This window comes from Neofelis nebulosa, chromosome X (assembly GCF_028018385.1).
Source record: "Neofelis nebulosa isolate mNeoNeb1 chromosome X, mNeoNeb1.pri, whole genome shotgun sequence".
NCBI classification, from domain to species: Eukaryota; Metazoa; Chordata; class Mammalia; order Carnivora; family Felidae; genus Neofelis; species Neofelis nebulosa.
The window spans coordinates 19940620-20063607 of record NC_080800.1 but is presented as its reverse complement, the minus strand read 5'-3'; the positions used below and the strand labels follow the sequence as shown (position 1 = coordinate 20063607).

General features: G+C 41.8%; 2 protein-coding genes and 1 long non-coding RNA gene across 3 annotated transcripts; 2 read left to right on the top strand and 1 right to left on the bottom strand.

Annotated features, from left to right (window-relative positions):
- The first annotated feature begins 8282 nt into the window (after positions 1 to 8282).
- LOC131502633 (uncharacterized) lies at positions 8283 to 25652 on the top strand. The gene is made up of 5 exons (XR_009257098.1): positions 8283 to 11735; positions 12055 to 12925; positions 13705 to 14343; positions 23041 to 23176; positions 25296 to 25652. It is a non-coding gene; the product is annotated as an uncharacterized LOC131502633 (long non-coding RNA).
- A 4255-nt stretch (positions 25653 to 29907) lies between these two features.
- Positions 29908 to 55160, top strand: ACOT9 (acyl-CoA thioesterase 9). Its single transcript, XM_058713499.1, has 16 exons — positions 29908 to 30067; positions 34062 to 34162; positions 35840 to 35866; positions 36487 to 36532; positions 38672 to 38842; positions 39097 to 39134; positions 43188 to 43271; positions 43915 to 44018; positions 50007 to 50080; positions 52151 to 52218; positions 52952 to 53063; positions 53226 to 53316; positions 53493 to 53578; positions 53998 to 54085; positions 54241 to 54391; positions 54843 to 55160. The coding sequence occupies exons 1-16, from the start codon at positions 30048 to 30050 to the stop codon at positions 54929 to 54931; spliced, it is 1350 nt and encodes a 449-aa protein (XP_058569482.1). The 5' UTR covers positions 29908 to 30047; the 3' UTR covers positions 54932 to 55160.
- Positions 55161 to 63772: 8612 nt separating this feature from the next.
- On the bottom strand, positions 63773 to 87873 carry PRDX4 (peroxiredoxin 4). Its single transcript, XM_058713496.1, has 8 exons — positions 87455 to 87873; positions 84780 to 84926; positions 80932 to 81049; positions 77483 to 77599; positions 74469 to 74591; positions 69953 to 70083; positions 68906 to 68940; positions 63773 to 63885 (listed from the first exon to the last, which is right to left on the bottom strand). The coding sequence occupies exons 1-8, from the start codon at positions 87651 to 87653 to the stop codon at positions 63835 to 63837; spliced, it is 921 nt and encodes a 306-aa protein (XP_058569479.1). The 5' UTR covers positions 87654 to 87873; the 3' UTR covers positions 63773 to 63834.
- Between the last annotated feature and the right edge of the window lie 35115 nt (positions 87874 to 122988).

Below are 122988 nucleotides of genomic sequence, written 5' to 3'. Positions count from 1 at the left end.
TGAGGATTAGAGCAGCAGTTCTCAAAGTGTGGTTCTGGGGAACCTGTGGGTTCCAAGATCCCGTCAGAGAGTGTGTCAAAATTGGTTTCATAATAATAGTAAGACGTCATTGGTCTTTTTCATTCTTGTTGAAAATTTCCAGAGGCGACGTGATGTGTGGGTGATGAAGTCACTGCTCTGATGACTAATGGAATGTGTGCTTGTATATTCTATTTTTTATGTTTATTTATTTATTTTTTGAGAGAGAGAGAGAGGGAGGCTGAGAATCCCAAGCAGGCTCAGCACTGTCGGTGCAGAGCCAGATGCGAGGCTCGAACTCACGAAACCAGGAGACTGTCACCTGAGCTGAAATCAAGAGTCAGACTGAGCCACCCAGGTGCCCCATGCTTGTATATTCTTAGATTTCCTAGAATTTCCTAAGGTAAACTATTTGGGTTCCTCAGTAATTTTTCCCCTCTATATTTGTAATTTTTAGAATTAACACACTGTTTTCTTTCTTATTTTTTTCCTTATTCTTTCTTAAATCTCTGACCTTCCTTGTGGACACCCACTTCCCCTGCATGAGGTACATTCTGTACAATTTCCTTTAGTCAAGATCTGCTTTTGAAAATTTTTCTGTTTTGCTTGTCTACATATGTCTTTAATTCATCTTAAAATTCTTGAAGGGTTTATTTCACTGCTTATAGAATTTGAGGTTGAAAGTTATTTTCTTACGGCATGGTGATATCAGACTATCTTCTGGCTTCTATTGCTGTTGAAAGTTGTTGTAATCCTTACTTGCTGCATCCTCTGTGCTTCTTTTTCCCCTTTGCTTTAACTTTTTATTTTGAAATAATTACAAATTTACAGAATGTGTGATGACATTGCTCTTGCGACTGAAGGAATGTGTGCTTGTGTATTCTTGTGTCTAATAGAATTTTCAAAGGTAAGCTTTTTGGATTCTTCAGTAATTTTTATTTTTTTTTATTTTATTTTTTATTTTTTTTATTTTTTTTTTTTTAAATTTTTTTTTCCAACGTTTTTTATTTATTTTTGGGACAGAGAGAGACAGAGCATGAACGGGGGAGGGGCAGAGAGAGAGGGAGACACAGAATCGGAAACAGGCTCCAGGCTCCGAGCCATCAGCCCAGAGCCTGACGCGGGGCTCGAACTCACGGACCGCGAGATCGTGACCTGGCTGAAGTCGGAGGCTTAACCGACTGCGCCACCCAGGCGCCCCCTTCAGTAATTTTTAAATGTCCCGAAAGCAGAATGTTTGAGAACGGTTGAATGAGAGTATAGCTGTTTCTTGACTGTACCCACTGGAACAAGTATTCAGCCTTTTGCAGGTAGTTTTTCTTTGACATTCCACCTTCCCAGACAGAGCCTCTGAGGGCTTGCTTTGGCTGCCCTACTTGGGTTCCAGGATGAGTCAAAGAGAAAGCAGAGAAGGGTCCCACAGCGCTCTCCGTCTGTAGAATGAAAGGTTGGACTATCACCAAATGACCCCTCAAACATCCAACAAGTGATTCTCTGCCTTTGCTAGCAATACCCTGTATGTAAAAAGGAAAGCAAAAGTAGGTTCTTTGTTACCTTTCCCACCCTCTGGGAATGTTATGCATAGTGAGTCACCTGGGAATTTACCAAATGTCTTTCTCAAAGATCTTTAAAAATAGCATTGATTCTCATCTGCCTGAGCTACTTCAGGTGATGTGTTTCCTGACACCATGACACATGGATGATCATCCATAGGCCCTTCCCTGCTCCCGGTCTTACTCGTGGGAGGATCGAGGAGAGCTAATTGCGTAAGTATGTGTTTACTGATAACGGTAAATTAGACCTCCATGACTAAGCACTAATGATAGCTGTCCTGTTGAAGCAATAGTACGGCTCTTTTCAGTTTGGGTTGCTTAGTTTTTCAGAATAATGCTAGTTTCATTAAAATTTGTTTCATTTTCTATGTATTCTATTTTTTTCCAGTTGAAATTTCATGCTTTTATGCTTCACTTTGCCATTATGGCAAGAGGAGCCCGTTCTTTTTTTTTTTTAAAGATTTTATTTTTTAAGTAGTCTCTCCACCCAACATGGGAATTGACCTCACAACCCCGGGATCAAGAGTTGCCAGCTCCACCAACTGAGTGAGTCAGGCACCCCCAAGAAGAGCCTATCCTGAAAAGCAGATGGCTACAGAAAAAAAAACACCTCATTGTGATTGTATTTGTGCAAATGTAGAAGCTTAGAACCCTAAGAAATTTGAATTTTCTTTTGGCGGTGAACCAAGTTAGGCTTTTCCATTGTCAGAAATAGATACAATGGATGACTAACATTACTCTTGATACTGGAATTTATGTTTATTTATTTATTTTTAATGTTTATTTATCTTTATTGTGGGGTTTGAACCCACAAACCGTGGGATCATGACCTGAGCTGAAGTCAGCCACCTAACTGACTGAGCCACCCAGTCAGTTTGTTTAAAACTGCATAAAGAGGGATTACCTGGAAAATTTTGATTTGGTTAATGAGTCAACAAATCAACAAGACTTATTGTGTCTTGTGCTGGGTACTTGGGAGTTATAAAGGAAGATTCAGTTTTGAAACCAGCCCTCAGGGCATGAAGTTTACTTTTAGAGTTGTGTGTGTGTGTGTGTGTAGTTTACTACAGCAGAATTTAAGTTTTGTGAGAAAGAGAATTCCTATAAAACTAAGGAGGTCTTAGTATGGGTAGAGTAGGAGGAAGGGAAACCGCCAAGGCGCGTTGTGGGTGATTTACATTCATTGTCTCATTTGATCTTTACAGTGTGTTGTGAAATGGGTAATGTTAGCTGCATGCATCTTTACAACTGAGAAAACTGGAGGCTCAGAGGGTTACACAATTGCCAAAACTAGGAAGTGATAGAGCTAGGAATGAAGGAATTATGTTGATTTCCATGCCAGAGTGAATCAACCTGTCCAACCTGCCCTATTGAACTATTATGGAAAGTGTCATGGTTTTCTTCTGTTTATAGAAGTAATACACACTGATTAAGAAAATTGGAGAATGGCAGAGTTATAAAAAGTTAATAAGAATCCTGTTTGTAGGTTGGTTTTCTTCCAGTCTTTTTGTCTATGTACATATACACGCAAGACTGATACTCAGTTGGTATATACAGTGTAGTAGATTTAAAATGGCCGCAAATTCATTTCAGCTCCTCCCGTCAAGAGGTAGAGTCTGTTTCCCCACTCCTTGGATCTGGACTGGCTTTGTGACTTGCCTTGACCAATAGAATGCAGTAGAAGTGGTGATATACAACTTGTAAACAAGACCTCAAAAGGTCCTAAAACTTCTGCTCATGCTCTCCTGGGACACTGCTACTGCCATATGAGGAAGCTTGAGCTAGCTAGCCTCCTTGAGGAGGAAAGACCTCATGAAGACAGGGGTCCAGCTGGTAGCCAGCACCAACTGCAAGATACATAAGTGAGGCCATCTTAGGTCATCTAATCACACTTGAGCTCTCAGGTGATTGTGGTCGTACCAGTGACCCTAGGTGAGACCAACAGAAGAACAGCCTAGCTGATCCCAGGCCATGTTATTAACCTGAAGAATCATGAGCCAATAAAATGTTTTTTTTTAAGCCACTAAATATCGGAGTGCTTTGTTATACAGCAAAGGCTAACTGAAACTAGATGGTCGTTTTGGTTCTTTACATCTGGCTTCCATTCTGATTGGTTGTAGTGTCCGTTCTGACTGGTCTGTGCTTTTTTGCTGTACCTTTCAAAATATTAAAAAAATTACTGTGTGTGTGTGTCGGGTGTGTGTGTGTGTAATAACAACAAATTGGTATCCTATATGTATAATTCCTATCCTTCAACGTAGTGTATTGTCTCCTTAGCTACTACGGCTTTGGAATTCGATTCCCCATCAGTATGGTCATGTCATTTACTTAACCTGGTTAAGTCACCATTTTTTTTTGTCTGTAATGAGTAAATAATAATATCCTTAATATGGTTAGTTGTTGTGAGGATTAAGTGAGGTAATGCATAAAAAGTGCTCAGCATAGCACCTGGACTGTTAGCTTTAATACTATTAACACTTGTAGTATATTTTTCCATCTCATTAAGTATATTTATTTTTTTTTAAAAATATGATGGCTTCTTAGAATTCCATTCCGTGCAGTTTATTTTACCATTCTCTTGTTGAAGATTTAGATTTTTTTCACTCATAAATAATGCATTGATGAACATGTTTCCATCCAGGTTCAGCCCAGGTTTCTGATTGTTTCCTTAGGAAGATTCCTAGAAGTGAAATTACCAACTAAGCAGAGATGTCATTTTGTTCATCTGAAGCCAGACAAACACTCCAAATTCAGGTCCTCATTACATGAAAGTATAATTTGAGATGACTCCGCAGATGGGCTTGCTCTAGCTAAAATCATCTAAATTTTGATAACATCTGACATCTATATTCCACAGGTTATAATACTTGGGATAGACTAGAGTTTGGGTCTTCTCCAGAGGGGGTTTTCTTGCTACATGTGGGCGAAACTTTATGGGTATGATCAATAAAAACAACTAGCCCCAGGAAAACACCTTGTTTTGGGCCAAGGTTTTCTTTTATTTTTCTATCTTTTTTTTTTTAATTTGTGAAATTATCCTTTAGGGCCTGGAAAGCTGTTCCATCTTTAGGGGTGGACCATCAAAAGTGTAAGACTTCTCTTTGTAAGTATAAAGTATTACGTTGCTTTAGGCTGCAGTTATGAGGCTGGTCAGTAATAAGTAAGGTATTAATCAGGACTCTTGTCTGCAAGTACCTGATTCTAACTAGTTTAGGCAAAAGGGGAATTCACTGCTCAGCACAGGGAGCACAGGTCTGACAGGAACTAGAACCTTGTGGTACAGTCTGAAATATACTGAAAAAGAGGGAAGATCGGTGCTTGTAATGGACATCTGTTTGTTTCTCAGAAAATCATTTTTTGCTTTTGAATAATTATTTCCCCCCTAAGCCCCAAAAGATGGTTCTCCTTGGTGAGGGGGGAGGAGGCTCCCAATCAGAGCATGCCATCTGCTTTGTCAATATTGTGATCCAAGCCATGCCAACCAGTGTCTTTTCTCAGTGATGCCAAGAAAGTCCTTCCCTTTCTTCTGGCACATCTGAGAAGATGTGGAGGTCTGAGACAATGACTTTGACCTGCCTGGGAAAGACTGACCCCATTTGAGTTTCTGGCTCTGCATAGCCACAGGTGGAATGGCCTGTATGCTCCCAATCATCTCTGTTGCCTGCTTTTGACCACCTCACACCCCCACCCCGACCCCCACCCCAGGTACTACTACTTTGCACACTTGTAAGGAAAAAGGGGGCCGAATGGTTAGAAAGTCTCCATTCCATTCACTTCAGAAAAAAGTGGGGATAAGAAGCTCCTTGGCCAAAGAGGGGGGGTTGGGAGAGGTAGATACTGTGTGGGAACATGCAGAAATAGGGATGATCATACTTGAAATCCCTGGGGTTGAACTTTAAGACATGTGATATAACTCCTTTTTTTTCCCCTGTCTGGTCATCTTTGTTTTCGTTTTGGTTTTTGTCTGGTGGTCTTTGTGAGAAGTCCAGTGCATTGGCAATTGTGTTAAATCTGCAGAAATTGCCTCTTGGAAACCAGATGTGGAGGCTGAGTGACCTTTAGGCAAAGACTTGGACACATTCCAACTCTCTGAATGTTTATGACTTAAGACTGGTGCTGTTGGCCCAAGGGCCATTGCTGTCCACCATGAACACTTTTTATTTCAAGGTTCCACAATAGCAAGACAGTTATTTGGAAGCAAGTTGTTTTATGCCGCCCCTTTTGTTATCAGTTATCTATTGCCACATAACAAATGACCACAGACATACTGGTTTATGTTATATACATTTATTATTGCAGTTTCTGTAGGTTGGGAGTCCAGGCGTGGCTTAGCTGGTTCCTTTGATTAAGGCGTCAGCCAGGCTGCATTCTCATGTGGGAGTATGGCCAAAGAAGAATCCACCTGTGAGCTCAGGTTGTAGGCACCGGTAGAATTCATTTCCTTGACTGGGGACTTTGACTTCTTACTGGCTGTCAGTTGAGGCCACTGTGGTTTCTAGAAGCTGCCTGCAGTTTCTTATCACGTGGGCTTATCCAGTATGGCTGCTTACTTCATCAAGCCAGAAAGGAGAGTCTATAGAATAGTCTGCTACAAGATAGTGTTTTTTAATTGTGAAGAACCCCCCACATAACATCAATTTTATCATCTTAACTATTTTTAATCATTTGTACAGTACAGTAGTGTTAACTATGTGCATATTGTTGTATGACAAACCTCTAGAAATTTTTCCTTTTGCAAAACTGAAACTCTACACCCATTGAACACTTCCTCATTTTCCCCTTCTCCTAGCGCCTGGTAACTACCATTCTGCTTTCTGACTCTATGAGATACCTCATAGATACCTCATATAAGTGAATCGTACACTGTCTTTTTGTGACTGGCTTATTTCACTTAGCATAATGTCCTCAAGGTTTATCCATGTTGTAGCCAATGACAAAACTTCCTTCTTTTTTTTTTTTTTTTTTTCAACTTTTTTTTTTTTATTTTTTTATTTTTGGGACAGAGAGAGACAGAGCATGAACGGGGGAGGGGCAGAGAGAGAGGGAGACACAGAATCGGAAACAGGCTCCAGGCTCCGAGCCATCAGCCCAGAGCCTGACGCGGGGCTCGAACTCACAGACCGCGAGATCGTGACCTGGCTGAAGTCGGACGCTTAACCGACTGCGCCACCCAGGCGCCCCAAAACTTCCTTCTTTTAAAAAGTTGAATGATATTCCATTGTGTGTATATACCACATTTCTTTTTTTATATGCAAAGTTTCACAAATTTTATTTTTTTAAGTTTTTATTTAAATTCCAGTTGACATACAGTGTTCTATTAGTTTCATGGATGCAATATAGTGATTCAGCACTTCCGTACATCACACGCTGCTCATCACAAGTGCCCTCCTGAATCCCCATCACCTATTTCACCCATCCCCCCCCCCCACCTCTCCTCTGGTAACCATCAGTTTGTTCTCTGTAGTTAAGAGTCTGTTTCTTGGTTTGCCTCTATCTCTCTTTTTCCCCTTTGCTCATTTCTTTTGTTTCTTGAATTCCACATATGAGTGAAATCATATCGTGTACCACATTTCTTGACACTTAGGTTGCTTCCACTTTTTGGCTCTTCTGAAAAATGGCACACTGAGCATAGGTGTGCAAATGTCTTTTCAAGACCCTGTTTTCAACTCTTTACGATCTTTTTTTAAAATTTTTTTTTTTTAACGTTTATTTATTTTTGAGACAGAGAGAGCCAGAGCATGAACGGGGGAGGAGCAGAGAGAGAGGAAGACACAGAATCGGAAACAGGCTCCAGGCTCTGAGCCATCAGCCCAGAGCCCGACGCGGGGCTCGAACTCACGGACTGCGAGATCGTGACCTGAGCCGAAGTCGGATGCTTAGCCGACTGAGCCACCCAGGCGCCCCTCAACTCTTTACGATCTTTACCCAGAAATGGGATTGCTAGATTATATGGTATTTCTATTTTTAGTTTTTGAGGAACCTGTCCATGTTTTCCATAGAGGCTGTACCATTTTACATTCCCACCAACAGTGCACAACGGTTCTCTTTTCTCCACATCTGCACCAGCGCTTGTTATCTTCTGGATTTTGTGTTTGTTTGTTTGTTTTGGATAGTGCTCATCCTAACAGGTGTGAGCTGATAGCTCTCTGTGGTTTTGATTTGGAGTTCTCTGATGATTAGTGATGTTGGGCATCTTTTTATATGCTTGTGGGCCATCTGTATATTTTCAGTGGAGGAATGTGCATTTAAGTTCTTTGGCCACTTTTAAACCAGGTTATTTTTTTTTTTAATTTTTAATTTAAAAAAATGTTTATTTTATTTATTTTGAGAGGGAGAGAGAGAGCACGAGAGAATCCCAAGCGGGCTCTGCACTGCTGGTGCGGGGCTTGATCTCATGAACCATGAGGTCATGACCCCAGTTGAAACCGAGAGTCAGACGTTCAACTAACTGAGCCACCCAAGTGCCCCAGGTTATTTGTTTTTCCAACGTTTTTTTTTTTTTTTTTTTTTTTTTATTTATTTTTGGGACAGAGAGAGACAGAGCATGAACGGGGGAGGGGCAGAGAGAGAGGGAGACACAGAATCGGAAACAGGCTCCAGGCTCCGAGCCATCAGCCCAGAGCCTGACTCGGGGCTCAAACTCACGGACCGCGAGATCGTGACCTGGGTGAAGTCGGATGCTTAACCGACTGCGCCACCCAGGCGCCCCGGTTATTTGTTTTTAATTGTTGAGCTGTAGGAGTTCTTTCTGTATTCTGGATATTAACCTTTTATCAAAGATATGATTTGCAGATGTTTTCTCCCATTCCTTAGCTTGCCTTTTCACTCTGCTTATTGTTTCCTCTGACATACAGATATTTTTAAGTTTGATGTAGTCCCATTTGTCTATTTTTGCTTTTGTTGCCTGGCAAGAGAGGGTTTTACATAATGTAACATAATCATGGGAGTGACATCTTATCTCCCTAACCACATTCTCTTGATTAAAAGCAAGTCACAGGTCCTAGCAATATACACGTGGAGAGGATCACACGAAGGCATAAACACCAGGAGGCAGGATCATGGGGGCCACCTTAAAGTCTGTCTGCATGCAAAGGCCAGTAAAAGCCTATTTTTTATTTAACATTTAACAAACATTTTTTAAGGTCTGTTTCCTGCCAAGCATTGTGCTTGGGGATTATGAAATAAATGTGGCATGGTCTCTGCTGTCCACGGGCTTACAGTTAAACATTACAGGTTCTAGTTATGGGTGAAAGGGATCCAGCCTCCTAGAAAAAAGTGACAGGAACAATCAGAACTGAGGGGGCAGATACACGGTTTGTCGCTCGTCCAGTGTGACCTACCTCCTTGAGGCAGCCCTCCCTCTCTCCCCTTCTGGAGTCCTGTCCAAGGGAAGATGACTGCCCACCACTCAGCTGAGGGGTTGAGGCTCTAACTCCTCATAAATACTTAGGAAACTTGCAAAGTACAGTCAGCCATCCTTAGGCCTCCCAAAGTTTCAGCTCTTTGAATCTAGGTATGGAGGTTACTCAATAAGAAGATCATAGGAAATAATTGCCTGTTAGTGCACAAAGTTTTAGACACCCCCTCTTTTCCCTGTGGCCCCTGGGTACATGTAATAGATTTTATAGTTCAAAATCCAGCTTACCAATCTTTGTACCATTCACAAACTGGCAATTAAATGTTAACTGTGAATCCAGAAAATAGAGGATACTTCAAAGAAGGAAAAGCAAGGGCATGAACTCCACCCAAGCAGCCTCTGTGTGACCTGAGGAGCAAGGAACAGATCCACATTAGAGCCCTGATGTGAGTGGATGTTGGGCATGTTCTGCTGGGGACAACAAAGGTTATTACCTTAGGACTTATTCCGGAGGCGGAGGAGAAGGTGCTGAATCATTCCTTTTGAAGAGATGATGGAGGTAGGAGAAGGGATGCAAGAAGATCAAAGGGGGACCCAGAACCATAGGATTGGGAGAACTGTAATACATTTTAAGGTCTCCTTAAAAGATCAATTATAGAAGGGTGCTACAGGAGAGGAAGAAATGAGATCTGCAGCTAGCATTTCTTAGTGCCTATTATGAGTGGCATGCCCGGCTTGGCATTTTACAGATGTGATTTCCTTTAGTCTTTTTTGTAATGTTTGTTTATTTATTTTGAGAGAGAGAGCATGAGCAGGGGAGGAGCAGAGAGACAGGGAGACAGAGAATCCCAAGCAGGCTCCGCGCTGTCAATGCAGAGCCAGACGCAGGGGCTCGAACTCACGAACCGTGAAATCATGACCTGAGCCGAAATCAAGAGTTGGACGTTTAACCGACTGAGCCACCCAGGTGCCTCTTGATTTCATTTAGTCTTTTTGTTTTGTATTAAACATTTTTAAATGTACTCCTGAAATCATTGTTGCACTATATGCTAACTAATTTGGATATAAGTTAAAAAAAAGACTAATGAAAATAGAGAACACAAAAAAATATATATATTGTACACCTGAAACTAATATAACACTATATGTTAACTATACTCAAATTAAAATTGAAATAGGGGATGAGATCATGCCATTTGAGATAACATGCATGGACCTAGAAGGTATTTTGCTACATGAAATAAGTGAGACTAAGAAAGACAAATACTATATGATTTCATTCATAAGTGGAATCTAAAAAAACAAACAAAAAGCAGAATTGAACCTATAAATACAAAGAACAAACTGATGGTTGCCAGAAAGGAAGGGTGTGGGAGGTTGGGCAAAATGGGTGAAGGGGAATAGAAGATACGGGCTTCCAGTTATGGAATGAGTAAGTCACAGCATAAGGATACAGTGGATGATATTGTAATAGCGATGTAATGGGACAGGTGGTAGCTACGTTGTGGTGAAAATAGCACCATGTATAAACCTGTCAAATCATTAAGTTGTGCACCTGAAACTAATGTAACATTGTGTGTTAGCTATGCTCAAAAAAAAAAAAAAAGAAAAAACATCTTTTAAAAATGTTTATTTATTTTGAGAGAGGCAGAGAGAGAGGGAGACACAGAATCCAAAGCAGGCTCCAGGCTCCGAGCTGTCAGCACAGAGCCTGATGTGGGGCTGGAACCCACGAACCGCGAGATAATGACCTGAGCTGAAGTTGGACACTTAATTGACTGAGCCACCCAGTCAGGGAAAACTGGGAATGAAATCAGCCATTTATTTTATTTTATTTTATTAAAAAAGCCTTTTTTTTTTTTTAATGTTTATCTGTTTTTGAGAGAGAGAGACAGAATGCAAGTGGGGGAGGGGCAGAGAGAGAGAGGGAGACACAGAATTCGAAGCAGGCTCCAGGATCTGAGCTGTCAGCACAGAGCTCGACACGGGCTCAAACTCACGAGCCGTGCAATCATGAGCTGAGCTGAAGTTGGACGCTTAACTCACTGAGCCACCCAGATGCCCCTGAAATCAGCCATTTAAATAAAGCTAGCATGGATGAATATAATCTGGAATAGTAAGGGTTAAGAGTTTTTTTTTCTTCAAAGCCCCGCAACCTCTATTGTTGAGATTTCTGTCATCGTAGAAGCATAGAATGGTAGTGATTCACTAGTACAAATTTCTCATCTAATAGCTAAGAAAACTGAAGCCCAGAGAGGGTGAAGTACTTGTCCAAGGTCACACAGCTAGAAGGTGGCAGAGTCAAAAATACAAGTGAGGTCTCCTGATTCTAAGTCAAGAGATCTTTTACTATACCTCAGAGGTCTTCTGGCAAAAATGGAAAACTTAAAAACAGACAGTATATTAAATATTGTCCTAAGGCTGGAGTCCAGGTAGAAAACTGTAAACATTCCACACATTTGGTCTACTTCTCACTAGCGCATGCTTTGTTTTAATTATGGCAAAGAATGCTTGGTCTTGTTCCAGTCTACTCAGTTTCTTCTTCTTCCTAAGCCTTCTGTCTCTGGTCTCTGCCTTGTGCGCCCCCCACCCCCAACCCCTGCCCATCCCAAGGACTGATAAGTAGGACTCTGCTGTGTGAATCACAAACACCTACAACTGAGACAAGCACACAATCAACTTGCTAGGAGATCCATGCCACTTAAGAGGCTGCAGGCAGCTGCCCCCATCCAGACTTCTTCACTGGAGAATTCCAGAGGCCACAGAACTTCGCATTCATGGGGGATTCCCCTCTGAACATCTTGTCAGTGAGTCTGGGGCATCACAGTATCACCATGCTTTCTGAGATCAGTGCTATCCCAGTACTTTGAAAATGGTCATGGGGGAGGGGAAGAAAAAATAAAGAGGTTAGAGAGGGAGGGAGCCAAAATATAAGAGACTCTTAAAAACTGAGAACAAACTGAGGGTTGATGGGGGGTGGGATGGGGGGGGTGATGGGCATTGAGGAGGGTACCTGTTGGGATGAGCACTGGGTGTTGTATGGAAACCAATTTGACAATAAATTTCATATTAAAAAAAAAAAAAGAAAATGGTCCATAGCCCTGCATTCATGTTATTCCCTTACAGACAGAGCACACACTCCTAATCTGACAGGAGGAGTGGGTTTTCCTATCCAGGCAGGTGACATAGAGAATGCCAGCCTGTTGACATGAAGCCAAAGGGCAGTTGGCTCAGTAAGTACTTTTTGGGAGGTGGGGTTGAATGTACTGTGTGGCAGCAAAAGCAGGAAATTTGAGGCCAGGCAGACCTAGTTGCAAATCCCAGTGCTGCCAGTTACCAGCTGTGTGATTTTGGACAAGATTCTTGAATCTCAGTGTGCTTATCTGTAAAATGGAGTTAGATCGTTTTGTCCTCTCACTAGTGTAAATATTAAATGCTGTTGTGAGGGGCGCCTGGGTGGCTCAGTCGGTTAAGCGTCCGACTTCAGCTCAGGTCACGATCTCGCGGTCCGTGAGTTCGAGCCCTCCGTCGGGCTCTGGGCTGATGGCTCGGAGCCTGGAGCCCGTTTCCGATTCTGTGTCTCCCTCTCTCTCTGCCCCTCCCCCGTTCATGCTCTGTCTCTCTCTGTCTCAAAAATAAATAAACGTTAAAAAAAAATTAAAAAAAATAAATGCTGTTGTGAAACCCTTTATAGAGTGCTTAGAATATAGTTGGTACCCTCTAAATGTTTATTCCTTTCTGTCTGTCTGGTAATACAAGGAGTATAACAATTTTTAGATTAGGAAGAATAATTGTGAATGGTCCAATAAGAAGAGGGAAGGATTTATCTCTAAACCTATTTTTATCCTGCCCTTACACAGGATCATTCTCTTATTCATTGACCTTTGTCATGAAGCTTTGACCTTCCTCATGAATAATCACTGTGATGTGATTTAGTTAACATTTGCCAACCAGTGAGGCCTTCCCAGTGATCACAGAATCAGGAGTCATCACAGAGGTTGGGTAATCAGTATTGTAATCCCTATTGTACTCTGCCCAGAGCGTTTTATCTGCTTGGCCAGACATCATGTAGACAAGGTCCAGTCCAGAACACATCACCTAAGATAAATTATTTACAACTCCGCCTCACTTTAAAAGTGGACCTCATCCATGACCTGATTAATATTTCGCTATAAACCCCACCTGGAGATTTTTTAAAAAAGAAGCAGCTTGGTGAAAATAGGAGAAAATGTGGAAAAGACCATTATACAGAACATATTCATTCACACAACTTTTTTCCTTTCTCCTTTTTACAGGTATTTTATAGTTATGCCAGATAGAGGGAAATTATGCAGTTACGGTGCTTAGAATCTGGGCAAGACAGCAGACAGAACAATTTCTCAAACTTTCTATTTGGTACCTAGTCTCTGAAACCATGGTTAAAAAGAAAAAGCTGTAAAAGAGCTGTGAATAGTGGTTAAGCACTCTTCTTTTTTTTTTTTTTTTAATTTTTTTTTCAACGTTTTTTATTTATTTTTGGGACAGAGAGAGACAGAGCATGAACGGGGGAGGGGCAGAGAGAGAGGGAGACACAGAATCGGAAACGGGCTCCAGGCTCCGAGCCATCAGCCCAGAGCCCGACGCGGGGCTCGAACTCACGGACCGCGAGATCGTGACCTGGCTCAAGTCGGACGCTTAACCGACTGCGCCACCCATAAGCACTCTTCTTTTACCTTCAGCAACATGTAACCATGAAACACAATGTACGATTCTATCATTCTCTTGTTCCACTTCCAGATTAATCCAATTCATTGAAAATTCTCTTCAACATGTCCAAGAATCCCAGTGAACCCCAAGGTGCATAAACACAAACCACACCAAGGCACTACACAATCAAATTTCTGAAAAGCAGGGATAAAGACAAAATCTTAAAGATGAGACTAATCACTGGTTTGTCATCAAAAACAATGCAAACCAGAAGATATTGGGAACATCTTGATTTTTTTAAAGTTTATTTATTTATTTTGAGAAAGAGACTGCATGGGAGGAGCAGAGAGCGAGAGAGGGAGAATCCCAAGCAGGCTCTGTACTGTCAGTGCGGAGCCCGACACGGGACTCAAACTCATGAACTGTGAGATCATGACCTGTGCTGAAAGCAAGAGTTGGATGCTTAACTGACTGAGCCACCCAGGTGCCCCGGAACAACATCTTTAAAGCATTAAAAGAAAAACACTGTCAACCTCCAATTTTATATCCAGTGAAAATGTTCTTCAAAGATGAAGGCAAAATAAAGACATTTCAGTGAAGCCAAAGCCAAGAGAATGCATCGCTAGTGAATTTGCACTACAAGGAATGCTAAGAGAAGTTCTTCAGGCTGAAGGAAAAGGATACCAGATGGACACAGGAGTTTACACAAAGGAATGAAGAGTAAATATGGTAAATATTTGGGTAATATAAAAGATATTTTTCTTGTTTTTAATATCTTTAAAAGAGAATTAACTGCTTAAAGTGAGAATAATAACAGTATATTAGGGGATTTATAATAATTATCGATATAGAATTTATGAACACAACAGCAGAGATAGGATGCAAATATATCATTAAAAGATTCTTACATTGTATGTTAAATGCTGTAACATTCAAAGGTAGACTGTGGTAAGTTTAAAATGCATATTGTAAAGCTCAGAGCAACGACTAAAAAGATGAAAAGGGTGTAGCTCATTTGTCAGTAGAGGAGATAAAATGGATTCATAAAAAATAATCCAAGGGAAGAGAGGAAAAGAGGGAAAAAGGAACAAAGAACACCTAGGACAAATGGAAATATAGGACTAGTGTCGTTCCTCTGTCAGGTAAGAAACCACCAAAGGAAAAGCCTAAAACATCTGTATTTACCTGTTAAAACAGAGGTGCTATGTTTGGCCAAGATGAGTTGTGATTCTTTGAGGTTGGGCACATTGCAGTCCCAGAATGATATTCAGATTCTGTTAGCAAGGAATTAGAAGGGAATGGCTGTAGGGTAGGCAACTAAAGGTGTCTGCTGGGATTGGTCCTGGAAGTATAGAAAGAGAAGAATCTCAGAGGCCAAAATTTACACTACTCAACTTGGCACTGTACTAGAACAAGAATACCCCAATGAAAGAACTCCAGCAACTGAATCTTGAGATGGATCTTTGAGTATTGTGGGGATGGATATATCAGTCTCTCTGTATTCATTTATTTAACAGATTTGTATCGTGTCAGGTGTTGTTTTTATCTCTGGAATTATAGCAGTAGAAAAACCAGACAAAGATGTCTGTCCCCTGATGCTTACATTCCAGTGAATGTATCTTAGCTGAATGCAACAGATTCCACGTTCATCAGTCAATTTTCTGATTATAATTGGATTTATTATGGCCCTCGAACTGTCCCACATTTCATTGTGAATTAAGAAATTGGTATTTTTATTTCATCGATCAGTCGCTTGGTTGGTGTGACTCTTATTAGGGACATATATTTCACCTTTAGTGAAATGACAAATTGTGTTTTTGACCTGCTTATCTGAGGGCCAGTACTTGAACCATGGTAAATTCAACAAGGCATTTCAACCCTGTGAGCCACTGTGGGAGGCAGAAAGCCACATAGCTTTCTCTAGTTAATACCGCAATAGTGCATCTTTCTCCCATTTGGAATGTTTAAATTTATTCATTTGTGTGAAAGGGATACCAGAAGGAAATATTAAATTGTAAGGTTCTAAATATCTCTGAAAAAAAGGAGTGCTGACTTTGAAACACTGTGTTTGTGTGATGTATTAAGAACTAATGGGGTTAAAGTTCCTCCTGCCAGGATTGCTTTAAGCTTTAAAAAAATTTCCTGTTGATGGTCATTTAGATTGTTGCTTTTTTTCCTGCCCTTTCAAACAATGCTCTTATGCACATTCCTGTATATATCCTTGAGTACAAGAGCAATGATAGAGTATTTACCTAGGACTGGAATGCTGTGTCAAAGGGTTGATGCATGTTCAACTTTATGGAATACAGCCAGATTGCTCCTCAGAGTGATTATGCCAATTCATACCTTCTACTAATCCGTGAATGAGAATTCTTGCCTGCCATTCTCTGTCCTCACCAACAGTTAATATTTTCAGACTCTTTGGTTTTTGCTTACCTGATAGGTATGAAATGGTATCTTATTATGGTTTGAATTTAATTCATTTGATGTTGACCTTTTCAGAGTTTTTTAGCCATATATTCTTTCTTCTACTTGAATTGCCAATTCATGACCTTGTCCATTTTTTATTGGCGTCTTTACCTTTTTCTTACTCATTTTTAGTAACCCTTTTATATAATTTACTATTCTAACTTCTCACCCCTCCTTTTTGTTATTTTTGCTCCAGACATGTACCACATCTGTGGCTAGGATATTTTTCTTTGTTGATAGTGTCTTTGGTTAAAAAATATAGTGTCTTTGGTTATATGGAAGTGTTTCATTTATCCATCCATTTTGAACTAAGATTATACTACTGGGTATAAGCAAGTTCCAAATTTTTATATTATCATGGTGAATTTTCCCTATTTTCATGTTTGTGGCTCTTTATATTTAGTGGTTTTAAAAATTTAAAGTCCAGGGCTCCTGGGTGGCTCAGTTGGTTAAGCATCTGACTTAGGCTCAGGTCGTGACCTCACAGTTTGTGGGTTTGAGCCCTGCGTTGGGTTGTGTGCTGACAGCTTGGAGCCTAGAGCCTGCTTGGGATTCTCTGTCTCTTCTGCTCTCTGCCCCTTCTCCATTTGCTGTCTCTCTCTCTCAAAAATAAACATTAAAAAATTAAAGTCCATTTTTATGAAATAAATACAGCAAATGCAACTTTATTTTTGTAAATATTTGCCTGATATGTCCTTTCTCCTAATCTTGACTTTGACCTTAATGTATCTTTATGTTAATGTCATACTGAGAACAGGCCACGGGGGATGGTATACCCTAGTTGCAGAAAATAAGGGCCCTGTGGCCAGTACCAGCTTATACGTTTATTATTCAGATTTTGAATTTCATGCTTGTTTCTGTCCCTTCATCACTTACTGCTGTCGTGGTGGACAGGACCAGGGGATGGAGAAGGATGATATGTATGCAAGGATCTAGCCAATAAATGAGACATACTCAGATCCAGTGAAATAGTAATAGGTTCTGAATCTATTTTTGCCAAACACAGTGGAAAGAAGTAGAAATAGAGTTTCCTTATTTCTGGCTTGAGATAGAAAAGAGTCCTAGTTTAGGAAAATTAACATTCAGAGACAGGATTCTGAAATGACAAATTTCAGGACATTTTGTTTGCCATATGTTGGTGGACCATTTGATGATAACCTAGCAATTAAGCTAGAACCATATGTCATTACTTTATAATTTACCAAAGTAAAAATAACTGTAGAATACCTTTTTTCCACATGGGGAAACTAATCAGAAAGGGAGAAATATTGGCTGAAGGCCTGTATAAATGCTGAATATGCACATGAGAGGAGAACTTGAGGATTATGATTTGAGGCCCCGTGATCTAGGTTTCTAGATGATTTCTCATTTCCCAGTTTGTTCTCATTTCCCAGTCAATTCCCCTGACTCTGCAGAATTGCCTGATTCTAGCAGTGATTGGTGTTATAACATGGCAGGAATCATGAGACTACTTCCCCAGATCTCCCCATATCATGTTTTTCTGGGCAAGTCTGGAGTACAAGACCACGCCCTCTGGTGGAGAAAGATACCACTCACTGCTATTTGGGAAATGCTTGTTAGTCATCATTTGCTAGCCATTTTAATTTTGGGGGAAAGATATTTAATATCTCTCAACCCTAATGTCTTTATCTATAAAATGGTAATACTGATCTCCTACAGTTCTTGTGAGGATTAAATAAGATAGCTGAGCGATAAGTGCTCAGTAAATAATACTGTCCATGTTAGTATTCCCTCATAGTTGAACAGATATTTATTATGTATTTTACGTATGTTAGGCACTGAGATAAGTAGTCAATACATGGGTGGCTATCATACTGCTAATCCATATTATTATATAATTAAATTACAGTGTATCCGGCACTGTGCCAGGTATAGGAGCCACAGCAGTAAATAAGATCGAACATTTAAGTCTCTGGATAGGTTTTTCTGGTTCTATTAGTGAGACTCTTTTCTCCCTTATGAGTTCTCTGGACTTCCAAAGAGATCACAGCCAGATGCCTTCCTGTAATGTGGCAGGTTCTGGCTGACTATGGGACGGAAAGGAGGGTAGAAAAACGTGATCAGCCTCTGTCCCTTATAGGCAGGTGGGAAAGAAGCTGCTCACGATGGGGGTCTTTTGCTTTGCTTTACTTTGCCTTCCCTTTCCAGAAGAACCTAGTGTACCATGGGGGATGTTCTGCTGTCACAGGAGAAAAGAATATAGACACAGAGCAACACAGACCAAAATGTTCACTCTGGCCCTTGCACAAGAAAGGACAAGAAAAGTAGGGGAGTTGTATTTTCCCAGTCCTTAGGGAAAACTCAGCCTTTTTGACCTCTTCTTCTTCTTAGCAAGTGTCAGTCATCCAGTTCCTTCTGGATGAGACAGGCTAGGAGGGTAGAAAAAGACTGAGGATTTCCTGGGGCTTGAATCAGTAGAAGAGGGAAGAAAAGAAAAAAACCCTTATCATGGTCCTCCCTTAGAGAGGATAAGCTGTAAAAAAAATCAGACCTTCCTCACTGCCAACGTTCTTGTGCTCTCAGGGACTATAATGCTACAAAGAGTTGCTTTCTTTTTCCCTACTAAGTGTCCTCTTCTGCTAATCAAGCTTTCATAGGAGGCACCAGACTCCAGGAATAGGGGTGGGGATGGAGGGGGGGGGGGGGAGTAGAAAATAACCCTTTACAGTAATAAGAAAAAAAAGTTATTTTTAATTTAAAAAGCATCTTGAAGGGTTTAGATTATGCATAGATAATTGATTAAATTTATAATCCTGGGGAGGGTAGCTCTTGAGGTTGACATTTATCTTGAGGTTGACATTGTTCTCTCCTACAATAAATCATCCTTTCTTTCAGTGTGATGGACCCAATCTTTAATTTGAACTCTGAATATGATCTATAATGTGGATCTTTTTGTTCTTATGTTATACTCATATGGAAGATTCTGAAAGCTCAGTCTAGCTGGTTGTTTAAAGCCTGGGTTAGGACTAAACTAGCCTTTGAAGGTGTGAACATTGCTTAGAGTTCCTCTCCCTCCATGACTAACCCCCTCAAGAGCTGCTTTCCATCTTCCAATCAACAAATCTTAACTAGACCTTGAGAATGAACTATGTGCCCAGACTTGAGATTTAAAAGATGACTCCTGCCTTTACAAAGCTTACTGTATCATTGGAGTACCATGATGGACACTTCAAAGTCATCAAAGAAAGAATACAAAGTATAATTAAGTGATAAATTGTCAGATACAGACTTAGTAAAATAGAAGTTTAGAACAATGAAAGGTTAATGATGGCTACAGGAGTCGGGAAATCATTTTAGAAGAAGTAGGACTTCAGTTAGGTTTTGCCAATCCATAAAGAGAGGAAAGTACTGACTTTCACCAATGGCCAAATTACGGAAAGAGCCTAAATGTCCATTAACTGATGAATGGAGAAAGAAGTTGTGGTTTATATACACAACGGAATACTACTTGGTAATGAGAAAGAATGAAATCTGGCCTTTTGTAGCAACGTGGATGGAACTGGAGAGTGTTATGCTAAGTGAAATGAGTCATACAGAGAAAGACAGATACCATATGTTTTCACTGTTATGTGGATGCTGAGAAACTTAACAGAGGACCATGGGGGAGGGGAAGGGGAAAAAAAAAGTTAGAGAGGGAGGGATGCAAACTTTAAGAGACTCTTAAAAACTGAGAATAAACTGAAGGTTGATAGGGAGTGGGAGGGTGGGGGGGGTGATGGGTATTGAGAAGGGCACCTGTTGGGATGAGCACTGGGTGTTGTATGGATACCAATTTGACAATGAATTTCACATTAAAAAAAAAGAGAGAGAGAGAGGAAAGTACTTAGCAAAAGGATCATAGCATGAACAGACCAGCGAAAGAAACCAGAAAGTTCAGAGCCTCTGTTTGCTCATCTGTGAAATGAATCAGGAAGCCAGACATGAGCCCCTCTGTGGCAGCCAGTGCTGTTTTCAGTTTTGTGGGTCCAGCAGTTAGCAGAGTTTCTCTCATAGCAAAGGCACCTGATATGTGTGTGGATCTTGAACAAACATGACATGTGGAGGAGATGGTTTGGAGGTTTGCCTACCCAGAGGCAAAGTTGATGTTAGCGAACTGGGACCCTCCTTCAGGAAGCTGGGGCTCAGCTCAGAACTACCCTGAGAGAGGCACATGTTTCTCCCAGGGCGTGGACCTAAGTCCTCTGAGAACGCAGCAAGAAAGGGATGTCTTGTTTACGTACCTCCCTTCTGTTCTGGACACATGGCCCTAGTTGCCTCTAGCACAAGATTGATTTGGGTTGGTCACTCAGGGAACTCTCCTGCCTGCAAGTGAGCAACAGGGCCATTGATACAGTGGGACCTGGCCAGCTTCCATGGGTGCCTTTAATTAAAATGATATATGTTAATTAGCCAGGTATGTGTGATAATGTGAGTCAGGAGGACAGATAAACATTGTCCCCTTTAATTTCTTGGAAAACTTTCTTAGCCTTTTTATAAAGCATTTAGTTATGAAAGTGGAAAATTCAATTTGAATAATTTAGTGTCTTTTTCTCTAAGGGAAGAACTCTCTCACATGTCATTTCCTCTCTGTGGCTTTCCAGACCACTATCCTGTCACCTTACCAAAACTCCTTCAATATTCCGTTTCAGCAGAATGCATTACTTACTGCTTCCTCTGAGACCTTATGGGGCATTATTCACTGGAGCAATTATCACAGTGCATTTGATTACACTTATGTTTTTTCTCTCTGGGCAGTGAATTCCTGGAGGTCAGGAACCCTACCTATTTGATCTTTGTAGCCTTAGCACCCAGCACAGCACTTGGCATATAGGAGTTGCTCAATAAATGCATTAGATTAATATATTGGCTTTATTGATTATTTTGTACTTAAAATTTTTTGTAATTAAAAAAATTTTTTAATGTTTACTTATTTTTGAGAGAGAGCGAGAGAAAGAGAGAGAGAGGCAGAGTGTGAGTGGGGGAGGGGCAGAGAAAGAGAGGGAGTCACAGAAACTGAAAAAAGCTCCAGGCTCTGAGCTGTCAGCACAAGCCGATGTGGGGCTTGAACTCAGGAATGGCAACATCACGACCTAGGCCGAAGTCGGCTGCCCAACCAAATGAGCCACCCAGGCTCCCCTTTAAAAAATTGTTTTTTAATGTTTATTTATTTTTGAGAGAGAGAGAGAGAGAGAGAGAGAGAGAGAGAGAGAGAGAGAGATGCAGAGCATGAGCAGGGGAGGGGCAGAGAGAGAGGGAGACACAGAATTCGAAGCAGGCTCCAGGCTCTGAGCTGTCAGCACAGAACCTGATGCCGGGCTCGAACTCACAAACTGTGAGATCATGACCTGAGCCAAAGTCAGCCGTTCAACCGACTGAGCCAGGCACCCCCGACTGTGTTGATTATTTTTTTAAGTTTTTATTTAAATTCCAGTTAGTTAACATAATATTAGTTTGAGATGTACAATATAGTGATTCAAAACTTCCACACAACACCTGGTGCTCATCACCAGTGCCCTCCTGAATCCCTATCCTGTATTTAACCCAATACTCCCTTCTATTAACCATCAGTTTGTTCTCTCTCTCTCTCTGTCTCTCTCTCTCAAAAATAAATAAACATTAAAAAATTTAATAAAAAATAAAAAGTTTTAGTGTTTATTCATTTTTGAGAGAGAGCGAGAGGGGGAGGGGCAGAGAGAGAGGGAGACACAGAATCCCAAGCAGGTTCCAGGCTCTGAGCTGTCAGCACAAAGCCCGACGCAGGGCTTGAACTCATGAACCGTGAGATCATGTTCTGAGCCGAGTCGGATGCTCAACCAACTGAACAACCCAGGCACCCTGAGATTCTCTTTTTAAATGTTTATTTATTTGTTTTTGAAAGAGAGAGGGGTAGAGAGAGAAAGGGCGAGAGAGAATCCCAAGCAGGCTCTGCACTGTCAGTGTGGAGCCTGACATGGGGCTCCAACTCACGAATTGTGAGATCATGACCTGAGCTGAAATCAAGAGTCAGACACGATCCACTGACTGAGCCACCCCGGTGCCCCATAAGAGACTCTTAACGATAGAGCACAAACTGAGGGTTGATGGAGGGAGGTGGATGAGGGGTGGCTATACGGGTGATGGGTGTTAAGGAGGGCACTTGTTATGATGAGCTCTGGGTGTTGTATGTAAGTGCTGAACCACTGAATTGTATTGAAATCAATATAGCCCTGTATGTTAACTAACTAGAATTTAAATAAAAATGTGAAGGAAAGGGGCGCCTGGGTGGCGCAGTCGGTTGGGCGTCCGACTTCAGCCAGGTCACGATCTCGCGGTCCGTGAGTTCGAGCCCCACGTCGGGCTCTGGGCTGATGGCTCGGAGCCTGGAGCCTGTTTCCGATTCTGTGTCTCCCTCTCTCTGCCCCTCCCCCGTTCATGCTCTGTCTCTCTCTGTCCCAAAAATAAATAAAAAACGTTGAAAAAAAAATTTAAAAAAAAAATGTGAAGGAAAAAAGGTCACACTAAAAAATTATTCTATTGCTGAGTAACAGATTACCACAAGCATGGTAGCTTACACAACAGACATTTATTATCTAAAAATTTCTGTGGTGAAGAGTTTGGTCATGGCTTAGCATGGCTGCACTCAAGGTGTCAGCCAGGGCTGGGGTCTCATCTGAGGTTCTGGGTCCTCTTCCAAGCTCAAGTGGTTGTTTGTAGAATACATTTTCTTGCAGATGTAGAACTCATGGTATCTTGCTTCTTCAAAGGCCAGTGGGAGACTCTCTATCACTGAGGAAGGCTGGGCTCCTCTTTTAAGGACTAACTTGATTAGGTCAGGATACTCTTCTTTTTGATTAACCGAGAGTCACACTGATTGGGACCTTAATTAAATCTGCAAAATGCCTTTATGTTCACTTTATACCATAACCCAATCACGGGACATCCCATAACCCAATATGATGACATCCATCGTATTCACAGGTCCTGCCCACACTGAAGAAAAGTGACATGGATACAAGACCTAGATATCAGGGAGTGGGAATCTTGGGATTCTGCCTGCTGCAAGCCCTGAATGAGAGGCCTCTGAATGGCTCTGTGCCTCTCTTAGGGAAAATAGGTAAGTCTGAAAGCCAAAGGCTAGAAGCAGGAGTGACCTCAATTACTATTACCTCTAATGACCTACTGGGGGAATTTATGCTTCCTGAATCTGCAACTCTGGGCTCTGCGGAGTTTGAGGTTTTGTTCCACATAGGGTCACGCCCTTGCCAATGGGCACAACAAGGGGCCCATTGAACTATAAGTATGGCTGCTGCCAGGGCTCTGGATTCCTGTGGCCAAGGAGTCACCATCTTGGCAGGGGTAATCGCCCTTAATTAGCTGGAGGATGTAAGGTTGCTGCTACACAATGCGGTGGGGAGGAATGTATGTGGAACTCAGGTGTGTGTGTGTGTGTGTGTGTGTGTGTGTGTGTGTGTGTGTGTGTGTGTTTATGTTATTTATATTTATATTGGGTTTTTTTTTCGTGAGTGCAATAGGCAGAATCAAGTCCTCCCAAAAATGTCCCCAGCCAACTTCCCAGAATGTGTTAATATCTTAGGTTACATGGCAAAGAAGAATTAAGGCTGCAGATGGAAGTAAAATTGCTAATCAGCTGACATTAAGATAGGGAGATTATCTGGGGCACCTGGGTGGCTCACTCGATTAAGCGTCCACCTTTGGCTCAGGTCATGATCTCATGGTTTGTGGGTTCGAGCCCTGCGTCGGGCTCTATGCTGACAGTGAGGAGCCTGGAGCCTGCTTCAAATTCCGTGTCCCCCTCTCTCTCTGTCCGTACCCCACTCACATCCTGTCTCTCTCTCTCTCTTTCTCTAAAAAAATAAACATTAAAAAAAGATAGGAAGATTATCTTGGACTATCCTGGTGGGCCCAGTGTAATCACATGGGTCATTAAAGGTGGAAGAGAGAGTATCACAAGGTGATGTGACTCGAAGAAAGGCACAGAGAGGTGCATTATTGCTGGCTTCAAATAGGGTGGAAAGGGGCCATGGGCCAAGCGGTAGAAGTGGCCTCCAGAAGCTGAAAGGTACAAGAAAATGGATTCTCTTTTAGAGCCTCCAGGAATAGCCGAGTGAAACCTGTGTCAGACTTCTGACTTTCAGAACTGTAAGAGAATAAAGTTGTGTTGTTTTAAGCCACTAAGTTTCTGGTAAATTTGTTATAGCAGCCATAGGAAACTAATATCGTGGGTGAGGAAAAACTGTCCAGAAGTAATTCACTCTTGTTGTATCAGGAGTACTTTGCATCCTGGTCCAGGACTGTGCCTTATTCATGTCTGTATTGTTAGTCTCTTAAATGTCAGTGAATCTCTATGGGTGTCTGTGGTGTTGAAGGAGGAAGTGAGGAGGCACGAGGGGAGGAGACGAAATGGTGGCGGTGACAGTATTAGAGAGGAGGCAGGAAGCCCAAGAGTTGGTGGGGACTGAATCTAATGTCGGTTCTCTGCAGTGTGGGCTGGCTTTTTGGAATGCAGAGAATTTGCAGGTCAGTGGCAGGCATGGGGAGGCAGTGCCCCAAGCAGCTTGGTCTTGGTGGAGCTCTTGGTTCAGGAATGATTCAACAGTATTCTGAGCTTCCTGGATATGCCCCATCAACAGAGAACCCTTCTCTAATTCCCTCTCATCCACTCCGTCACCTGCCACCCAGAGTGTTTCTCAACCTTTATAGTCCCAGACAGGAAGCCACAGACTTCAGTTAGAGACGGAGCAGCTCTGATCACTGAACTCTTTAATTTGAGCTTCCTGTGAGCGACACTGTTTCTCTGAGGTCCCAACACTAAATCTCGGTACTGTTGGGCACCCCGAATATGCCGTCTAACAGCAGCCTTGGCCGGAGGCATTTACTCTAGTACTTTAGAGCAGAGTGCTCTCAGTGTGTGTGCGTGTGTGTGTGTGTGTGTGTGTGTGTATCTATCTCTACTTTGTATCTGTCTGTCTGTATCTGTATCTGTATCTGTATCTCTGTCTCTATCTCTATCTATCTCTATGTCTGTCTCTCTGTCACTATGTATCCCCTCAGGGAAGTATTGCGAGTACTGCCAGGGCCAGGGTGAGGGAGATAGAGCAGCCTGAGCAATACATGGGGAGTGAGGGATTGTGGGTAATAGTAGGACCTAGAGGAGGAAATGGCAACTTTGAAGAGACTTTTAGGAGTAAAATAATTCTTTCTTCCCTCCACAGATGAGGCCAAACAGAAGCCGTATGTGGTGACCTGTGCGATGCGCTAGTTACTTATATAAACTGAACGAAGCAGTCTAACAATCCTGTAAATATCACACATAAAGATGAACCAGCTAGTGTCATGTCGGTATTTCTAAAGATAAAGTAAATCAGTACTACTGGCACCATCCGGTTTTTGTGTGGTCCCATCTCCAAAAAGCACGAAATACAAATTTATACCCAAAACCGTGTTTTATGAATTCAAATCACCAGCATGATTTTAGCATGTATGAAATGTACAAATCCTTACTGTAAAGTAAGTTTTGAAAGCTTGCATGTACGGTGAAGCATGAGCTTTTGCAAAGAGAGTGATATATGTTTACAGCTTTGTTGCCTTCATGGTTATGTATCGCGGTGCAGCTATAATTGTGTCACAGGTACTTGTTGCCTTTCCTTGCCCCAGCAGCAGCAGAATTAGCTTCTACACTGGCCCGGCGAAACAGGCTACCCTGAGGACTAACAGGAGGCTCTATTTCCCAGCTGGGATGGTAGCCCCTGAGGTGGGGTTAAGGTGGGTGGGCAAGAGAATGGAGGGAAATAGGGTGCAGAGTGAGGAATAAATGGAAGAGAACTGAGTCTTTTGGCGCAAGTGGATTAAATGGCAGAGAGGGTGGGCATGACAGGGTGAAGAATGAACAGAAGGTTAGGTATTGGTAGGAGAGACACCATTGAAATTGTACTGTTTAAGCCCTCTTTTATTGAAAGAGGCACTTTTATTGAAGATGACACCCTGAAATGAAGACGTCCTATCCTAAGGAGGCCCTTTGATCCCATGTCACTAATAGTATGACATATTTTAAATATTTGCTATTTAAAAAAAAGTTTATTTATTTGAGAGAGAGATAATCCTAAGTAGGCTGTGCACTGCCAGCACAGAGCCTGACATGGAGCTCCAACCCACAAACTGTGAGATCATGACCTGAGCTGGAATCAAGAGTCAGATGCTTAACCAACTGAGCCCCCCAGGTGCCCCAAATATTAAGCAAGAGGAAATTTGTTAGAGGAAAAGGAGAGCATTAAAGACAAGAAAGTTTCCACACTTGTTTTTTTTTTTTAATGCTTATTTATTTTTGAGACAGTGTGAGAGACAGAGTGCAAGCAGTGGAGGGGCAGACAGAGGAAGACACAGAATCCAAAGCAGGCTCTAGGCTCCGAGCTGTCAGCCCAGAGCCCGACACGGGGCTCGAACTCACGAACCGTGAGATCATGACCTGAGCCAAAGTTGGACACTTAACCGACTGAGCCACTCAGGTGCCCCTCAACACTTGGATTTGATGAGCAGTCATAAAAGTGGAACTGAGGAAAGGTAGGGAAATTGATATAAATCACTGTTCCAAAATCGCCTAGCCTGAGTTTTGCTTCCGTTGGCACAAGCAGGTATATTACTAAGCACTTTCATGTAACAGCTCTCTAGTCTTTCCAGGTTTTTCTTTAGGGTTTGTGAGGGAAACCCCTTTCCATTGTTTCCTCCTCTGCCTCCCAATTTTGGATCCTTTTGTGTAATCTCTCTCTCTCTCTCTGTCTATATATATATATATATATATATATATATATATATATATGTATATATAAGGAACTAAACTAATTTTTAAAAAGTAATTTCTGGATCCTAATTGAAATTGTAGCAAGAATCAGTGTTGGAAAGTCAATGACATAGTTTTCCAAAAACATATTCTACCTAAATTAGTCATCTAAAAGTTTATATGGTTTAATAGTCCAAGGAAAGATGGTTACTAGATACTTTTCACTCATTACTTGATGGAGAAGACGTTTAATTTTTTTAATGTTTATTTATTTATTTATTTTGGGGGGGGGGAGGGGCAGAGAGAAATCCAAGCAGGCTCTGCACTGCCAGCACAGAGCCTGACATGGGGCTTGATCTCACAAACCGTGAGATCATGATCTGAGCTGAAATCAAGAGTCAGTCCCTTTGCCGACAGAGCCGCCCAGGTGCCCTGAGCAGACAACGTTTTAAGTTTTTTTTACCCGATTTTATTCTTCTACTTGCAATAATGGCCTTACTAATATCTTATGTATCTGTCAATGCCTTTTATTTTAATGATACGTTTGATACTATATCTGTTACCCTGATACCAAATCAAAATAGAACTAATGGAACACAACAGGAAACAAAAAGGTGGGGTGGAGAATCTGTTACTTAAGGACAGTGATCTCACCACTATACAACTGTTGCATGTTTCTTGGTCTGATTTTTGACCACTTCACCTTCTATTCCTGCCACCCCGAATTTGGTACAACATATATGCTTTACAACAATACACATACAGAAATCAGGGTTGCTAAGCTGTTTTAAGATTTTTATTCATCAGCCATGTGAGAAAATTGTAGACATGTGAATGAATGCTGGGTGGGCTGGGTTTAGCAGGAGTTCTGTCAGGTCAGAATTGAGGTAAGTGGGTTAAGTGATGGGATCATGTTTTTCTTGTTTAAGTTATATCTGTAGTGGGCATCTGTGGGTTTGGTTGCTCAGTACTCCTTTTCTAAGAAGTGCTCCATTTCCTTATCTATGTGGTTACTGTTGGAAATAGCCATGTTAGTAGATTGTGATCTAGCACTTGGCCATGGGTCTCAGTGAGGGGATTCCTGGTGAGCCACATGGGCCAATCATATGATCTTGCCCTGCTGCCACAGTTGACCTGTTCAGCGGTGTGTACCTGATGCCACTTGGGCCAGTGAATCTCTTCTCAGGACCTTTTTTTAAATTGAAGTATAACTGACATAAAATGTTATATTGGTTTCAGATGTATGACGTATTGATTCAGCAATCCTGTACATTACTCAGATGTTCAGCATGATAAGTGTAGTCCACCATCTGTCACCATACAAAGTTATTAAACTAGAATTGACTATATTTCTTATGCTGTGCTTTTTCATCTCCATGACATACTTATTTTATAACTGGAAGTTTATACCTCTCAATCCCCTTTCTTCTCAGGAATTTTTGTACTTGGGATACAGAAATTTGGGTCAGTCTCCATGTGGCTATGGTTATAAGATGTAAAGTTCAGGAATTTCTTTTGCTATGTGGAGAAAGACATTATACAGAGAAAAAAGAATGAGGCCAGTGTGCAAAGGAAAGCTAAGATAGAGATCAAGAGAAGGCATCTTCATGGCATCGAGTCCCTGGTTTCAGCTGTTCTGGTTCAAATCAACACCATTTATATGCTGATGAGAATGTGTCTGGCTGGAAGGTGATGTGACTGCACAAAAATCATGAGCTGTCCCTATCCATTGTTATACCATGTTTGTAACCTGAAAAATTCTCTTGAATTTTTCTCTCTGAGCCTGACATTGCATTAATGGAAAGTTCAAGTAAAAAGAAGACAAAATAGTGCAATTCAATAAAATATTTATTGTACTATGTTAGGTGTGGTGGAGTGTTAAAAAGTATAGGTGACACAAATCACAACAACACCAAAAGGTATTATCACTGAAAAGGTACAGACACTATGAACAAAAATGAAGGAGATCCCTGCAGGCTGAAAGGAGAGTCTTCTGGATGTGGGGCTGATAAAAGGGACAGGTAGGTGGAGAGGAAAGACAAAGCCAAAGACCATGTTCCATTTGTAATTTATAACGTGATTTTTTTTTTGAAAAGCCAGCTTAATAAAAATCGACATTTTTACTAAGCATGGTGTACCATAAAAGCATACAATATGGATCTTGCCTCCTAGGAAATAAACACCTTCAGGGGCAATGCAAGACTTTTGTATATTTTGGAAAGATCCTCTCTCATTACCTTGTTTTGTTTCTTTAGACTGCTTTATCACGTTTGAAATTACGTTATTTGCTAACTTGCGGACTTATTTTCCTTCAAAGCTAAGCTCCCTAAGGGCAGGGATTTTTGTCTATTTTGTTGCATGCCCAGCATCTACAACAGCGTCTGGCGCACTGCAAACGGTTTAATAAAAATTCCTTGAATGAAATGGAGAATCAGGTCGTAGGGTAAAATCATGAAAACTCTGGCTTTAAATATTTCTGGGCCAGCCAAAATCTCCAACTTTCAAACACTAGGGGGCAGCCTAAGATTAGAATAGAAATGTTTTTCCATTTAGGTCAGAGGTTCCTAACTTTGCTTATGTACAGCATCACCTCAGGGCGCCTTTAGACGTTCTAAAGACCGTGTCGGACCCCTGACTAACTAAATAGGAATCCCCAGAGGGTGGGGCTCAGGGATCACTACTCCGTAAGGCTGCCCAGAAGATTCCGACGTGCAGCTAAGCGCAAGAACCACAGACTGGGATCCGAGGCGTGGGGGTCAAGGTGGCGCGACCTTCGGCGAAGCGTGATAACGGAGACAAGCTCCGAGGATCCCTCGCCTCCACGCCGCTCCCTGGCCGTGCTGTGTGGGGCCTTTAATCAACAATGGCGGGGATAGGCCTGTCCTGCGGGCAGCAACACGCCGGGCGCTGCCGATCCAGTGGGAATCTCCTCAGAGACAGGCTCCCGGCCAATGAGCGAGGCTGCAGGAGCTCGGAGCCCACCCCGCTCCGCAGAGAGCCCTCGCCCCCGGCCAGCAAGGCCCCGCCTCTGGGCTGGAAGGCCCCGCCCCTGGGCGGCTGCCCCCGCGAGAGTGCGGCCGTGAAGGGGGAGGTCTGGTCCCGCGCTCGCGCTCGCCTTACTCTCGACTTCCCTCCGCCAGCTGTCTCGCGTGGCCCGGGTCTCTGGTCGCGCGCGCGGCCTCAGGGCAAGATGAGGCGGGCGGCGCTGCGGTAAGTAGCAGGGGTCCGGCGTGGCCCTTTCGGGAGGGTCGCCGGCGCCCGCCCTCCGCGCTGCTAGCGGGTCCGGGCGCTAGGAACCGGCCGCCGGCTGGCGAGACTGACGCAGTGGTTTGGGGCGGGGTGGGGGGGGGGATAGAAAGTGGGGCCGGGTGGGAAGGGGCGCCCGCCTTCCGCTACGACGCCTGGACGCGTGCCTTCTGCCCCCGAGTGAAGCACCGCGACCCCCACTCCTGGAGCGGAGTTTGATATTAAAAGCGAAGCGGCACTTTGAGGGAGGAAGTTGGGTGTTCCCTGAAATTCCTTTCTCTTTGCTCATCACGGGTGTGGTTTGGGGGTAGCCGCTTGTGAGAGAGCTGGCGTTTAGCACTCCACCTTACTTCACAGCTCTTTGCCCTCCTTGGGAGAGCACTTTTAGGGTTAAGTGCTTGACCCACTTGGACTCCGGGTTAAGTGTGTTGTAATGTGGGGAGAGATTGCGGGGCACCTCTTGGGCTGCCGGGACCTCAGTCAGGACTGTGCACCTAGGTGCCGGAGTCCAGCTCCAGCAGGTCCAGGGATTCCCGAAGGATGAACGGCGTGGGCGAAAAAGTGAAAATAGAACAAAACTAAAATAAAAAACAAAAATAAAAATGGACACAGACAACAGCAGTGTGTTGAACTGGCCGATTTATTGTAGCAAACGTGGCATTATATATGCGAGTGATTTCCTTGTAACATACGTCGTCTATGTTTTTTTTTTTTTTTAATTTTTTTTCAACGTTTTTTATTTATTTTTGGGACAGAGAGAGACAGAGCATGAACGGGGGAGGGGCAGAGAGAGAGGGAGACACAGAATCAGAAACAGGCTCCAGGCTCCGAGCGGTCAGCCCAGAGCCTGACGCGGGGCTCGAACTCACGGACCGCGAGATCGTGACCTGGCTGAAGTCGGACGCTTAACCGACTGCGCCACCCAGGCGCCCCACGTCGTCTGTGTTTTTTAACATTACCTAATTTTGAAAATGTTCCTATGTGTCATCAACCTTTAAGAAAGAACATGGCGATTTTTCCCTAATTTTCCCGCATACCCTTTGATTATTAATTTCTTACATTATTCCATTATGCATCTGCATTTGTCTATAATTATCTATAGTCTATAAAGCATTTGCTTTGCCGTTCTCATGAAAGGCCCTCCATTTCTCAACACCTCAAGTGGAACAGTTACAGGGACATGACCTCCTAACCACATGAGACCGAGGCAAGGTGGTGTCTCGGTCGGAGGTGCCAGGAGGGGGCCAAAAACGCCTTAGAAACCCTTGCCTCACACATTCTCAGACAGTGCACCTAGGAATTAATTAACCATTCTGTACCGAAACCGACTAGGTTCAGTCATCATCTGGAATGCCTCCCGGGGGGCCAGGTGGGCCTAGGGGTTGAAGTCACCTGTGCCCAGAGATACACTCCTTAGTTGCCGGAGTGAGGCTTTCAGATCCATGTCTCTCCTTTGCTGGCTGCCTTTGCTGGCTGCCTTTGCTGGCAAAGGCATGAGGCTATCCTTCCTGTAAGTAGAGGAGTCTCCATAGGGGATGGCAAGGGCTAAACGTAAGGCCGCACAATTTCTGGCGGAACCTTATTTTCTTTCCTAATGGTTTTTTCTCCAGAGGGCCTGTCGAGGGCAATTCCCCAGCAGACACTACCCCAGGTAGTTTTAAGGCCGAATTACCTAAAAGTGGGAGGACAAGAAGCTTCGCTGTCGGTGGGCCGCCTGGCAGTCACCAATCTGTCCACAGCCCGGGCCTTGCCGCTCAGGCTGGGATAGCTCGGCTTCCAGCACCTAGGACTTTTGGTGCTGATTTGAACTTTACCTTGAATGAGCAGCAAGGTGAGGTGGGGGGTTGTAAGGTGAGGTGGGGGGTTGATTAGGCTACTTGGACAAGGAGGATGCCTTTTTCTGTGTGTCACCTCCCAGCTTGCCCAGTTAAGGCCTCGGGACTTAGACTCTAGGACAAGTCTGGCTCTCCCCCAAACCTTTTCAGCTGAGCACTCCAGCTGTCTCCAGCTTCTTTCTGCCTGGCTGGGCCCCCAGGGGCCTCACCCCTGTTCCAGCTTCTGGAATCATGCTACAGGTGCGCCATCTCTCCTTGTGTGCCCATACTGGTTCTGAATGACTGATCTCTGTCATTTGTCTTAGGGGTCCTGGATCTCCCTCACTATTCCTGTGGATCTTGCTATCAGCTGAAAAAGGTTCTCTGTCTCTCTCTTGTGTATAGCACTTAAAAATAAAAGCTTTATTAGCACTGTTTAGACAGAGTTAAAGTCATTATGGGAAGGGCCACAGTTGACTTTAGCTTACATTGGACATGATGTGAAGGGCCTTCTACAAAGCTCCATGATCTTGCCATGTGCCTTTTCCCAGGAAGACTTTCTTGATCTCCTCTCCCCCAGTTTGGAAGTCTTTTTCTTTGCACTAATAACTCTTATAAACCTGCTTTCCTTTCTTGTGAGTCCTGTTGAACCTTAAGCAGGTACTCTGTTAGTTGTTTAGTGAGGCAAAGAGTTCATAAATGAATACAGACTGTTCAAGATGATTAGGTTATTTGACTAGTGTGCAGTCTTTGTAGCTTATTTTTCCAGACTCAGGAAAGAGTCACTGAATTCGTTTAGTTTCTAAATTGAGGCATTTCCCCAGGGTGGAGGGCCTATGAATGGCATTGCCTGCTACTGTACTGGAAACTCTTCCCAGACACCTACCCTAAGCTTGGGACCCAGAACAGAGCTAAGACCCTTCTTTTCACATCTTAGGTGACTTCTGTGACTTCTTAGGCAAGCCATGAAGAGATTGGGCTCTTTGGTCTCCTTTCATTGGAAAGTTTTAATCATGGAGTCCTACGGCCTGAGTGTCCCAAGGCCTCTTGACGGTTTCTTCTAAAGGCCTAGGGATTTTGCTGTAAAACTCCCTAGGTCTTATCAGGGAATAAGCCAGTAACCCTGTGGTACTGAGGTGTTGGGTAGTGATTAAACCCTTCTTCCTCTCCCTCCACCTCAGCGCTGTATATGTAAAAAGGAAGTAGCCTGAGATTGTGAAAAGAGCAGCTTGCCTGCAGATGTGTTCGTGTGTGCATGTGTGAATGTGAACTTCTTTATCCTTATGACAGTCCCTTAGGATAGGTACTATAATTACCCCGTTTTACAGATGAAGAAAGTTTTGGCGGGGGGGGGGGAGGGGGGTGGGTGGCATAGTGGAGTTAGTCCTCGCTTGTCCCGGCATGAGGTAGTAAGAATTTACTAATAACTTGAACTAGAATGAGTAATAGTATCTGGAGTCCTTGACCTTGTCAGTGCCTTGCCTTCTTCAGCTGTGCATTCAGATTACTTTGTCAATTTCTGATATTATATATGTGTTATCCATGATATGATGGTAGTTAGGAGTCAACACTTAAGAAACAGTGAACCAAAACCAACTTAAACAACTTGTTTTGGCAGACTAGGTTAGGTGCATTTGGGTAAATCGTTTTTATTTTGTTTGGGGATTAGGAAATTTCTGCCCACAATAAATACTCTGAGTCTGGAAAGGGTTAATTCTGTTTTCAAAGTTTATTAACTTATAATTGGATTTAGCTTATTTATTGAGGAAATATGGTGTGATAATAAAGAACAAAATAAATGTTCATAATTAATTTACTCAGCTGTTTACCAAATTGATTCAGGGCTTCTGAAGCTAATAAAAAAGCAAGAATAAATCCATTAAACCTGGTTGATATCTTTTATTTATTTTGTAGATTGTTAGCTAGTTGGTCTCTTCTCTCATGAAATGTTTACTCTAGTTAGATGATTTATGGAGTAGCCTCATATGCAAATATACAGACCCTGGAGAAACAAGTACAGATCCTTACAAGAAAGTGTATACTGAGGGTGTGGAATGGTTAAGTGTTTTGGGAGGAGGGGCTGGTTTTGGGGGTTGCCGGGACGCCATAGAACCTACTCTAGTGTTTTTTATCTTGTTTTGTAGGCTTTGTACCACCTTGGGCAAGGGGCTGCGTGCTCCTGGCAGAGGACTCACTCAAGGATCCGAGAATCCCGAGAAACAGAGAGTCCTCCACCTGCATGAAGGCAAGCATGGGTGTTTGTGTTTTAGGTCCACGTGGTGAAAAACCCTGTCTTATTTGGGAGGCATACAGATAGGTACTTTAGGGCGAATGAGACATACTAAACGTAGATTTTTCCATAAACTTCTCATTTATAAGATGGTCAGAATAACTTTGGGTAGAGACCACATTCAGAATTTGAGCTTTGGTTCCTAGGAGCCTGGGAGACAGCTCTTTTAATTAAATGGCTTCCCCTTTCTTTGTGTTGGTACTGAAGGGGAAAGCAGAGAAAAAAGAGACCTGTTGCATAAGAGATGGACCCTTCAGTTGCAGCAACTAAATGCTCCTGATCTATAGTTTTGTTAGAGGGACAGTTAATCCATGCTCAGTTGAAGTTAATTTCAATTTCTAGTCTGATATGCAAACTATGGCTGTCTATATCAGTTTAGGAGTATTCATTATGAACAAAATTGTGGCTTCAAAAGGTACAAATTATATATATACGTATACATGTATATACATATGCATATACATATATATAATTAAAATTTCTTTAAAATTTTTTTATGTTTATTTATTTTTGACAGAGAGAGAGAGAGGGGCAGGCAGAGCGTGAGTGGGGAGGGGCAGAGAGAGAGGGAGACACAGAATCTGAAGCAGGCTCCAGGCTCTGTGCTGACAGCACAGAGCCTGTTGTGGAGCTCCAATTCACGAACCATGAAATCATGACCTGAGCCGAAGCCGGATACTTTAGCCGACTGAGCCACCCAGGTGTCCCAAATATTTAATTAAAATTTCTACTTCTTGGCCCTCACTACCCCCTTTATTCATACTCTGACTAAACTAGTAATAATCATTATATGTCAGTGAGCATCGGTAGTCTGTGTACTACTTGGCATACTTCCTGTCCATTCTTTTATTCAAGGAACTCAGGAGGGAAAAAAGTCAGAAATAAGACACATTTACTAGTGGTTACAGGCATACCTTGGAGATATTGCAGGTTTGGTTCCAGACCCCTGCAATAAAGTGAATATAGTGAGTGAAATCAATTTTTTTGTTTCCCTGTGCATTTAAAAGTTAGGCTTACACTACACCGTAGTCTATTAAATGTGCAATAGGACTATGTCTAAAAACACAGTGTACGTATCAAAACAGTTTAAATAGTACCACCAAAGCTCACTGATCACGGATCATCTTAACAAATATAATAATAACGAAAGAGTTTGAAATATTGTAAGAATTACCAAAATGTGACACAGAGACATGAAGTGAGCAAATGCTGTTGGAAAAATGGCGGTCATGCAGTGTGGCCACAACCTTCCAATTTGTACAAAACATACTTTCATGGAGCACAGTGAATACAATAAAATGAGGTATGCCCATATATTCTGCAGTTCTCTCTGATTTAGTTGTAATTAGAGTTTGTACCAAATTTGTGGTGTATAACAATTATTTGATAGAAAAATCAACTATTTTTTCGTTAAAGTGCATGTTATCTAACCATATTTGGTTTTGATCACTTAGCCATTGAAGGACCAAGTATTGCTACAGTTAATTTCCCATAACTGGAATATATACTTTTAAGTCCTATATAAATGCTAGGAAAAAAACATATGACATCAACATGTGAAATCCTATAGACATATTTTTTAGTCTTGAATTTCTACTGCTTATCTAATTTATTTTCCTTTTATCCATATAGCATGTTCACCTATACATGTGAATCACGGTGTGTGTGGTAATTAGTATCGACTTTTTCTTTAAGTGCTTAAGCTTCTTTGCATTAATTCATTCTTGCACTTTTTGGGCATTAACTAACATTAAATTACGTTCTTTGCTTTTCCTTGATTTACATCTTTGCTTCACTTTTGTGGCTTAAACTTTTCTAACAATTAGGATAGTATAAATATATGAAAGATCAGTTGGAATGAGACTCCTATTTGAGTATCACTGTCAGCCCCTGCACTAATCAATCTGCTCTACCAACTGCCTATAAGAAGCTAGGTGAGGATTTTGGTCATAATATCTCCATCATAAAGGGTCTCCTACTGACACTGATACTACCCCACCCAATGAATAATTGGAGTTACCCTGTTTTGTTTGTGTATGTAAATCCCAGTGATTGGCACAGAGTATTCTTTTTCTCACTAAGGAGACAGTTGTTTCACGTTTTTGGGAAGCACAGGTTTGATCCCTTCCTTGAGCTGTTTGTTGTGGCATTAAATGGAAATTAATGGATCTTTAAAGCTTTTGAGTGCATGGGTCGCTTTTTATAGTTCTTCAACTCATATCCATAATCCAGTTCTAGTATTTTTGTTTCCTGGAATGACCTCTTTATTTTTGTTTCAGTTCGTGATAAGTTGCGGGAGATAGTAGGAGTCTCCACAAACTGGAGGTAAGCACGCTTGTGCTCATTCATCCTTTCACCTTTAAAGTGGTATGCTAGGCTGTATTTAGGCTCAGCTGATGGTCTCATTGTAGGGGTGGAGGGAGCCCTGTGTTTGGAAATGGGTTGAGAGGGTTTTTTTTACTTGTGGGGAAGACCAACATTCCAACATACTCATCATTTGATGCATTCTTGTCATAAAATAAAGTCATTTACCTGTACTCTACATTTTTCAAAGTGCATTCAAGTATATTACCTCAATGATTCTCTACAAAACTTGTGACATGCTTATGGCATATGTTCCTATCCCTTTTTTACATATGATGAAACTGAAACTCAGAGAGAGAATGAATGAATTAAGGATCAGGGTTTGGGAATTAAAACTCAAGTTTCTTGGTTTTTCTATTTGATGCAGCCTGGCTCCTTTATTACTTCTTGTCACTTCACAATTAACCTGATCTCTCAGTATTTCCCTGCTGTGAAATAGGATAATATCCCTATTGGTGCATAGAATTTTGAGACTAAAATGAGATAAAAAAAAAGCAATCACTAGACATACAGTAATCTATTGTTGGTATAGAAATTATCTAATGACTTCTTTTTTAGCTATTTATATGAAAAATTTCAATGTTTTGAAAAGTAGAAAAGATGAATACCTCTGTCTCTACTATCTTGATTGGTACTTACATTTTTCCAGATTTGCCAATATGCATATGTTGGCTGAATTGTAATTTACTTATTCATATAAGTGAATTATAGGTATCATGACACTTCATACATCTCCAATAAATAAATATGTTCTCTTGTGTAACAAAGTCAGCAATCGTGTGTCTCTCCAACAAACAAGATATTCTCTTACTTGATGAAATATACAGTAATTCCCTCATAGTATATTACTCATCCGTACAGAATTTCTCAACTGTTCCCAAAATGTCTTTTATAGCTTAAAAAAATATCAAGATCCAATAAAGAATTGTATATTGCATTAGTGGTTATGACTCTTTGGTTGCTCCTAGTCTAGAATAGTAGACAATTATTCTCCCTCTTGTTTTTTGTGTACGAGCTTGACTTTAAAGTTTTTTTTAAAAAAAATGTTTATTTATTTAGTTAGTTTTTTGAGAGAGAGAGGGAGAGAGAGATGGACACACATGGAATGTGAGCAGGGGAGAAGCAGAGAGAGTAGGATACACAGAATCTGAAGCAGGCTCTAGGCTCTGAGCTGTCCACACAGAGACCACTGTGGGGCTTGAAGCTACAAACTGCAAGATCATGACCTGAGCCAAAGTCAGGTGCTTAACCGACTGAGCCACCCAGGCACCTGTATGAGCTTGACTTTAAAGAGACCAAGCCATTTGTTGTGTAGAACGTTCTATGTTCAGGATTTCCCTGGTGCTGTTTAACTTGTTTCTTTATCTCTTATACTTTTGGTAGGCTAAACCTTTCTGGCAATACTACTTCATAAGTGAAGCTTATCTTAATTAATGACATTGTCAGCATTTTAGTTTCCTATCCCCTTGGCGCTCTGTCTCTTCTTTTCCACTTTAATCATTTCTTTGTCTTCCCTTCCCATCTCCTTTTCATGTATTTTCCTCTTTACCTTTTGCTTTGCCTTTCATACTTCTTTTAGATATAGTTCATTTTTCTTCCTCTGTCTCTGTTTCCTGAAATCGAAGGCAGAGATAGAGATAAACATAGACATAGACATAGAGAAAGAGAGAGAGAGAGAGTGAGTTGGGGGCACAGAGAATGTGAGAATTGTCAAGGTGAGAAATGGGAATATGGGATTCAGTGGCCACTTTGTTCTTTAGCCCATATATGTATTTGTGCCCATCCCTCTATTTTTAATTTTGATTTGAAATATTCTATTTTTTGAATACACCTTTTGATGAGGGTGAATATGTGGTTTGTTTAAATATATTTATATCACTTACAAGTATGTATTACCTTTTTTATTTATAAGCCCAAGACATTTTAACAGAAAGTTTTTAATTTCACTGAGTGCCAAGTGGGGATGGAGGGAAGGAAGAGAAGGTGAGCAGGTCCAGACCTTTTTCCTTCTTTGATAGGGTATGACCAGCCTGAATGTCAATGCCATGTGGGATCGCACTGCTCCCTGTGTTTCATGTAGTTTGCCTCCTTTCTTCTCAGAGACCATGTGAAAGCAATGGAGGAAAGAAAATTACTTCAGAGTTTTTTGGCTCAGTCACAGAAAGGACTGCCACCCAGGAGAATGAAAGACAGTTATATCGAGGTTCTCTTGCCTTTGGGTAGTCAGCCTGAATTACGAGAGAAATACTTGACTGTTCAAAACACCATCAGGTAAAACGGCACTCTTTTTATTTATGTCATTTATTTGTTTTTATTTCTTTTGTTACTAAAACTTTGAGATGTAATTTACACACCGTACTGTCCACCTATGTAAAGTGTGCAGTTGTGTGGTTTTAGTATATTTGCAGAGTCGTGCGGCCATCGCTGCAATTTTAGAACCTTTCATCCACCCAAACTGTGTTATTCATTTTTTAAGGGGTGATCATCATGATTTTCATTTAATCACAGTTTTCTTTGTTTCACAGATTTGGCAGGATTCTTGAGGATCTTGACAGCCTAGGAGGTACTGGTATTATTTTAGTATTTCTAAATAGATAGTTATAGCTATATATTGAATCATTTGGCTGGAAAGGGCCTTTTTAATTCTTTAACTTGTCCAGATGAGGACATTCTAAAAGAGCAGTAAAAGAAGGGCAACTATTGCCTCTGAATTGTCATAATTTTTTTCCTGAAAATGTAGATTCCTGCTGAACAGTTATAATCCGAGTAGTCCTTCTTTCTAATAACTTTTCAAAAAGTCTTAAGTTTTTGGAAAAGTTGTTCGTACAGTACAAAGAATTCTTTTTCTTTGAATCATGTGAGAGAACAGTATTTCCTACAAACCAGGACATTCTCCTACATAACCACAATACAACTGTCAACATTGGGAAGTTAACCCTGATACATTAGACTGTTTGATTCTTGGACGCAACTCAGCCTTCACCAGTGGTCCTTTGTAGCAGAAGGGATCCATTTCTTTTTTTTTTTTTTTTTTTTTTTTTTAAATTTTTTTTCAACGTTTTTTTATTTATTTTTGGGACAGAGAGAGACAGAGCATGAATGGGGGAGGGGCAGAGAGAGAGGGAGATGCAGAATCGGAAACAGGCTCCAGGCTCCGAGCCATCGGCCCAGAGCCCGACGCGGGGCTCGAACTCACAGACCGCGAGATCGTGACCTGGCTGAAGTCGGACGCTTAACCGACTGCGCCACCCAGGCGCCCCTCTTTTTTTTTTTTTTTTTTTAATGTTTATTCATTTTTGAGAGAGAGACACAAAGAGTATGAGCAGGTGAGGGGCAGAGAGAGAGGGAGACACAGAATCTGAAGCAGGCTCCAGGCTCTGAGCTGTCAGCATAGAGCCCGACACGGGGCTCGAACCCACGAGCTGTGAGATCATGACCTGAGCCGAAGTCGGACACCCGACTGACTGAGCCACCCAGGCGCCCCAGAAGGGATCCATTTCTTAATCACATGTTGCATTTAATTGTTGTGTCAGGAATAGCTCCTCAGTATTTCTCTTTCATGACCTTAATACTTTTGAAGGTTATAGGCCAGTTCTTTTGTACAATTTCTTTCAATTTGGATTTATTTTATGCTTCCCCAAGATGGGATTTGAGACATGCACCTTTGGCAGGAACATCACAGAAGGGATGATGTGTTCTTATTGCATCTCATCAACTGGTGCATAATTCTCATTTGTCCCATTACTGGGATGTTAACTTTGGTTCTCTGATGAAGGCAGCGTATGTCGGGGTTCTTCACTGTAAAGTTACTCTTTGCGCCTTTGTAATTAATAAGTACCTGGTTGGCAGGTAATTTCAGATCTTATAAACATTCCATTCCTTCTCAGACTTCCAATGTATTATTTTAAAATCAGTATGGACTCAAGGATTCCTATTTTATTGAATGGATTGTAATATGTCGCTGTCATCTCTTGTGGTGCTCAAATTGTGCCGGGACTGTCCCAATCCCTTCAAGCTGACTTCTGTGTTTTTTTAATGTGTCCCCATCATTCTTTGAGCACTTCTTTACTTTCTGGCACAATAAGACCTCCTAGGCTCATTTGTACTTTCCCTGCCTCAGTCCTGGAATCAGCCAAATCTCCAAGGAGCTCTGGTTCTTTTTGATAGGGAATGGTAATTAGAGACCAAGATAGGGGTACTGGGAGTGGTCACTGCTGCTGGGGTGTCACTGCTCCCATGTTCTTTCAGTGGAAAAGCTGGAGAATATTTGCACATGCACGTAAATTTATATCTATGTCTGTCTATTTATCCATCTCTGAAGACCATGGGCTCACACTGGCAGTTGCAATTCTGGATCAACACCACAGTTTCATTCATTTCCCCCTTTTCATATTTGTAATGCCTCTTTCCAGCTGGCTCCATTATTCTAAATCTATTTACTTGTTTGGTAAGGTCCCTCTGTATGTAGCTCATTTCTTATCTCTGCCACCCCTAGCCTCTCATGGATGCTCCCCTCACCTCACTGGGATTCATACCAGGTCCTGTTCTGCTGGGTCACCCTCCTCATTGTGCTCAAGCTGCAACATGCTGGGCCATTGCTTTTGTTGCCTTCTCTTTTTATGTCCTCCGGCCCTGTTTGGGCTTTAGCACCTTACTCTGGGCTACCTTGCTTGCTCTCACTAATGACTTTTGGACTGAACTGTTGGGAATGGATTTAAAGAAAGGGTCTAATGACTTCTACAATATAGAAATGAGTCCATTGTTAGGCTTATACCTAGCTGCATGTTTCTTCAGATTAAATAAATTCAGTTAAACATTCTTATTGGCGTTTTAACAAAAACTACACACACATGCGCGCGCGCACACACAAACACACACACACACACACACACACACACTCTTGACTTTGGTTTACTTAGGTGTCCCTAAATACACAGACTCCCTTGGCATTAACCTGTTTTTTCCTCATTGCCTCCTGTTGATGGCCATTCTTTTCACCTCTCCACTTGATTCTGTTCCTTCAGGTTCTTTAAAGAACTTGCCTTATCACCTAATCTTTCTCTCTCATATTGCAAGCCATTTCTCAGCTTCACATTCCCTCACCTTCTAAACATATTCAAGGCTCTTCCATCTTATAATGGAAAGTAGGTAAAATCTCCTTCCCTTAGAACACTGTCAAACTATCTTTCTCTTTCACTTCAGAGCTAACTTTATGGAAAGAGTTGGAAAAAGTCATTTGCTCTTACTGCCTCTGTATCATGACTTCCTGTTTATTTCTCATTCTCACACTTGCTGGCTTCTGTTCCTCAGAGCCATTGAACTGCTCTTGCCAAGCTCTCCATTTTCCCCCTTATTTTGTGATCTAATGGGTGCTTTTCAGGGTTTACCTGACCCTATTGTGGTTCCTGATAAATATTGTTGAGCTCATCCTTGGGCTTTGTGACACTTCTACCTCTCTGGCTGTTCCTTTCCTATCTCCCTTGTAGGTTCCTCTTTTCCTAGTGATCTTTTGAATGTTGGTTATCCCCAGGGTTTTGTCTTCTCCCCTTTTTTTTGCTTATCTGTACACTCCCAGAGCTTCACTTGTTATCAGTATGTGGAATACTTAGGAACCTACATTTCCTGCCCTGCTTTTCTGAGTTCCAGATCACTTTGCCCTCTCGCCTATTGGACATCTCCATTTGGATATGCCCTAGGCTTCTCATATTTAACATGTTGAAAATAGTCCATTTTATTCTTCCTCTCTTCTCTTTTTCAGTGAATGGTGTACCATCTTCAGTCAGGCAAGCTAGAGACCTGAGATTATTAACATATTGAAGAGATTATTAAAATATTCTCTTCTTTTCCATCGATACTGACATAGGCCAGGCACATATGATTTATTCTATGGGTACCACAGAGGCTTTAAGTGGACTTTCTTGCCTTTAGCCTCTCGTTCCCCCAGTGCATCTGTTAGGAGGTGCATGGATGGAAGGATTTTTTTGTCACTTAACAAATATTTATTGGGTGCAGACCCATGTCCTGAGGGCTGAAGATACAAATTTGAATGAATCATGGGGGAAGCAGGGAGTCCACTAAACACAGGAGTATAATACAACTTTAAATGCACAGAAGCATGCTTAGCTTATTAAAATATGGCAAGTATACAGATAGTCTCAAGGTGGTGTAGGAGTCAAAGGTGTTAGGAGGAAGGAGGAATAACTCTAAGTGAAATGGTTGCTTCATGATGAGTCAGAGGGAAAATAGATAGCTGAGTCCTTGTGATTTGTTTCTCTTTTATGAAGATGTTTGATGCTGTTGGACTCATGTGCTGGGTTCTTTTTCTAATTGAGGCAGTGTGTCTCTGTGGAGTGGTGATGGGCCACCTGCTGGGCTTGGGCTTTAGACTTCGGCTTCTTGACCAAATCTAAAATTGAGTGGGTACTCAGATTAGAAGATCCCCAAATCACTTCAATGTGTAGAAGTCTTTGGACCTAGGATAAAGCTGCTAGTGGGATATGGGGGGATTGGGTCTTCAAAACGAGATAAGACTTTTTATGGATTCAGGGATTCAGTTGTAAATGTTGAGCAATAATCTTGCTTTTCCTTTCTTTGGTTCTCTTCTTTTTTCTTACAGTTCTCATTTGCTACATGCACACCAAGATTCATTCAGCTAAGGCGTCTCCTCTGTCTATAGTTACAGCCCTGGTGGACAAGATTGGTAAGCAATATTATTTTCTATGGATACTTAGAATTCTTAGTAATCACAAGAGATTATTGAAATTAGAGGAAATATTTTTGTTTTATGGGAAAATTTTTATGTATATATGCATTTGAAAATGTCTCATGGTATATACTAAAATACATATTTATTAAAATGATCTTTGAGTGGAAGGGTTTTGCATAATTGCAGTTTTTTTTTAGTTTTAAAAATGTTTGTTTATTTATTTATTTTCATGATGTTTATTTATTTTTGAGAGGGAGAGTGCAAGTGGGGAAAGGGCAGAGAGGGGGAGACAGAGGATCCAAAGCAGACCCTGTGCCATCAGTAGAGAGCCCAGTGTGGGGCCTGAGCCCACCAACTGCAAGACCATGAACTGAGCTGAAGTCCGATGCTTAACCGAGTGAGCTACTCAGGCGCCCCTCCAGTTTTAGTTTTTATATTCTTTGCATTGTCTACATTTTTCAAAAAGGTATACAGTTCTCTTTTGTATGTCAAAAACGTTGTTTTTAGTTTTGAAGACTAAAAAAAAAGAAAAAAGGAAAAGTGGTGGAATTTGCCAGAATATAAAATGAAATTTTCCTTTTGTAATACGGAAAATTTGGGGTGTGGTTTGAACTCAGATTGGCTTTCTGTTTCGCAGATATGTGTAAGACGAGCTTAAGTCCAGAACAGGACATCAAGTTCAGTGGCCATGTCAGCTGGGTTGGGAAGACATCCATGGAAGTGAAGATGCAAATGTTTCAGGTATGTATTCGTCTAAAGGTTGCTGGCTTGTTCCAATACAACCAGCTAGTCCCAGCGAAAGAAAAGCATATTTACCTATGCTTTTTACCTATGCTATACCTATGACAGGTATATAGCTCACCAGTTCTAGAAAAAGAATTGAAAATTCATGTCATGCAGATGGTGGGTTATTAACGTGTTCTTCCTGGACAAAGACTGACACTTTGTTTGGTGTCTCGGTTCATTGTTTATTACTTTCAAAACATGTCAAGGTGCTTATTTCTGGTTTTGCCCCAGAGAATTTCACAAAAGTCTGAGTTACATCAGGCACGAATGGTACTTACTGGTCACTGTGTTAGTTTCCTTGGGCTGCTGGAACAAAGTACCAAAAACTGGGTGGCTAAAAATAACAAATTAATTATCTCACAGTTTGGCAGCCAGAAGTCCAGAATCAAGGCTTCAGCATGACCATGCTCCCTCTACAATTTGTAGGGGGAGAATCCTTCTTTGCTTCTTCCTATCTTCTCATGGTTTGGTGGCAGTCCTTGGTATTCCTTGGCTTGCAGCTTGAACGCTTTGATCTCGGCTTCCATTGCCACGTGCTCTTTCGCCCTTGGGTGTCTGTGTCTTTGCGTCTCTCCTCTTCTTCTTCTTTTTTATTAAATAATCTCTGTGCCCAGCGTGGGGCTGACACTCATGACCCCAAGATCGAGAGTTGCATGCCCTACCGACTGAGCCAGCCAGGTGCCCCTCTTCTCTTCTTATAAGGACATCAGTAATATGGGATTAAGGGCCCACCCTACTGCAGTATGACCTCATCTTAACTGATTATATCTGAAACGGCCCTATTTCTAAGTAAAGGTATGTTCGGAGGTACCAAGGGGTAGGACTTCATATATTTTTGGAGGACACAAGTCAACCCATAACAGTCACTTAGACTAAATGTAGCAGTTAGGAACAGCCCGGCTAAGGAGCAGAACTTTGAGTAGCTGTTATAAAGAAATGAAGAAATTTGACAAGAAACATCTACCTCAAAGAGGATAATAGCACAGAAATCAGATAATTCAGAGTATGTCCCACGTTTCATTGTGAAAATTTATTTAAGAATGACTCATTCTGGGGGCACCTGGGTGGCTCGGGTAAGCTGCCAGCTTTGGTTCAGATCATGATCTTGCGGTTGAGTTTGAGCTCTGCCTTGGGCTCCGTGCTGACAGTGCAGAGCCTGTGTGGAATATATTCTCTCTCTCTCTCTCTCTCTCTCTCTCCCTCTCTCTCTCTCTCTCTCTCTCAAAAAAAAAAAAAAAAGAATGACTCATTCTGGTGAGCACAGCATAACATATAAACTTGTTGAATCACTGTGTTGTACACCTGAAACTAATGTGACATTGTCAACTATGCTCAAATAAAAAAAATAAGGAAAAAAAAAGAATGACTTCTTCAGTTACACCAGAGTATTTAGTAGGCTCATTATTCAGATAGACTTTTTCTCTTCTGGAATTATGAAGTACTTCACCTTTTGGAAAAAGTCTAAAGCTTGTTCTGCAGTAACTAAAGTTTTTGTCAAAATAGTTAAGTAGTTTTTTATTTGGGGCTCTCTGTAAGCAGTTGGATTCTTTAAGTTCCATGTTGTCATAGCTGACAGTAATACTGTTGTTAGAACAAAACACAGTAAGCATGATGGGGATGCTGCTATGATTAGTCCACACTGTTTTTTTTTTAAGTTTATTTGTTTTGAGGGGCGGAGAGGGGCAGAGAGGAGGAAGAGGAAGAGGAGGAGGAGGAAGAAGAGGAGGGAGAGGAGGCGGAGGGAGATGGAGGGAGGGAGAGAGAGAATGAGAATGAATATCTCAAGCAGGCTCCATGCCCAGTAAGGAGCACAACTCGGGGCTTGATGCAACCACCCTGGGATCATGACCTGAGCCGAAGTCAAGAGTCGGACATTTAACCGACTGGGTTGTCCAGGCGGCCCCTGTCTGCATTTTTTAATCTTCATGGTTGATTCCTAGACTGCTCAGATTCCTGCCATAGGAATCAAGGTAATTTGAATCTGGGCCAAATAGGTTGAAAAGAGTTACAGGAGTTATTGTGAGGAGAGGGCCAATGAAAATCACTGTCAGACAAGTACAAACTTCTGTTTTAAGTTTGTATTTCTCATTGACCATTTTGACTAGTAACTCAAGACTTGAGTGATCCTTTCTATTCCAGATAGGAAGCTTGGCGGTAGGTGCTTTGCCTCTGGTTTAGGTACATGTAGGTTTAAATCCCAACTCTGCTGCTTATTAGCCATGTGAATGTGGGTAAATTACTTACCTTCTCTGAGTTTGCATTTTCTCAAGTGTAACGTGGAAACAGTAATAGTACCATGTTTTATTGTGTGGTAAGCATGAAATGACAAAACAACCTAACCATAGGAATTAGTTGGTACATTGCCTGTCACACAGTAACCACTAATCAAATGTTGACAATAATGTTCATTTATTATCATTACTATGGAGGTGGTCCCAAATATTTTCTGGGCTTGACCTTCAGACTCATCTTTCTGCACGCCTGTTTTATCTCTCCTCCTACATGTGCTCTTGCTACCTTAAATCAGGTGTGTGACAAACTGAGTACCTCAGCTTCCTTCCCAATCCTGATCCTCCTCCATTTCCCCCTTTGCTGCCCTGGGTCCAAACCTTTGTCATATCTTTAATTTCGTCCTTTCCTATACAGCCTTTTGCCAAGTCTTGCAAATTCATCACCCATAGCAACCCACCAGAGAGTTCTTTCTTCCCTTTCCTCTCGGCCTCTGTGTTTCATTCAAGGCCTCACTGCCTCCTTTGTGAGTACCTTAACTGTCTTTTAATAGTCTACCTGCCTCTAGTCTTTGCTCTCTCTGTTAATTGTACAGATTTTTATGAGTTAGATCTTATAAAGGCAATCTTAAATCACATTGCTTTCCTTCTCCAAACCCTTCAGTGACCATTATCTGTGGATTAAAGTCTGAACTCTTTTGACTAGTTAGGATCTAAGGTGCTCCACAAACTAGCTCCCACCTGCCTTTACAACTGTATTCCCTCTGACTTATCATTCCTATACCTTCTTAGAGCTTGCTGCTGGACATTTTGAGCATTCAAAGAATAGGGAGTTACTCATTTTTGCATTCTTTTTTTAATGTTTGTTTATTTTTGAGAGACAGAGAGAGAGAGAGAGAGAGAGAGTGAGGGGAGGGACAGAAAGAGAGGGAGGCCAGAATCTGAAGCAGGCTCCAGGCTCTGAGCTGTCAGCACAGAGCCCGATGTGGGGCTCAAATGCACAAACTGAGAGATCATGACCTGCCCTGAAGTTGGACGCTTAACCGACTGAACCACCCAGGGGCCCCTCAATTTTGCATTCTTGATGCTTGGCACTAGTAGGTGTTCATTATAATAAACCATAATGTAAACAGTGAGTGAGTAGGTTGAGTATCATTGCTTATTCTTTTTTCTTGCCTGAAATCCTCATGTTCTGGCTCCACACATTCGTATTCTACCTCTGCTTCCAGGCCACCTTATGCTCAATCCTTCCCTGATCCTTCCAGCTCATAGTGCCTGTTCCTTCCCTGTGACTTCTGATTCTTCCTCCTGGTACCTGCTCTTCTCCTCTGCAGAGCTGCATATGAACACATCTTTTCTCTTCGACTACACTGTAGGCTCCTTGACATAAGCAGCATCTGGGTGTGAGTCACCTAGCCCACTTCCTCGTGTCCATTCATTTAACATTCACTTAGCAGTTTATCGAATGCGTGTTCTGTGCTCAGTGTATAGCAGTAAGCTAAACAACGTTTCATTCTCTTACAGTTTACATTCTAGTAGTGCTTGATAATTTTCTGCCTCAACTCATATACATCATCAATCATTGATTATCTTCTATCTGCCAGTCTTTGTGCTAAGTGCTAGGCATACAAATGTGAGTAAAAATGGTCTTTGTCCTCAAGAAAAGTGTGCTGCAGTCGGTGATTATGATATACAGATGGTCCCTGACTTAGGGTGGTTTGACTTCCTATTTTTTGGCTTTATGATGGTGTGAAAGAGTGTTCAGTAGAAAGTGTACTTTAAAGTTTGAATTTTGATCTTTTTCTGGGCTGGTGATATGTGGTGCTGGGCAGTGGCAGTGAGTTGTAGTTCCTGGTCAGCCACGCCATCAGGAGGGTAGAGGACTGACGCACTTGCAACCCGCCTGTCCCCATATGGCTTTTCTGTTTTAAACTCTCTGAACAGTATTAAATAAGTTCCCTGACATATTCAACACATTGTTATTAACGAGGCTTTATGTTAGATGCTTTTGCCCAATTGCAGGCTAATATAAGTGTTCTGAGCATGTTTAAGGTAGGCTAGGTAAGCTGTGATGTTCTGTAGTTTATGTGTATTAAATGCATTCTTGACTTAAGATATTTTCAATTTATGATGGATTTGTGGGGATGTGACCTTGCTGTAAGTCGAGGAGGATCTGTAATATATTAAGTATCATGCAGCTTTTCTCAACAGAGGCACTACTGGCATTGGATGTAGGAAAAATTCTTAGTTATGCAGGACAGTCCCCCGCACTGTGAGGTGTTTAGCTCCTTGGTTACCCCTGCCCGGCTAGTGATGTCCCTCAAGCCATGTGACAACCAAAACCAGTTCTGCACATTTCCAAGTGTTCCCCGTGGGAGTAGTATCCATCTCTGTTACATTGAGTACCACTTTCAGGGAGGACTTTGTTTCCACTCTGGTGGCAAACCAAGGAAGGGATGATGACCTCTGCCTGGGGAGGGGGCAGGGGTGGGGAAAAGTGTCTTGAGGAAGGTGGCTGTGAGGAAGGCCCAGGCTCAGGCATGGATGGGAGGAGTTCAACAGCACGGTACATTCCAGACCTCCAAGTTGTCAGGTGAGCTTAGGGAAAGGTTGCAGGTGTGAGGGGCGTGTTTGGTGAGCAGAGAGGAATCTGGACTCTGTCGTGGAGAGCTTTATATATATTGCCAGCAAGCTTAGAGCAGATGTGGGAAGAAGGTTGAGGGGGAAGGCGATGTGGGCCTGAACAGACAGCAGCGAGGAGGACTAGTGAGGAGGTTTGTTGAAGAGTGAGCCTAGTATGCCCTCAGCTTATGATAGGACTTTATGATATAACTTCCCTGGAAGTACAGATTCCTAGAGAATGAAGAAATACCTCAAAGCCTCAAAGGCTTGTACATTGTAACTATTTCACTCATTATGTGGAATGACCAGTGATCCTTACCCCTTCTTGGGAGCCCCCTACGCTCAGCTAAGGGGGCACAAACGTGTGCTGGTAGCTGGCATACTGAAGTTACCTGAATATTCTAATGTCCATGAGAGCGGTGGGCACTTCACCTGGCTTTGTGTGCCATTGTGAGGACAGGTAGGCCTCAAGAAAGCCAGAACTTTGCATAATGCAGGACAGTTAAGTGACAGTGATGCAGAGGGTCCCTCTGTGACCCTTGCCCTTGAGTCTCAGTCACGCACACTTCCAAAGCCCGTAGGTCATGTCCATCCCAGCCCTTCTCGCATGGTGTCCTGTTTGAATTTTGGGGTGTCTTTCTCCTTTTCCAAGACCACAGCCTTCTTGGTCTTGCTCCATTCCCACCCAGAGCTTAGTTCTGTGTCTGGCAACTCAGCAGATGGTGGTTAATGATGCACTTTTCTTTTTTTTTTTTTTTTTAATTTTTTAATGTTTATTTATTTTTGAGACAGAGGGAGACAGAACATGAGTTGGGGAGGGGCATAGAGAGAGGGAGACACAGAATCTGAAACAGGCTCCGGGTTCTGAGCTGTCAGCACAGAGCCCGATGCGGGGCTCGAACTCATGAACCGTGAGATCATGACCCGAGCCAAAGTCGGACGCTTAACCTGCTGAGCCACCCAGGTGCCCCAGCACTTTTCTTTTTCTAATTGCAGCCCTTTCCAAAGCATGCATGACATCTGTTAGAATTGTCATAGGTCTTCTTGTTAAATGTATTTCTTATGTCTGTATTTTCTTTCCACTGTTCTTTAGTTACACGGCAATGAATTTTGTCCTGTTTTGGATGCAACCTTTGTAATGGTGGCTCGTGATTCTGAAAATCAAGGGTAATTGCTGTTTTTTTCCTAATTCTTTATTTTGGAAAACTTCAAAGATACACAAAACTGGAGAGAAGACTATAATGAAATTTCCATATACTCATCACCTAGACTTAGAAGTTTTAACACTTTTGCTGTATTTGCTTCATCTCTTTATTAAAAATGTATTCTTTTCTTTATTATATTTTATTTTTTTAAATGTTTATTTTTTTGAGAGAGAGAACGAGAGACAGAGTGAGCAGGGGAGGGGCAGAGAGAGAGGGAGACACAGAATGTGAAGCAGGCTCCAGGCTCTGAACTGTCAGCACAGAGCCTGATGCGGGGCTTAAACTCACAGACCATGAGATCATGACCTGAGCCAAAGTTGGACGCTTAACTGACTGAGCCCCCCCAGGCGCCCCAATGAATTCATGGATTTTAATAGTAAATGTATTTCAGTAAGTTGCAGCCATTGTTCTTGATGCTCAGAGCGTACTGTGTTTGGGCAGTGGGAGCTCCTTTAAGCCGGCTCCTGGAGTAAACTTGTTTCACATTTCCCTGCCAGTCTTCCTGTTCTCTGGTACGGTGGGATATCTTGGGCTCACTTAACACATTTTCTTCCTCAGGCCCAGAATCAGCCATTTCTCTGAGGAGTCTTGGGGTTCCTCTTAGTGAGTACTGGTATTTAGAGACCAGAATCTGGGCACTAGAACTATATTTTCTACTCATTTGTCATTATTTCTAAGCCTTTTCAGTGGACAGAGTTAGGATGTATATTAAAAAGCAACAAATATCGGACCTCGTGAGTTAATGTACCATCAATTCCAAGTCAGATTGAACTTTACAGATTTTAACTTATTTGGCTTCATACTTTTTTCCCCTTAAGTTGAATTCTTGGTTCCTAACAGCAGTCACCCGGAAGGCATTCGAACGGGGGGAAAAAACTGTTGAACTGTGGGGGGTGGGTTCTGGGCTGGGAGGAAATAGTACAGGATTGCTATTGGTACAGGACAGAGTCTGGGGGCCTGTGGGAATCTAATTTGTATTAGTAACTTGAGGTAGGGGTCCTCATTGAGAAATCTTTGCTGCCTCATGAAAAACTGCCTTGGAAGAGTTGAGTTAAGGTCAAACAGATGTGAGTGTAGAATGCTACTCTTCACTTTCCCACTGGGCTGGGCAGACCTGCGGGTCCTAGGGGCTGGCCCTGGGTGGGGGACTCCTTTCCGGCCCTGTGGAATTATTTAAAATTTCTCTCCCATTGTTTCCATTGTTGTTTCATCAAATCTTTGGATTCTACCACAGTGAAAGCACCCCCCCCCTTTATCTGTTTTCTCTTTTGAGAAATTTGCCACCTTCAGAAAAGTAGAATGATGCAGTGAGCACCCAGAGAGCCCTCACCTTCAATTCACCAATTGATATTTTGTCTTACCCTCTCTATATAAATACACACATGTACACACTCTTTCCCTGAATCATTTGAAAGTAAGTTTGAGACTACTTCACCCCTGGATAGTCCATCATCTGTCTCCTAATAATAAGGTTATTCTGTTACAAAGCCTCGATGCCTTTATTATATCCAAGAAATTTAAGTGAGACAGTTATATTATCTAATATACAATCCATATTCAAACTTTGCCATTTGTCCCTAAAATATCTTTTATAGCTCTTTCCCCTGGGTCAGTATCTGATTGAAGATCATGTATGGCATGTAGTTATTATGTTGGTTTTTTTTAAAGCATCCCCCTGCCATTTTCTATCTCTGAAGACGTTGACATTTTTGGAAGGGTCCAGGCCAGTTGTCCTGTAGAATGTTCTACAGTGTATTTTTGACTGTTTCCTCGTTATGACAATCAGGGGAAACTTTTTGGTGAGAGGCAGTTTCTTTTTATAATGGGAACTTTCTAGTGTACAGCTTACTCTGTAACTAGAGGGCTCCTTACTTGTTCCTGGGTTATTATATGAAACAGTGAGTAAGCATTACCTAAAACAAACAGCAGAGACTTGGAAACCAGTGGGTAAATTGTTCACTTTCCACCTTTCCTGGGGAAAACTGTATTTATAAGCCTCTTAAACTGTATTCTTTTCTTTTCTTCTCTTTAGGCCGGCATTTGTAAATCCACTCATCCTTGAAAGCCCAGAGGAAGAAGAACTCTTTAGACAAGGAGAATGTATATTAATTTGTTTATAATAAGATACGGTTCTGCAAAGCACACTAGCTGTACTGCAGAAGAGGTTATTTAAGAGCATGTATGGACTGTTCATACCAGTCAAGTAGTCTTATTCATGCTGAGAATTTATTGAAATTAAAAATACCTTATTTTTGGTTCCAGAATCCATAGTTTAACAGTTTTCCTGATTAGACAATATTTGTTAAGTGCAAAAATTTGTTTTCTCATTTTTAGTAAAATGGGAAATGTATCTTAGTGAAATAACTGCTGGTCAGGGCTCTGGTTCAGGATAGTCTTTTTAAAAACTTTTTTAAATGTTTATTTTATTTTAGAGAGAGAGAGGCAGAGAGAGAGGGAGACGGAGGATCTGAAGTGGCCTCCACACTGACAGCGCAGAGCCCAATGGGGGACTCAAACTCACGGACCGTGAGATCATGACCTGAGCTGAAGTTGGACGTTTAACCAGCCGAGCCACCCAGGCGCCCTGGATGGTCTAAGTGTGGTCTTTAAGTGGTCTCACACTGAGCCAGTGTAATTTCCGTGTGAAAGCAGGGAGTCGCTGGACACTTTATGTAGCCTCAGCAGCCTTCTTTGGGATATATGTACAATTTCCGGTGGGCTTTTTGAAGTCAGGAGATACTGCCTTTGTAGGGTCCGAGGCAGCCAAGGTCAGGAACCGCAGTGCTGCAGTGGGACCCTCCTGATCGTAGCTCCTTGTCGTCCTGTGTTCCAGTGAACAAGGGTAGAAGGGTTGCCTTCAGCTCCACGTCATTACTGAAAATGGCTCCCAGTGCCGAGGAGAGGACAACCATACATGAAATGTTTCTTAGCACGCTCGATCCAAAGTAAGTTAGGGTGGTGAGATTCCAGGTTGGGAAAGTATTTAAACCTTGGCCTTCTCCAGAGCCACGTGGGCCTCAACATCTTGGGAGTTGTTTGCATATGTTTTACCTTTCATCAGTAAAAGCATGGCATTAAGAGGGTTTCCTGAATCTCCTTTTGTACAGGACTATAAGTTTTCAAAGTCGAGTTTTACCCCCTCATGCGGTGTGGATGGAGGATTCAAAACTGAAGAGCTTGGAAATTTGCCACCCTCAGGTATTGTAAGCCAATGAAAAATCTTCTAAAGAGGATAACTTGCTTTGGTGATTCTCATCTAAAATTTGATCCGCCTTCAAACTGACCTCTGTTCTGTGGCATTGTTAATTCCTTTGTTCTGTATATGAGGGTGGTCGTGAGCTTGTATTTGTTAATAATTATTTTATGCCTTATAGGAGCGGAACATTTTCAATCGGATCTTTGGCGGTTTCCTTATGAGGAAAGCGTATGAACTTGGATGGGCTACCGCTTGTAACTTTGGGTGAGTTTGGCAGTGTGGCGCCAGTAAAAGTATTCAACTTCTGAGAGACAGTTTGCAGTACCCCGTTGAAATGAACCATTTTAGGCCAGTCTGGATGTGTTGGGGTATGTGCTTTGTTTTTCAATCAATTTCACACTGATACCACCTCCACTTGGTCTTCATTTTCAAAGGCTGTTCCTCTGACTTTGTCAGTTAGTGCATTAAAGACCTACTGAGAAAAGGTGATGACAATGCAGAAAGGAAAAGATAGAGTGGTGATCTCGTCACATTGGCATCCCTTACCATTTCTCACTGGTATGATTATTTGCCCCTTCCCTAGGTTTATTCTCTTATCATTCACATTTTGCTTCAGCTGATTGTTAGGGGAGAAATAGACATCTGAATTTTGTGGTTGACCCAAATTCTGCCTTGTCTGTTAGTGGTTCCCGACCGTTTGTAGTAGCAGTGGATGATATCATGTTTCAGAAACCCGTTGAGGTTGGATCACTGCTGTTTCTTTCTTCGCAGGTAGGTGTGCGATGAGGGATGAAATAAATTTTTTATCACTCGGGCCCAGAAGAGAAGGTTTTTTTTTTTTAATTCTAAAGCCACTGTTTCTCTTATGACTGGCTTTTCTCCCCTTCCTAATGCACTTGACTAACTATCAGGTCTAAATCTCTTAGGTTTGCTTTACTCGGGACAGTTACATTCAAGTCAGAGTGCACAGTGAGGTGGCCTCTCTTGCGAATAAAGAGCATATGACCACCAATGTCTTCCATTTCACGTTCATGTCAGAAAAAGAAGTGCCCTTGGTTTTCCCCAGAACCTACGGAGGTAAGCAGCAATGTCTGTCCTTAGTGAATGGAAGAACGTATAAAGAAATTTTTCTTCTTTTAAATTGTTGTAGGAAGCATAGAGACGCCTCTTAGCTCCAAGAGCGTATCTCTAGGAGATAGCGCTTTCGAGGGTCTGCAGCCTTGACGGCCAGGATGCCTCATGGCCTGCAGGCTGCCGTTGCTGCTCTGCCTGACCTGGCTGCCGTCTGGAGGGTCAGTCCAGCTGTAAGCGGCCACTGGTGGTCAGAGACTGGTGCAGCCACAGGAAAGGGGCACGAGTCGAGGCTCACCCCTCAGGATCCTTGCACACCCCCAGCCCGACAGGGCCTGCCTAGAGCCATTTTTGCACGCTCCTTGTTGCCCTCGTGTTCCCAAGTAGCCTAGCTGTCCGTACAATGATTTTGTAAGGTGCCATGGGCTTCTCCATGGTTCTCTCTTTTGTGTTTCAGAGTCCATGTTGTATTTAGATGGGCAGCGGCATTTCAACTCCATGAGTGTACCGGCGAACTTGAGAAAGGACTACCTTGTGGAGCCCTAGGAAAACCATGCTTGTTTAAGAGCAGCCCTCCACGGTGGCATAGTGCCTGTTGAAAGCCCGATCAAGTGTTTTGGTTTCAGTCTTTATTCTCATCCTCTGTTGAGAAGAAGAATGTATTCAACCTTTAGGATGATCAGCAAAGCAGAACAAGGGAGTGGCTGGGTGGGGCAGAGGAAGAGGGAGTTATTAAACAATAAACACTCTCAAGACAATTTAAATTAGAAACCTACCATGTCACCTCCTGTGTGGTAAAGAAATGAGGGCAGAATGCCTTTATATGTAGTTGGAAACGTTTCTTTTCTTAAGCTTATCACAAGCTATCCGTATGTGCAGTTTCCTGCCAAGCTTTTGGAGGGCATTCCTTAAGCCTGACGCTGCAGTTCCCCTGTATTGTCTAAATCCCATCAACCCTACATGAGTCCTCTGTGTTTTGCCTGCCTCTCCTTCCCAGCTTTGGTTGTTGGCAGGAGGCAGATGAAAAGTCGGGGTGAAGGGAGCGAACAAAAGGTAAGGCATTTGGAAGGATTTGTGGGAAGCTTTAAGCCTAAAGCCATACCAAGAGGAGGTGTTCAGAGATGATCTGTATGAGGACACACAGGACCATGTGTTCATTCTTTCGTTCACCAGATAGCTTTTCACACTCTACTCGGAGCTGGCCAGGATATATCTGATTCAAAAACAGGAACAGTGACAATAATGGCTGCTTACGCTTGCTGAACACTTGCCATGTGCTAAGGCACTGTCCTGAGCACTTGACGTGTATTAGCTCATGTATTTCTTCTACCACTACTAGAGGTAGGTTCTCTAACCCTCTCAGGTTAGGTCACTCAAGTACAGACAGGTTAAGTGACCTGCTCATGGTCTCACAGCTAGTAAGTGGTGGTGCTGGCATTCAGAGGCAGGCAGTGTGGCGCCAGGGCACGCTTGACCAGTACATGGGACTGCTTTCTGTGTCCAGGATCACAGTGTCACCTAGGAACCCAAATGGAGGTATTCTCATGAGTCTAGCCAAGACAAAGTTCCTTTCTTGATGGGAGGTCGGTTGAGTCCGGGAGAGACAAAAACCAGGCTTTTGGGAAGAAAAGAGTCCTCTCTGGCAAGGTGTTTCCCCACACTGTACTTGCACCATCCTGAGCTTCTCTGGGCCCTTCAGTACAGCATTTTGCAGATTTACCTGTGACTCGGTGGGGACTCTGGGAGTTGTGTGAATGTGTTAAGGGCAGTTCAATGAAGAGACCTACTGTCTGCTGTCGTACAGATTATATGTTCTACATTTAAACATTTTTTGCTTATTCACTGAGATTCTTTCTAGAACTTTTCTTGCTATTCTAAGCATGGTTCCAGTAAATATCCTAAATAGCTAAAATATTTAACCTTTAAATGATTTCCTTAGGAAAATTGCAGAGAAGTGATACCTAGGTCAGAATAGTGTGCACACATTGAAGGCTTTGAATATGCATTTCACATAACCTTCTAGAACAGTTGGAGACCTTCATTCACTCATCGATTTCCCTGAAGTTTGCCAAGTTTTATTCTTTTTAAACATCTTTGCCCTTTTGATAGGTGAAAAAGGATATTTGTTAACGGGCTGTCTTTGAATTTTGCCGAGATTGAACTTTAAAAAATTGCTTATTGTGTTTTTAGTTAAATTACTAGTTCAGGTATGGATATCAGAATCTTAACTCAGAACATGTTCCCTCCCATTAAAGGTTTTCATATGATAAGAACAACAGGTTTTGATTTTTATTAAAACAATTTTTTTAGGTTTTCATTTTTAATACAGGACTTGGAGAAGATGAGATGAAGCAAAGTATGAAGGACATACAGTAGGCTCTAGGTATTTAGTGTTCTGTCCCTCTTTAAAGATAGTGAGTGTTTGGTCCTAGCACCATTACGTGTTGAGCATGGAATTTCCTAATGTGGGTTGGACATGGTTTTGTACTGAGTTGTCCATCCCGAGACATCCTAATTTTACTTCAGGCATTTATTACCAAGTTCTTTGTTTTTTGCTTAGACATTTCTTCAGTTGGTCTTCGAGGATGGTGTCTTTAACACTGGTTTTTTAGAAGAATTGACACTGATATGCTGTGCACTATGTTGTGCGTGCCCTTGTGATGCCGTGGATCCATTTCTTGTGGAACCTGAATACTCTGCACATTCCCTTTGCTACCCGAGTTCTCTGTGACGATCTGCTTTCTCTCCTCTCTTAGAACAGAGCCCAGAGCTTGATGGCTGAAGAATGGAAGTCTCCCCTCCCACCCCACACCCGTCACCCCAGGGAATTCAACATTTTAGTTTTCTTTTTGATAAGCTTGCACAGAGAGAAAGACCCTTTATCTTCCTAAAGGCATATTTGAGTCTGTGGGATGGCCAGGCCCACCCGGGGAGTTCTTATCCCTGTGGCCTTGGCTGCAGTCACCTAGGCAGCTGTAGGCAGCTGTGTGCAGCCGGGGGCGTGTCTGGGGCCGGAACATCTGGCACCTCAGCTGGGGTGGCTGGAATCGGGTGGAGGTTGGCCAGACCTCTTAACAGGCTGGTTGGATTTTTTAAATGGTGTCTTGAGGGCTCCAAGAGCAGCCAGCCAGAGCTTTAGATCCTAACTACACCATCCTCCTGCCTCTCAAAGCCATTTTCGTGCTGGGAACAATCACTGATGTCCTGGAAGTTGACAAAGAAGGTACCTTGGATACTAGTGCTAATGAAATAGTCTTGTATAAACATTTATTAACAAGTAACACTGGGAAACACTACATAGGATACCCCTCCTCTGGTAGTTTTTAAAGCATATTAGGTTACAAAAGACTCCGAAAAGTAGGTCCGTAAGAACACCTGTTTAACTTTGTTTAATCAGCTTTTGTGAAACTTACTTGGCCATGGTCCTTTTTTCTTATTAATACCTATTAATAAATTGCACACATGAGAAGAGGGAGGCAAAAGGAAGTGCGTTAGAGGATGGTGAAGGGTAGTTTATATTTGCTTCCATTTTGATACGGAGAAGACAAGTTTGTTACCAATTTCTGTTTCTCGCCAGAGCCTCAAGCTCAAATTCAGTGTTTTATGCTTTACAACAAAAACATTTGAGAGGAGTTAGGGATTCTTTATTTGGTTCCAGAACCCCATGACAACTTGTATGTTGGTGAAGTGCTACAATAATCAGTGAGAAGATGTAATCATCATAAAAAAGGAACTTTTATGTATGACTAACGTATTGGAGTCTTAGTATGTGTCAGGCAATATGCTAATGACATTCAGATGTATTTGCTCATTTAATCCTTACAGCCACCTTTGGAGGTCAATAGCATTGTTACCCACATTTTGCAGAGAGAGGTGAGGCTGCAAAAGGGACAGGGGCTATATATGTAATCTCAGGATACAGTTAGGTCTCTAACCATGAGAGATGATGGTGAAATAGTTTTGGGATTTTAGTTCCCTTATAGAATAGATTTTCACTGCATTTGTGATTGACTCTCTGAATCGACTTGTGAATGGTCCCCCCCCCCTTTCCTGGGCTACAAATAATGCATTACTGTAAAATAGGTAACCAGAAAGAGGAATTAAAAAGGATTGAGCAAGTTCAAAAATGGATTTAACGGTCTTGACTCATCATGTTGCTTTTAGATGAGACTCTCGTGTCATAAAACTTTTAATCTAAGGGGATCAATCTGAGGTGGATTTGGGGGTCCTTTCACCCAAAGGGCGGGTTTCTGGAAGGCAGTGTGCAGTGATGTGAAGTAGTGTTGGCGTGAATGTCCATACCTGGGAGGTCTTGCCTAGGGCTCTCTGCCACTGACTAGGTCTGGGAGTGGGCTAAGGGCTTCATCTCTTCAAGTTGTTTCCCATCCCATAAAAGGAGGGGCACCTTCTTCATTCCATAGTCCCTTGATTTAGGCCTATATTGTTTTGCTTGATTCGGCTGTTTGGTTAGTGAAATATTTTAATGAATATACTGCATATCATCTTAAAAATCAAGGCCTATTTAAGATATAAAAAAAGCCCTTCTGAAGAGGCATTGAGAAATTAGTATCTCAGAGAAAGGATTAAAGTAACCAAAAAAAGGGTAAGATATTTTGGTTTGTGTCACAGAAATTGTGCATCTTTAGTAGAGGGAATAGGATGGCTAAAACAAATGAACAAAACCCTAATGGAAGTAAAATGAAAATTACACATGACAAGGTATTGATACAGCAGGTGTTTATTTCATCCTGATTACATATATACATACCTACATCTTATATACATTTATAAGAAGACTGTATAACACATCATGCCTAGTAGTGGTATTATGTGGAGCTTGTTAGACATGTGCATGGTGCATACATTTATGTGTACTAGGTCACAGTGTAAAATTTACTAATTGGGTCACGGTCATTGATGGAAGGAGTACACTCAATACAAATAAAGATGTGTACTTGAGCTGTACTTAGGTTGATCAGAATTTTGAAGTTTTACCTTTAGAGTTGTAAAAAACCCCAAAACAACAATAACAAAGCCGTTTGAGCGTTGTTGCTCTTTTAGTTTAGCCTGATAGGGTCTTAGGACACAGCAAGTCGCTGTGCCATTTCCGTGTGGCTGGCGCCACCTGGTGGCCTTTGGGTTACAGTGCAGCATACTACCTTTAATAGAAAACTCGTAGATCCAAGTTTCTGATGTCCTGACTGAGCTGTACAAATGGCCATAGCTTGAAGTTAATGAGTTTCACTTCTTACCTTCATCTGACCTTGGCCACACGCCTTTAACCCTAACCAATCACCTGTAAAGCACATGCCATCTCCCGAAGGATTATCATAGAGGAAAACCAGTTAGTGCTTCATCTCTTGAGACAGAGTCCCAAGTACTGTCTTTTTATAAAAGGACAGTACACTTGGACGTGAAATGGCCTTCGGTGAAGTAGTAGGAAATGCGAACTCCTTGCCTGTGGGAAACCTTCCCTCATCCCTGTATTGTAGCTTCTCATGCTCCCCTTGGGGCCTTCACCATTGGTAGGTATTTTTTGGATTTATTGCACTTTGATGCTCTTTTTATATGCTTTCATTTGGGAGACTCTGGGCTCCTTGAGGGAAGGGATTGTTTCATACCTTTTTATCCACATTGCCAGCAAAGTACCTTGCACACATGTAGGTAATGTTTCCTGTTTGAACAAGTGCATGGCTTAGGTGAATTTGGGTTTGGACTTGTCTTTTGATTTTGTTAATGAAGAGTTTTTTTGTTCATATTTGAGAGAGAGAGTGTGTGAGCACGAGTAGGGGGAGGGGCACAGAGAGAGGGAGAGAGAGAATCCTAAGCAGGCTCTGTGCTGTTAGTGTTGAGCCTGTTGTGGGGCTGGATTTCCCCAGCTGTGAGATCATGACCTGAACTGAAATCAAGAGTTGGATGCTTAACCAATTTGAACCACCCAGGCACCCCTTGATTTTTTTTAATTAAAAAAATTGTAAGCTTAAGCCTCAGGAAGGTGGATCTTTAAAAATATTTTTTTAGGGGCACCTGGGTGGCTCAGTCGGTTAAGCGTCCGACTTTGGCTCAGGTGTTGATCTCATGGTTTGTGAGTTTGAGCCCCACATGGAACCTACTTCAGATTTTGTATCTCCCTCTCTCTCTGCCCTTCCCTGCTCACGCTCTCTCAAAAGTACATTAACATTAAAAGAATATATATGTTTAGGATTTTACGTAAGTGTATATAACATTATGCCAAAATTGCATTACCTAAATAATGGAACTGGTAACAGTTGCTTTGCTATTGAAGAATAAATACATAGTAGTTATGATAAACATTTTCTTCCTTCTAAGAGCTAGGTACAAATTATAGAAGTGTGTATGTATGTGTGTATCTATAGATTTATGTATGTATGTGTGTATGTATATTTGTGTATCTCCTTTCACATGGAGACCTTTGTAGAGCTATTTACCTGAAATACACATTTCATCACATTCATATAGTAGCAACTCTCTTCAAAGACCTTTCATTGACATAGTGTTGTCAGAAAGTTCTTGTAAGAAATACAAGGATGCATTCCATGATATCAGATGGGGGGGGTGGGGTACAAAAATATCATTAAATAATAAAACAGTGGTTAATGTATTTGAGAATAAAATATACAACCTGGAAGTCTACTGACAGATGGAAAACTTAGGATGTAGCATTAGATATGTCCTTGGACAGAGAAGAAATGATGGGAGTGGGGAATGATTGTATGAGATTCTGGGGACTAAGACCCCTGAAAGAGCAGTCTGCCACAATCATTGTAAAGTTCCGAACACTGCTAAGGCTTAGCTGGGGAATATTCGACACAAGATTACATATTTGAGGCAGAAGCAGGGAATTATAGATGTCATCTATGTATTAGTGGTCTGAAAAGACATTGCCCAGTGTATTTCCCAGAAACTTGAAGCCACCTCTTGACCTATTATTTTGGATAAGCCCCTACGTGTTAGGGCACGTTCTCTTCTGCCGCACAGGCAGCTACTAAACTACATTGGTCTCCTTTCTTTAATCAATTGGCAGCTGTCTCTAGAGAAGAGTCTCTTCACCTTACTATTGACATCTCAGGCCACATACTTCTTTGCTCTGGGGGCTGTCCCATGCATTGTAGGATGTTTAGTAGTACTCCTGGCGTCTACCCACCAGATGCCAGTGGCACTCCCACAGTTGTAACAAAAACATTTGTGGACATTACCATGTCCCCTGGAGGCAGTTGAGAACAGCTGCATGTTCCGGGAACAGGTGTCCTGTAGCTACATCCCAGTCAGGCCCGGGGCCCATCCTTTCCAGTAGGACAAGGGGACTCTCCTTTCTGAACAGTTTTTCTTGTCTTCTGTAAATGGTCACACGAGATCATCTTTAAGGATATAATTTTGGATCTGTGGACTTTCAGAAGTCAGCTTTTGAAGGGATAATTTATAGAAGGCATTGAAGAGGAGTGCATATTTATTGCTACGTTTGTCAGGCTATTTACATTACCCAGTTAACATGAAAGTGCTGAGTCAGGATGTATTTTCACTTATTTGTGAAATGGCTACACTTTCAGCACCTGCCTAAGTAATCAAATGCTAAGCTCCTTGAGGGCAGAAACTTGTCTTTGGTTACTTGGTAAGTGCCAAGTATATAGAGTAGATGATCAAAAGTTGCTGAATGAAACAATAGCTGGCTTTTTGGAATGTATCTAAATTGTCTTCCTTGTAAACATACCTAAAATGAATACGTAGCTAGAAAACTATTAATGGAATGGAAATTAGTAATCAAGAAGATACAGCTGTATTCCAGGAGTAAAAATTTCTAATTTTCTAATTGGAAAGAGGAAATATCAAGAATTCCAGGGGAGCCTGGGTGGCTGGGTTGAGCACTTGACTCTTGATTTCAGTTCAGGTCATTATCCCAGGGTCGTGGAATCAAGCCCCGCGTCGGGCTCTGTGCTGAGCATGGAGCCTGCTGAAGATTTTCTCTCCCTTTGCCCCCTTCCCCCACTCACGCTTTCTCACTCTGAAAAAAGGTTGGATTCCAACTGTATTGAAAGTAGATTGACAAGACTATCATAAACCTGTCTAGACACCAAAGTACTAGCAGTCTTCAACTTTACTAATAGATCGGCTTCTAAAATTTCAACAGTAAACTAGCATTTAGAACATACTTAGCAAAGGGTTATAACTGGCAGTTGGGTTTCCACGTCCAAGTCCAAATACCCGCCACTAGTCACTTGCCATTTATGACAGAACTCCGGAGTTTCAGCCAGGAGGCTGGTAATACCTTCAATTTTAGTGATGGCCTACCTAGGGGAGTGAGGGGCTTTTTGTGTGTCGAGAGGGGATTAGCATGGAAGCCAGATGAGGCAGTCTCTTTGGCACCAGCTCCCGTAACTACACAGCACATATACAGATAATTACACTACAGTCTTTGCCATAGTGGGGTGGTAAGTGGGATGATGGAAGTAGCACTGGAGTTCAGCTTTATATATGGTCGTTTGCGAAGAGCCAGCAACATACATTTAGGGATTCAATTTGTTAAACTATATAAGCATATCGTTACGTGTAGATTTGGTACACATTGAAAACGTGAATTTAGAGGAAGTAAAGGATGTAGGGGTTGTTCTAAAGGGCTTTGTGTCGTACAGAACAGTGAGTTCTGGGGTCAACTCTCCCTACCCAGATGCTATGGAAGGTGAGTATACATCACAACTTGTTTTTTCCTGCCACCCTCAAAGGTATAAAGAAGTGAGCCACAATAGAGTGTTAAGACCCCAGAAACTAGAATTAGCCTGTTTGGGTTCAAAATCTGATTCTACCTATGCTAGCTAGTGGTGTGACTTTGGGCAATCAATTTATCTGAACTTCACTTTCCTCGACTATAAAAATAACTCAAGAGAATTGCCCTGGGGATTAAATGAGATGATACAGCTAATCTACCTAACAGGATGCTTCGCACATGGCACTTGTTACATAAATATTAGTTACTATTGTTACTAGCTGGACTCAATCTGACGTTTTTTACTTCTGAAAGATAGGGAATAAATGTGTACCTTGTGGCATCAGTGTTTTAACTTTGGACCTGACATGAATTAAATAAATTTTTTTTAATGTTTATTTCTTTTTGAGAGAGCGAGCGAGCATGAGCGGGGAAGGGGCAGAGAGAGAGAGAGAGAGAGACACACACACACACACACACACACAGAATCTGAAGTAGCCTCCAGGCTCTGAGCTGTCAGCACAGAGCCTGACTTGGGCTCAAACCCACAGACTGCGAGATCATGACCCGAGCCGAAGTCAGATGCTTAACTGACTGAACCACCCAGGCACCCCATGACCTGACATGAAGTTTTATATTCTCCAAGAAATTACTGGCGTAACACAGTATGGTAGTAAAACGGTGAGCTTTACTGAGAATTGTCAAGCATGGTAACGTGAGGAAGTATTTTTCAGTTGACTTTATCAAAATACTTCAGTTTTCCAGCTGGATCTGGAATTATCTGTTAAAAGAAAAGCAAATTATTCATTTTAAAAATGTTATTTTTTGTTTAAGTATAATTGATCTAAAGTATCCTGTTATTTTCAGGTATATACCATAGGGATTTGATATTTTTATACATTATGAAATGATCCCCACAAGAGGTCTAGTTACCATCTGTCATCACACGAAATTATTACGTTATAGACTATATTCCTTGTGCTGTACTTTTCATGTCTGTGATTTATGTATTGTATAACTGGAAGTTTGTACCAATTAATCCCCTTCATCTATTTTGCCCATCCCCCAACACAGCTCCCCTCTGGCAACTGCCAGTTTGGTCTCTATTTTTAATAGTCTGGGATTTTGTTTGTTCATTTGTTTTGCTTTTTTAAGAGTCCACATAGAAGTGAAACCACATGGTATTGGTCTTCCTCTGACTTATTTCACTAGCATAATACCCCCTAGGACCATCTATGTTGTTGTAAATGTAAAGACTTCATTCTTTTTTATGGCTGAGTATATTCCATTGTATTTATACACACCACATCTTCCTTATGCATTCATTTCTTGATGGATACTTAAGTTGCTTTCATTTCGTGGCTATTATAAATAATGCTGCAGTGAACACAGGGGTACATACATCTCTTAAAATTGGTATTTGCGAATTACTCATTTTAAAAGCCAAAGTGCATCATTAGCAGTCTGGCATGAGTTGCCCATCTCTTCACTAAAAAAGATAAACTATGATTTTTGTGTCCCAGATTATATCATGTATAAGGAAAAACTGGATTTGTCCTAACTACTAATCTCAGCTATCCAAAAAGGCAAATAATTTGTTAATAAATTAACATCTGTACTCAAGCATCCCCCAATTTACTTACAGATCTTCTCTTGGCCACCAGGCTTTCATGACATCTTCAGGTTTGATCTAATTAAGTCAAACACATTAAGAGAGCATGGCTACAGATGTTAATGTATTTTTTAAAATTTATTTTTCATGTCTTATTTTTTGTTTTTTGAGAGACAAAGAGAGACAGAGTGCAAGCAGGGGAGGGGAAGAGAGAGAGGGAGACACAGAATCTGAAGCAGGCTCCAGAGCCGTCCGCACAGAGCCTGATGCGGGACTTGAACCCATGAATGTGAGATCATGACCTGAGCTGAAGTCAGACACTAAACCGAATGAGCCACCCAAGCGCCCAGATGTTAATGTATTTTTAAAGTCATCTGCTGATGAAATGTGAGTATGCCACAACCTGAAAGGCAGCAGTGTGTTCAAATGGATTTTTAATTTTTCATTTTCTTAAAAATAATTGACATACAAGAGTATGTGTATTAAATTATTAGTGTATTTAGTTTAGTGTATTAGTTTCACGTGTATATCATAGTGATTCAGTATATACATTATGAAATGTCACTACAAGTCTATTTACCATCTGTCCCCATACACAGTTGTTACAATATTACTGACATATTCCCTATGCTGTATTTTTCATCCCCATGACTTATTTTATAACTGAAAGACTACTTCTTAATCCCCCTCATGTATTTTGTCCATCCTCCTACTGCTGTCCCCTCTGGCAGTCATTATTAGTGCTCTGTATCTATGAGTTTGTTTTTTTGTTTGTTTTTTTTTAGATTTTACACACACACACACACACACACACACACACACACACACCTCACGGTATTTGTCCTCCTCTGACTTATTTCACTAGCATAATACCCTCTAGTTCCATCCATGTTTTTGCAGATGGTAAGATTTCATTCTTATTATGACTGATGTTCCATTGTATATATATACTACACATTTTCTATCTGTCAAATGGATTTTCTGGAGGTTTGGAATTGCAACCTTTGAATCTCAAACTGCAAAGTAAAAAAAAATACTCAAATACGACATGAAGTATTACCTTCAATAACTATTCAGTGAATGTACAAACACTCTGAAAGAAAAAAAATGTTCCCTCTTTAAAAGCATCACAGCCTTAGAAGATTAGATTTTTTTGAAATTTCCAATATAATTTGACCTCATATTAACTATGTTATTTGATAGTTACAGGTCAAGTACATCTATCTCTGTACAAAAAGTAACCTACTGTAATCAGTTTACTGTAGTTTATACGCATTTTCTTCAGAATTTTTCTTCAGCATATAATAAATATTACCTAGTTTTTCAGGCATCATTTCAAGTATTCTGTGTTTGCCAATATATAACGTCTCTGCATTTAAATTCAATCTGTAAGTACTTGTAGAATAACTACTCTGTGCCAGTAGTGTGCTGGGCAGTGGGGTGTACAAGGATAAGGGCATTAAAGTTCCCGCCTTTGAGGCTTGTACAACCATGTGGGGAAGATGTGCGTGTACACAACAGCTTTTGCTGCAACACACAATATGATCACGTATGACACAGGCCATGACTGAATGGAGGCTGAGATGGCATCAAGGAAGGCGTCAGAGTGAAGGTGGCATTTATGTGGGTCTTGAAAGACGAGAATAATTTAGAGAAGGGAGAAGCTATTCCAGGCTAAAGAGCTGAGCAAAGGCACACAGGTGTGAGAAAGCAGGGCTTATTTTGGGACACACTGAGTGGTGTCACACCACGGGAGCACAGCGTGCGTGCGTGCGTGCACTGTAGGGAAGAGGGCCTGCGACAGGCTGCTAGATAAGAACAATGCCAAGTATGTGAAGTTGGGCCCACGAGTCCTGGAGGGCTGCTAAAAGAGTCTGCTTTAGAGAGCGACATGCTCTAGGGGGAAGAGAACCTGAGGTCAGGGCAACCCATCAGGCGGCCTGTGCGGTACACAGGCGAGAACTGACGGGGGGACACAGGAAAAATTCATCTCTTTTAAAAACTACCCCAAACTAGCTGCCACCCTCACCACAGTCACCAAAGAGGACACATTTGTCACTTACTTCGCTTGTTCCAAATTCTCCATGGCACGTGACACCGGTGTCCCTATTTCCTTCCTTGCAGCCCACCCAATTCCTGCCACACAGGCCCTCTTTATGTTTCCTGAACATGCTAAGCTGGTTCCTGGCCTCAAGGCCTTGCCCTTGCTTTTCTTTCTGCACTGCTCTATGCTTCATTCACTCCGTCTGTTCACTCACGTTTCAACTTAAATTTCATCTTTGAAGTCTTTCCTGACCACTTAATCCCCCAGGCCAGACACTACCCCATCAACTCTCATCATCGTGTTTCTCAAAGCATTTGCCATAATCTAAAATTAGTATTAGAATGTAACTCCAAGGGTGGACTTTGGCTACGGTATTCACTAATAAATACCATCTGCCCATTGTAATAGTTTGAATAGTTGCCATACAGCAGGTGCTCCAGAAATGTCTGTTCAAAGAACGCTTGTAGAATCAGAGTAGAATTGTGGTTGTTGGGCTGGGGGTGGGGGAAATGGGGGGATGCCAGCCGAAGGGTACAAGCCTTCAGTTTTAAGATAAGTTCTAAAAATGTAATATGCAACACAGTGACTATAGTTAGTAATACTGTTTTGTGTACTTGAAATTTGCTAAGAGGGTAGACCTTAAGCGTTTTCACCACACACGAAAGAAGGTTATCTTGTGAGGTGATGGATTTGTTAATTAGGCAGACTGTGGTAATAATTTCACAATGTATGCATATACCAAATCATCACTCATACAGTTTAAATATATATAATTCTATGCGTCAAATATGTCTCAATAGAGCTGAGAATAAAAAAAGAATGCCCGAACACAGTATGTGATAACATAACTCATGGTTTTTATCACATTCTCAGAGGGTTTGTGGACCCTCTAAAACTTGATCAAGTGGATAGTCAGTATGTTTTCTGAAATGTAAAATACTCATCCTCTAATACCTTCGTAGTTAATTTGTACTTCTTGGAAGTTCTTGCTGATCTCAGTACACGCCTGTGATTGACGGTGATGTTAGTCATCACTCACTGTTGGCTTTGCTACAGGTCCAGGGGAACATGCCCCCTACTTTGAAAATCCATCCAGAAATGCTTTTTAAGGCTTCTCAGGTGACACCTGCAGCTTCTGAGTCATATTTCTATCTGTAAGCCTCACAATCAATAACTGTAAACTAACCTGATGACTAAAGTACCTAGTGCTCAAAGTACCTTTAATGCCTAATTTCATATCTATCTTTGAGATCCATCAGATCTGTGTAAATAAATTGTACTGTAAATAAATTTGTACTATAACATTAACTCTGATCCCCAAAGGTAATGCTGTTTTGCAAACCCATCAAAAACAGGTTCAAAATCAGTGAAATGTTACTTTACTCAATCTGAGTTAGGTTATAGAGTGAATTTCTACCTCTCATTGTCTAGGATGAATAGTACTTTTTTGTTGGTGTACTAAAGAAGAAAGTTTTACGGATCTGTATTTTTCTTTTATCCTAAGATAATGATTTCTTCCTCCAATGCTCTAGTATTTGTCAGTTTCCTAACTACAGTTTGTATAAAACTGTTGATCTTTAGTAGATAAACATGTTATTTTAAAACAGTTCAGACAAGTGTCCAAATTTTATTTTGGCCAGAGACTACTTCAGGGATTGTCTATAAATTATATAGCCTCCCTAAATGTAAGGATATACCTGTTTCGATCTTCCTTCAAATGATAATGAGAGAAGCATTAGCTTCAATGTTATTTAAGCCAGATTTTCTCAAAAGTTTTTACTATAGACAGAAAGGTTTTGCTTGTGACTATTTTCTTTGCCCATAATGTGTAGCAAGAAATTCCATTTATGATCTCTAAGACCTCTGAATTTATTCTACCAGGTCTCCACTGTTCCCTTTTTTTGATGGTGTATTTCTCTGGATACTTGGCTTTAAAATTCGTAGCATTAAATCACGTATTCTGCTTTCTCCAGTTTCAGCCACTCTCTCTATAGTCCAAAGAATGCCTGTACTCTTATGATTTCTGTCTATTAATATTTACTTCATTTACAAAATCAAGATAGTTCTATTACAAGGAGAGATTACCGTAAGGTTGGCATTTTTTTCCCCCCCGCTATCCCCTTAACAGAAAAATGTTTGACTTACTGTTTCACTACCTGGTTTCCAACCAGCAGGACAGACTGAAAGGAACAAAAATTGGCAAAAAGGTTAAAAACAGATTTCACTTCTCTTCACAACTCTTGGCTTTTGTTTTTCCAAAATGAAACTGAAAATGGAGCCTATAATAATGAGAACATTTCTAGGCCACTGAACACCTGACTACTGTTAGCTTACCTGTTTGTACCAAGGAATTTCAGTCACGGAGTTTATAAGCAGGTAGCTCATCTATTTCCATTTTTGCCAATTTTTTCTAGTTACATGTACAGTATAAGAAACCAAATTGAGCATTCCTCTAATAAAGTTGGAAGGTTTGGGAATCTGGTGAACTGAAAGGTTGGGGCATGGCAAAAATTTCTCTGAATTTACAGAAACTTCCAATATAAGCTTCTCTTCTGTTTTCTGCAGTATTTTGTAGTGATGTCATAATTTGCTGTTTGCCAAATGAGAGTTTAAAATTACTAGGAAAGTGGGATTTCCCCTTTCTGTGAAATGCACCCTTATCCAGGCACTGAGTTACACTTTGGAAAGGAATGTGTAACATATGTTCCACTTTAGCAAAATCTGACCTTTTCTATTTAGCTACTGCAAACACGTGCAGTGAAAGGATAAACTTCTAGATTACTGGTATGATACCGAATAGCTGAGGAAAAAAGCTAAATCAAATCATGTAAACATGAAAATAAAACCTGTATTACTAAATATTGTCAGACAGGCACATTTTAAAGTTTACAGAAACTTAATTTGAAAAATTGCAGTAGCAGAAACTTTTCTCTTTGAGCACATCCAAAAGGACCGTGCAAGTAATGAATATTTTTGCATTTTACCCTGTAAGTAGAATATATTAGTGATATTTTGCTAAAAGCACTTTAAATAATAAATGGATCTGCTCAAAATATCAGGTAATAATTTGAAAACAATCAGAAGACTTTGGAACCATCCACATTACTTTCTGAGTAAGAAACAAAATTAATCATGCCATAATCTCTCAAATGAAAAAATCAAAAGGCTAAGATGTTTAGAAGGAAAGGGTACCTTCTCCATGTTTGTCAGTGTACTGGAATGCTTGAACCAAACGCAGTGTCTCATCCACTGATCTTCCCACAGGAAGGTCATTCAGAGTAATTTGTCTTAGGATCCCTTTGTCATCAATAATGAAAAGGCCTCTGTAAGACACAAGAGTGGTACAGGTGAGGTCATTTAATCTCAATTAAGACAAGTATTAGTTCATGTGAATCCCTGTGCCATCCACACAGAAGGATGTTATACAGAACCAATAACATGCTACCTATCTTCCTGACTGGTACAAAAAACACAGGCAAATACAGCACCCCCCTGCCCCCCACACTTACCTACTGTATAATTTGGGATTATCATTGTTAAATGGTAGCTTTAGAAATTTGTTTTTGTCTTTGAAATGGACTGTTGTATTTCCAGTCGAATCTTCACAAGTACTAGGTTTGGGATTTTACTGCACTGTAAGTGAGATTATGAAATTACATAGCAAAGTCTTCCTCTGGGTGAAGGTGTGATCCATCTTTCTTATCTCTGACTCTTTAGAACGTCTTTGTATTTCCTTTTTCAATGGTGGAAAAAGACAAAGTCACCAAAGTTACCTTTCCCTCTAAATCTCTATATGTGTGACTCACTTTAATGGCCTAGGGAATAATTGAACAGTTTAACCTAAAAGACCTGCCGAAATGGAGTGGTGTTGCAAGAGTTAAAGCAGACTAGAGAAAAACAAAAATTTCCAAAGGACTATCGTCTTTATTTCAGTCAGTATGGATTACAACCCAATACTTGGTTTAGAGAAAGATCTCAGGTTAGTAGGGCTAATTGTGTACGAGTATTAAAAATAATAACTATTTTTTTAGTTTATTTATTTTTGTTTATTTTATTTAGTTTATTTATTTTTGAGACAGAGAGAGACACAGCATGAACGGGGGAGGGGCAGAGAGAGAGGGAGACACAGAATCGGAAGCAGACTCCAGGCTCTGAGCCATCAGCCCAGAGCCCGACGCGGGGCTCAAACTCGCGGACCACGAGATCGTGACCTGAGCTGAAGTCGGACGCTTAACCGACTGAGCCACCCAGGCGCCCCAATAACAACTATTTTTAATAGAAATATACAGAATTATATATCTCTTACATGAAACTTTATTTCAAAATCATATTAAACATAACTAAAATGTTTCTGCTTATCCTACGATACATTCTTTTAATGAGCACCAGGAAGTCTGAACTAACTATAGCTCCGTCTCCTTGGACTAGGTCAACTTGGCCAAATGTGGGGACAAAACTATTAACTACTATTCATATGGGTGTTCTTTCGTGTAGCTACTTTTACGGTAGAAAACGGCTGTCAATGGTGATGAAGTCTATTCTGAAGTAAGTGAGCCTGAGCTGAAATTTTGAGCTTACTTCTGTAACGTACATCATACCAACACACACCACAGAGAAACAAATCTGCCCTTTCTTTGGTAGCAAATTCGAGTTCTGTTTTCTCTTTTAATTTTGCGAATTTTAATCTTTTGTAGACTTTGAGACTAAGACATTTGCCATATTTGGTATAATATATACATATGTCTCTTCCTCAGAGAACAGATAGGTCATTTTTATAAAAAAATCAGAAATTAAAATGACAATATGTATCTCAATAAGAACCTCAGAAACTAAAGGTAGCAGGGCAATGCTTTCAAATGTCTTTCAATCTAGAATTCTATACCTAGTGAAATTATTAATCAAGCACAAGAGCAGAATAAAAACATTTTCAGGCATGGAAGTCCTCAAGTATTTTACCTTCTAATGACCTTTTTAAAAATATTTTTTAATGTTTATTTATTTTAGAGAGAGAGACAGAGACAGAGTGTGAGCGGGGGAGGGGCAGAGAGAGAGGGAGACACAGAATCCGAAACAGGCTCCAGGCTCCGAGCTGTCAGCACACAGCCCGATGCAGGGCTCAAACCCATGAACCGTGAGATCTTGATCTGAGCCAAAGTCAGATGCTCGATCAACTGAGCCACCCAGGCGCCGGTCCAATGACCTTTTATTAGAAAGTTATGAGGATGTGCTTCAGCAAAAAAAGAGGGATTAAACAAAGAAGTCAGGCATGGGAGCCTAAAAAGTGGGCATCCAACAGAGAAGAAGTGAAGCAAATTCCCAGGATGCTGGTGTGCAAAGCGCTACGACAGCAGCTGTGGAGCAGGTCTAGAGAGTGGTCAGTCTGAACTGGAACAGGAGGATGGAGGTTTCCAGGAAAAACAAATGACATGAAATATGTAGTATTTAGAGTGGTTACAACTAGCTGGGAAGTTTAGGAAGAATTAGTGATAGGTATATAGAAAACTAAATGAATGAAACAAAAAAGTAGTAGTTTATTAGCCACAATAAAATAACAAAAAGTTTACTAGAAGGGAAATGTAAACCCTTGGACACTACACTTAAGAGCTTAGCAGTGAATAATACTTATATAAAAAAAAATAAATACTGGCTTAATCCACAATTACCACATATTACACGGAAAGATAAGTTTGGGGATGGTGTAAGAAAGTACTATTTACCATTATAAATAATGTCAAAATTGATAAATTCAGAAAAAGTACAGGAGTTGGAAGTATGGAGATAAATAGTAAAAGCAGTAGCTAAAGAATTGAAAGCAGTTTCCTCCAGAAGCAGCACTAGGAGTAGGGAGGGGATTGTTGCTTAAGACAATCTGACTTTTGGGGTGCTTGGGTGGTTCAGTCAGTGAGTGTCTAACTTCGGCTCAGGTCATGATCTCATGATTCGTGGGTTTGAGCCTCGCATAGGGCTCTCTGCTGACAGCTCAGAGCCTGAAGCCTGCTTCAGATTCTGTGTCTCCCTCTCTCTCTGCCCTTCCCCTGCTCATGCTCTCTCTCTCTCAAAAATGAACAAACAAACAAAAAAGACAATCTGACTTTTAAAAAAAAAATTTTTTTTAACGTTTATTTTTGAGACAGAGAGAGATAGAGCGAGACAGAGTATGAACAGGGGAGGGTCAGAGAGAGAGGGAGACACAGAATCCGAAACGGGCTCCAGGCTCTGAGCTGTCAGTACAGAGCCCGACGCGGGGCTCAAACTCACGGACCGTGGGATCATGACCTGAGCCGAAGTCGGACGCTTAACCGACTGAGCCACCCAGGCGCCCCCTGACTTTTAAAAACTATGTGCATGTATTTCTTTGATGAAAATAAAAAATGTAAAAAGAAACTACAAAATAGCTAGTATTAGATAATTTTACTCGGTTAGTATTCAAAGAATTCCAAATTAAAAAAAATTTTTTTGAATGTTTATTTTTGAGAGAGAGAGAGCTAGTGAGTGAGCGAGCAGGAGCCGGGGAGGGGCAGAGAGAGAGAGAGAGACACAGAATCTGAAGCAGGCTCCAGGCTCCGAGCTGTCAGCACAGAGCCCGACACGGGGCTCGAACTCACGAACTGTAAGATCATGACCTGAGCCGAAGTCGGACACTCAACCGACTGAGCCACCCAGGTGCCCCCAAATAATTCCAAATTTTAAAACAGCTTCAATCTTTTTAGTGGCATTTTACTTTCTGTGAATTAACTTAATAATAAACTATGAAAGGAGAAAATATTAAAGACTTGGCAAGTAGAAAAAAAGAAACTATTGGTAGTGACACATGATATAATATGAAGGAACCTTGGAAACATTGTGCTAAGTGAAAGAGGATAGTCATAAAAAAGCACACAGTGTAGGATTCCATTTATATGAAATGTCCAGAATAGGCAACCACAGAGACATGAAGTAGGTAAGTGGTTGGCTGCCCAGGGCCAGGGTGGGGGGACTGGGGAAAGGGAGAATAACTGCTAAGGGGTGTGGGGTTTCTTTTTAGATTAATGCAAATGTTCTAAAATTGACTGTAGTGATGGCTGCACAACTCTCTGGGTATACTAGAAACCCCGGAATGCTTTAGATGGGTGAGTTGTGTGTGAATTAGATCTCCATAAAGCTGTTATAAAAAACAGAGGATTATAAAATACTGACATCTTCACATAAACATTTTAAAAAAGAAACTATTCTCACTGCAACGCAAATTGAAGCTATAATTATAACAAAATCACAGCTGTTCTAAAGTTGCCCTTTTTTCAAAGACTTAAAGTGGTGTTTTCTTAATTTTTCCCACTCCTCAAGGCACAAGTCTGCTGAATACTATGATACTTGTATTTGGAAAAACCATTACTGGCGTCATTTTAGAAATAGAAAAGAGGAGAAAGAAACAGATAAGGAGTTTGGGTACTGGGGTTCAAGTGTGGGCTCTGCCATTAATTATTTAACTTTGGCTAAGTTCATAGAATTCTATGAATCTGTTTATCTGTGAAATGACAGAGCTTCCAGCTCTAACAGTCTATGATAACTCACAGAGTTTAAGTAGGGCACTCGCCAATTATTTTAAAACACTACAACATTTTTGCAAATAGAGCAAATAATACTTCTTGCCTTGCATCTTCTAACTCCATTTTAAGGAGGATTACAAATATATTTGGATTTGTCCTAATACAAAACCACTGAAAGGTACCTAAGAGTGTGGCCTGAGTCCTCCAGATATACGCCATAGTCCTTTGAGATTTGATGATTCAGATCTGAAAGAAGCGGAATCTTTATTGGCCCAAGTCCTCCTTGTCTTCGAGGGGTATTAATCCTGTAACAAACAGAACATTTACCTCTCAGAGCTAAGCAAATGGCATGTATCCAAACAGCACTCTTTCTCTGCAGACACATACAAATGAATGAACGCACAACACACACATTCTTTCTCTAATGAAAACAGGCTAATATACATTCTATTTTTTGCCTTTACTCCCCAGTTAATATATTCATTTCTTTTAAACACTAAATATGGAGATACATATCACATTTTTAATGTGTTGACACAGTGTTTTTTATTTATCTATATTGGTAGACATTTAAACTGTTTCAGTTTTTCTTCTGCTTTTATAAACACTGCCGGAAACATTTCTGTATTCTCAGCTTTGTACACCTGTCTGATTAATTCCTAGAAGAGGAACTGATGGATCAAAGGATATACACTGTCCTAAGTATAACCTTAGAATTGTGATCACAAGACAAAACCTTGAGAAGAACAATAAAACTAGATAATATTTTAATATTCTTAGACACAAAGAAATGCAAAGTCCATTTGAAGCAGCAAAGTAAGTTAGTTACAAAGTCAGACACATCAACCTTCAGATTTAGGTATTCTTTTTTTTTTTTAAGTATTCTTTTGAAACCAGGGAAAGTCGGCTGGTGTCCCAATGGGAAGGCACTGACATAGCAGCTGGAAAACAGGGAAATACTGCTTCAGATGTCTGCAGCCCCAGTTCCGATACCCAAGTAGAAATTTCTGGTTAATATGAATCCTATCCAGCTGAGACTGCATCCCCCCAAATTCCTTGAGAAACCAATGCCAAATTATTTGGGATGACATAACTTTTTCCTTAGTGGATTTGTGTTGGAACCTACAAAGATTTAGAATTACTACAAAAGTGACAAAGCAAATTAAACCCATGGTTTTCGCTTTGTGATTCCTATTGAAAATGTGTAATGTGAAGTTTTATTCAGTTTATAAATTGTAAAGAAACATTTTAAGTATTTTTTTCAATGTTTGTTTATTTTTGAGAGAGAGAGAGAGAGAGAGAGAGCAAGAAGGGGTGGGGCAGAGAGAGAGGGAGACACAGAATCTGAAGCAGGCTCCAGGCTCTAAGCTGTCAGCACAGAGCCTGACGTGGGGCTCGAACTCATGGACCGTGAGATCACGACCTGAGCTGAAGTAGGACACTTAACCGAATGAGTCACCCAGGTGCCCCAAGAAACATTTTAAAAGGATTTAAAATATATTTGCAAGAATTATTACTTAAGTTTTGGAAGTTTTATCTCAAAGTTGAGATAAAGGAAATAAAATATATTAAATATGTAACTGCATTTAAAAATACTTGAGATAATTACTTAAGAAAATATAAATTGTAGCTCCTGCACCAATTAATATTTCAGTTATATATGTGTATATATAATTATAAATACAGAAAAAGATGTTTTGAATTTTTCACTTTAATGAATATTAACTTTTAAAACCAAAAATATTTCTGTACCATCTTTATTGTGCATAAAATTTTGTGCACAGAATTTTGGACATGCAAAATTCACATAAACACACACATTTCAGCTTGTAAAACATACTGCCTAATTGCTCTCCAGAAATGCTAAACCTACTGTGTGTGTGGGAAAAGAATGACACCTTTGTCATCACTGGATGAAATTTTTCAATATTTGAAATCTTGGCCAATCAGGGAAAAAAATGGCATCTCTTGTCATTTTTTTTTTTTATTTAAAAAAAAAATTTTTTTTTGACGTTTATTTATTTTTGAGACAGAGAGAGACAAAGCATGAATGGGGGAGGGTCAGAGAGAGGGAGACACAGAATCTGAAACAGGCTCCAGGCTCTGAGCTGTCAGCACAGAGCCTGACGTGGGGCTCGAACCCACGGACCGCGAGATCATGACCTGAGCCGAAGTCGGCCGCTTAACCGACTGAGCCACCCAGGCGCCCCTCTTGTCATTTTAATTTACAATTCTTTGCAATTAATTAGGTGAAACACCTTTTCACATTTAATGAATTAAAAAATTATTTACAAAATCAAGAAAATCATTGCTTCTTGAAAAATAATTATAAAAACTATTTTGAGTTTGACTTAGTATTAGACAACTATATAAGAGAAAAATGGAATTATAAAGAATTTTTTTTCTTCCAGTTAAAGGCTACCCAGTTTGTCATAATAAAGTAATCATACATTTCAGTGGTTTCTGCTGAAACCAATGGATATCTGCTGAAACCATATGGATATTATGTCTTTTGCACTGAACTTTTTTATTTAAAGAAAAAAATTTTTTAATGTTTATTTATTTTTCAGAGAGAGAGCGTGAGTGGAGGAGGGGAAGAGAGAGACGGGGAGACACAGAATCTGAAGCAGGCTCCAAGCTCTGTGCTGTCAGCACAGAGCCCGACGCGGGGCTCCAAGTCACAAACTATGAGATCATGACCTAAGTGGAAGTTGGATGCTTAACCGACTGAGCCACCCAGGTGCCCCTGCAATGAACTTTTTTTTTCCACTCTGGAAATGTCCTATAAAATCCGTAAGCACTTTTACCATAACTTCATTGAACTCGCAGCTCTCAGATAATTCTACTTCCAAACTGATAACTATATTCCTGTCACATTAAGAGTTGTCTGCCCATAATTTAAGGGGCGCCTGGGTGGCGCAGTCGGTTAAGCGTCCGACTTCAGCCAGGTCACGATCTCGCGGTCCGTGAGTTCGAGCCCCGCGTCAGGCTCTGGGCTGATGGCTCGGAGCCTGGAGCCTGTTTCCGATTCTGTGTCTCCCTCTCTCTCTGCCCCTCCCCCGTTCATGCTCTGTCTCTCTCTGTCCCAAAAATAAATAAAAAACGTTGAAAAAAAAAATTTAAAAAAGAGTTGTCTGCCCATAATTTAAAAGTAAATCCATTCCTTTTCCTACAAATCTAAGTGTAAGATACTGACCAGGCCAAATGGGTAAACTGTGAATCGACAGAGCATGCTACGACTTCAGCGTTGATAGATCTGAATTCTTCAATTCTGTCACCAAAGGCGATGATTTCAGTTGGACACACAAAAGTGCTGAAAGTTAAAAAAAAATATATATCGGTATTCTCAAAATACGCATGTACCTAAAGTTTCAAATGACTTAGTTGTTATAAACACCTTTAGCATATAAAAACACATATTAAGAACAACTTCAGGGGTGCTTGGCTGGCTCTGTTGGTAGAGCACGCAACTCTGAATGTCACAGTTGTGAGTTCGAACCCCACATTGGGTGGAGAGATTACTTAAACAAATAAAATCTTACAAAAACCAATTTTTATATATGAACACTGTCAAGATGCAGCTGTCTAAAAGACTGTCATTTGATCACATATCATTTGATTAAGAAAAGTATATTGCAGAGTTCCCAATTACATCTCAATGAACTGTATTTTTATAACCTAATGTATTGGTGGTCAACCAATATCCCCTTTTCCCTTACGGCAGCACCTCCTCTCCCTTCATTTGCTTTTATTTAACAAGGATTTATATAGTGCCTTATAGCTTTCAAAGATGTATACAAATTTTACATCATTCCCTTTTTTAAATATTTCTATACCACCCGTATGAGCTAGATGCATGATGTTTATTTTAGAGATGAGGAAATCTCTTCCATCCCCCGGCCTTTCTTGATAAGGTCCTCTTCTACCCTGTCTCCCCATCCTGTTGTCAGAAGGGCATGTTTAGAGAATATTATCTTAGGGTAGTATTTTCCAAACCATGGTAGGGAATACTTAAGCCAATTTACTGAGTTCTAACTAACATTTTAAAAAAGTGGAATAGAAAATACGAGAATATACTATATACAGTAAGGGTGTTATGAAACATATGTATGTACAAGTGCATATATGTGTTCAGGAGTGATATTAAAAATATTTAATAACCTTAACTCAAAGTTGGCTTTAGCTCTGGAGGTTTCTTGAAGGGACCAGGTGGGAGGGGACTGGAAAAGTGGCTATTTACCATCTGGTACGGAAGTGTTTCAGTACTGTAATGAGCATGGCTGTACTGGTGCTTACAGACTGAATGTTACCCTGTATGTACATGGAGTGTATTGGGCGGCAGCGAAAACTGTATTTCATACTGTGTGTTGTGGTCAAGAAAGTTGGAAGAACACAGACTTAGGGGACAAATTCCTACCACAGCCCAAAACAGGCTTTTCAAATGTTTCAGTTGTTCAAATGTAGAACTGCCACATGCAAAGCAGACAGTTCTAATGTAGATGATGTCTCTGGAAACCTGGGATAAGATATATATATTTTTTAAATTTTTTATTTTTGAGAGAGAGAAGCACAAGTGGGGAAGGGGCAGAGAGAGAGGGAGACACAGAATCCGAAGTAGGTTCTCTGACAGCTCAAAGCCTGACGCGGAGCTTGAACCCACAAACCATGAGATCATGACCTGAGCTAAAGTCGGATGATTGTGCCACCCAGGCACCCTGATATGTATTGTTTTAAAAGTATTTATTTATTTATTTAGACACAGGAGACAGCACGAGCAGGGAAGGGGCAGAGAGAGAGGGAGAGAGAGAATCCCAAGCAGGCTCTGCAGTGTGCAGAGCCTGACGGAGGGCTCGAACCCATGAACTATGAGATCATGACCTGAGCCGAAACCAAGAGTTGGATGGTCAACTGACTGAGCCACCCAGGTGCTCCTATGACATGTATTTTTAACATATTCCAAAAGGTAGGTACGGTCAGCCCTGGCTTTCCTTCCTATTATTCAAAGAAATGCTATGTAGAGACACATTTATTCAACTTCTTAGTGAAGACAGAGAAAAAGTTCTGACTGAAAACTGAAGGGTTACATATTATGACTTCTGTGCTTGCAGATTGTGGCAAATGCCCGAGAATTCTTCCTTTCTAACCAGGCCCAATCTGGCATTAGATAGAAACAGAAAAAAGTGATCTTAGCTCTTTGCCCCAGAAGGCCATTGGTAACATCATGTTCTATATGTCTTATTCATTATGGGGTTTTAAGTAACACTGGCAGAAACAGAGGATATTTGTCTGCTATGTTAGACTAATTTCAAAATTCACGTGTAGCGTCATATATATTCAACAGATGTGTTAACTTATTCGTTTTAGAACATGAATTTAGTAGGCCTATCATTTTTATATATTAAAATTTCTACTTCTGGCTTCTATTAGAAATTAAGTTACATCATACATTATAGCTAGTCAGGCCACAATACAAATTGATTAGAAAGAAGAAAGTTCTTACTAATTTAAAAGATTATGTATTATCCAGATTTATGACTTGTTTTATTCTCAATGTACTAATTTTCCTGAGAATTTTTCCTATTTGGATTACAGAAGGGGTCAGCAAACTTCAGTCAACAGGCCAAATCCAGCTTATCTTATTTTTTGTAAATAAACTTTCAATAGAAGACAATATTCATTCATTTATATGTAGTCAATGGCTGTTTTTTGTGCTACAATGACAAGGCTGAGTAGTTGCAATAGAGATCACAAGACTAAAATATTTTCTACGTGGCCCAGTATAGAAAAAGTTTGCCGACCTGTGGCCTAGGGACCACCTATAGAGATGAGCTGAAATACATCCTCCCTGTAAGGTTAAGGTTTTATTTATATAGTTCTAGGTCAGTCCTAATGGAAAAAATACCTTAATATACAGTGGCAAAGACAGAAGAAACTTCTACTTTTTGTAACCAAAAAATATATTCAAACAGGAAAAAGATAAACTCAGGACAACTCTCTTTTTGGTATCTTCACTTTCATGGAATTTGAAAAACACTCCAGATAAAATTATATCATTGATAAGACTATAGCTGTAAAGAGTATTTGAGTCAACTTTCTATCTAAAAAGTACTCAATGTCAGAGTTAAAGAGAAAATTCCCCCCAATAACCATAATTTATATTAGTAGGCATTATTCCTCAGGCATATGCAGTATTTTCAGGAAAATATTCAAATCACAGGAAAGCAGTATACACAGCAAAGAATAAATATTATAAAATCATAGTTAAATGGCATCATCATTGTAAAGGGCCAATTTTCTAGTTAACAGAGATACATTAAACAGACTTGTGGCATAAGTCTAGCTATTAATTGCTTTCTAAAATATTCATTTTCTTGCCTTAGTATGTATAACTTAATGAATATAATTGAAGCTTTCCTTTCTTTAATGATTACGTTACGATAACACAATCATGTAGATTTAAGTATAACGTACTGGGGTCAGTGGGTTATGGGTCTGAAATACATGGCAGATGTTACCTTCTTGAAAAAAATTCATCTTGGCTTGCCTTTTAAGAACCAAGAGCTAAATTAAATAATTTCTATTTGATGTCCTCGAATAATGATTGATAATGACTGACGTTTTACTACTTGTACCTGTATTACTTACAAATCAAGGGGGTAGAAGAAAAAAACCAGGTATTTCCCACGATAGTCAGTTAACTTGAGCTCCTTGAACTCTCCATTTATCACAGCTGTTCCTTCCCAATAAGGCGCTGGCTTGGAAACTAAGAAAGAAAAAGATATGAAGTTCTAGAACAATGAGAAAATTGGTGAGAGGACAGAAAGACATCTTCAGGAAATTACTAAAAATCAAGGATTCTAAACCTTTGGACCTCTTTAGCAGTCTGGTGAAGCTTATGGACTTTTTCTAAGAACAGTGTTATTGAATGCATAAAACAAAATATATAGAATTACAAAGGAAACTAATTACATTGAAATGTCATGATGAAGATAATAAAAAGCAAATTGGTGATATAGTAATGCATGTACCCTTTTATTAACACTTTAAATCTGCAAGATCTAGCAGTGGTCTCGTAACTGTCCAAGATAATGATGAGCGTAAATTTTGTTTCAGGATGCCTGCAATGATATGGCAGAAAAACATCTGTGATTCTCTTGGCAACAGGTATAAGCAAGTACTGCTAAAGCTAATATGATTTGTTGCTGATGTTTATAATGGAAGGAAATGCTAAATCTCAGTTGGAGGTTAGTGAAACTAAAGACTTTGTTTTTCTTTTTTTTAATCTTTATTTTTGAGAGAGGGAGAGAGGGAGAGAGGGAGAGAGAGAGAGGGAGAGAGGGGGAGAGGGAGAGGGAGAGAGGGAGAGGGAGAGAGAGAGGGAGAGAGAGAGGGAGAGAGAGAGGGAGAGAGAGAGGGAGAGAGAGAGAGAGAGAGAGAGGGAGAGAGGGAGAGAGGGAGAGAGAGAGAGAGGGAGAGAGGGGGAGAGAGAGAGGGAGAGAGAGAGAGAGGGAGAGAGGGGGAGAGAGAGAGGGAGAGAGAGAGAGGGAGAGAGGGGGAGAGAGGGGGGAGGGGGGGAGAGAGAGAGAGAGAGAGAGAGAGAGAGAGAGAGAGAGAGAACGAACAAACGGTGGAGGGGCAGAGAGGGCCAGAGAGAATCCCAAGCAGGCTCTGTGCTGGAGCCTGACACAGGGCTCCTTCTCACTAACTGTGAGACCACGACCTGAGCCGAAATCAAGAGTCATATGCCTAAGTGACTGAGCCACAAGACTTTGTCTTTCTATTTATGCTCACAGACCCCATATATTCCATCCCTGCACTAAACCCTACTGGATGCTTCATTATATAGCCCCTCCAAGTTTATAATTAGATTATCCTTTTTCTAATGGTAGTCTTCTAGATGTACTCATGTAAATGTTTGTCCAGTTTCTCACATACACACAGAAGACCTGCTGCCACACTCTGCAAATATGTCAGGTGAGAAGTGTAAAATCCCAGACCATGGGATTATTTTCCCAGGGGGCTCTGAAACAGGAGACACCCCTTAACAGTTTCAACTGACCTGACAGAAACTGAACAGTCTGTGCTGCTCTCTTGTAAGGGCATGCTGTAATTCTAGCCAACATGACGTACCTTCATCTTCTGTTAACATGTTCACAGGGCACTTAAACTTTCATAACTATTACACACACTGAAGTCAATACTTGCTTCCAAGTTTGACTATAAGGTTCCTAGAAAGTAAGGCTTAACAATACTCAGCACTTTTGATCACTCTGAAAATAGAGACAAACTTAAGATGAATTTCTCTGCCAAGTTAATATATAACACATGATTATTTATCTTGAGCCAGCAGCCTACCTCATATAGATATCCTGATCTAATTCGGTAAAGGCCAGGAGGGAGAAGTGGATAGGAGAAGGAAAAGTGGATAGGAGAAGGAAAAGTGGACAGGAGAAGGAGAAGGATAGGGAAAACCAAATTTGAAAAATAATTTTTTTCTGAAAATTCTGATCTTGGAAATTTTGGGGTTTTGACTCAAGAACTGCAGTGTTCTAATAGTTTTTTTTGATGGCATCTTTAGGGTTTTGTATATGTAGTATCATGCCATCTCCAAATAGGGAAAGTTCTGTTCAAAAGAAAAAAATTCATCAATTTCTAGGGCAACAAGACTGCAATTACTTTATTAAGATCTATAAATGGAATTCCCAAAGCAACCCCTTGTATTTGTTAAAAAACAAAAACTGTCCAGGATATAAACGGCAGAGTTAACAAAGAATCTGGCAAATGCAGAGCAGTAAAGAAGAACGTTTAAATTCCTTCTTCCCATATCCCCCATCAATTTAACTACTGTTAACATTTTGATGTGTTTTTTTCCATTCTTTTTTAAACACACAAATTTGGATCATGTTGCACCTGATTTTAAAAAGGGACCAGCAATGAGAACTGAGTAATATATGGAAAGTGTTGAATCACGGTATTGTACACCGAAAACATATAACTCTGTGTGTTAACTACACTGGAATTAAAATTAAAAAGGGAGGGAATAGTAAGTAAGTCATGAAAGGCTTTTCATGTTACTGAAATTAATTCAAAATTTTTAAAAATTTAATGGCTCTATAATATTCTTTTATGAGTAAAAGTCCTCAACCCTACATGTGACACGGAAATGTGGCAAACATCTAAACTTTGAAAAAGTAAATCTATTTAAAGGGAAAGAGAAATCTATTATTACCATTTATTTGCTTCTATGAGCAGACCTTGATGGGATTTGTTTCTTATGGGAAATTTACGTAATGCCACTAAATACTTAACTGACTGACATATTTCAAAATACCTTCCCAAACCAAGTAAAAGCAACAGGACTTGTAAATACTTTGATTTTTAAAAGTGCAAGACTGGCTTTTTAAAAATAAAAATCTAAAAGTACCTTTGTTAACTTTCAGTAGGAAAGAACTGCAAATGGGTAAGAAGGCAAAATAGTTTTTCTCAGTTCTCACTCCCACTCCATCCTAAGTCAAAACAACATCCCGTTTTACACTGGGGATTCGTAATCGTGAACCTTTACTTTTGTCACTGAATACAGGCATGAAACAGACTGTAACGGAACCAAATATACATCTACAGAATTGCCAAATGATCCACAGTAAAAACTGGTTATTTAAAAGCAAGCCATAGTCTTTATCCTTTAACTCCTGGCCACTTCTTTTTGGCCAGTCTTAACATCCAGATGCAGCAGGCCACAACTTTCTCAGTATCTATTTAGTCTGACGTGTCCTTCCTGAAAGTGGTCATTAGTTGTGTACACTGGACAGAAATACAAATAATCAAAAGCCAAACTGGCAGGACACAAATTTGCCACGTGGTTTATCATCAACCCAAACGCATTACTTCCAACCTCGGTTTTTCCGTTTTCCTACAAAGAGCCTCCAAAGTACACCCTGTAACAAGCTCTTCATTTCTGAGAAACAAAGAATACCCATTAACTATACAGGTTTTGGGGAAGGTGGGTTTTAATATCCTTTATAAGATGCAGTAAAAGAAGAAAGAAAAAGGAAAGTTTTGCCCTCCTGTGCATTTTGGTTAGTCACTTTTCTGTTTAAAATTTCTGCGAACCATTATTCAACTTCTCAATATATTCTTCCCTGAAATAGTGCTTGAAAATAGACACGATGTGCTGCTGGCACTTTTCGATGTTTGAGGAAGCGTTTCAGTTTGCACAACATCCTGATGCCTACAAACTCGGCACCCCACCTTCCCTCATCTGCGGCTTTGGGGTAACCACCACTTCTTCCAAAATCTGATTCGGGGAATCCCTCTCCGTCCCCCCTCCCCCAGGGAGGCAGGCCCGCCTGGGACCTAAGGCCACCTAGAGGGTGCCGCCCAAGCCAGGCCCCCAGGTGGCAGCCGAAACACGGGTGCACGTGTCTCCAGGCCCTCTCCACCTCCCGCTTTCCTGTGCCACCCGTTACCCTCCCCCCTGGCGGGGCACCACCTACTCTTGGCTTTGCTGAGGTGCAGGGAGTGATCAGCGGCCGAAACCCGGGACGTCTCCCCTGGGTACACTTGTCCACCCGCGTAGAAGTGACACTCTTCTTCGCGGGTTCGGGGCCTCTCCTCTGCCTCCCAAGCCCGCAGAGCTCCGGCTGGCAGCAAGAAGAACAGCAGGGGCAGCATGAGCAGTCTTCGGCTCCGGCCAGAGGCCGGAGTGGTCGTGGCTAGCGGCGGCAGCAGCGCCTCCATGACCACGCGAGCGCAAACACACGTCCCTAGGCGCGAGCGCGACTTATCCCGCCGCCAGGCGGCTACAATCCGCGCCGGACGCCCGCGTGAGTCGGGGCGCGGCCTCGCGAGACCTGCTCCGCCCCTCCCGCCCCCCTGCACCCGCCCAATTCCCCGCTCCCCCAACCCCCGCCCCCCCGCCACGTGGGCTCCAGCCCCGCCTACTCGCCCCCAGCCGGCGTTTGCGCCTGCGCCCCAGGGCGGGCCGGGCCGAGAGCTTACTTAGCCCAACTCTGTGAACCAAGGCCGCTCGGAGGCGTCGTGCGTGAGGGTCCTGAAGCGCCACTGCCCCCCTCCCCTGCGGTACAGTTTTCTATATCCTTCCACGCCCATCTCTTTCACAGAGCCTCACCGTCACATACCACCCTAAAGTGAAACTAACCTATCTGCCTTTGAATGGCTCGCATTTTATACTTCGAACAGTTACTTGGTTTTCCCTTGAAGTGATGGGTTTGTGAAAAGTGCCATGACTATCCACTCTAGCTGCAGCACTTTTAAGTCCCCAGAAAACTTGGAGAAGAGAGATCTAGCCTTTTACTCTTCTCAAGCAGGAAAGGGCAAACCGGAGGTTTGGTGACTTAAACTTGTCTCAAAGGTGTTTTGTTTTGTTTTTAAATTAAGACTTGAAAAGTTCCCAGAAAAGCAGACTTTTCTCCCAGCACAGTGTTGTTCCGTCTTCTGATAATTACCCCATCATATTACAGGAGGATCCCGTCTATTTTCCTGCGAACTCTTGGCATCTTTCTGAAACCCGCAGAAGTCACAGTGTTTTGCCTCTGTTAGACTGTCAAGCTCCCTGGGGTTGAAATCGATGTTTAATTCATCTTTTGTTTCCCAAGGCACCTGGCACTCTGCGACCATTTGCTATTGTAAGCGCTTGATTTTCTAAATGACCCCTAATGTTCCCAACAGTCTTAGTTTTCAGATGCTTTAGCATATTATAGCTGCTACTTGTGACAGTCCTTTGAGGCAGATAGGAAACCTAATTTTTCCAAACTCAAGCCTTACCCCCAGTCCAGCCTATTATATACCTCGGAAGAGTTTGAGTTTGATGGGAATAGGGCTAAAGGTTCCTGGCATCCTACTCCCTCCGCTGCTCCTTCAGGCCCCCAGTCCCCTGCCCCTGTCCGCCCCTCCCCTTCTCCCGCCCCCCCCCCCCCCCCCCCCCCCCCCCCGCACTCCCGCGGGTGTTTGCGCTTGTGCTCTGGGGCAGGCCTCGGCTGCCACGTGGTGCCCAACTGCAGGAAGACTGCTTTGTGGCGTCCATGGTGGGTGGTCTCCCGTCTTCCTGCCCTCCTTCCCGCCTGCCTTCAGCATTGCTCATCGATGCAGGCCCAGGTCTTCGGAAAGCTTCGCTGGAGATGGTCTCCCACCATTGGTGAGCTGGTGACTGGTCTTCTGCAGTCAGCGCTGTTTTAGATCCTCATCCTTTGGCACCCACCTAACCCACAAAACTTCGCTACCGCGCGCCATCCTGTCTCCTCACCAAAAGCTGAAATGAACCATTCTGCTTTGGAATGGCTTGCATTTTATACCTTTAACAGACATTTACTTTCCTTTTCCTTGCAGTGAGCTGGGTGAATAGTGATCACTTCCCTCTCCTGTTGTATCCCTTTTAAGTCCTGGGAAAACTTGAAGAAAGGTCTAACCTGAAAAGCAGTATCTCGAGACTATTTATTCTTTTCCAGTGGGAAAGGCACTCTTTCAGCAGGAAGGGCACAGAGGTGACTTAAGCTTGTCTCAAGGTGTGTATAATTTTTAAAAATTAAGACTTGGTAAGTTCCCAGAGAACCCTTTCTCCCAGCACAGCGTTGTTCCATCCTCTGACAATTAACCCCATCACTCATCCATTTGCTAGGATGGTAAGTGAGAACTGGGGGGAGGAGACACGAGGTATACCAGAAAGACAGGGGCCACTGGCAGCCCTTATGCCCCCTGTGAGTCCTGTCTTCCTGTGAACTCTTGTCATCCTTCTGAATCTCACAGAAGCCATCCTAACAGTTTGTCTTTCCTCTCCTAGACTGTCAGCTCCCTGGAGTTGAAATTGATGACGAATTCATCTGTTTCCCAAGGCACCTGGCACTCTTGTGAGCACTTGACTTACTAGTATGTGTGCTGCCAAAGTGAGCACAGCACTTGATTTTCTAAATGACACCTACTATTCCTAACTGCCTTGGTTTCCAGTTCCTTTCACATATTATATCTTTGCGCCTCGTGACAACCCTTTGAGGCAGATAGGAAACCTTCCCTTTCAGACTCCTCTCTCACCCCAGTCCTGCCCATTGTATGCTTTGGTTTTTGTTTCCCAACACCCCTTTCCTGTGGGCAAAGGAGGAAAATATGAAGCCACCTCCCTTTTCTGAGGTGGGGGTCTGGGGAAGCTTGTCCTTACCCATGACGTTGTCTGGCAAGTCTTGACTTTCGGACGGCCCGTGGACAGGAGTCCTTTGACGAGGTTGCTCTCGTTGTTCCCATTCTCCTTCCCTGACCTCCTGTTCCATATGGAAGGGGAGTGGGGCCCGAGGGGTTCGGGACTGATTCCCAGGGATTCGGCTCAGGCCTATGCCCCGAGGTCGGCTTCGGTGATCCATGTTGACTGCTAATCAGCCAACAAGCCTCAGAAAATTCTAGGCCCTAAGTTGGGCCTCTTAGTTTGAGAACTGGGAGAGGAAACTTGAGTGTTATGCCCTGGCACCTCTGCTCTGGGCTGAGCTGAGGCGCCCCAGTTGACAGCAGGGGCTGCCCACCAAGTGGGCCCCAGCGAACCTCCTGCCCACTGGAGAGAGTGGCCAGGTCGGCCAGCTCTCAGGCACCAGCTGTGCTCCTCTTAGTTTCACTGGAATCCCTTGGCAACTGGCATTCTGGGTGTCACTTGCCCTGTCCAATGATGTTTCCTGCCTGCCTGCCTCTTGTAGGCAGACACTATGCTGTCACAGTGGCAGTCACAAAGGAGCTGGAGGTGGGGGCCTTGCCCCCAAGGCACTGACCATCCAGCTGGAGTCAACTGTCCAGATTAATAAGACAAAACCCATCAGGCACAGAGGGGGTGGTTCTATATATAGAATGCATCTCAGAAACACCTGGGGAGCTTAAAAACATTCAAGTGTACTGACCAAGCCCTAGAAATGTTTATTTAAGAGGTCCTTTGTGTGGGGGGGTCCAAGTCATCTAGGGTTTCACAGGTGGTATGTCTGGTTAAGAACCACCATTGATGGAGGGCAAGGGCACAGATTGTGGAGTCAGCCGAGTCTAGGTTCCTGTCGGAACTCTGCCACCTATTGGCCTTGTGGCCTTGGGAAATGTATGTAACCTCTCTGAGCCTGAGTTTCATCTGCAGATGGGAGGCATTAATACCTTTCCCATGTTGTGAAACTGCTAAGCTATGAGTTTTATGATATAAATGTAAAACCTGATTAGGAATGTGGGCTAGACTTAGGACTCACTTCTTATGGATATGACAGGAGGAATGCTTTGTGATTTCTTAGGCTCAGTCATAAAGAGGATAGTTTCAGTCCTGTGCTTAGATTGCTCATTCTAGTGGAAGACTTTTTGTCCAAATTACTTTTGAGATAAAATTCATAAAACATGTAATTTATCATTTTAAAATGTGTAATTCAGTGGTTGTTAGTATAGCCATCATGTTGTGCTCTGTGCTCACCACTATTTCCCATTGGATGCTCTTTCCTGCTTTGTCAATGATTAATTGGCCATACATTTGTGGGTCCAGTTCTGGGGCCTCTATTCTATTCCATCGGTCTATGTGTCTGTTTTTGTGCCAATACCATACTTCTTTTTAAAATTTTTTTTTTAATGTTTATTTTTGACAGAGAGAGAGAGAGAGAGACAGAGCATGAGTGGGGGAGGGGCAGAGAGAGAGGGAGTCATAGAATCCAAAGCAGGCTCCAGTCTCTGAGCTGTCAGCACAGAGCCCGATGCAGGGCTTGAACTCACAGACTGCTCAGATCATGACCTGAGCCGAAGTCAGATGCTCAACTGACTGAGCCACCCGGGCACCCCGTACTGTCTTGATGATTACTGCTTTGTAGTTAGGGCTCACCACTATTTAATTCCAGAACATTTCCATCACCCCCCAAAAGAAACTTTAAGCTCTTAGCAGTCAATTACTCCCTTCCCTCTAGCCCCTGGTGATGACTAATCTGCTTCTGCTCTTTACAGATTTGCCTGTTCTGGACATTTCTTATTCATATAAATAGAATCTTACAATATGTGTCCCTTTGCTTCTGGCTTCTTTCACTTAAGTATAATGCTTTCAAGGTTCATCTGTGTTGTGGCGTATACTGGTACCTCATTCCTTTTTTCTTGTGGTAAAATATACGTAACAATACCATTTTAACCATTTTTTAGTGTATAGTTCAGTGACAGTAAGTACATTCACATTGTTATGCATTCGTCAGTAGCCTTCAGATTTTTTCATCTTCCCAAATTGAAACTATACCGATTAAACAATAAGTCTCCATTCTCTCCTCCCTTCAGGCCCTGGAAACCACCATTCTACTTTTGGTCTCTGAATTTGACTATTCCAGGTGCCTCATATAAGTAGAATCACATAATATTTATCTTTTTGTGTGTGGCTTCTTAAGCTTTGTGGGGAAATAGGTTCTACTTACATAAACAGTTTAGAAAAAAAGCTTAGGGCGGAAAGCCGCCACCACTGGGCGAAAGTGCCCGAGGTTAGCTAGTGAGATATTGTAATGGGATCATGAGTACTTTCCATATGATGCCAATATACTATTGCACTTTGATCACAAACTCCACTTGCGCCCCCAGACCCTTTGCTTCTTATACACGCAAGTAAATGATTATTGTTGATTGTTTTCTCCATGTTCACGTGTGTAAGATCTTGTTTTCTTCACAGTTGCCCGGGGGTAATATCTTGTGAGCTCAATAAACATGGAGATGAAACCCCTGCTCGGGGCTCTTGTCTCCCCCTGGACATTAGCTTCTCTCATATTCAGTGCTGTGTCCGCTCTCTGGCTAGACAAGAGAGAACTCCAGACTCATGGTTTGCGACAAAGTTTAATGGTTTCTGTGCTGTAGCGTGCATTGATACTTCATTCCTTTTAATGGCTGAACAATATTCCATTGTATGGATGTACTAATTTTGTTTCCCCATTCATAAATTGTTGGGTTTTTAGGTTGTTTATACATTCATTCATTCATTCATTCATTCATTCGTTTATTTACTTAAATCTCTACACCCAACATGGGGCATGAAGTACCTGAGGTCAAGAGTTGCATGCTCTACTCACTGAGCCAGCCAGGCACCCTGGTTGTTCATACTTTTAGACTATTAGGGATGATGGTGCTGTGAACATTCTTGTACAAGTTTTTGTGTGAACATATGTTTTCCCTTATCTTGGGTATACGTTTAAGACTGGATTGCTGGGCTATATGGGAACTCTATGTTGAACTTTTTGAGGACCTGTCAAAGCGTTTTCTAAAGGAGCTGTACCATTTTACATTTATACCAGCAATGTGTGAGGGATCTGGTTTCTCCACATCCTACTCAACAGCTGGTATTGTACATTGTTTTGGTTATAGTCCTCCTATTGTGTGTGAAGCAGTATCTCATGGTGGTTTTGATTGGCACTGACCAAATGACTAAAGATGTTCAGCACCCTTTCAGGTGCTTATTGGGGATTTGTGCATAGTCTTTGGAGAAATGTCTATTGAAATCCCTTGCTCATTTTGTAATTGGGTGGGTTTTCTTTCTGCTGTTGAGTTATAAGTGTTTATATATTCTGGATGATCAACCCTTTTCAGACATTAGCAAATATTTTCTTCCATTCTGTGGGTTGTCTTTCTACTTTCTTGACAGTAACCTTTGATGCAAAAGGTTTTAATTTTGATGAAGTCCAATTTATCTTTTTTACACCTATGTTTCCTTCTAAGAGATTTATAGGTGGTATTTGATTATTTTTGAGTTATTTTGTATATTTTTGAGGTACGGCTCAAAAATATTTTTTGAGCACCTACTATGTGCCATACACTGTCATTGGGAGACAGCAGTAACAAAACAGATGTGTCCCTGCTATCATCGAGCTAAAATTCCAATGGTACTCACAGACCTGAGTCCATGGTCACGTGAGTGCCCTGAACGCATATATGACCACACACTATTTCTGATCTGTGACTGGGGCCCAGAGAGTATGAGGACTGTGGGAGAAAGGCATGCCTTCTCATGGTTGGCAAAGTTGTGATATGGGCTGGAGCTCCGTGATGTTGGAGGAAATCCCTGTCTGACACCGTCGGACAGTTGCAGGTTCCTTGAGGGACCTCACAGTGCAAGCCCTGCCACACTGAGTGTCTTTCCTCTGCATAGCCACTTAGACACCCCCTCGGTTCCTAGGTCTTTTGTGACCCACCCCTGTGTTGGGTAGCCCCTTGGCTGCTTTTCCTTTTAAGACAGTATCAGGCCGCTGTCTTTTGTGGGGTCCACATCTGTTCCCTAGAAACATAGGTTTTTCTGCATTTTCTGACAGTTCAGTTTACATCTAAGGTTGTCATTTTATTGTCCCATCTGCTAAGGACAGTCCAGCCACAGCCTCTGGACTTTACTTGTGTGAGTCAGACACTAGTTCCTCTCATCTTCAACCTACAGGAGACACAAGATTTCTGAAACCTTTGTCATTTGCTTGAGGTAGCAACATTTGTCCCTCTTTCATTCTAGGAGAAGTGATGCACCAAGTCATGAGGACACTCAAGCAGCCTGTGGAGAAGCCAATGGGAAGAAACTGGGCCTCCCACGAACTTCTGGCACCACCATGCCAGCCTTGTCACTGCACCGCCTTGGAACCAAATCTTCCAGCTCCAGTCGATTCTGATGACTGCAGCCCTGGTGACATCTTGACCATAGCCTCGTGCTGTGCCCTGGGCCAGAAGCACTCAGCTCAGCAGTGCCTGAATTTGTGACCTGCACAAACAGTGAGTTTGATGAATCTTCATTGCTGTTTAATTTTGCCATTTTTTGAAACACAGCTCACATCCATACAGTGATTTTTAGTATATTCATTGTTACACAGCTGTTTCCGCTATCTTATTCTAGAACATTTCTGTTACCTCAAAGTGCTACCCCATATCTTTTAACAATCACTCTTAGTTCCCTCACTCTAGTGCATCACCTGACAACAACTAATCTATTATCTGACTCTAAGGATTTCCCTGTTGTGGGCATTTGCTATAAATAGAATCTTATGATGTGCAATCTTTTGTGAATGACTTCTTTCGCATATATATCATAAAGTTTCCAAGGTTGATCCATGTTGCAGCACGAGTCAGTCATTCATTCCTTTTTTTGATAATGCTTATTTATTTTTGATAGAGAGGGAGAGCGTGAACAGGGGAGGGAAGAGGGAGATACAGAATCCAAAGCAGGCTCCAGGCTCTGAGCTGTCCACATAGAGCCCGACGTGCGGCTTGAACTCACGAACTGTGAGATCATGACCTGAGCTAAGTCGGATACTCAACCTACTGAGCCACCCAGCTGCCCCCATTCATTTCTTTTTTAAAAAAGACTTTTTGTTAGAGTAGTTCTAGGTTTAATATGAAATTGAGAGGAAGGTACAGAGATTGCTCATATGCCCCCTGTCCCCACACATGTGTAGCCTCCCTCATTATCAATGTTGCTCACCAGAATGGTACATTTTTTGGTGAGGATGAACCTGTATCGACTCGTTAATCACCCAAAGTCCATAGTTCACCTTAGGGTACATGCTTGGTGTTGTACAATCTGTGGGTTTGGAGAAATGAATGACATATATCTATCATTATAGTATCGTACAGAGTACTTTTGGTACTCTAAAAATCCTCTTTCCTCTGCCTTCACTCCTTTTTATAGGTGAATACTATTTCATAGTAAAGCTAATTTGTTTATCCATTCTTCAGCTGATGGACATTTGGGTTGTTTCCACTTTTGGCCTATTGTGAATAATGCTGCCATGAACATTTGAGGATAAGTTTTCGTGTGGACATATTTTTCAGTTGTCTTGGTGTGTGTCTATACTGGAATTGCTGGACCGTATGGTGACTCTGTTTGGCTTTTTTAAGGACCCGTTACAGTGCTTTCCGCAGCAGCATCCCCATCACATGCTAGTAATGTACAAGGATTCTGATTTCCCCAAATCCTTGCCAACACTTGTTATTGTCCATGTGCATGATTATAGCCATCCTGTTGTGTGTGAAGTGGTATCTCATTGTGGTTTTGATTTGTATTTGCCTAATGACTTAATGAGGTCAAGCATCTTTTCATGTGCATTTTGGCCATTTGTGTATCTTTTTTGGAGAAATGCCCATTATTTATTTGGGTTGTCTTTTGTTCATAGACTTTTTTTTTTTTTTTTTTTTTTAATTTTTGGGACAGAGAGAGACAGAGCATGAACGGGGGAGGGGCAGAGAGAGAGGGAGACACAGAATCGGAAACAGGCTCCAGGCTCCGAGCCATCAGCCCAGAGCCCGACGCGGGGCTCGAACTCACGGACCGCGAGATCGTGACCTGGCTGAAGTCGGACGCTTAACCGACTGCGCCACCCAGGCGCCCCTGTTCATAGACTTTTAAGAGTTCTTTGTTTATTCTAGGTACTACAACGTTATCAGATACAATTTACAAATAGTTTTTCTTATTTTGTGGTTTGTCTTCCCTTTTTGATACTGTTCTTGGACATAAAATTTTAAAAATTTTGATAATTTCCGGTTCAATTACTTTTACTTTGGTTGCTTATGCTGTCAGTGTCATACTGAAGAAACTGACGTGAACGCAAGGTTGCAGTATGGCAGAGAAGGAGAGAAAAGAGGGGGCACAGAGGGTAGTGGGAAGTCATGTTGGGGTAAAGTGAGGGAAGGCAGTATCCCTTTGTCCCATCCTTGTAGGAGTTTTCAGGGTGCATGGAGACCCGTCACATATGTGACTGCCTTCATATATCTCTCAGCGAAAACGTCCATATCGGAATATCCCCGTTGTGATGTTGTCTCTGCACTTTCAAGCCTCAGTGTTTAGCCTTTTGGGTTCTCTCAGGGGGACTGTTTTCTAAATTTAAAGGCCCATTAAAAAGTCTCAGTATTTTCTGGTTGTTGAGTTCACTGCAGCTTCAGGGATCTACTCATCTGGCTGGCCATTGTAGGCAGTGCTTTGTTTTGGTGAACACTAGCTTCTCACCTTTATGTTCCTTTTGCAGTTTGTATAGCATCACGTCAGTCCTGCAGGCTCTGTGGGTTCCTTGCCAGGCCAGGAAGCCTGAGCCCAAGTTTGAGCACATGGCAGTGAAGGTGCCTTGAAGTGACCTGTCTTCATGTGGGCCCCTGGCCCAAGCTCTTGAGCTTTCAGAAGCTTTTGACAGATTGATCCCACAGGATTTTTAATTCCTTCCACGTGGAGGCTAAGGCCATAATATGCTGTTGGGAAAATATAGGTGATGTCCTGTAGGCCGAAATGGGATGCTTTTATTTGAGCAACATAGTTGTGAAGTTCCTTTTTCTCAGATGAGGTGACTTTTTCCAAGGTTATCTATTCAAATTTGCACAGAGCTTTCCAAGTGTTTCTTTTCTGAGATACTTTTTTGATATTGTTGTCCTACAGTTGTTGGAGGGAAAGCAGAAACTTTTCCAAAACACGGGCTTTCTTCTAGAATAGGTCTTTGTCAAAAGTTTGTTGAGTATTGTTTGACAAGTGTAAAGAGAAAGTAACTTTTTTCTTCTCCTACTTATGCATGAAAAGTCCCTTGGGGATATGTTCTTCCCTAGTCTGGGAGGAAATTTCCAGAAGGTCCGATAGCCAACTGTTAACTCTTAAATAAGCAACCATCCTGTGGTCACTTCCAAACAGCTAGAAGCACAGTGTACTATAACAGTCAAAATGCTATGTTCCTGAATACTGGGAATTTCTGTCCAAACCAACCGGAGCCTTCATGGATTTTGTCATCCTGCCGATGATGTGTGCATATGTGTTAATAGGATAGTTATAGTACTTCTTGTTGCCTTTCCTCTCTTCATCTGCTCCCTCTACTCCTTGATCACCATTCCGGATGTGACCTCCAGGGAGAGAGGTGTGTGGAGAAGACCACACCTTGGCCTGGTCTGTAAAGTTGTAATGTGGTTTGGGGGCTGTGAACAGTGCAATCCTGAGCTGACGCCGTCATGGACACATTTCGAGCTTCCTAAAGGGACCTGAGACTGCTGGCTCCTGCCTCATCAGGTGCCTTTCCTCCAACTGGCCACGAAATAACCCACATTTCTGTTGGGGTCACTACTTCTCTGGCTTCTCTACCTTGGTGCCTTCCCTTTAAGACAACCTGGTATACTCACTTTTAGAGGGTTCTCATGTCGACCTTGGAAGTCACAGTCCTGTGAATGTGGACGAACTGTAGTTTGCATTCAGTCCAGCCCTCTTATCATATCTTCTAGCCAGACATCTCCAGCCCTTGACTCCTGACCTACTTGCACGAGTTGGACATTAGTTCTGGTATCTGGCTAACTGAAGAAGACGCGAGTCCAGCTTTCTCCAGCTTGCTTTTATTTGCTTTTATTTGATTAAGGTCAGGAGGAAGTGATCTTTGTTTGGTCCTTATGAGAGTGGAGAAAATGCTTACTATTATCGCTTTCTCAGGGTACACGTACTGACTTCGGAAAACCACAGGCTTTTCCTCCGCAGGTCTTCCTTCCCTCCGCAGGTCTTCCTTCACTGTGTGAGTTAGATACTAGTGCCTTGGGTCCCGTTATCTAAAGGGCCCAGGGATGTGGCTTCTCTCTGGACGTTACACCCCCCTGCACAGCCAGGCTTCATTAGGCCTCTCTTGTATCGGGGTTTTCTGTCTGTCCAGGTGCCCATCTTTGGTGTTTCACTTTTGAGATTCCCTTTCGCAGAGTACGTGTGTGGACCGTAGAAAACACAGCTGTTCTTACAGCAGCTGTTAGAAGTGCCGTCTGCTCTAAGCCCGTCCTCTCTTGTATCTTCCGACCCAGTTGGTCCCTGCCTCAGGTTCTCAAGTTAATTTCTGTGTCACACACTTGTCCCACTGTCCCCCTAACTCCAGGGGACATACATCCAGCTTTCTGAAACTGTTATTTGCTTGAGGCACGGGGGACGTAATCTCGGTTCACCCTTCATGAGGGTGGAGAAGATGCCCGCTATTGTTCCTTTTTCACGGTCTACAGGTGAACTCTGGAAAATACATGTCTTTCTTCTGCAGCTGGCTGATGTGCAGTCCTCTCCAACGTCAGCCTCTTTCTTTCTGTATTGGCAGGAGCAGTTCTAGCTCCTGCTGTTCTTCCTATGGGAGTCCAGGCACCATGAGGGAAGCTTTCTGAAAGGTTGCACTTGAGTCCTCTCTTCCAGCCGTCCTCCTCATGAGGTGCTTCCTCATCTTCTCAGGGCCTGTTGAGATACAGGGCTTTCTGCCCTGCCCCCATCGGAGCATGGAGGTGCAGGTTGAACAAGCACTTAGCTGCAGCCTCGAAGAGGTTCTCCACAAGTGGGGAGCAACATGCACTGAAGTCGTTAAGTCCCCTTTTGTTACCCCGTCTTCATTTTGATGTGTGGAGTGAGAATCATGGGAAGCTGGCACATTTGCCTCATTCTTCACTTTTACTTTTTTAAAGTATTCAAGTGTCAAAATGTTAAATTTTTTCATGTTTTTAGTGGAATGAGGATTTGGGCTCTGGCCTTGGCTTCGTATATCTCTGTGCGTGAGATGACAGGTTTTGTCTAGAATGTGTGGTCCCCGAAGTTATGATGCCCTTTTATTATGATGGCCACTCTGGCCAGGTTTGTGCCTAAGAGCGATTCCTCAGGATCTGGTAGAGCATCCTGTAATCTAGATGGCTGAGAGGGTCAGTAGGGCTCCCCCACCGGAGGAGTGTGCTTTCCATGTCAGAGTGGATAGGGCGCCAGGGATCCATGGCACCTGGGTTGACCCCGGTGGAATCAGTGGATGAGACTCCCATGATCTTTCTGGCGGCACAGCAAGGGCAGATCAGGGGAGATGAAGCCTACCTGGATCAGTAGAGCAGTGCAGGCCAGGTCATGAGTAGCGTGGCTCCCTAGGATCTGCTCGCACATTCCTTATCTACATGGTGCGTGAGGGGGCGCGTAAGGGTCCTCCCGCCATGCAACCTCTTCTAGGCTGTGTGGGCCTGTTTAGGAGTAAGATAGATTTTCTGGGATGCCGTTGTGTATGCTACCTGTTGAAATAGTTTGTTGGGTTAGGCAGGCAGAGGTAGGATAGGACTTAAATCACCTGTCCGATTGACGCCTAATTGTTTTTAAAAGTACATTTTTTGGTGGGCTGGAGAATGGCTGGAAGAATGTGCAAGTCAGTGCTTACTAGTGCCTGTTGCTCCCACCGCATAGCCCCTCCTCTTCACATCCTGGGCCTCCAGCTGAGGATAGTAGATGATCTCCAGGAAGCTGGCGGTGTGCTGTCTGCGTAAAAATATTCCCGGTCTCTGTTTCTGCAGAAGGTGTCTGAAAGCAGGAGAGAGAACTTGTAGTGAAAAGATCAAAAGCTAAAAAATGATTTTATCATCGAGAGACCTGTGAATCCAGCGATTCATCATCTACTCTGTGTACTAATATGTAAGTGGTATTTTAAAAAAAAATTTTTTTTTTAACGTTTATTTATTTTTGAGACAGAGAGAGACAGAGCATGAACGGGGGAGGGGCAGAGAGAGAGGGAGACACAGAATCGGAAGCAGGCTCCAGGCTCTGAGCCATCGGCCCAGAGCCCGACGCGGGGCTCGAACTCACGGACTGTGAGATCGTGACCTGAGCTGAAGTCGGACGCTTAACCGACTGAGCCACCCAGGCGCCCCTGTAACTGGTATTTTAATGTGTTCTGTGTTGAACTGTGAATGTTCACATGGTATCAGAGAAAAATTTCTCTTATGTTCAACACTTTTCATGGTATTCTGGTATCTTGTCGACTTGAACGTTGAAGGTGTTATTATCTATGGCCTTGGATGCCCACCAGCAAGGAGATTTGCAATCTTCAACAAAATTCAGGGTTTACCGGCCAGTTTTGATGCATAAAACCATGTAGATGGTCTTACACATTATATCCCTTGTAGCCAAGGAACAATTTGCCATCTTTTCAAAACTGTTCTATGTTCCTGAGAGAAAAGTCGTTGCTGCTACAAAATGGCCACAAAAGTTGACCAGTTTGTCTTAATGTAAAAGAAGGAAAGTTACATCAGGCTTTGTCCCACATGCTTTTGGCAGATTGCCTCCACAGGGTTTGAAACTCCCTTTTCCTGGATGCTGATCAGGTAGGTCACAGTGCCCTTTTGGAAAAATACGGTTAAGTATAGAACAGGACCCAGGGGCAGTAGCTGAGCTCAGTGATAAAGTATTTGGGGCAGTAGGTTATGCAGAATGTACTGAGGTCCATAAATACAGTGAGTGGGAAAATGACATGAAGATTGTATTTGGGAAAATGTATTTGGGAAGGTTGTATATTGGGAAAATGATATGAAGGTTGTAGTTGGCTGTGCACGTAGCTCCTTGGCCCTGCCAGCTGTCCTGGAGGACAAGGAGTGGAGGTCATCTGGTTATCTGTGCCCGACCCCATGTTTCAAGCTTGTCTGGCCACATCTGTATTGGTAATGACAGGAAGAGGATCAAGAGACTTAGACCCCCTTGGTGAGATCCGTGTTCTTCTTACTGTTTGTCTAGCACCTTCAGCATCACTGTTCTACCCAGCTGTTTCTCTTTTTAATTAGTTTGGCCTCTAAATGTAGCGTTTTCCGGGGCGCCTGGGTGGCTCAGTTGGTTAAGTGTCTGACTTCAGCTCAGGTAATGATTTCACAGTCTGTGAGTTCAAGCCCAGCATCAGGCTCTGCGCTGACAGCTCAGAGCCTGGAGCCTGCTTCAGATTCTGTGTCTCCCTCTCTGCCCCTCCCCTGCTTGCACTCTGTCTCTCTCTCAAAAATAAAATAAAAACATAAAAAAAATGAATGTTGCATTTTCTCAGAAGGTGTCTCCCAGATGTTTGGTTATGAGATTGGGGGAAGTGGGAGGAGGCCCAGATTCAGGACAGTGGAGACCGTGCTTACCACACTGGTAACTGCGTCCAAAGTTTCTTTCCCCCTTCTTCCACTTCCACTTGGTGGGCTAATGCTAGCAGACCTAGTTTTTGTCAGGTTTTATCCAGTTAGCAGAGTACCTCACCTTAGAATATGCAGTTCTAGGCATTTATTGCTTGGGTCTCAGTAGTCTTGGCCAATGCTTATTATCGGAGGACGAGTTGCTTTCAATATCCAGTTCAAGACAGACTTTCAGCAATATGTCTGACCTATAGCCTTTTCCTTCATTGTACCCTTAATTGTAGGTACTGTGGGCACATTTCCTTACCCACTTTATGTATTTCAAAAGTGGTGGTAAGCCAGTGTTCCTTCATCTTGTCATTCTATGAGACCCTGCTACATCCTGACCTCCTTCTTTCTGCTCTGTCTGGTTGTTGTCAGAGAGAATGTGTATATTGGATTATCTCCTTTCCATTAATGTTCAGGTAGGGTATTTAGATGAGTGCGTATTCTCTGAGAGCCTCTTTTATATTTTTCAGCTCCTCGGAGAAGATTGGTCTTTGTTGGATTTGAGTTCACTATAGCTTCTGGTGTCCAGCCAATCCATGAATTGTCCTGGAATTTTGCAAAAACTGTTTTCTCCTATTTGTACTCCTGCCTTTTGAGTCATGGCACTTTACATGTCCAGTTGCCAGGTAGAAAGTGTGACCTCACATTTGCAATGAAATGGTGGTGGCATCTCAGAATGGCCCTGTCTCCGTGTCGGGCCCTGGTGTCGGCACCTGTGTGGAGTAGGAATTCAAGGTGTCTGCTACTTTTGACAAATTTACTTGGTGAAGTTTTAGCCTCTTAATTCCAGAGGCTGTTAAGGTCAGAGTGTAGTTTTTGAAAAATATAATTGATCCTGCCAGCTAAAACGGGACGAGTTGATAGTGAAAAGTATAGGAGGAGAACCTGGATGTATTCCATGGTCATTCAAGGGCAGACCTAATTTAGGAAACCACATGTACAGAAGATGAGTATGTGGAAATAGATTCCATTAGGATTTTCCTAGCCCAGCCACTGTTAGAAAAGTGTCCTGGAATGATTGGAATCCAGTTGTCATTCTGAGAACCGCTGTGTTTTTTGTAGATATCACTCAGCATAGTGAATGAGAATCTTGAGAGGCATGGGGAAAAATAGACAATGAGCAATAAGGGGTAAAGACAGGAGAAAAGGGGGTAGAACTGAAAGAAATTCAGGAAGACAAAGTGGGTGTAATATGCATGTAACCCAGTGTCTCTTCATCCCATCCTTCACTGGATAATCAGCTTGCATGCACACCCTCCACATATGTGAATGCATTGAGCTCTTCTTTGGGTTAGTAACCCCTTTTAATTCTTGGAGGATCATCTCCAGTGTGAAAATTTCCTCCCCGTGTCAAGCAGGGGAATTTGTACCAATGGATTTTGTCAGGAGGCCTCTTTATTTTTCATATTTTCAATGTCTAATTAAAAAATACTACAACAGGGGGGCATACCTGGGTGGCTCGGTTGGTTAAGCATGTGACTTCAGCTCAGGACAGGATCTCAGGGTTTGTGAGTTCGAGCCCCACGTCGGGCTCTGTGCTGACAGCTCGGAGCCTGGAGCCTGTTTCAGATTCTGTGTCCCCCTCTCTCTCTGCACCTCCTCTGCTCATGCTCTTGTCTCTCTCTCTCAAAAATAAATAAACATTAAAAAAAATACTAGAACAGGGGCTCCTGGGTGGCTCAGTGGGTTAAGCGTCTGACTCTTGATTTTGGCTCTGGTCATGATCTTACGGTTTGTGAGCTTGAGCCCTTCTTCAGGCTCTGTGCTGATAGCTCAGAGCCTGCTTGGGATTCTCTCTCTCTCTCTCTCTCTCTCTCTCTCTCTCTCTCTCAAAATAAATAAAAAAATTACTAAAATAGATTTGTTCATAGCTGAGAAGTCATCATATATAATAATCTCTTGCCTTGGACTTTCAAATAGTCCAGGATGGAGTCCTTTTCCTACAGTCCTCACTGTGATGACCTGGCTGTCCAGTTCATTTGGAGTATATTCTGATGGGAATTTGTTCACTGTGTCTGCAGTTGTGTTATTGTTCAGCTTGCCTTCACGGGCACACAAAAAAAGTAACTTTTTCCTTCTCTTTATAAATGAAAACTGGCTTAGGGCTGTGTTCTTCCTATGTATGGGAAGAAATTCCAGTAGTTATTTGCTTACTTTTAAATAACTTATCCTATGGTCACATCCTTAGAAACTCAATCTAAAATAATAACCATAACCCCTCCCTGTTCCTGAATATTGAAAAATTTCTTTCTGTTCCTAGTTGACACCTGCTGTTTATTGGCCCTGTGCCAGTGGGAGAGGTATTTAATCTCCCTGAGCCTCAGTTTCCTCTAGTGTAGGTGGGAGATATTTTTTGACCCTCACTATGTGTAAAACCGAAAAGAAATGGTAAATAAGAAGCCTTAGTACATCTTCTGATACTAAATATTACAGGCCACTTGTAGCTTTGGAGTCCTGACCCAGGTCAGAGAACCGCTGCATACTTTATAGATACAACTAGACAGAATGAGTGAAAATAGGAGAGGAGGAGTGAAAAATAGAGAAAAGGGAATTTTGGGGTCAAGTGGAGTACAGAGAAGACCGAGAGAATTATCAGGAAGTCATGATCAGGTAAAGTGGGAGAAAAACCAGTATACTTTTTCTCATCCTTGCAGGACTTGTCGGAGAGAATGCAGACCTTTCACATATGTGACTTCCTTCATTTTTCTCCAGGCCTGAGTCCTTCCAGTTGTTCTTAGAATTTATATATTGGAATATCCCTAGTGTGATGTTGTCCTTATACTTTCAAGCCTGGGTGTTTAGCCTTGCAGATTTTCTGAAAAAGCCCATTTCACATATTAAAGTTCTCTTAAAAAGACTTGCTATTTGTTGACTGTTAATTTCACCATAGCTTCAGGTACCTAGTCAAACCAGGCCCACCATTGTGGGGAGCCCTTTATTCTGTCGTAAACCAATTTCCACATTTGTACTCTGTTTTCCTATTGTAGAAAGACATGTTGGGGTTCCAGGTGGGTTTTTTTTTGTCATTTCAAAGACCCTGAGAAAGTCATAGAAAAATATATTTGTGGAGAGCTGACAAGTCACGATGTGTCATTTCCCATATTGTATTATCATATATTAGAGTGGGTGACTTTATGGCTCTCCTGAAGTCCTTACTATGATTTCTGGAATGTCATGTAGCTTTGGAGCATTATCAAATTGGAATTTGATCAGCTTTTCTTCATTCTGGTTTCTGTTGGTCTGATATAAGCAGAGTCTAAAAGAAAGCAACGTGATTCTTTATCTTTTCCTTATGGGAACTCTGTTGGGGACCTCTTCTTCCCAGGTCTGGGAGAAAAACCCAGATAGTCTCATAGCTTTTCTAGTTACTCTTACATAGCTAAATGTTTCTATTTTTTTTTAATGTTTATTTTTGAGACAGAGAGAGACAGAGCATGAACGGGGGAGGGGCAGAGAGAGAGGGAGACACAGAATCGGAAGCAGGCTCCAGGCTCCGAGCCATCAGCCCAGAGCCTGACGCGGGGCCCGAACTCACGAACCGTGAGATTGTGACCTGAGCTGAAGTCGGACGCTCAACTGACTGAGCCACCCAGGCGCCACTTTTTTTTTTTAATTTTTTTTTAAATGTTTCTTTTTTAATTTTAATTTTATTAAAAGTTATTTTAAAGTTTTTATTTTATTCTAGTTGGTTAACATATAGTGTTATATTAGTTTCGGGTATGCAATATAGTCATTCGACACTTCCATACAATACCTTGTTCTCATCACAAGTACACTTCTTAATCCCCATTCCCTATTTCACCCATCCCCCCCCCCCCCCGCCATCTGCATCCCCTCTGGTAACCATCAGTTTGTTCTCTACAGTTAAGAGTCTGTTTCTTGGTTTCTCTCTCTCTCTTTTATTTTTCCCCTTTGCTTGTTTGTTTTGTTTCATAAATTCTATATATGAGTGAAATCATATGGTGTTTGTCTTTGTCTGACTTATTTCGCTTAGCATAATACTCTCTAGCTCCATCCATGTCATCAATGGCAAGATTTCATTCCTTTTTATGGCCAAGTAATATTCCATTGTATCTATATACCACATCTTGTTGCTCTGTTCATCCACTGATGGACAGTTGGGCTGTTTCCATAATTTGCCTACTGTAGACAGTGCTGCTATAAACAGCAGGGTGCATGTATCCCTTTGAATTAGTATTTTTGTATTCTTGGGATAAGTATCTCCTAGTGCAATTTCTGGATCATAGAGTAGTTCTATTTTTAACTTTTTGAGGAAACTCCATACTGTTTTCCAGAGTGGCTATGCCAGTTTGCATTCCCACCAACAGTGCAAGAGGGTTCCCCTTTCTCCCCATCTTTGCCAACCCCTGTTGTTTCTTGTGTAGTTGATTTTAGCCATTCTGACAGGTGGGTACAAAATCATTGTAGTTTTGATTTGCATTTCCCTGATGATCATTGATGTTGAACAACTTTTCATGTGTCTGTTGGCCATCTGCATGACTTCTTTGAAAAATAACTATTCATGTCTTCTGCCCATGTGTTAATTGGATTATACATTTTTTTGAGTGTTGAGTTTTATAAGTTCTTTATATGTTTTGGATATTAACCCTTGATCAGTTATGTCATTTGCAAATATCTTTTCCCACTCCATAGGTTGCCGTTGAATTTTGTTGATTATTTCCTTTGATGTGTGGAAGCTTTTTATTTTATTAAAATTTTTTAAATGTTTATTTAATTTTAAAGATTTTATTTATTTATTCAGTTAATTTTTTAACATTTATTTATTTTTGAGAGACAGAGAGAGAGAGAGAGAGAGAGAGACAGAACATGAGCAGGGGAGGAGCAGAGAGAGAGAGGGAGACACAGGATCTGAAGCAGGCTCCAGGCTCTGAGCTGTCAGCACACAGTCCAACCTGGGGCTAGAACTCATGAACAGTGAGATCGTGATCTGAGCCGAAGTTGGATGTTCAACCGACTGAGCCACCCAGGTGCCCCAGTGTTTATTTTTGAAAGAGAGAAAGACAGAGTCTGAGTAGGGGAAGGGGGGCAGAGAGAGAGAGAGAGGGAGACACAGAATCAGAAGCAGGCTCCAGGCTCTGAGCTGTCAGGACAAAACCCATGTGGGGCTTGAACTCACAGACTGTGAGATTGTGACCTGAACTGAAGTTAGATGCTTAACCAACTGAGTCACCCAGGTGCCCCAAGAAGCTTTTTATTTTGATGTAGTCACAGCAGTTTATTTTTGCTTTGTTTCCTTTGCCTCCAGAGACATATCTAGAGAGAAGTTACTATGGCTGATGTCAAAGATGTTGCTGCCTATGTTCTCTTCTAGGATTTTTATGGTTTCAGGTCTCACATTTAGGTCTTTCATCCATTTTGAATTTATTTTTATGTATGGTGTAGTCAAGTGGTCCAGTTTCATTCTTTTGTGTGTAGTTGTCCAGTTTTCCCAACACTATTTGTTGAAGAGACATTTTTTCCCAATTGGATATTCTTTCCTGCAGTGTGGAAGGTTAATTGACCATATAGTAGTTGTGGGTTCCTTTCTGGGTCTTCTGTTCTGTTGATCTCTGTGTCTGTTTTTGTGCCAGTACCATACTGTTTCGATTACTGCAGCTTTGCAATATAGCTTGAAGTCTGGAATTGTGATACTTCCAGCTTTGCTTTTCTTTTTCAAGGTTGTTTTGGATATTTGAAATCTTTTGTGTCTCCATACAAATTTTAAGATTATTTGTTTTAGCTCTGTAAAAAAATGCTGTTGTTATTTTTGACAAGGATTGCATTAAATATGTAGATTGCTTTGAGTAGTGTAGACATTTAAATAATATTTGTTCTTCTAGTCCATGAACATGAAATATTTTACCATTTCTTTGTGTCATCTTCAATTTCTTTCATCAGTGTTTTATAGTTTTCAGAGTACAGATCTTTAACTTCTTTGGTTAGGTTTATTCCTAGGTATCCTATTGTTTTTGGTGCAATTGTAAATGGAATTGTTTTCTTAATTTCTATTTCTGCTGCTTCATTATTGCTCTATGGAATTGCAACACATTTCTGCACATTTTTTTTTTTTGGTGGAGTCTTTTGCGTTTTCTATATAGAGTATCATGTCATCTGCAAATAATGAAAATTTTACTTTTTCCTGGTTGATTTGGATGTGTTTTATTTTCTTTTTGTTGTCTGATTGCTGTGGCTATGGCTTCCAGTACTGTGTTGAATAAGAATGGACATCCCTGTCTTGTTCCTGCTCTCAGTTTTTCCCCATTGACGATGATGTTAGCTGTGGGTTTTTCATATATGGCCTTTATTAGGTTGATATATGTTCCCTTTAAATCTACTTTGTTGAAGGTTTTTGTTAGGAGTGAATGTTGTACTTAGATGCTTTTTCTGCAACTATATAAATGATCCTGTAGTTCTTATCATTTCTTTCATTAATGTGATGTATCACATTGAGTGATTTGTGAATACTGAACCACCCTTGCAACCCAGGAATAAATCCCACTTGATTATGGTGAATGATTTTTTTTTTTAAAAGTATTGTTGGATTCAGTTTGCTAGAATTTTGTTGAGGATTCCTGCATCCATGTTCATCAGGAATATTGGCTGGTTGTTCTCTTTTTTAGTAGTGGATTTATCTGGTTTTGGTATCAGGGTAATCTGGCCTCATACAATGAATTTGGAATTTTTCCTTCCTTTTCTCTTTTTTTTTTGGAATAGTTTGAGAAGAATAGGTATTGATACTTTAAATGTTTAGTACAATTTGCATGTGAAGCCATCTGGTCCTGGACTTTTGTTTGTTGGGAGTTTTTTGATTACTGATTCAATTTCTTTGCTGGTTACCAGTCGGTTCAAATTTTCTATTTCTTCATTTTTCAGTTTTGGTAGTTTATATGTTTCTAGGAATTTATCCATGTCTTCTAGGTGGTCCAATTTGTTGGCATATAATTTTTAATAATATTTTCTTATAGTCATTTGCATTTTTGTGGTGTTGGTTGTGATTTCTCCTCTCTCATCTGTGATTTTATTTATTTGGGTTCTTTTCTTTTCAATAAGTCTGGATAGAGGTTTATCAACTTTATTAATTTTTTTTGAAGACCCAGCTCCTGGTTTCATTGATCATTTCTATTTTTTTTTTTTTTAGTTTCTGTATCATTCATTTATGCTCTAATTATTATCATTTCCTTCCTTCTTCTGGCTTCATGCTTTGCTTGTTGTTCTTTTTCTAGCTCCTTTTGGTGTAAGGTTAGGTTGTTTGAGATTTTTCTTGCTTCTTGAGGTGGGCCTGTATTGCTGTGAACTTCCCTCTTAGAATAGTTTTTGCTGAATCCCAAAGGTTTTGGGCCATTGTGTTTTCATTTTAATTTGCTTCCATATTTTTATTAGAAAAAATTTTAATATTTGTTCATTTTTGAGAGAGAGAGAGACAGAATGCAAGTAGAGGAAGGGAAGAGTGAGGGAGGCACAAAATCTGAAGCAGACTCCAGGCTCTGAGCTGTCAACACAGAGCCTGACGTGAGGTTCGAACCCATGAACTGTGAGATCATGACCTGAACCAAAGTTGGATTCTTAACTGGCTGGGCCACCCAGGTGCCCCTGTATTTTTTTAAATTTTTTATTTTATTTCCTGGTTGACCCATTCATTGGTTAGTAGCATGTTATTTAACCTCCATGCATTTATGGTTTTTCCAGATTTTTTTCTTGTGGTTGACTTCTAGTTTCATAGTGTTGTAGACAGAAAAGGTGCATGGTATGACTTTGATCTTGAATGCGTTGAGGCCTGTTTTGTGGCCTAATATGTTATCTATTGTGGAGAATGTTCTATGTGCACTTTTCATCACTTTCGTTTTTTTTTTTTATTTTTTTTTATTTTTTTTTTAAATTTTTTTTTTTCAACGTTTTTTATTTATTTTTGGGACAGAGAGAGACAGAGCATGAACGGGGAGGGGCAGAGAGAGAGGGAGACACAGAATCAGAAACAGGCTCCAGGCTCCGAGCCATCAGCCCAGAGCCTGACGCGGGGCTCGAACTCACAGACCGCGAGATCGTGACCTGGCTGAAGTCGGACGCTTAACCGACTGCGCCACCCAGGCGCCCCATCATCACTTTCATTTTAATGCACTCTCAGGCCTCTCAACCATTGTACAGTTCTGATGTGGACACGAAAAACACAGTCTTTTCTTTCTTCTGCATGTAATGGAAGTGTGTTTCACTTCCAAGCCAGCATTCTTATTATACCTTCAAGGTGCAGCTTTAGTCTCAGGTTCTTGACTTGATTGTGTGAGCCAAATATTAATTCTTCTGTTTTTCACAAACTCCACAGGATGTAAGACAAACTTTCTGAAGTTCTTTGTCATTTGATTGAAGCAAGTGAGAAATAATCTTTGTTCCTCATCCTTCAGGGTGGAGAAGTTTACTATATTTTCTTTCTTTCTTTTTTTAAATAAAAATTAAAAAAAAAATGATTGTTTATTTTTGAGAGAGAGAGAAGAGGGGCAGAGAGAGAGGGAGACACAGAATCTGAAGCAGGCTCCAGGCTCTGAGCTGTCAGCACAGAGCCTGATGTGGGTCTCAAACTCATGAAGTGCGAGATCATGACCTGAGCTGAAGTCAGATCCTTAACCGACTGAGCCACCCAGGCAACCCGTACTGTATTTTCTTTCTAAGGGTCTGTCTGTCCACATGGAGAACACAAAACTTAATTCTGCAGTAGGTGGAGGTGTAATTCATTTCCCAGCCAGATCCTGAAACGCAGCTGATCAATACACGCACATATTATTGTAACTGATACTCTGACTGTATTGTGGGAAGAGTTGTGTTAAGTATGTGTAATTCTTCTCTTGATTGTAAGGGATGTTCCCAATTGGAAATGCAACAGTAGAATTGTGGTAGTGGGACGAATGGACAATTGGGAGCTCACTAGACTTCCCCAGCCCAGCCATGAGGTATCAGTACAGCAGTGTAGGATTCTGGTTTGAGGGATGTATAACAGGAAGACTCTACATTGGTCAAGGAACTAAAGAAGGTAGATGTGCTTAAAGAGACTATGTCCAGTAGCCCTAGGCAGCCAGTGGAGAAAACAAAGGGTACTTGGGGCCTCATTATAGATTACAATAAGCTTGATGTGGCAGCAGACATTCTTATCCTGGTAGTTCTAGATATCATAACATTTTAGGAGTACGTTGTGCATACTGAAGGGCCTTGTCAGTGGTGGGATATGCTAATGCTTTTTTCGGATCCCACTAAAGCCATATGATTAAAGTCTATTTGCCTTCATGGGTCAGATTACATTATATGTTAATGTGGCAGTGCATTAAGACCCATAATTTCTCACTAGTGGATAGGTCAAGACCTAGAGAAGATGAATACATCATCTGAGGTGTCCCAGTTCCATTTCATGGATGACATTATTTTGATTGAAAGTGACAAGAGCGGTGGATGGTCTGTTTTAGCTGGTCCAATTTCTTAGTAATTGGCTCTAGAAGATTAATCTGTTACATATTAAGTAACAACAGCCACTGAAGTAAGGAAATGACACAGTTTGGGGTTTTGTCTTCCCTTCTTAGTACTTAACTATTCACATTCTTATATCTGTGAATTAATGGATTATAGTCTATTAATGCCACTAGGCATTCAAAAGTATTCTGAACTTAAGTCATTAACATAATATCCAATATTGGTAGCTCAATGTCTTTGTGTGCTTTTGTTTTGTTTTGCTGTATTTATTTATTTATTTGTTTGTTTATTTATTTATTTATTTATTTATTTATTTATATTGAAGTGTAGTTGACATGCAGTGTTATATTAGTGTCAGGTGTACAACATAGTGATTCTGACAAGTCTATACATTATGCTCTGCTCACCACAAATGTAGCTATGTGCTTTTGTTTTTTGTGCTTGCCTGATAGCACCACTGGGTGTATTCATTTGAGAGAGTGTTGCTGGCTTGTTTTTGAGTAATGATGGACTTTGAGAGAGCAACACATCAAAGGTGGAGGTTTTTACACTCTCACATCTCTATCAAGCAATTGGTAAGATGAGAATCCCATGAAGTGGTTATGCCCCACTGAGCCTCCATGTTTACCTGGAAGTGCTATATCAAGGAAATAAGTTAATTGGGCATTAATGGTGTCTTACAGCTACAGGAAAATGTACCTAGTCACTCTCCATGTATGGTTGTCATAAATGCAGAGGCTTGGACATCAACTTTAGCTTCTTGGTGGCTTTGGTACACCAAATTTCTTGTGAATGCCTGGGTCTAGTTTGTGGATTTACCAACTAAATTAAATTCCAGTGGGTGATGGGGGCCACTGTAGCTGCACAACACCAACAAAAACTGTTGACAGTTGTGCCTGGAATGGGAATTCTCTTCAATTAGTGGAGTTTAGGATTGGATGCTTGTCCTGGAGAATAAGCACCCAAATGGATCTTGCTGCATTTTACTGACTCATGTGCAGCTGGTAATGTCCTGGCAGTGGGGGCTGGTGGCTGGCAGCTGAAAGGCTAGATGATCAATTTTTAGCCTTTATTGGAATGAACATTAACCACCAGGACACTAAAAATGCACACCATCTATTTGTGCATTATATGACCATGGATAAGGACCCTTTGAGGGAAATTCTATGGAATCACCAAGCTCATGAAACATGTCATGCCCAGGTTAGGACCAGTGCTACCTGGAGAGTGTATGCAACAAGACATGGTGATTTATCTACAGTTTTGAACCTGACTAAAGACAAGACCCAGAGATTCCATTGCCTCAGGCCATGGACTCTCTGAAATGTGCAGAGTGCCAACTGCACGGTCAAGTAGAGAGGATCTCTCTGTCCCATAGCAGAAATACTAGAGCTGGTATTCTATTGCACTTTCAAGTGTACCATTGGTCATGGACTATATTAGATAAATTTTCTGAGTATGTTACTGCAAAACCATTTTCAGAGCAGATTGGGGAATTTTTGCAATAAACGTTGACTTTGCTTTGTGTTTGCATTCATTGACTGCTTCCAGTCAGACAGGGTTGCCTAGTTTCTAAGAAGTGCCCGGCATTTTGAGCTCTCTGGGATGTTTCCAGGGCTGTTCATGGTCAGTAGAATAGCCAGGTAGCACATACTGTTCATTGTAGAATGGCTTCGATTCTCCTAGAAGAAACTGAAAAAGAGAAAGGGGTGACTGCTGCTCAGTTCCCAGTAGAACACATGTGAATTTGGGTTCTAACTGTGGCAGCTTCTGGAAGGGAGCCTCTCATTTATGTAGAATTATGTCTTTGAGAGTAGGGGAAGGAGACCCAGAGTCATGACAGTTGAATATATGCCGACCACAACAACTCTCATTGATGATTCTATATTCTTTCTAACTGAACATCCGGAAGGGCCGTGGGACGGTGTCAGCAGAACAAGTTTTGGTCTATTTTGCAACATAGCCCATCACCTCCCTTTCAAATATGGTTATACTAGGCCTTGGTTGTTTCTTTTGAGTCTTTGCCATATGTCTTAGAAGAGAAGAGGGGCTACTTTCAACATCTTGTTCAATACATATTTTGAGGGGTGAGTCTGTTTCACAGAAGCTTCACTTGCTGCATCCTTAGTTGTAGGCACAATGGGTGGTTTTCCTTTTGTACACTGCTTATTTTAAGTACAGTGGTGGTTCCTGTGTACTGCTGTGTTCTCAGAGCACCCGTGAAAGGTGAGGTTTATCTGCTCGGGACATGAAATGATGCCTCCATATGGTGTGAAACCTCCTCTTCCTGTGGCTTAAGAGCATCTGCTTATGTCCTGGTGGCCTTGGGAGAGATACTAAATTTCTCTACCTCATTGCTTCATCTTTATATGGGATATAGCTCAATACCTTCTCTATGGATTGAAGCTGAAATAAATGATAAATATGAATCTTTTTTTTTAAATATGAATCTTAACATAGCTTCTGAGACTCAAAAGTAAAGGATGTGTAGGTAAGGCTGGGATTCACAAATGTTTCTCCCAGACCTGTGTGTTTTGGAGCCATTTGAACTCTGAAAGTAGCCTCTAGTTGAACATGGACAAGTTTTGACATCTGTCATTTGTACATGTAGCCAAGGTTGGGTGGTGTGGAAGAAAGAGAGAAGGGTAGAGGCCAAACATGATTGTCATTTTTATTTGGGGGAAGGAGCTTGAGTGAGAGTTCCCACTTTTATGTTTTCTCTCTATCGTTTTCCTCATTGACAAGCTAAGCGTCCAACTCTTGATTTCACTTCAGGTCATGATCTCATGGTTCATGGCTTCAAGCTCCGCATCTGGCTCCGTGCTGACAGTGCAAAGTCTGCTTGGGATTCTGTCTCCCTCTTTCTCTGCACCTCCCCACTTGCACACATGTGCTCTCTGTCTCAAAAATAAATAAACATTAAAAAACTGTAAAATGCTCTTTCTGAAATAAAAAATCCAGATGCTATGAGGGCCCATAGAAAGAATGCAGGATTTCTTCTATGGTGAGGTCAGAGTGGGTGAGTGAGTCATCAGGGAATACTTTCCGAATAATGTAATTTTGAGGCACTGATTGTGTGGTTGTCACTAGGTGAAGAAATCCCTTGTGTATAGGGCAGAGTTAAGGATCAGGAATGAGCTTCCGAGAGGTCCAGAAAACAACATTATGGAAGATCTTGATGCTGGAAGGGGTAATGTGGACCCTAGGACCTGGAGAGACCCAAATAAGTATGTAATGTGAATTGCCCACCTTAACTGAGACATCAGAATGTTCAGCTTAGGAGAAGGGCACTGTGGTAGAAGTGTCAGAGCCATTCTCCAAGTATGGGTCTTATGAGTCCAGGCCCTTTGTTCCTACCATTTTCTTCCTCTTTCAGCTTTCGTGGATGTCAGGCAGTATTTCTGAAGCGCTTTGTCAGTAATTTTGTGGCAACTGGGAAACAGTCCTTGTCCCTCCCTCATGAGGGTGGAGAAAATTCCCAGCATGCTAACAACTCCCTCTGAAAATTCTCTTCTCCTTTCAACTAAAGAGTTTTCTATACCTGGGTTGAGTGATGGGCTAATTCATTTGGATCCATTTCTTTGCAAGGTGGCCTGATACTCACTTTATTATTTATTTGTTTATTAAATTTAAAAATTTGAGTATAGTTGACACACAATGTTACATTTATTTATTTATTTATTTATTTAGTCTTGGCCTTTGGAGCCTCTGCTAGTGTCTTACCTGAGAGGATGTGTGTTCACCTTCCCATTCAATACAAGCTTTCAAAACTGTATCTGACCACAACACCTTCATTTGCCGCAACCATAATTTTGCACTGTGGGTATATATCCGTATGTTCTTTACATGTTTGAAACATTCCCCCTGGTCTGAAGTAAAATAATTGATTGTCTTTCCTAGTTGTGGAGCCTGTGTATTGCTGAAAATCAGTAGATGCTCATGGGGTTTACACCTTCATTTGTGGAGTGGATTGGTATTTGGCTGATGGAAAAGACCTCATCCACATGTAGACAGTCACTTAAGGCATGTGATTCCGTGAGCCCCAGGAAAGTGCACCCATCCCCAGTGTCTTCCCTTATCTCTTGCCCATAGTCCCAAATTCTGTCATTATAATACTTATTTCTTTGTAATATGGTTTTTAAAAATGTTTTTTTTTTATTTTTGAGAGAGAGAGCATAAGCAGGGGAGGGGCAGAGAGAGGGGGATAGAGGATCTGGAGTGGACTCTGTGCTGACAGCAGCATGCCCGATGGAGAGCTCGAACCCACAAACCACGAGATCATGACCTGAGCTGAAGTTGGGTGCTCAACTGACTGAGCCAACCAGGCACCCCTTGCAATATGTTTTTATGTTTCTATGCTATGTCTTTTTCATAATCAAAGAAATTAAGACATTGAAAATGCACATTATATTAACTATTTAATTTCAGGAATACTTTTTTTTTAAATTAAAAAAATTTTTTAAAATATATTTTTGAGACAGAGAGAGACAGAGCATGAGCAGGGGAGGGGCCGAGAGAGAGGGAGACACAGAATCTGAAACAGGCTCCAGGCTCTGAGCTGTCAGCACAGATCCCGACACAGGGCTCGAACTCATGGACTCTAAGATCATGACCTGAGCTGAAGTCCGACGTTCAACCGACTGAGCCACCCTGGCGCCCCTCAGGAATACTTTTTTAAAAATTCATTTATTTTGGAGAGAGAGAGCACATGCATGCATGCATGCACGTGAGCAGGGAAGGGGCAGAGAGAGAATGCCAAGCAGGCTCTGTGCTGATCGACATGGGGCTTGATCTTACAAATCGTGAGATCATGACCTGAGTGAAAAACAAGAGTTGGAGGCTTAATCGACTGAGCTACCCAGGTGCCCCTGGAATACTTTTGAGTGCCCACTATGTCTCAGGCACTATTATTTGGGAGACTGCAATAACCAAAGATGCATATTTCTGCCTTTCAGGAGCTAAAATTTTAGTTATGTTATCGGGAATTTAGGAAATATTCATATAACTATACAACTGTGAAATGATACGTGGTCTGTATTTTCTTTTTTTCCTTTTCTTTAAAAATTTTAAAGTTTTATTTATTTATTTTGAGAGAGAGAGCATGAAAAGAAGAGGGGCAGAATGAGAGGGAGAGAGAGAATCCCAAGGAGGCTCTGTGCTGTCAGTACAGAGCCTGACGTGAGGCTTGAACTCATGTACTGTGAGATCATGACTTGAGCCAAAATCGAGAGTCGGACACTTAAGTGACTGAGCCAACCAGGTGCCCCCATGGTCTGTATTTTCTATCACTGAACACAGGACTTTGCCCAGTTCAGTGTTGGGATAGATGAGAGAGTGGTCAGAAAAGGCTTTCCTGAGGGTGTGATGTTTGAGCACCAGAAAATGAGGTGGGTGTTGTTTACTTAAGATGGAACAAAAGCTGAGCGTAGTCTCTGAGAATCCCATGTCCTCCATGGAGAACACACATCTTCCTTCTGCAGGAGGTAGAATTGCTGATGGCAGGAAGAGTGCAAGAGACCTAGACCCTTAGCTGAGATTTGTGCTGTTTAGGCTGTTGTTTATCTAATGTATTCTATACCATCTTTCTACCCCGAGCTTTCTTTTAAAATTAAAAAAAAATTTATGTTTATTTTTGAGACAGAGAGAAACAGGGCATGAGTGGAGGAGGGGCAGAGAGAGAAGGAGATATAGAATCTGAAGCAGGTTCCAGGGTCTGGGCCGTCAGCACAGAGCCTAACACAGGGCTCAAACCCATGAAATGTGAGATCATGACCTGAGCCTAAGTCAGACGCTTAACCGACTGAGCCACCCAGGCACCCTGAGCTTTCTTTTAAGAACAAAGAGATCTAGGGTAGAGCTTGAGAACCATCTCTATTTTTTTGGAACAAGAGGCTTTATCCACTGGTCAAGGTGTGTTGGAGAATTGATGGCACTCAAAGTTGTCTAACTTTTTACCTGTTATGGGTCCTGGGGCAAAAGTCACCATGGTTCCTAGAAACTTGTATGGGTATGGTAGAAAACTTACCCTAGACATGGATATAACTCACAGATTGGACTGTGGACTGATGTGTGCTGAAGCGTGGGTACTTTTTAAATTTTTTAATTTTTTTATTTTTGAGAGAGAGAGAGAGCATGGGGGGAAGGCCAGAGAGAGAGGGAGACAGAGATCTGAAGCAGGTTCTGCACTGACAGCAGAGAACCTGACACAGGTCTCAAACCCACAAACTGTAGGATCATGACCTGGGCTGAAGTTGGACGCTTAACCAACTGATCCACCCAGGCACCGTGAAGTGTGGTTACTTTTGAGCCAATATACATGTAAGATGTTGTTACTTATGCTGTTGAATGTATTGTGGGAATAGTTGTGTTAAGTGTAATTTTTTTGATTTTAAGGCATGTTCCCAATGGGAAATGCCACAATATAATTGTGATATTGGGGTGAATGGGCAACTGGAAGCCCACCAGGCTTCCTCAACATGGTCATGAGTTACCAGTAGATACTGTAGGATACAGGAATATGGGGCAGGGGAGTGAAAGGAGGTCCCTCCACAGATCAAAGCATTAATAGTTGCAGAGGTGCTTAGGAAAACTATATAGTGCTACAGAATAGCTTTGTGTGGCTGGTTAACAAACCCTATGCTATCTCGTGTCAGTGTGCTGGAGTGCAAGGTCAGTGCAGCAGTGTTACTCATCACCTCTTCACTTCCAGGTTATGGAGGTGATGGCATGTAATGAAGTCGCATGGGTGGACATGATAATCTTCTCTTTAATTATCTGCATCCATGTCATGGGAACTAACTTGCCTTCATGGAGTTTATGTTGTAATATAAGGCAACCTAAACTTTTCCATGATACCTCACCACTTGATAGGCTGAGATCTATAAAATAAGAATTCTCACTAGAGAATTTATGGTACTATTATGTGATGACATTATTTTGATTGGAAGAGCTAAGGACAGTGGATTGTCCTTGTTAGACAAACTGTCCATTATCTAGGTAATCAGGCCAATAGATTAACTCTTATAAGAATCAGTGTTCAGCAACCCAGATAGGTTCTGGTGAACCATGTGGCTGATGCCCAGTTAACAGCCCCAAGCTAATTTAATAAAACTGGTGTCGTTAACCCTTCAGAAAACCAACTTTGGCACAGCATATGGTAAACCCGTTTGGTATTGGACAGACTTTGTATATCACATAGGGATCCTACCCAGACCGTTATATAAAATTATTGGAAAGGCATAGAATTCACCAACTGTCTGCCTTAGAAAATATACAAAAGCTGTACAAATCACCTTTCCATTAGGAGCAATTACCTATTCAGTGTGTTTTGACAAAAAGTGTCAGTGACCAACATTTATGCAGAGTGGGACCTATGGCGAAAAGATATGGCCATTAGGCAATAGCACCCTTGGGGTTTGTTCATGGTGCTTGCCTGGAACTACTACCCAATATACCCCATTTAAAAGGCTGTTACTGGCTTATTAGTGGGTGCTGATGGACCCAAAGAGAGTGATGAAGCAAGACCAGGGGTTGTTAAACCTTGACTTCCCTATCATGAGATGGGTTACAAATGAGAATCCCAACAATGTGGCTATGCCCCAAGGAACATGTGTTTTTAAGGGAAAGTGGTATATACAAAGGAGAAATAAAGCATTGTTAAAGATGTCTCAGAGTTACAAGAAAAAGTGTCCAGATACACCCAAATTCTTGAAGATGCCTGGATCTGATTGGGTGGATCTTGATAGGCAAATCCAGTAAATAATGGAAAAAGGAGTGTAGTGAGATAGAGAAAACCCAAAGACTGTGCAAACCCGAATGAAACTAATTCTGCATAGAAAAAGATATTCTCAGTGGGTGAAGATTGAGTTTGTGGTGCTTTCACTGGAAAAATTCCCCTGGAACGTATCTTGTTATATTTTGACTGACCCCTTGGTAGATGCGTCTAGGCTGACATTGTGAACTGATGCTTGGCCCAGGCTCTATTTAGCTAAACATTATGAGCCAGTTGCACACAGCTCCTATTTGTGCTTCGTGTGAATACTCATGAGTAGGGACTCTTTTAGGATAAAAATCTGTTGAATCAAGAAGCTCATCAATCTGAGCTGCTGGGGAAAGGGCCATGGTCAACTGGATAGACGATTGCATAGGGCATGATCTATTTTCAATTCAGGACCTGGCCTGAAAATAAGATTTTAGCACGTGAGGCCGAGGAAGCCTGGGAAAAGTGATTAAAGTGCCAGTTACACAGTCAAGTACAGAGGGAAATCTTGGGTCCATAAATGGATGTGCCAAACCTGGTGATATATTGTCCTCTCAAGGTTATGACTGGCACGAACTGCAGTTGATTCCTTTTCTGACTATGGCACTAGCAATTCTCTGAGCACAGCACGTGGAAAATTGTATTTAAGGACTGTTAGTTGGATTGTGTTTTGTGTTTGAATTTGGTGACCACATCCAATCAGACAGTAGTGCCAACTTTACAGCAAAAAGTACTCAGCAGTGGGGAAATTAAAGAGACATTCAATGGACCATTCGTCCCCATGTCATCCTAGGAAGGCAGATGCTATTGAAAGATTGCTTAGATTCTTAAAAAAAGAAAAAGATAATGAGCAAGGACAACCAATCAACCAATGCTCAGCTCTCAGTGGAGCCTATGCTTATCAAAGTCAGTTTGAGCTTTATTTTTTTAAATTTATTTTTGAAGGAGAGAGAGGGACAAAGCATGAGTGGGGGAGGAGCAGAGAGAGAGGGAGATGCAGAATCCGAAGCAGGCTCCAGGCTCTAAGCTGTCAGCACAGAACCTGATGCGGGGCTCGAACCCACAAACTGTGAGATCATGACCCGAGCCGCAGCCGGATGCTCAACTGACTGAGCCACCCAGACGCCCCAGTTTGAGCTTTAATTGTGACATTTCCACAGCAGGTGCTTCACATTTCAGTAAAATCTTTAATTATGAGGTTAGGTAAAGGGGATGAGGCCCAACAGTGGCTACTATGCTGCTAACTCCCTCCAATGTTTTCCTCCTTCTTCCACCTGAATTTTTCATATCCCTGAGGGGGGTAGTGGGTTGCTGCTGTTGACCTAGTTTTGTTTTGATGTTTAGCAAGATAGTACAGTTCTGTACCTTAGAATATGGGGTCCTAGGCACTTTTGTTTTGACCTTTGGAGCCTCTGCCACAAACGCTTTTCCAATGATGAGTTGCTTTCAACATTCTGTTTAGGACAGACTTTCAGGGATCTGTCTGACGCATAGCATATTTCCTCACTCTATTATAGGAACTACGGGTAAATTCTTTACTCATTTTTCATGTTTCAAATGCTGGGGTAAGGCAGTACCCTTTCATCCCATCATTCTATAAATTGTCAGGATGCATCCAGACTTCCCACATACGTGACCTACAAAGGCCCCTTATGAAGACTTGGTATTTGCTGGCCGTTGATTTCAGCACAGCTTCGGGGATCTAGTCAATTTGGGCCTGCTGGTGTGGGAAGCGCTTCATGTTGTTCAATAACAGTTTCTGCATTTTTATTGTTTTCCTGTCATAATGTGACATGTTGGGAATCGAGGTCTTTTCTAATTGTCTTATAGGCCTCTAAAAAACACTAGGAAAAATATATTTATGGAGAGCTGACAAGTCACCATGTGTCATTGCCTCCCACCTGGTGGTATCAAATAGCAGAAACGTGGATGGATCCCTTATGTCCTCATTGTGGCTTTTGGGTTTTCAAAGAACTTTGGAGCATAGTCATATTGGACTTTGATCATTTTATTCCCTTGAGTTCTTACGGAGCTGATGTAAGTGAGGTCAAAAAGAACAAAGATTTATTCTTTTTCTCTTTCCTGTGAAACCTATGTTGGGGACCTAGTTGTTCTTCCCATGTCTGGAAGGAAAGCCCAGGAGGGTCCCATGGTTTTTCTCATTACTCTTAGGTAGGGAAAATATTCTGTTGCTACCTCCAGTCTCCAAGAAGCTTGTTACAGGGCAACAACCAAAACTTTAGTTACTGAACATTGAGAAATATCTTCCATCCCCAGCTAGGACCTGCTTAAAGATTGGAGTCTTGCAAATGATGTGTATATGGATGTGGAGTTCAAAATAGGCAATCATGTTTTGCCTTTATTTAAAAAATTTTTTTGATGTTTTTATTTATTTTTGAGACAGAGAGAGACAGCATGAGCAGGGGAGGGGCAGAGAGAGAGGGTGACACAGAATCTGAAGCAGGCTCCAGGCTCTGCGTTGTTGGCACAGAGCCTGACGTGGGGCTCGAACTTACGAGCTGTGAGATCATGACCTGAGCTGAAGTCGGACGCCCAACCGACTGAGCCACCCAGGTGCCCCTTGCCTTTATTTTTTAATCAATGAACAATTGTGCAACTTCTCCCTTGTTGTACAGTTGTTCATCCTCCCACCACCCATGTGGTTTCCAGCGAGAGAGAGGCTTAGGGAGAAGAGCCTACCCTTGCCTAGTTGATTAAATGATAGCGTGGGTCTGGTGTCTGAGATATTGAGGAAATCCCGAGTGGCTGCTCTCTTAGAGGTGTTTTCATTTCATCCTTTAGGGACTTAAGGCTTTATGCCCTGCTAAATGCAATGCCTTTCCTCTGTGTGGTCATGAGACTCTCCGTCAGTCAATAGGGCTTTTGTGTTTTTTACCTCTTTTGGGGTCATTTTACCTCTTCATGTGCCTCTCTTGGTATTTAAGTAATTTTCAGGCTACTTTCTCCCCCTAGAATTCATATATAAACCAAGGAAATCAAAGATCTCTCTTCTGTAAATGGTGGAATTGCTGCTTACTCCCAAGATGCACTTTTGCTGTTCCTTATCCAGAGGTACCAGTAGCTCCAGCCTTTTGATTTTACTTGGGTGAGTCAGACACTAGTTCCTGTCTTCCCCAATCTTCAGGGGCCTTAGTCAACCATTATGAAGCCATTTGCCAGTGATTTTGTGGCAAGGGGGAAACAGTCCTTTTCCCTGCTTCATGAGTATGGAGAAAATGCCTGTCACACTGATACCTCTGTGAATTCTTTTCTCCTTTCTCCTCAGTTCTTTTATATCTCTGCAGTGGATGACAAACTAATGTCAAGAGAACCCACATATGTCCGTTTCTTTGCAGGATGGTTTATTAGCCTGCTCAGGCTCTTATAACAAGATATCACAGATTGGGTGGCTCGAACAACAGAAATTTACTTTTTTCACAGTTCTGGAAGACCAAAGTGTCAGGGTTGGTCTCTGGTGAGAGTCCTCTTCCTGACTTGCAGATGGCTGTCTTGTTCATCCTCACATGGTTTCTTGTTTGTGCATGCATACAGAGAGAGAGTGTATGGTTTGGTGTCTTTTCCTATTCTTTTTTTTTTAAGTTTATTTATGGGGAAACAAGTCTTTTTTTTTTACGTTTATTCATTAAAAAAAATTTTTTTTAACGTTTTATTTATTTTTGAGACAGAGAGAGACAGAGCATGAACGGGGGAGGGGCAGAGAGAGAGGGAGACACAGAATCGGAAGCAGGCTCCAGGCTCTGAGCCATCAGCCCAGAGCCCGACGCGGGGCTCGAACCCACGGACCGCGAGATCGTGACCTGAGCTGAAGTCGGACGCTTAACCGACTGAGCCACCCAGACGCCCCCGTTTATTCATTTTTGAGACAGAGAGAGACAGAGCATGAACGGGGGAGGGGCAGAGAGAGAGAGGGAGACACAGAATCGGAGGCACGCTCCAGGCTCCGAGGCATCAGCCCAGAGCCCGACGCGGGGCTCGAACTCACGGACTCACAGACCGCAAGATCTTGACCTGAGCTGAAGTCGGACGCTTAACTGACTGAGCCACCCAGGTGCCCCTTTTTTTAAGTTTATTTATTTGAGAGAGAGAGAGAGACAGTGCGAGTGGGGGCAGGGCAGAGAGAGAGAGGGAGAGAGAGAATCCCAAGTGGGCTCTGCACTGAAAGTGCAGAGCCTGACGTGGGGCTTGAACTCACAAACCATGAGATCATGATCTGAGCTGAAATCAAGAGTTGGACGCCTAACTGACTGAGCCACCCAGGTGTCCTGTCTTTTCTTATTTAAATTTTTTAAATGTTTATTTCTTTTTGAAGGAGAGCAAGACAGAGTGTAAGCAGGGGAGAGGCAGAGAGAGAGGGAGACACAGAGTCCAGAGCAGGCTCCAGGCTCTGAGCTGTCGGCACAGAAGCCCGACGGCGGGGCTCAAACCCGCAGGCTGTGAGATCATGGCCTGAGCCCAAGTCAGACGCTTAACTGACTGAGCCACCCAGGCGCCCCTGTCTTTTCCTATTTTTAAATGGACATTAGTCCTAGTGGATTAGGGCCCCACTCTTATGACCTCATTCAGCTTTAATTGCCTCCTTAAAGCCCTATCTCCAAACAAGTCACGTTGGGGGTTAGGGCTTCAACATAAGAATTTTGGGTGACACAGTTCAGTCCGTAACAGGCATCCTAGTTCCTCACATTACATTATGAACGTATTTGGCATTTATTGCTTTTGGCCTTTGGAGCCTCTGCCACTGTCTTACCTGGGACAATATGTATTCACAGTCATATTCAATGCAAGTTTTCAGGAATATGCTTTTCCTTGACTGTCCACCTGACTCATACTTAACTTCTTGGTCTTGGTGACTGACACTTCTGTTTGGCTCTCTCTGTTCATTCCACATATTCCCTTGGGTGATTTCCTTTTAACACAATCTTATGCCACTCACAATTCTAACGTTCACATGTGGACATGGAAGACGCAACCCTTTCTTCTGCATGTGGTAGAAGCGCAGCGCGCTCCCAAACCACCCTTTTATGATGCCTTTGGGAGTAGCTTTGGCTCCAGCCCCAGGTTTGTGACTTTATTTATGTATCTCAGATGCTGTACCTTGTGTTTCAAAAACTCCATGGGACCTGAGAAAAGCTTTCTGAAGCTCTTTATTATATGCTGTCCCTACCTTATGAGAGTGGAGAGCAACCCTACCACATTTCCTTTCTCAGACTCCACATGGTGACCCGGATCCTCTCTTCTTTAGGAGGTGGGAGTATAGGTGCTCCCAACTCAGTGCTCTTATTGTACTTTCTGGTAAGGGCATCTCTGGCTCCACTTTATTTTTTTGTGTGAATTAGACACTAGTCCCTTTGTACTTCTAACTCCAGAGTCATGAGTGAAGCTTGCTAAGGCTGTTGCACTTATGTCATTTGTCCCATCTGTCTTATTCGGCTCAGCTACTACAACAAAATGCCATAGAATGGTTGGCTTAAACAACAGGCATTTATTTCTCATAGTTCTGGAGGCGAGAAGTCCAAAATCAAGGTCCTGGCAGATTTGGTTCCTGTGGAGGACCCTCTTCCTGGCTTGAAGATGGTTGCCTTCTTGCTGTTTTCACGCATGATGAAGAGTGAGCTCTCATGTCTCTTATTCTTCTTATGAGGGCATAAATCGCGTCATGAGGGCCCTGCCTTCATGACCTCATCTAAATCTAATTACCTCCCCAAAGCTCTATCTCCAGATACCATCACACTGGGGATTAGAGCTTCAACATATAAGTTTGTGGTGCAGGGGGCGGGGGGGGGGAGAGTAGGACACAAATGCTTAATCTATAACATCATCCCTCATCTCATAATCTGTCATGCAAATCTGAGTATTACAGAGAAACATGTGATGGCGAGGGTCAGTGGAAGTTTCTTCTGAGAATGCAGTGATTTTATGACTTACAGGTGTCCCAAATGAAGAAGCTCCCTGGTATTATCCAGGTTTAGGGCATTGCCTTTGCGTTTTTGCGCTGGTGGCTTTGTACATATCCCTATAGGTCACACAGGGAAAAACTCGAAACACATCTCATTTGAATGTGGCAGATATTTGCCATGTCCCACTCACCTTTCTAGCTCCTTTTCAAGTTGGTCATGAGGCAAGTTCTCATTCACTCCACAGTCTTTTGGGACGTGGGACTTTTGGCCCACCCTCTACCCCTCAAAATAGATTTGCAGAATAGATAAGACTGCAGTGTCCACAACATTGGTATACAGTTGTGGATCATGTTTCTAAATGCTTTGGTGAGGGGGAAGCATGTAAACCTTCACCTTTTCCTTGATACCTCTGATAAATTGGGTAGGTAGTTTCAGTTAGACATAAAGGGTAGAGAACCCCATAAATCTAAGAAAAACATTCCTTGGTTATTACCCACTCATCTGTGTCACTGGGGAATTGATATTGCTTCTGTATGACGGATGGCTATGATTACAGATAAAATACTCCTTCTTGTTCAAGTGCAGGCAGTTATGGAGAGATATACTCAGCTTTGCTCCCATAGAGAGCAGAAAGGAAAGAACAGTAAGGCCAGGTCTGGGCTAAAATCTAATGAGACTATGGAGGCTTCCTCCTCAGGTAGT

Coding starts and splice junctions, on each gene's coding strand:
- PRDX4 (XM_058713496.1), bottom strand. CDS start 87,653: ATGGATCACCGAAGCCGACCTCGGGGCATAGGCCTGAGCCGAATCCCT. Junction 81,050..84,779: donor GCACCTCAGCAAAGCCAAGA/GTAGGTGGTGCC, acceptor TTTCTTTCTTAG/TTTCCAAGCCAGCGCCTTAT. Junction 63,886..68,905: donor GGAAACCAGGTAGTGAAACA/GTAAGTCAAACA, acceptor TTCTTTTAACAG/ATAATTCCAGATCCAGCTGG.
- ACOT9 (XM_058713499.1), top strand. CDS start 30,048: ATGAGGCGGGCGGCGCTGCG. Junction 34,163..35,839: donor AGTCCTCCACCTGCATGAAG/GCAAGCATGGGT, acceptor TTATCCATATAG/CATGTTCACCTATACATGTG. Junction 50,081..52,150: donor CGTGATTCTGAAAATCAAGG/GTAATTGCTGTT, acceptor TCTTCTCTTTAG/GCCGGCATTTGTAAATCCAC.